At 46.5% G+C, this 144,179-nt stretch overlaps 1 protein-coding gene across 1 annotated transcript; it reads right to left on the bottom strand.

The window, feature by feature from the left end:
* Positions 1-38,735: 38,735 nt before the first annotated feature.
* LENG1 (leukocyte receptor cluster member 1) lies at positions 38,736-81,817 on the bottom strand. The gene is made up of 4 exons (XM_069200721.1): positions 81,440-81,817; positions 71,256-71,444; positions 70,403-70,674; positions 38,736-39,847 (listed from the first exon to the last, which is right to left on the bottom strand). Exons 1-4 carry the CDS (start codon positions 81,569-81,571, stop codon positions 39,634-39,636), a joined length of 807 nt encoding a protein of 268 aa, XP_069056822.1. The 5' UTR covers positions 81,572-81,817; the 3' UTR covers positions 38,736-39,633.
* Positions 81,818-144,179: the final 62,362 nt, after the last annotated feature.

The raw sequence follows: 144,179 nt of genomic DNA, 5'->3' as shown, positions 1-144,179 counted from the left end.
CTGGAGCAAAAGAAAAGACAGCATTCTCCACACCTGATGGGCATTATCAGTTTACTGTTATGCCCTTTGGTTTAAAGAATGCCCCTGCCACCTTCCAAAGGTTGGTGAATCAAGTCCTTGCTGGCTTGGAGTCCTTTAGCACAGCTTATCTTGATGATATTGCTGTCTTTAGCTCCACCTGGCAGGATCACCTGGTCCACCTGAGGAAGGTTTTGAAGGCTCTGCAATCTGCAGGCCTCTCTATCAAGGCATCCAAATGCCAGATAGGGCAGGGAACTGTGGTTTACTTGGGACACCTTGTAGGTGGAGGCCAAGTTCAGCCACTCCAACCCAAGATCCAGACTATTCTGGACTGGGTAGCCCCAAAAACCCAGACTCAAGTCAGGGCATTCCTTGGCTTGACTGGGTACTACAGGAGGTTTGTGAAGGGATATGGATCCATTGTGACAGCCCTCACTGAGCTCACCTCCAAGAAAATGCCCAAGAAAGTGAACTGGACTGTGGACTGCCAACAGGCCTTTGACACCCTGAAACAGGCAATGTGCTCAGCACCAGTTCTCAAAGCTCCAGATTATTCTAAGCAGTTCATTGTGCAGACTGATGCCTCTGAACATGGGATAGGGGCAGTTTTGTCCCAAACAAATGATGATGGCCTTGACCAGCCTGTTGCTTTCATTAGCAGGAGGTTACTCCCCAGGGAGCAGCGTTGGAGTGCCATTGAGAGGGAGGCCTTTGCTGTGGTCTGGTCCCTGAAGAAGCTGAGACCATACCTCTTTGGGACTCACTTCCTAGTTCAAACTGACCACAGACCTCTCAAATGGCTGATGCAAATGAAAGGTGAAAATCCTAAACTGTTGAGGTGGTCCATCTCCCTACAGGGAATGGACTTTATAGTGGAACACAGACCTGGGACTGCCCATGCCAATGCAGATGGCCTTTCCAGGTTCTTCCACTTAGAAAATGAAGACTCTCTTGGGAAAGGTTAGTCTCATCCTCTTTCGTTTGGGGGGGGGTTGTGTAAGGAAATGCCTCCTTGGCATGGTTGCCCCCTGACTTTTTGCCTTTGCTGATGCTATGTTTACAATTGAAAGTGTGCTGAGGCCTGCTAACCAGGCCCCAGCACCAGTGTTCTTTCCCTAACCTGTACTTTTGTATCCACAATTGGCAGACCCTGGCATCCAGATAAGTCCCTTGTAACTGGTACTTCTAGTACCAAGGGCCCTGATGCCAAGGAAGGTCTCTAAGGGCTGCAGCATGTCTTATGCCACCCTGGAGACCTCTCACTCAGCACAGACACACTGCTTACCAGCTTGTGTGTGCTAGTGAGGACAAAACGAGTAAGTCGACATGGCACTCCCCTCAGGGTGCCATGCCAGCCTCTCACTGCCTATGCAGTATAGGTAAGACACCCCTCTAGCAGGCCTTACAGCCCTAAGGCAGGGTGCACTATACCATAGGTGAGGGTACCAGTGCATGAGCATGGTACCCCTACAGTGTCTAAACAAAACCTTAGACATTGTAAGTGCAGGGTAGCCATAAGAGTATATGGTCTGGGAGTCTGTCAAACACGAACTCCACAGCACCATAATGGCTACACTGAAAACTGGGAAGTTTGGTATCAAACTTCTCAGCACAATAACTGCACACTGATGCCAGTGTACATTTTATTGTAAAATACACCACAGAGGGCACCTTAGAGGTGCCCCCTGAAACTTAACCGACTATCTGTGTAGGCTGACTAGTTTTAGCAGCCTGCCACAAACCGAGACATGTTGCTGGCCCCATGGGGAGAGTGCCTTTGTCACTCTGAGGCCAGTAACAAAGCCTGCACTGGGTGGAGATGCTAACACCTCTCCCAGGCAGGAATTGTCACACCTGGCGGTGAGCCTCAAAGGCTCACCTCCTTTGTGCCAACCCAGCAGGACACTCCAGCTAGTGGAGTTGCCCGCCCCCTCCGGCCAGGCCCCACTTTTGGCGGCAAGGCCGGAGAAAATAATGAGAATAACAAGGAGGAGTCACTGGCCAGTCAGGACAGCCCCTAAGGTGTCCTGAGCTGAGGTGACTCTAACTTTTAGAAATCCTCCATCTTGCAGATGGAGGATTCCCCCAATAGGGTTAGGATTGTGACCCCCTCCCCTTGGGAGGAGGCACAAAGAGGGTGTACCCACCCTCAGGGCTAGTAGCCATTGGCTACTAACCCCCCAGACCTAAACACGCCCTTAAATTTAGTATTTAAGGGCTACCCTGAACCCTAGAAAATTAGATTCCTGCAACAAGAAGAAGGACTGCCCAGCTGAAAACCCCTGCAGCGGAAGACCAGAAGACGACAACTGCCTTGGCTCCAGAAACTCACCGGCCTGTCTCCTGCCTTCCAAAGATCCTGCTCCAGCGACGCCTTCCGAAGGGACCAGCGACCTCGACATCCTCTGAGGACTGCCCCTGCTTCGAAAAGACAAGAAACTCCCGAGGACAGCGGACCTGCTCCAAGAAAAGCTGCAACTTTGTTTCCAGCAGCTTTAAAGAACCCTGCAAGCTCCCCGCAAGAAGCGTGAGACTTGCAACACTGCACCCGGCGACCCCGACTCGGCTGGTGGAGATCCGACGCCTCAGGAGGGACCCCAGGACTACTCTGATACTGTGAGTACCAAAACCTGTCCCCCCTGAGCCCCCACAGCGCCGCCTGCAGAGGGAATCCCGAGGCTTCCCCTGACCGCGACTCTCTGAAACCTAAGTCCCGACACCTGGGAGAGACCCTGCACCCGCAGCCCCCAGGACCTGAAGGACCGGACTTTCACTGGAGGAGTGACCCCCAGGAGTCCCTCTCCCTTGCCCAAGTGGAGGTTTCCCCGAGGAACCCCCCCCTTGCCTGCCTGCAGCGCTGAAGAGATCCCGAGATCTCTCATAGACTAACACTGCGAACCCGACGCTTGTTTCTACACTGCACCCGGCCGCCCCCGCGCCGCTGAGGGTGAAATTTCTGTGTGGACTTGTGTCCCCCCCGGTGCCCTACAAAACCCCCCTGGTCTGCCCTCCGAAGACGCGGGTACTTACCTGCAAGCAGACCGGAACCGGGGCACCCCCTTCTCTCCATTCTAGCCTATGTGTTTTGGGCACCACTTTGAACTCTGCACCTGACCGGCCCTGAGCTGCTGGTGTGGTGACTTTGGGGTTGCTCTGAACCCCCAACGGTGGGCTACCTTGGACCAAGAACTGAACCCTGTAAGTGTCTTACTTACCTGGTAAAACTAACAAATACTTACCTCCCCTAGGAACTGTGAAAATTGCACTAAGTGTCCACTTTTAAAACAGCTATTTGTCAATAACTTGAAAAGTATACATGCAATTTTGATGATTTGAAGTTCCTAAAGTACTTACCTGCAATACCTTTCGAATGAGATATTACATGTAGAATTTGAACCTGTGGTTCTTAAAATAAACTAAGAAAAGATATTTTTCTATATAAAAACCTATTGGCTGGATTTGTCTCTGAGTGTGTGTACCTCATTTATTGTCTATGTGTATGTACAACAAATGCTTAACACTACTCCTTGGATAAGCCTACTGCTCGACCACACTACCACAAAATAGAGCATTAGTATTATCTATTTTTACCACTATTTTACCTCTAAGGGGAACCCTTGGACTCTGTGCATGCTATTCCTTACTTTGAAATAGCACATACAGAGCCAACTTCCTACAGTCTTGTAGTAGGTTTTCTAGACTGTTTGATGACCTCCATACATTCTTGTGTAAGGTCTAGATGTCCGAATTCTAAGACTTCAGGAGCCAGATTGCTAGATTGAGCGATGCTGGATTTGGGTGTCTCATCTGTTGTTTGTGTTGAGTTAACAGATCTGGTTTGTTTGGTAGTTTGATATGAGGCACTACTGACAGGTCTAGTAGTGTTGTGTACCAAGGTTGTCGTGCCCAAGTTGGTGCTATTAGTATTAGTTTGAGTTTGTTTTGACTCAATTTGTTTACTAGATACGGAAGGAGTGGGAGAGGGGGAAAAGCGTAAGCAAATATCCCTGACCAACTCATCCATAACGCATTGCCCTTGGAGTGAGGCTGTGGGTACCTGGATGCGAAGTTTGGGCATTTTGTGTTTTCTTTTGTTGCGAATAGGTCTATTTGCCGTGTTCCCCAGTTTTGGAAGTAGGTCTGTAGTATCTGGGGATGAATTTCCCATTCGTGGATTTGTTGGTGATCTCGACTGAGATTGTCTGCCAACTGGTTTTGAATTCCTGGGATGTATTGCGCTATTAGGCGAATGTGATTGTGAATCGCCCAATGCCAAATCTTCTGTGCTAAGAGACACAGTTGTGATGAGTGTGTCCCTCTCTGTTTGTTTAAGTAATACATTGTTGTCATGTTGTCTGTTTTGACAAGAATGTGTTTGTGGGCTATTAGTGGTTGAAATGCTTTCAACGCTAGAAACACTGCTAGTAATTCTAGCTGATTTATATGAAGTTGTTTCTGCTGAGTGTCCCATTGTCCCTGGATGCTGTGTTGGTTGAGGTGTGCTCCCCACCCTACCATGGAAGCATCTGTTGTGATCACGTATTGAGGCACTGGGTCTTGGAAAGGCCGCCCTTGGTTTAAATTTACAGGATTCCACCATTGAAGCGAGGTGTGTGTTTGGCTGTCTATCAACACTAGATCTTGAAGTTGACCCTGTGCTTGTGTCCATTGTGTTGCTAGGCACTGTTGTAAGGGCCGCATGTGTAATCTTGCGTTTGGGACAATGGCTATGCATGAGGACATCATGCCTAGTAGTTTCATCACTAATTTTACCTGATACTTTTGGTTTGGGTGCATGCTTTGTATTACGTTTTGGAATGCTTGTACCCTTTGTGTACTTGGAGTGGCAATCCCTTTTTTTGTGTTGATTGTTGCTCCTAAGTATTGTTGTATTTGACACGGCTGTAAGTGTGATTTTTGGTAGTTTATTGAGAACCCTAGTTTGTGAAGGGTTTCTATGACGTATTTTGTGTGTTGAAGACACTGTTTCTGAGTGCTGGTTTTGATTAACCAATCATCTAGATACGGGAATACGTGTATGTGCTGTCTTCTGATATGTGCAGCTACTACTGCAATGCATTTTGTAAATACCCTTGGTGCTGTTGTTATCCCGAATGGTAACACTTTGAATTGGTAATGTACTCCTTGGATTACAAACCTTAAGTATTTCCTGTGGGAAGGATGTATAGGTATATGGAAGTAAGCATCCTTGAGGTCTAATGTTGACATGTAGTTTTGTTGTTTGAGCAATGGAATTACATCTTGAAGTGTCACCATGTGAAAGTGATCTGATTTGATGTAAATATTTAATGTTCTGAGATCTAATATGGGCCTCAGAGTTTTGTCCTTTTTTGGTATTAGAAAATACAGGGAGTAGACACCTGTTCCTTTCTGATGTTTGGGTACTAGTTCTATTGTCTCTTTTTGTAATAACGCTTGGACTTCTAGTTGTAATAGATCCAAGTGTTGTTTGGACATGTTGTGTGTCCTTGGAGGCACATTTGGTGGTAATTGTATGAATTCTATGCAATAACCATGTTGGATAATGGCTAGGACCTACGAGTCTGTTGTTATTTCCTCACAATTTTTGTAAAAATCTGTGAGGTCCCCCCCCCCCCACTGGTGTTATGTGTTGGGAATTTGTGACACTGAAGTCACTGTTTAGTTTGAGGGGTCTTTGGGCTTTGGAACTTTCCTCTGGTTTTAGGGAACTGTCCACCTCTGTATTGTCCCGAAAGCCTCCTCTTTGATACTGGCCCTGGTATGTGGGTCTGGCTTGTGAGGTTGAGGGTTCTGTGCTTTGGGACCGAAACCTCCCTCTAAATTGTGTCTTCCTAAATGTGCCTCTGCTCTGTGGGGAGTAGAGCGCGCCCATGGTCGTGGCCGTATCAGTGTCCTTCTTCAGCTTCTCTATAGCTGTATCCACCTCCGACCCAAACAACTGCTGTCCTTTAAAAGGCATTTTAAGTACAGCCTGTTGGATCTCTGGCTTAAATCCGGAGGTGCGTAGCCATGCGTGTCTCCGAATAGTGACCACTGTATTCACAGTTCTTGCGGCTGTGTCCGCTGCGTCCATTGCTGATCGTATCTGGTTGTTGGAGATACTTTGGCCCTCCTCCACCACTTGTTGTGCACGCTTTTAAAACTACTTGGGAAGATGTTCTATAAAGTGCTGCATTTCATCCCAATGAGCTCTGTCATATCTTGACAATAAAGCCTGTGAATTGGCAATGCACCATTGATTGGCTGCCTGTGCTGCAACTCTTTTCCCCGCTGCATCAAACTTCGACTTTCTTTGTCGGGTGGTGGTTCATCTCCAGAGATGTGTGAATTAGCCCTTTTACGTGCTGCGCCTACTACTACTGAGTCAGGTGTCAGTTGGTGCGTGATGTACACAGGGTCTGTAGGGGGAGGCTTGTACTTTTTCTCCACGCTAGGTGTGATGGCTCTGCCTTTGACGGGCTCTTGAAATACTTGTTTCGTGTGTTTCAACATCCCTGGTAACATTGGAAGACTTTGGTACTGACTGTGTGTTGACGACAAAGTAGTAAATAAAAAGTCATCCTCAATCGGTTCAGCGTGCAGTGCCACATTGTGAAAAGCAGCTGCTCTGGACACCACCTGCATGTAAGCAGTACTGTCTTCAGGTGGTGATGGCCTTGCTGGGTAGCAGTCTGGACTATTGTCAGATACTGGTGCATCATATAGATCCCATGCATCTGGGTCATCCTGGCTCATCCCTGTGTGCGTTGGAGATTGCATCATAGGGGGGGTCGCAATTGGTGATGGTTGCGGTGAGTGGTGTGGTGATGGTTGTGACGAAAACAAGGTGGAGTTACTTATTTTGCCACCTTTGCTTTTGGTTGTTTTTCTGTGTCTTGGAAAGCAAGTTTCCTTTTCATCTTAATAGGAGGGAGAGTTCTTATTTTCCCTGTTTCCTTTTGAATATGGAGCCTTCTTTGTGTATAATCTGGCTCCCCCACTTCTAGCTCTTGTCCAAATTTATGGCTTTGGAGTTGTGCTGAAAGGCCTTGTTCTTCGGAGTAGGAGCTTGTTTTCGGCTCTGAAGCTGGGTGTTTCGGCACCAAAACTTTTTCAACAGTCTTTTTCGGCTCCGATGCCACTTTTTTCGGTTTCGGGGAGCCGATCTCTCGGTGCCGACTTTGGTCAGAGCCGGTATCTCGATGTTGAGTTTGGTCGGAGCCAGGTTCTCGGTGTCGAGTATACTCTGTGCCGGAATCTCGACTGGAGTCGGATGACTTCGACATGTGTGTGCCCTTTTTCGGTGCCGATGGTTGGCCACCGATTCTATGGGTTAAGCCATGGCCTGCTGGCGGTGGCGTCCCCTGGGTCTTCATGATTTTGGCGTGAGTTTTGGCCGGGGCTGGTTTACTCATGGTTTTCGCCGGCTGCTCCGTTTCGGGCTCGTCCGAGTCAGCAATGGAGAAAGTCTCCTCTTCTTCGACGTTGTGGTGTCCTGACGGCGCCGATGCCATTTGAAGCCTTCGTGCTCTCTGGTCCCGTAGCGTTTTTTTCGACCGAAATGCCCGACAAGCCTCGCAAGTATCCTCTTTGTGTTCGGGGGACAAACACAAATTACAGACCAGATGCTGATCTGTGTAAGGATACTTATTGTGGCATTCGGGGCAGAAGCGGAATGGGGTCCGTTCCATGAGCCTTGAAGACGCACGCGGTCGGGCCGACCAGGCCCCGCCGGGGGATAGAAGCCCCGAAGGGCTACCGGAGCTCTTCTTGAATTTGGTGTCGATCTGCGTCAACTAACCCGATACTGAACGCAAACAATACCGTCGATTTTTCCAAGAGTTAACTAACTTTCCGAACCGAAACACGGAGCAAAGAGGAATACGTCCGAACCCGATGGCGGAAAGAAAACAATCTAAGATGGAGTTGACGCCCATGCGCAATGGAGCCGAAATGGGAGGAGTCCCTCCATCTTGTGACTCGAAAAGACTTCTTCGAAGAAAAACAACTCGTAACACTCCGAGCCCAACACTAGATGGTGGGATATGCACAGCATGTGTATCTGCAGCTACAGATGCCATCGAATATATATATATATATATATATATATGTATATGGAAAATGTCACTTACCCAGTGTACATCTGTTCGTGGCATGAGTCGCTGCAGATTCACATGCTGTGCACAGTCCGCCGTCTGGTGTTGGGCTCGGAGTGTTACAAGTTGTTTTTCTTCGAAGAAGTCTTTTCGAGTCACGAGACCGAGGGACTCCTCCCTTTTCGGTTCCATTGCGCATGGGCGTCGACTCCATCTTAGATTGTTTTCCCCGCAGAGGGTGAGGTAGGAGTTGTGTATGTTAGTCATAGTGCCCATGCAATGGAATGAATACGTATGTACATAATAAAGGTTAAAGTAATATATTTACAAATGTACAATTGTTCAAGATCTACTTCTAAACGGCTACAGGCTCCCGGGGAGGCGGGTGGGCGCATGTGAATCTGCAGCGACTCATGCCACGAACAGATGTACACTGGGTAAGTGACATTTTCCGTTCGATGGCATGTGTAGTTGCAGATACACCTTGTAAAGAAATGGCTCCCTGTTGCAGTTACCCCCCACTTTTTGCCTGATACTGATGCTGACTTGACTGAGAAGTGTGCTGGGACCCTGCTAACCAGGCCCCAGCACCAGTGTTCTTTCACCTAAAATGTACCATTGTTTCCACAATTGGCACAACCCTGGCACCTAGGTAAGTCCCTTGTAACTGGTACCCCTGGTACCAAGGGCCCTGATGCCAGGGAAGGTCTCTAAGGGCTGCAGCATGTCTTATGCCACCCTAGGGACCCCTCACTCAGCACAGACACACTGCTTGCCAGCTTGTGTGTGCTGGTGGGGAGAAAATGACTAAGTCGACATGGCACTCCCCTCAGGGTGCCATGCCAACCTCACACTGCCTGTGGCATAGGTAAGTCACCCCTCTAGCAGGCCTTACAGCCCTAAGGCAGGGTGCACTATACCACAGGTGAGGGCATATGTGCATGAGCACTATGCCCCTACAGTGTCTAAGCAAAACCTTAGACATTGTAAGTGCAGGGTAGCCATAAGAGTATATGGGCTGGGTGTCTGTCAAAAACGAACTCCACAGCTCCATAATGGCTACACTGAAAACTGGGAAGTTTGGTATCAAACTTCTCAGAATAATAAACCCACACTGATGCCAGTGTTGGATTTATTAAAACATGCACACAGAGGGCACCTTAGAGATGCCCCCTGTATTTTACCCAATTGTTCAGTGCAGGACTGACTGGTCTGTGCCAGCCTGCTGCTGAGAGACGAGTTTCTGACCCCATGCGGTGAGAGCCTTTGTGCTCTCTGAGGACAGAAACAAAGCCTGCTCTGGGTGGAGGTGCTTCACACCTCCCCCCTGTAGGAACTGTAACACCTAGCAGTGAGCTTCAAAGGCTCAAGCTTCGTGTTACAATGCCCCAGGGCACTCCAGCTAGTGGAGATGCCCGCCCCCTGGACCCAGCCCCCGCTTTTGGCGGCAAGTCCAGGAGAGATATTGAGAAAAACAAGGAGGAGTCACTGGCCAGTCAGGACAGCCCCTAAGGTGTCCTGAGCTGAGGTGACTCTGACTTTTAGGAATCCTCCATCTTGTAGAAGGAGGATTCCCCCAATAGGGGTAGGAATGTGACCCCCTCCCCTTGGGAGGAGGCACAAAGAGGGTGTACCCACCCTCAGGGCTAGTAGCCATTGGCTACTAACCCCCCAGACCTAAACACGCCCTTAAATTTAGTATTTAAGGGCTTCCCTGAACCTAAAACTTTAGATTCCTGCAACTACAAGAAGAAGAGGACTGCTGAGCTGAAAGACCCCTGCAGAAGAAGAAAAGAAGACACCAACTGCTTTGGCCCCAGTCCTACCGGCCTGTCTCCTGCCTTCTAAAGAAACCTGCTCCAGCGACGCTTTCCCCAGGACCAGCGACCTCTGAATCCTCAGAGGACTGCCCTGCTTCAAGAAAGACCAGAAACTCCCGAGGACAGCGGCACTGCTCCAAAAAGACTGCAACTTTGTTACAGAGGAGCAGATTTAAAGACCCCTGCAAATCCCCGCAAGAAGCGTGAGACTTGCAACACTGCACCCGGCGACCCCGACTCGACTGGTGGAGAACCAACACCTCAGGGAGGACCCTCCGGCGACTCCGAGACCGTGAGTAACCAAAGTTGCCCCCCCTGAGCCCCCACAGCGACGCCTGCAGAGGGAATCCCGAGGCTCCCCCTGACCGCGACTGCCTGATCCTAAAGTCCCGACGGCTGGAAAAGACCCTGCAACCGCAGCCCCCAGCACCTGAAGGAACGGAACTTCAGTGCAGGAGTGACCCCCAGGAGGCCCTCTCCCTTGCCTAGGTGGTGGCTACCCCGAGGAGCCCCCCCCTTGCCTGCCTGCACGGCTGAAGAGACCCCTTGGTCTCCCATTGAAATCTACAGAGAACCCGACGCTTGTTTGCACTCTGCACACTGCACCCGGCCGCCCCCGCGCTGCTGAGGGTGTACTTTTTGTGTGGACTTGTGTCCCCCCCGGTGCCCTACAAAACCCCCCTGGTCTGCCCTCCGAAGACGCGGGTACTTACCTGCTGGCAGACTGGAACCGGGGCACCCCCTTCTCTCCATTAAAGCCTATGTGTTTTGGGCACCTCTTTGACCTCTGCACCTGACCGGCCCTGAGCTGCTGGTGTGGTAACTTTGGGGTTGCTCTGAACCCCCAACGGTGGGCTACCTTGGACCCAAAACTGAACCCTGTAGGTAATTTACTTACCTGCTAAAACTAACAATACTTTACCTCCCCCAGGAACTGTGAAAATTGCACTGTGTCCACTTTTAAAACAGCTATTTGTGTTTTATGCGAAAAGTATATATGCTACTGTAATTATTCAAAGTTCCTAAAGTACTTACCTGCAATACCTTTCAAATGAGATATTACATGTAGAATTTGAACCTGTGGTTCTTAACATAAACTAAGAAAAGTTATTTTTCTATACAAAAATCTATTGGCCTGGAATTGTCTCTGAGTGTGTGTTCCTCATTTATTGCCTGTGTGTATGTACAACAAATGCTTAACACTACTCCTTTGATAAGCCTACTGCTCGACCACACTACCACAAAATAGAGCATTAGTATTATCTCTTTTGCCACTATCTTACCTCTAAGGGGAACCCTTGGACTCTGTGCATACTATTCCTTACTTTGAAATAGTACATACAGAGCCAACTTCCACCATTGGTGGATCAGCGGTGGGGTACAAGACTTTGCATTTGCTGGACTACTCAGCCAATACCTGATCACACGACAAATTCCAAAAATTGTCATTAGAAATTGATTTTTGCAATTTGAAATTTTTCTAAATTCTTTAAAGTCCTGCTAGGGCCTTGTGTTAGTCCCTGTTAGCATTTCTTTTAGAGTTTAAAAGTTTGGTAAAAGTTTGAATTAGATTATAGAACTAGTTTTTAGATTCTTAAAAAGTATTCCAACTTTTAGAAGCATAATGTCTAGTACAGATGTGAATGTGGTGGAACTCGACACCACACCTTACCTCCATCTTAAGATGAGGGAGCTAAGGTCACTCTGTAAAATAAAGAAAATAGCAATGGGCCCCAGACCTTCCAAACTACAGCTCCAGGAGCTGTTGGCAGAGTTTGAAAAGGCCAACCCCTCTGAGGATGGCAACACAGAGGATGATGATAGTGACTTGGAGGGTGATTCCCCCCCACCAGTCCTATCTAGGGAGAACAGGGCCTCTCAAGCCCTGACTCCACAAATAATAGTCAGAGATGCTGGTTCCCTCACAGGAGGGACCAACCTCTCTGAAATCACTGAGGATAACTCAAGTGAAGAGGATATCCAGTTAGCCAGGATGGCCAAAAGATTGGCTTTGGAAAGACAGATCCTAGCCATAGAAAGGGAAAGACAAGAGATGGGCCTAGGACCCATCAATGGTGGCAGCAACATAAATAGGGTCAGAGATTCTCCTGACATGTTGAAAATCCCTAAAGGGATTGTAACTAAATATGAAGATGGTGATGACATCACCAAATGGTTCACAGCTTTTGAGAGGGCTTGTGTAACCAGAAAAGTGAACACATCTCACTGGGGTGCTCTCCTTTGGGAAATGTTCACAGGAAAGTGTAGGGATAGACTCCTCACACTCTCTGGAAAAGATGCAGAATCTTATGACCTCATGAAGGGTACCCTGATTGAGGGCTTTGGATTCTCCACTGAGGAGTATAGGATTACATTCAGGGGGGCTCAAAAATCCTCGAGCCAGACCTGGGTTGATTTTGTAGACTACTCAGTGAAAACACTGGATGGTTGGGTAACTGGAAATGAAGTGCATGACTATGTTGGGCTTTATAATTTGTTTATGAAAGAACACATTTTAAGTAACTGCTTCAATGAAAAGTTGCATCAGTATCTGGTAGACCTAGGACCAATTTCTCCCCAAGAATTGGGAAAGAAGGCGGACCATTGGGTCAAGACTAGGGTAACCAAAACTTCCACTGGGGGTGACCAAAAGAAAGGGGTTACAAAACCTCCTCAGGAGAAAGTGGGTGACACTAGAAACAAAGAAAAAGAGTCCTCTGTAGGCCCCCAAAAACCAGACCAGGTGGGTGGGCCCCGGGACACAACCCAAAACAAAGGTGGGTACCAGGGCAAGAACTGGGATGCCACTAAGGCATGGTGCCATAACTGTAGACAGACAGGGCACCACACCAAGGACACTTCTTGTCCCAAAAACAAACCCCCTAGCAAAATCCCAGGGGTGACCAGTGTAGCCATTGGAGATGACTCCTCAGATGAGGAGGTCTTCATAGCCTTCAACTGGAAGAAGGGCCCAACAGGTGAGTTGGAGATTCCAGAGGGAAGTAGACACTTCCACCACCTACTGGTGAATGGAATCCCAGCCACTGCCCTGAGAGACACTTGTGCCAGTCACACTATTGTGCATGACAGGCTGGTGTTCTCAAACCAGTACATCCCAGGTGAGACTGCCAGAGTAAGAGTTAGCCCAGACAGGGTCACTGATAGGCCTGTGGCTTTTGTGCCCATAGAAGTGGATGGGACTTTTAGCTGGAGAAGGGTGGTAGTCAGTACAGACCTCCCCCTTGATTGTCTCCTTGGAAATGACTACCCAGAGGTTAGTCAGAGCCCAAGAGAGGAACTGGTCCAGTGCCAGTCCTCTCCCAAGGATTCTGGAGGTCCTGCCCCTGCAGTAACTGCAAGCAGGCCCCAGAAGAAAAAGAAAAGAAAACAGTGTAGGAAGGGTGGACAACCTTTAGCCAAGGTTCCAGCAAGCCAAGGAGATTCTGCTCCAGTAGGGGAGAACTCCAAAAATGGCACTGGTAAAGTCCAACCTGACCCACAAGAAGTCCTGGCTAGTCAGGCAACTGTTAAGCCTGAGTGGGTGGCTCCTCAGCTAACAGAAGAAAGAGTGGAAGAAGGGTGTTTACTACAAGATGTGGTAACCCCCCACTCTAATACAGCAGACAGGCACCCTGAACCCAAAGAAGCCTGTAACTTAGCCCCTTCCCTTGTAGGTGAAGAGCTAAAGGTGTGGTTCTGGGCACTGACAGCTGTCAGTGGCCTCTGCTGGGTGTTAGCCTTTATGGCTGCACTATCCTTGGCATGGTGGTCTGACCCCATGCTAAATAGCAAGTTAGGCCCCCTGACCCTGTTGGTCATGGTGGGGTTACTCCAGCTCTGGGTAACCTCTTTGGGTAAGCTAGGGGTGACCCTGGCTAAGGTAAGATTAGCAGAGGTGGATACCTCTAACCCCAAAATAGAGAGAATGGGTGGAGACATTAAAGACACAGACAAGAGGCAATTCAGACTAGGTCCTATCACTGTGGAAGTGGGTCAGTTCCCCAGAGGGAATGACCTGAACAGGAGGATGTAAGGCAGAGTAGGCCCTGCAACAAACCAGCCTATTTCCTCTACTCTTCCTCGCCTGACAGACTAGGAAGACTCTCCCAGCTTTGGCTGAGTCTCCTGGCCTGTGGGCTGGGGGGGGGCTTGTGTAAAGAAATGGCTCCCTGTTGCAGTTACCCCCCACTTTTTGCCTGATACTGATGCTGACTTGACTGAGAAGTGTGCTGGGACCCTGCTAACCAGGCCCCAGCACCAGTGTTCTTTCACCTAAAATGTACCATTGTTTCCACAATTGGCACAACCCTGGCACCTAGGTAAGTCCCTTGTAACTGGTACCCCTGGTACCAAGGGCCCTGATGCCAGGGAAGGTCTCTAAGGGCTGCAGCATGTCTTATGCCACCCTAGGGACCCCTCACTCAGCACAGACACACTGCTTGCCAGCTTGTGTGTGCTGGTGGGGAGAAAATGACTAAGTCGACATGGCACTCCCCTCAGGGTGCCATGCCAACCTCACACTGCCTTTGGCATAGGTAAGTCACCCCTCTAGCAGGCCTTACAGCCCTAAGGCAGGGTGCACTATACCACAGGTGAGGGCATATGTGCATGAGCACTATGCCCCTACAGTGTCTAAGCAAAACCTTAGACATTGTAAGTGCAGGGTAGCCATAAGAGTATATGGGCTGGGAGTCTGTCAAAAACGAACTCCACAGCTCCATAATGGCTACACTGAAAACTGGGAAGTTTGGTATCAAACTTCTCAGAATAATAAACCCACACTGATGCCAGTGTTGGATTTATTAAAACATGCTCACAGAGGGCACCTTAGAGATGCCCCCTGTATTTTACCCAATTGTTCAGTGCAGGACTGACTGGTCTGTGCCAGCCTGCTGCTGAGCGATGAGTTTCTGACCCCATGCGGTGAGAGCCTTTGTGCTCTCTGAGGACAGAAACAAAGCCTGCTCTGGGTGGAGGTGCTTCACACCTCCCCCCTGTAGGAACTGTAACACCTAGCAGTGAGCTTCAAAGGCTCAAGCTTCGTGTTACAATGCCCCAGGGCACTCCAGCTAGTGGAGATGCCCGCCCCCTGGACCCAGCCCCCGCTTTTGGCGGCAAGTCCAGGAGAGATATTGAGAAAAACAAGGAGGAGTCACTGGCCAGTCAGGACAGCCCCTAAGGTGTCCTGAGCTGAGGTGACTCTGACTTTTAGGAATCCTCCATCTTGTAGAAGGAGGATTCCCCCAATAGGGATAGGAATGTGACCCCCTCCCCTTGGGAGGAGGCACAAAGAGGGTGTACCCACCCTCCGGGCTAGTAACCATTGGCTACTAACCCCCCAGACCTAAACACGCCCTTAAATTTCGTATTTAAGGGCTTCCCTGAACCTAAAACTTTTGATTCCTGCAACTACAAGAAGAAGAGGACTGCTGAGCTGAAAGACCCCTGCAGAAGAAGAAAAGAAGACACCAACTGCTTTGGCCCCAGTCCTACCGGCCTGTCTCCTGCCTTCTAAAGAAACCTGCTCCAGCGACGCTTTCCCCAGGACCAGCGACCTCTGAATCCTCAGAGGACTGCCCTGCTTCAAGAAAGACCAGAAACTCCCGAGGACAGCGGCACTGCTCCAAAAAGACTGCAACTTTGTTACAGAGGAGCAGATTTAAAGACCCCTGCAAATCCCCGCAAGAAGTGTGAGACTTGCAACACTGCACCCGGCGACCCCGACTCGACTGGTAGAGAACCAACACCTCGGGGAGGACCCTCCGGCGACTCCGAGACCGTGAGTAACCAAAGTTGCCCCCCCTGAGCCCCCACAGCGACGCCTGCAGAGGGAATCCTGAGGCTCCCCCTGACCGCGACTGCCTGATCCTAAAGTCCCGACGGCTGGAAAAGACCCTGCAACCGCAGCCCCCAGCACCTGAAGGAACGGAACTTCAGTGCAGGAGTGACCCCCAGAAGGCCCTCTCCCTTGCCTAGGTGGTGGCTACCCTGAGGAGCCCCCCCCTTGCCTGCCTGCACGGCTGAAGAGACCCCTTGGTCTCCCATTGAAATCTACAGAGAACCCGACGCTTGTTTGCACACTGCACCCGGCCGCCCCCGCGCTGCTGAGGGTGTACTTTTTGTGTGGACTTGTGTCCCCCCCGGTGCCCTACAAAACCCCCCTGGTCTGCCCTCCGAAGACGCGGGTACTTACCTGCTGGCAGACTGGAACCGGGGCACCCCCTTCTCTCTATTGAAGCCTATGTGTTTTGGGCACCTCTTTGACCTCTGCACCTGACCGGCCCTGAGCTGCTGGTGTGGTAACTTTGGGGTTGCTCTGAACCCCCAACGGTGGGCTACCTTGGACCCAAAACTGAACCCTGTAGGTAATTTACTTACCTGCTAAAACTAACAATACTTTACCTCCCCCAGGAACTGTGAAAATTGCACTGTGTCCACTTTTAAAACAGCTTTTTGTGTTTTATGCGAAAAGTATATATGCTACTGTAATTATTCAAAGTTCCTAAAGTACTTACCTGCAATACCTTTCAAATGAGATATTACATGTAGAATTCGAACCTGTGGTTCTTAAAATAAACTAAGAAAAGATATTTTTCTATACAAAAATCTATTGGCCTGGAATTGTCTCTGAGTGTGTGTTCCTCATTTATTGCCTGTGTGTATGTACAACAAATGCTTAACACTACTCCTTTGATAAACCTACTGCTCGACCACACTACCACAAAATAGAGCATTAGTATTATCTATTTTGCCACTATCTTACCTCTAAGGGGAACCCTTGGACTCTGTGCATACTATTCCTTACTTTGAAATAGTACATACAGAGCCAACTTCCTACACACATGCTGTGCATAGACTAGTAAGCAGTTATCTCCCCAAAAGCGGTGGTTCAGCCTGTAGGAGTTGAAGTAGTTTGAAATAATGATCTTAGTACAGCTTGACCTACTGTGGCTTGTTGTGCAGTTAACACATCTACACAGTAGTGCTTGGTAAATGTATGAGGCGTAGACCATGTTGCTGCCTTACATATTTCGTTCATTGGAATATTTCCTAGACAGGCCATGGTAGACCCTTTTTTTCTGGTTGAGTGTGCCTTTGGTGTAATAGGCAGCTCTCTCTTTGCTTTAAGATAGCAGGTTTGAATACACTTAACTATCCACCTGGCAATGCCTTGTTTTGAAATTGGATTTCCTGTATGAGGTTTTTGAAAGGCAATAAATAGTTGTTTTGTTTTTCTAATTAGTTTTGTTCTGTCAATGTAGTACATTAGTGCTCTCTTGATGTCTAATGTATGTAGTGCTCTTTCAGCTACAGAATCTGGTTGTGGGAAGAACACTGGTAATTCTACCGTTTGATTTAAGTGGAACGGTGAGACAACCTTTGGTAAAAATTTAGGATTTGTTCTTAGAACCACTTTATTTTTATGTATCTGAATAAATGGTTCTTGTATGGTAAATGCCTGAATCTCGCTCACTCTTCTTAGAGATGTGATGGCAATCAAAAATGCAACTTTCCACGTTAAGTATTGCATTTCACAAGAATGCATGGGCTCGAAAGGTGGACCCATGAGTCTTGTTAAGACAATGTTGAGGTTCCATGAAGGAACAGGTGGTGTTCTTGGTGGTATGATCCTTTTTAAGCCTTCCATAAACGCTTTAATGATTGGTATTTTAAATAGTGAAGTTGAATGAGTAATTTGCAGGTAAGCTGATATTGCTGTGAGATGTATCTTTATGGAAGAGAAGGCTAGATTTGATTTTTGCAAATGTAGTAAATATCCTACTATATCTTTTGGAGATGCGTGTAATGGCTGAATTTGATTATTCTGGCAGTAATACACAAATCTTTTCCACTTGTTTGCATAGCAGTGTCTAGTGGTAGCTTTTCTAGCTTGTTTTATGACCTCCATACATTCTTGTGTGAGGTGCAAGTGTCTGAATTCTAGGATTTCAGGAGCCAAATTGCTAGATTCAAAGATGCTGGATTTGGATGTCTGATCTGTTGTTTGTGTTGTGTCAACAGATCTGGTTTGTTGGGTAGTTTGACATGAGGTACTACTGACAGGTCTAGTAGTGTTGTGTACCAAGGTTGCCTTGCCCATGTTGGTGCTATTAGTATGAGTTTGAGTTTGTTTTGACTCAACCTGTTTACTACATATGGAAGGAGAGGGAGAGGGGGAAAAGCGTATGCAAAGATCCCTGACCAGTTCATCCATAGAGCATTCCCTTGGGATTGATCTTGTGGGTACCTGGATGCGAAGTTTTGGCATTTTGAGTTTTCCTTTGTTGCAAATAGATCTATTTGAGGTGTCCCCCAAATTTGAAAGTAATTGTTTAGTATTTGGGGGTGAATTTCCCATTCGTGGGTTTGTTGGTGATCTCGAGAGAGATTGTCTGCCAACTGGTTCTGAATCCCTGGAATAAATTGTGCTATTAGGCGAATGTGGTTGTGAATCGCCCAATGCCATATTTTCTGTGTTAGGAGGCACAACTGTGTCGAGTGTGTCCCTCCTTGTTTGTTTAGATAATACATTGTTGTCATGTTGTCTGTTTTGACAAGAATGTATTTCTGGGTTATTATGGGTTGAAATGCTTTTAGCGCTAGAAATACTGCTAACATTTCCAAGTGATTTATGTGAAACTGTCTCTGATGTATGTCCCATTGTCCTTGGATGCTGTGTTGATTGAGGTGTGCTCCCCACCCTGTCATGGAAGCATCTGTTGTTATGACGAATTGTGGCACTGGGTCTTGGAAAGGCCGCCCTTGGTTTAAATTTGTACTGTTCCACCATAGAAGCGAGATGTATGTTTGGCGGTCTATCAACACCAGATCTAGAAGTTGACCCTGTGCTTGTGACCATTGTGATGCTAGGCACTGTTGTAAGGGCCGCATGTGTAACCTTCCGTTTGGGACAATGGCTATGCATGAAGACATCATGCCTAGTAGTTTCATTACCATTCTGACTTGTATCTTTTGTGTTGGATACATGACCTGTATTACTTTGTGAAATGTTTGAACCCGTTGTGGACTTGGAGTGGCAATCCCTTTTACTGTGTTGATTGTAGCTCCTAAGTATTGCTGCGTTTGACACGGTAAAAGATGTGACTTTGCGTAGTTGATGGAGAACCCTAGTCTGTGAAGGGTTTGTATGACATATTTTGTGTGCTGTGAGCACTGTTTTAGCGTGTTGGTTTTGATTAACCAGTCGTCTAAGTACGGGAACACATGTATTTGCTGCCTTCTGATATGCGCAGCTACTACTGCCAGGCATTTTGTAAAAACTCTTGGCGCAGTTGTTATTCCGAATGGTAACACTTTGAATTGGTAATGTATTCCTTGAAATACAAACCTTAGGTATTTCCTGTGTGAAGGATGTATTGGTATATGGAAATACGCATCCTTTAGATCTAATGTTGTCATGTAGTCTTGCTGTTTGAGCAGTGGGATTACGTCTTGTAGCGTGACCATGTGAAAGTGGTCTGATTTTATGTAGGTATTTAGTGTTCTGAGATCTAGTATTGGTCTCAGAGTTTTGTCCTTTTTGGGTATTAGAAAGTACAGTGAGTAAACTCCTGTGTTCTTTTGTTGAATTGGTACTAATTCTATTGCGTCCTTTTGTAGCAGTGCTTGAACTTCTAGTCCTAGAAGATCTATATGTTATTTTGACATCTTGTGTGTTTTCGGTGGGACGTTTGGAGCGAATTGGTGAAATTCTATACAATAACCATGCTGGATAATTGCTAGTACCCAAGTATCTGTTGTTATTTCCTCCCAAGGTTTGTAAAACTTGCTTAGTCTTCCCCCCACAGGTGTTATGTGATGGGGGTGTGTGACTTGTGAGTCACTGCTTATTTTGAGGGGTTTTGGCGCCTTGAAATTTTCCTCTATTTCTGGGGAATTGGCCCCCTCTAAATTGTCCGCGAAAACCTCCCCTCTGATATTGCCCCTGGTAGGTAGGTCTTGTTTGAGAGGTTGTGGCTTCTGTGGGTTGACCTCGAAACCCTCCCCTAAAAGGTGTTTTCCTAAATGTGCCTCTGCTCTGCGGGGAGTAGAGTGCGCCCATGGCTTTGGCTGTATCGGTGTCCTTTTTGAGTTTCTCAATGGCAGTGTCTACCTCCGGCCCAAACAATTGCTGTTCATTAAACGGCATATTGAGCACAGCCTGTTGGATTTCCGGTTTGAACCCAGAAGTGCGTAGCCATGCGTGCCTTCTTATTGTGACTGCGGTGTTTATTGTCCTTGCAGCTGTGTCTGCTGCATCCATGGAAGACCGTATCTGATTGTTGGAGATATTTTGCCCCTCTTCCACCACTTGTTGCGCTCTTTTTTGGAACTCCTTGGGTAAGTGTTCGATGAAATGTTGCATTTCATCCCAATGAGCCCGGTCGTATCTTGCCAAAAGTGCCTGAGAGTTGGCAATACGCCACTGATTTGCTGCTTGTGCTGCAACCCTTTTACCCGCAGCATCAAACTTGCGGCTCTCTTTGTCCGGAGGTGGTGCGTCGCCTGAGGTATGAGAGTTGGCTCTCTTACGAGCTGCCCCCACAACTACTGAGTCCGGTGTCAGTTGTGTTGTAATATATATAGGATCTGTGGGTGGTGGCTTGTATTTTTTCTCCACCCTTGGAGTTATGGCCCTGCCTTTAACTGGATCCTGAAATATTTGTTTCGAATGTCTTAGCATTCCTGGGAGCATGGGAAGACTTTGGTAGTGGCTATGGGTTGCGGATAGAGTATTAAAGAGAAAGTCATCCTCAATTGGTTCCGAATGTAATGATACATTGTGAAATTCGGCTGCTCTTGCGACCACCTGTGTATAAGATGTACTGTCCTCAGGTGGCGAAGGCTTTGTGGGATAAGAGTCTGGGCTGTTGTCAGACACTGGAGCATCGTAGAGATACCATGCATCGGGGTCATCCTGACTCATTGTATGAGCTGGTGAGTGCATTAGTGGTGGAGTGGTTGCTGGTGATGCATGTGTTGATGGCGGTGGAGAAGGTGGTGGGGTTGTTCTCTTTGCCACCTTTGCCTGTGGTTGCTTGTCCCCTTGTTGAAAGGCAAGTTTCCTTTTGATCTTGATTGGGGGAAGAGTGGTTATCTTCGCTGTATCTTCATGGATATGAAGCCTTCTCTGTGTGTGGTCAGGTTCCACAGTTTGAAGGTCCTCTCCAAATCTATGTAATTGGGTGGTTAGCCCTTGTTCCTCTGTATAGGAACTACTTTTCGGCTCCGAGGCTGGGTGTATTGGGACCAAAACCTTTTCGGAAGTTCTTTTCGGCTCCGAAGAAATGTTCTTTTGCTTCGGCTCGGTGTCTCTGTGCCGAATCTTTTCGGCGCCGTATTTGTGCCGAGGTTTCTCAGAGCCGCTGTCTCGGCTCCGAGGTTGCTGTGTGGCGGTATCACGACCGGAGTCGGATGACTTCGACACCAGCATGCCCATTTTCGGTGCCTTGGCTCGGTCACCTTGTTTTTGGGTTAAGCCATGGCCTGTCGGCGGTGGCGTCCCCTGGGCTTTTGTGGACTTTTCGTGAGTCCTAATTTTCGACGTCTTACTCACGGTTGACGTTTCTTCGGCGTTGAGTTCTTCAGAATCCGACTCGTGGATGGAGAAAGTTTCTTCTTCTTCCTCCTCGAACCGATGTGGACCTGTGGGCGTGGACGCCATTTGTAGTCTTCTGGCTCTTCGGTCTCTCAGCGTCTTCCGGGACCGAAACGCTCGACAGGCCTCACACGTATCCTCCTTGTGCTCGGGGGACAAGCACAAGTTACAGACCAAATGCAGATCCGTATACGGATATTTGTTATGGCATTTTGGACAGAATCGGAACGGGGTCCGTTCCATCAGTCTTGAAGTCGCACGCGGTCGGGCCGACCAGGCCCCGACGGGGGATCGAAATTACCCCGAAGGGCCACCGGAGCTCTTCAAAATTCGGTGTCGATTTGTTCTAACTAACCCGATACCGAACGCAACAATACCGACGTTTTTTTCCGAGATTCCAACTAACTTTCCGACCCGAAACATGGAGCGAAAAGGAACACGTCCGAACCCGATGGCGGAAAAAAAACAATCTAAGATGGAGTCGACGCCCATGCGCAATGGAACCGAAAAGGGAGGAGTCCCTCGGTCTCGTGACTCGAAAAGACTTCTTCGAAGAAAAACAACTTGTAACACTCCGAGCCCAACACCAGACGGCGGACTGTGCACAGCATGTGTATCTGCAGCTACACATGCCATCGAACATATATATATATATCTCAAGATCCAGCATCCCAGGTAAACTGTGGGGGTTTCCATGTCCTATCCTGATTCACAAGGGAATGTATTTTGGTTGCTCACTGTCTTCCTTACTGTTCTGTCAGCTACAGGCCCATTATTGGTGGCAAAACACCACACTTAAGCCATTATGGGCTTCTCCACAAACACTGGGCCAGTAAAAACTTTTCTGTACATTGAGGAAATGTTCATGATTCTTTCTAAACTTGAGGCATCTTCACTGCCCTGATGTATACAACTAGGTCATTTTCTGCTTTCTTCATTTATAAGAAAAACTGGAGTAAATGTGAAGTGTTGCCAAGGCCAATATTCACCCAAAAACATTTTTGGCACGTGCATGGTTAAGTGGATTCTGAAAGGTCTGAGCATCCTTCTTAATTGAGGTCTTGAAAATATAGGTGAAACTCAATTGAACATCATGATACATAAAACACTCAATGATAGAGTTCTGGAAATATCTGAACCTCCCCTCTGGGGCATGGTCAAAATTAATACTGTTCCATGATTTAATTATAACTTTGGAATGATTCCATTGAACATACATAAAACAAACAAATTGCTGTTAAAAAAAGATATGATGTTCACATTTTTTCTATGGGACAACTCCTGCCCAATGCCCCTCTTCCCAAAAAAGGTAAATCAGCCCCAGGGGTTGGGGCACTTAAGTGGTTTGGAAGGTAGACCCCATGCCCCGCTCTAACCCCCTCCCACCCACCCCCCCCAAAAAAATCAGCCCCCGGTGATGGGGTCCCCTAGGGCCTTTAAGTGGCTCAGGCAGAAGGGGTCCATGGTACCCTCCCCTTTTAATCAAATATCGGCACCGGGGGATGGGGTCCCCGGCACTTACAGAAGTTTTAGGGAGTCGCATGCCACTCTGCAAACAATAAACATCGGCCCGATGGCTGGGGCTTTATTTTTTGTATATTTTTTGGAACCTGCAAGCTTCCCTAAAAGGGGTAGGTGCATCACTAAGTATTTATTTTAATGCTGTGGAAGGCTGGAGGGAGTGCAACAGCCCCAAGCAATATTTTAAAAAACACACACACATCTACTGGGTCATTTAATCCATAGCCCCAGCGGAGATAACCATACTTTTGAAAAGTACACCGCACTGCAGGTGTATGCTCTTCAGCTAGATTGCAGGGACCTCTTACAGTTGGTTTTATGGCTGCGGCTTCATTTTGTGACCTGAAAAAGTTAAAAATAAATAACCACAACATTTAATTTATTTTAAAAAAGCTTTATTGAAAATATTTTATGACAATCATTTTTCTTAAGCATTGCCGTATGTGAATTTATAACGTACATCTAATTATGGTTATTGGTGACTATTTGACAAAGACAAATTGTCAGCTTTATATGTTGATGTGCCTACCCCTGGATAAAGCCAATAGGCCGCTTTTTTTTTTTTAGTTTAATGTTCTGACCCTTTAACAGAGTCACTAGGTCAGTCTGACTTAATATGACACCCTTTATATGGTTACATCACATGGTTAGCTGCACTGCTGCACAACAGTGTGGGCTGCTTTGCAACATGGCTCAAAGTACATAAAAACAAAGACCTATGGCACGGCCAGTGTTGACTGCACCATAGCACTTTTTTGGTTCACTTTAAGCCATGTTGCACAGCAGGCTGCTGTACTGTGCAACATCTTTAAAAAAACACTGACAACACCAATAGGGCTCACATAGACAAAACCTATTGGCTTTGCCAATGCTTTTTTTAGTTTGAAAGAGATTTTGCAAAAACCTAAAAAGAGTGGCACTGGCTGTAGTGAAAGCATGGGCAATGAATCCCATGATTGCTGTTTGGCAGCAATATTGAGGGTTCAGTAGTCCCCTGAGAACTTTTCAGAACTTTGTAAAACTTTTGCAAAGTTTAAAGAACTTTTAAGAAAGTTAGAAAATTGTTTTTAGGTATATATTATATACGCTCCAAGTATTAGATCAAGCTTTTCTTATGAAAAGCACAGGTAACAAAGTGGTAAAGCAATTGCAAGTACTTATCCCACCACTGCACCACCAATGTAAGAGGCTGGCCTGGTTTGTAGTGGGTATCTTGGGTACTTACACCAGGTCCAGTTATCCCTTGTTAGTGAATGTAGTAGCGTTCTAGCAGCTTAGGCTTATAGAGGTAGCTATAGCAGAGCAGCTTAGGCTGAACTAGGAGACATGCAAAGCTCATGCAATACCACTTATAGTTACACAGTACTTATATAGTAAAGACAATACTCAGTGTGACCAAATATAAAGGTATTTATTTGGGTGACAGTACCAAAAATATCTTAGAGACAATACTCCTTCTGGAGGTAAGTATTATACACAATATATACACTAGACACCAAAATTAGACAAGTAAATAGTCATAGAACAATGCAAACAGTAGGAAACCCTATAGAATGCAATGGGAGAAAATAGGTCTAGGGGCAACACAAACCATATAATAAGTAAGTGGAATGCGAACCACGAATTCCCGCCTAGAAAAGTGCAGAATCGCTGGGACAGTAAGAATACAGTAAAGGTAAGTACATTACCCCACACGAGAGCCCAGAAAAGCATCTGCAAGTTTCCTTAGGACACACTACACCTCGTTTTGGGGATTTTGCAGCAGCCAACCAAGTCTGCAAAGAACAACTGCTGGATTATAGGACCTGAAGACCTGCAAAGGAAGGAGACCAAGTCCAGAAGTCGAAAGAGGTTCCAGGAAGGACAAGAGCCCCTGCCAACCCAGAAGAGGGTGCAAAAGAATCCCCGGTTAGTCGAAGACTGCAGGAATGCACCCTAGGAAGATGCTAGTGGGTTCCTGCATGATGCAAAAGATGTCCCACGGCGTGAAGATCGTTGCAGACGAGATTTTGTGTTGGAAGGCGCCAACAAGCCTTGGCTACGACAAAAGTGTGTTTTGCGTCAAAATGGCGCTAGATGGAACCAGGAGGGACCTGGTGGCCTCAACTCTGTGTGAGGAGGAAGAGGGGGCTCTCAGCACTTTAGAGAGCCCTCGGGATGCCAGCCAGCACCCCCAGGAACCACAGGACCCGGGATCAAAGGAGGTGCAAAATGCAGGTGATGCAGCACAACAAAAGAAGGTCCCATGCTGCCGGAGAACAACTCCGCGAGTTGAGTGTCGCAGGATGGAGTGCTGGGGACCTGGGCCAGGCTGTACACAAAGGAATTTTGCAAAGAGTGCACAGAGACCTCAGGAGGCGAAGAAGACACAGTACACAGGGGTACTGTCGCTCTCGGGAAAGGCAAGGTCTTACCTCCTTCAAATTGGGTCAGTAGAACCTCAGGACAGTCTATATCGATGATGTCAACCCTCTGTGTCCTTAGGAGCATGCTCGTTGCTGTGAGAGTAGTCCCAGGGTACCGGTCATCATCTTGGAAGGTGCCTGCTTGGAGCAGGGGAGTGACTGTCTTTTCGGTTCTTCTGGTGCAGGATGAAGACAGGGAGTCCCCAGAGCATGCACACCATTGAAACTGTTGCAGTTGCTGACTTGGAGCTGAGGTTGCTGAAGAAAAGTGTCTCTTGTAGACACTTTGTTGCAGTTACAGCGTTTCTTGGAGCAGGCCCCAGTTGATCCACGGCCAGAAGAGTCTGAAGTTGTTGCAGAGGATTCCTGAAGTAAACTTGCAAGCAGAATCTAAAGAGAACCCACAGGAGAGACAATAAAGAGCCCTGAGAGGGGGATTGGCTACCCTGTCAGCTTAGGACCAATCAGGAGGGCTCTGACATCACCTGCCGGCACTGGCCACTCAGAGGCCTCCAGAGTGCCCCCACACCTTGCAAAGAAAGATGGCTGAAGTCTGGGACACACTGGAGGAGCTCTGGGCACCACCCCTGGGGTGGTGATGGACAGGGGAGTGCTCACTCCCCTTCCCTTTGTCCAATTTCCCACCAGAGCAGGGGAGAAGGGGTCCCTGAACCGGTGTAGACTGGTTTATGCAATGAGGGCACCATCTGTGCCCTTCAAAGCATTTCCAGAGGCCGGGGAGGCTACCCCTCCCCAGCCTGTAACACTTATTTCCAAAGGGAGAGGGTGTAACACCCTGCTCTCAGAGGAACAGAGGAAATGCTTTGTTCTGCCTTCCTGGGACTGGGCTGCCCAGACCCTCAGGAGGACATAACCCTGTGAGGTGGCAGCAGCTGTAACTGCAGTGCAAGCCTCAGAGAGCTGGTTTAGCAGTACTGAGGGTCCATGGTGGAGCCCCCAGGATGCATGGAATCAGCTCCCCAATACCAGATTTGGAATGGGGGGGACAATTCCATGATCTTAGAAATGTTACATGACCATATTCGGAGTTACCATTGTGAAGCTACATATAGGTATTGACCTATATGTAGTGCACGCGTGTAATGGCGTCCCCACACTCACAAAGTCTGGGGAAATGGCCCTGAACTATGTGGGGGCGCCTTTGCTAGTGCAAGGGTGCCCTCACACTTAGTAACTTTCCACCTAACCTTCAGAAAGTGAAGGTTAGATATATAGGTGACTTAAGTGCAGAGAAACTGGTTGTGAACTAGTGTGTGCACTATTTCACGCAGGCTGCAATGGCAGTTTTGTGTAAGCGTTTGTCTGAGCTCCCTAAGGGTGGCAAAAGAAATGCTGCAGCCCATATGGATCTCCTGGAACCCCAATGCCATGGGCACCTAGGTACTATATACTAGGGACTTATAAGGGGAGTCCAATATGCCAATTGAAATTGGTAAATTAAGTCACTGGCCTACAGTGACAAATTTAAAAGCAGAGAGACCATAAGCACTGAGGTACTAGATACACTACACATGCATTCACATTAGACCATAAATGATGAGCACTGGGGTCCTGACCAGCAAGATCCCAGTGAGACAGGCAAAACACACTGACATATAGGTTTTTATCCATGAGCACTGGGGTCCTGGCTAGCAGGATCCCAGTGACACGTAAAAACACACTGACACACACTCACAAACATGCCAAAAGTGGGGGTAACCATGCTAGAAAGAGGCTACTTTCCTACAAACCCTTTCTTCTGATCTTTCAGAATCTGGATTAGCATCAAAATGCTTGGGTGGTAGCAAAGTAACTATTTGCGTTGCTTTGTGAATGCCAATAGTAAAGTTTAGGTCCTTTTAGTGTTAAAAAAGTAACGCCAAACCGACGCTAAACCTTTGAGAATCTGGGTTGTCGTTTTTTTAATCAGGTAGCTGATACAAAGGTTGAGGAAAAACTGTACTGCACAGTTGCAAAGAGTTAGTAATCTGCCCATGGTCTCCAGATTCACCCTGGAAAGAATTACACACCCACAGGCGCAGTCTGCTTTTCACACGTACTTACAGGCAACATACTAGGAAAAACAAACACACTAGTTTATTTCCTGTTTATGGTCATGGCTGATGTAACAAAACATGTTAAACTATCTTAGAAGAGCGTACAGTGCCGACACTGAACATTAAGACGCAAGACGCTGCCACCGGTTTTGGTATGAGTTTTTCTTATGCCTGTGGTCAAACAGAACAGATACACGTTAAGATGTTTCCTTGTCGCACTGTTGTAAAGAATGACGCGCTCCACCAGCCCTTGGTGAGATTTGGGACCGTCATGACATGAAAGCACGGTGCAAACTTGGGTGCACCTGGCCTGTGGCCATACTAAAATGGCCGATTCCAGTTCCTAATGTTAATTATTTACTGAGCACACATAATAACTGAAGTCATCTATAGGCGCAGAAATAATTGGTGTTATTACCCAAATAAATAGTATTCCTTTTATCGATCCCTGAAGAATAATCATCTGAGAAGGCCCTGCCGGAAATGGAACAGTTTCCTGTGTTCGTAGTTAGCCCTCTAAGCTATCGTCCCGGCTGCAGGCTAAATGTATCATGGAATACGTTGCGTGCAGGGGGTGACAACAACACAGTGCACCGGCAGCAAGCCGCTGACTGTGTCGAGGGGGAAGAGGGCCCCCTATGGGTACTTTGCAAGGGGGGTGGCTTTAAGTTTCGGTACGCTACTGGTTGCGTATTAGTGACTCAATTAAATATCACCCAGGGCTGGAGGCTGAACGAACGTGTGGGCACATCTTGGCTGCTCTCTGCTGATGACGGGCTAAACCTAGAAACACGTGTCCAGAGATACACAGCACTTGCTGCACCTACTTAGGTGAAAGACTTTTGATCACTTTTTCAACACAAAACGAAGTAACTGCATTTACCATGATGCATTGGGGCTAACTTTTTGCTGGAGTGTGAGGCAGTGTGCTCCCTTTTTTCTTTTTGTCCAATGACTGCTCCCTTGAGCTAACGAGCTGACGAGCTCTGGTGAGGCACCTGTGCGCCAGTGAGTGGTACATAAACCTGAGAAGACTTTTGGCGGCATTTCAAGCAACCCCACAGACTTGGCTGCTCTCTGCTGATGACGGGCTAAACCTAGAAACACGTGTCCAGAGATACACAGCACTTGCTGCACCTACTTAGGTGAAAGACTTTTGATCACTTTTTCAACACAAAACGAAGTAACTGCATTTACCATGATGCATTGGGGCTAACTTTTTGCTGGAGTGTGAGGCAGTGTGCTCCCTTTTTTCTTTTTGTCCAATGACTGCTCCCTTGAGCTAACGAGCTGACGAGCTCTGGTGAGGCACCTGTGCGCCAGTGAGTGGTACATAAACCTGAGAAGACTTTTGGCGGCATTTCAAGCAACCCCACAGACTTGGCTGCTCTCTGCTGATGACGGGCTAAACCTAGAAACACGTGTCCAGAGATACACAGCACTTGCTGCACCTACTTAGGTGAAAGACTTTTGATCACTTTTTCAACACAAAACGAAGTAACTGCATTTACCATGATGCATTGGGGCTAACTTTTTGCTGGAGTGTGAGGCAGTGTGCTCCCTTTTTTCTTTTTGTCCAATGACTGCTCCCTTGAGCTAACGAGCTCTGGTGAGGCACCTGTGCGCCAGTGAGTGGTACATAAACCTGAGAAGACTTTTGGCGGCATTTCAAGCAACCCCACAGACTTGGCTGCTCTCTGCTGATGACGGGCTAAACCTAGAAACACGTGTCCAGAGATACACAGCACTTGCTGCACCTACTTAGGTGAAAGACTTTTGATCACTTTTTCAACACAAAACGAAGTAACTGCATTTACCATGATGCATTGGGGCTAACTTTTTGCTGGAGTGTGAGGCAGTGTGCTCCCTTTTTTCTTTTTGTCCAATGACTGCTCCCTTGAGCTAACGAGCTAACGAGCTGACGAGCTCTGGTGAGGCACCTGTGCGCCAGTGAGTGGTACATAAACCTGAGAAGACTTTTGGCGGCATTTCAAGCAACCCCACAGACTTGGCTGCTCTCTGCTGATGACGGGCTAAACCTAGAAACACGTGTCCAGAGATACACAGCACTTGCTGCACCTACTTAGGTGAAAGACTTTTGATCACTTTTTCAACACAAAACGAAGTAACTGCATTTACCATGATGCATTGGGGCTAACTTTTTGCTGGAGTGTGAGGCAGTGTGCTCCCTTTTTTCTTTTTGTCCAATGACTGCTCCCTTGAGCTAACGAGCTGACGAGCTCTGGTGAGGCACCTGTGCGCCAGTGAGTGGTACATAAACCTGAGAAGACTTTTGGCGGCATTTCAAGCAACCCCACAGACTTGGCTGCTCTCTGCTGATGACGGGCTAAACCTAGAAACACGTGTCCAGAGATACACAGCACTTGCTGCACCTACTTAGGTGAAAGACTTTTGATCACTTTTTCAACACAAAACGAAGTAACTGCATTTACCATGATGCATTGGGGCTAACTTTTTGCTGGAGTGTGAGGCAGTGTGCTCCCTTTTTTCTTTTTGTCCAATGACTGCTCCCTTGAGCTAACGAGCTGACGAGCTCTGGTGAGGCACCTGTGCGCCAGTGAGTGGTACATAAACCTGAGAAGACTTTTGGCGGCATTTCAAGCAACCCCACAGACTTGGCTGCTCTCTGCTGATGACGGGCTAAACCTAGAAACACGTGTCCAGAGATACACAGCACTTGCTGCACCTACTTAGGTGAAAGACTTTTGATCACTTTTTCAACACAAAACGAAGTAACTGCATTTACCATGATGCATTGGGGCTAACTTTTTGCTGGAGTGTGAGGCAGTGTGCTCCCTTTTTTCTTTTTGTCCAACATCTTATGTGTATCAGTGTCTGTGCAAAAATAGCTGTAAGTTAAATATGTAGCAGTTCACGCCGTACGTATCATGTCTGCCATTCTATGGCCATGGTATAATTATTTTGGAGTGCACAAAACCGTTGGAGGGCGTGGGTGAGACAGGCAGGGTAGGAGAATGCCTGCAAACTAATGCATTCATAAAGAATGCTAGATTAAAAGGAAAAACAAGGTACCTCTGCAAGCAGCAGCCAATGGGAGGAAACTGGCTGCAGAGACGGGAAACTGTACTTGGCCAAAGCTCTATGGACAAGACGACCGGAAGAACTGGAGAGAAAGTGGAAGCAGCAGGAGGCCCTCAGCAATGAGAAGCAAGGAAATGAGCGTGACATGGGAACCAATCAATGGCAAGGAACAGTAAGTCTGGGGTGGGCTGTAAGGCCATTTTTAGTCTTTTTGTTTGCAAGAGGATTCGCAACAACAGCGCATGCGCTGTCTAGGTGAAACCTAGACATGAACATAACTTTGTGTAATGTAACTTGTTCTCATGTAAAGCACGCCAATGCCCTTGGGGTGAGTTCGCGCATTTTGGGGCACAATGGAGGGATTAATGTATTGTACACATGATGTATTTAGTAGAGGACCTGGCTAGCATTTCCTCCACAGTACGGGTAGCTGCTCCGGATGCGTGATTGATAGTTTCTCGTTTCATGTTTCCAAATAATCTAAGGTATTACCGGTAAAAGGTTCCACATGCTAAAGAAATACACATTCAGCGCTGGAACAATTACTTCAGGAACCCATCCATAGGTGGTCAAAGTGTGACAACACAAATGGGATGCAGACATGAGGAATGAATTCATGAAAACCAGTCTAGCTGTCAATTTATACATTTACTTTTTAAAAATTCTGGTACAAAGAAAGTGGCAACAAGGGCAAACGCGACAGTAAATCTGTTCTGGTTTAATTGATCACAAATACTGCCTTTTGAAATATCTTATGGGGTTAAGACACCTTCTGCAGGTAATAATAATAATGGTAAGATAACTGGTGGTTAAACCAGTTGCTGAAGAGATCTGTGTTTTGTCCAGTTACAGTTTTGACAATATTGCTGAAAAGCACATTGTGTAACATGCAGACCACACATTTTTATTTTATGCAGATAGGCAAGTGGGTTTTTGCTCCTGACAAAGGTTCTTTTATTACTTGCAGTTCATAAATTGCAATCTCTCTAATATAGCAGGGTGAGCTATGACCCATCATGAAACTGTAAGGAATGGATTAAAGTCTTGTTTTCTTTCTGACTTTTCCATATAAGGCTGCTAAAAAGGGATCCTTTGTGTAGTAATAAAGTCTTATAACCAAAGACAAGCACTGTGTTAAATTATATAAACATTCTCAGTTTTTGTTTCTCCCAGCTAGACACTCAACATAGAATGCTTACACTGCATGTACGTGGCTTATATATAAGTGGTAATCAAAGTAAAAGACCTGCCTCCATTGTTTCTCCTCTGTACTTGGCTTGTAAAGTGATGCATGATGTGCCTTTGTTTCCCCTCCATTGTATTGACATCTAGGTATTAGGCTCCAGGTGGCTCCCAGCCAGGTTCATTCTTGAACAAAGAGGATTGATGGGCCATTAAATGAGGCATTTTTAAGGGCTAGCTGTAATTGTAAATAAGAAAGCCCCTTCACTGCCTGCAGATTCCTGCCTGGAACAGAAAGCTGCGATCATGCGGGCACTGCTCCATGTGCCACGTTGTTGGCAAATTGGGAAACATTTCAGCATCTTTTACTGGGTCCAGCCTGGATCTCGGTTCCAGCTCAATAACAGAAGCTTCATTCTTCCGATTACTTGCATCAACTCTGATGTTCAGTAAAATCTTATTATGGTCCAGCTTTCTGAGTCCTGTCCTTTTATAAACCATTGTTCTGGTGTCTAACTGTTGGCTCTCCTTGTACAGAAACAAAGGGCATGCAAGTTGTTCCTTCTCTCGCTTTCTAATCAATACATTTACTTGTAGATCCCAGTGCTGGAAAGTCAGAATGAGATAGAGATAATGGACTTGTAGTTGCAAACCTCCTTCCTTTAGAAGCCTGGGGCTTGAGGAAGCATGAGGACATCAAAATTCAAAAGGAAGGCCCATCTCAAGGTGATGAAAATTCTCATTGAAAAACACTTACCACTGCATAGATTGGTGTAAGCTGCTTTTGCGTTAAGACTGTGGCTGTGCTAGGGAAGAAACCATTATCTAGTTCCAATTACAGATGTGCTCCACCCACTCCTAGCAAAATCTGAAGCGCGCGTCCTAGTTGAGGGGGGTACCGAATAAAAATAAATACAACCTACCCAAAAACATCATGCCATAATGGCATTAGAGTTTTCAAAGAAGGGAGATCATAGGGCCAACCGGTGCTGAATGGGGAAAAAAGTATTGGATTTGCTCGATGAAGGACTAATTGTCTACAGATGGTTAAAAGAAGACTTATTTGCCTGTAATCTTCATTACTCGAAGGTGTGGCCTTACTCATCAGTCCTTGAAAACGAGTCGGACGCTGAAATTTTTCTGAGAACTAATCCACAGCAAAGACATGGAATGCGCCTATTATTGTATGTTTGATATAACAGTTAGAAACGAAATATTTTTAGCCTCAGTCAGGTTTAACTTGCTGAACAGAATGCGTCATGACCTTTAGGGTTAAGATGTAAGTACACCACATAATATAAACTTGAAAACGATAAATTAATAGTTTAAAAACTCCTGTTGCACCACAGCTTAGTCCTCAATTGTTCATATCCCACTTATCATTAATGCATCTTACTATGTATTTGAAAATAACACCACTTAGACATGTGCCCAAAATCTGTTCTCATTATAGATCTAATAAAAAGTAAAATACAATCTACTTTATTATATCAAAAACATACAATATTTAACCCAACGACTGAAAATCTACAGTTAATATTTAATTTTACACCTACAATATTAATTTAAAAAACAAATAAATATGTTAGACTTTTTCCGTTCGATTAGGATCAAATTACATTCAGTACATGTGACATCAACAAATTTCATTGAACCACTTCATTTACGACACCTTCAACGGGATAGCAGGTTCTTTATTCCAATTTAAATCAAAACAACATTCACAAAGGTCACAGGGGGCTGTTTCTAAAAGAACTTTGTGAAAAATATTTTAGCGATTTACTTGTGTAAGTTAGGTTTTTTTCAACCTTCTAATGTTAAAAAAAAAAGCGAAGAAAGTTTAGCATTTCGAGGGTCATCAAGTTATATTTTTTGTAACCTTATTTATTTTTCGATATTTCATATGAATAAAGCGTCCTAGGATTCTGAACACAGGGACAGATACTTCGTGACTCAGAATAATCAAGGCCTATTATCAAAAGCACAGAAAGGCAAACATACAACTGCAATCAATTTGGGATGCGTTTTTCCATGGTTTACCTCTGGCCTAACGCGCCCTCAGCAAACGCATAACAGAAGAAAAAAAAAAAAAAAAAAAAAAAAAAAAATCACACATGCTGCGAATGTGGAGTTAATTTTAGCATCTTATGCGGCTTCAGATACCTTCAATGTATAAACACAGGGGCACACACACACACACACACATATATATATATATATATATATATATATATATATATATAATAATAATATACATATATGTGACCCAGACAAGACTGCTAGAAACCAAAGGTGGATCCTGGTAGAGAAAGACCTATAAAGGAAGAGGACCATGTCCAGTTTGAATTGGAGTGTCCAGTTGTGGCAGGAGCCACTACCCACCTGTCGGATGCAGGACCAGGTTGACTGTGGACGAAGACGGTCAATGGTGCAGCACTGGAACAGCAGAAGAGTTCTTAAATTGATGCAGTCGATGTCCCACTTTGGAAGGAGAGTCGCAGTCGGTCAGTGGTGGGGAAAACCCACCAACAAGCCTTGGCAAAGGCAAGAGTTGTGGATTAAGAAATGCAGGGCTGCCGGGGACCAGCAAGATCCATGGGGACCCAACACACGGAGGGGAGTGACCCTCAGCAGTGAGGAGAGTCACAGGAAGAGGATGCAGCCCACACAGGCAACAAGCACACGAGTCACGGTGAGGCCCAAGCACCACACCTAGAAAAGAGTCCCACGCCGCTGGAGAAGCACGCAGAGCGCTGGGCGTCGCAGGGAAGAGTGCTGGGTGCTGGGGCTACACGGAGCCTGAAGATCCCTTGGGGGAGATGCCAATAAGCCTTGGTAGCTGCAAGAGAGACAGTGCACAGGGGTACTGTCCAGCATGGAGAGGCAAGGGCTTACCGTGTCCCAAGTGGGACAGCTGGTAGAGGGGACCACTCCAGACCACCACCCGTGATGCAGGATCTATGCAGCTCTGGAGGAGAGGAGAGGAGATCCACGCAGCCAGTCGTCATTGCAGTTGGTGCCTGCGGATGCAGGAGAGTGACTCCTTCACTCCAAGGGAGATTCCTTCTTATTTGTGCAGACTGAAGACTTCTCGCCCTCAGAGGATGCACAGCCAGGGAAATGTTGCGGATGCTGGAAGGAGCTGGAGAAACAATGTTGCAGAGCAGAGTCGTCGCTGTAGTTGCAGATTGTCGGTTCCTGGAGGGTCCAGTTCCAGTGGCCAGAAGGTGAAGTAAACGATGCAGAGAGTCCATCTGGAATCTTGCCCATCGAATCTGCGGTCCCACTCAAGAGGGAGACCCTAAATAGCCCAGGAAGGGGAACTGGTCACCTAGCAGGATGACCACCTATCAAAGGGAGTCACTGATGTCACCTGCTTGTCCTGGCCACTCAGATGCTCCCAGAGGTCTCTGCCCACCTTGGATTCAAGACGGGAGAATCAAGTGGCCACTTGGCGGAGGTCTGGGCACCACCCCTGGGGTGGTAATGGACAGGGGAGTGGTTACTCCCCATTCCATTGTCCAGTTTCGCACCAGAGCAGGGACAGGAGGTCCCTGGACTAGTACAAACCAGTTTATGCAAGGAGGGCACCAAATGTGCCCTTCAAAGCATACCAGTGGCTTGGGGAGTCTACCCCTCCCAAGCCATGTAACACCTATTTCCAAGGGAGAAGGTGTTGCCTCCCTCTCCCACTGGAAATCCTTTGTTCTGCCTTCCTCTGCCTGTGCTGGTCAAGCAGCAGGAGGGCAGAAACCTGTATGAGGGGTGGTAGCAGCATGGGCTGTCTGGAAAACCCCACAAGACTGGTAGGAGCAATGAAATGGGTCCTCCTCTAAGGATCCCCCAGAGTGCATGGAATCATGCAACAGTATTGGGGTATGATTGTAACATGTTTGATATCAAACATGCCCAGGTTCGGACTTACCATTACGTAGCTGGACACAGTACACAGGTAAAATGGCTTCCCCGCAATTGCGTAGTCCAGGAATATGGAGCTGGAGTTCGTAGGGGCACCTCTGCTCATGCAGGGATGCCCTCACACACAGGTACTTGCACCCTGCCCTCTGGGCTGGGAGGGCCTGCCATAGGGGTGACTTACAGTGACTTGGTGCAGTGACCTGTAGTGAAAGATTGCATGCACCTTTTCATGCAGGCTGCTGTGGCAGGTCTGCAGACACATTTTGCATGGGCTCCCGTGGGTGGCATAATACATGCTGCAGCCAATCGGGAACCCCCTGGTGTCCCAATGCACTGGGTACCTAGGTACCATTTAGTAGGGACTTACCTGGGGGCATCCGTCTGCAAATTGTGGGGTGTACTAAGGCCTAAGCAACCAAATTTAGAGGGAGAGAGCAGTCACTGGGGTCCTGGTTAGCAGGATCCCAGTGAACACAGTCAAAACACACTGACAGTGGTGGTAACCATGCCAAAAAGAGGCTACTTTCCTACACCCCTTAAATGTCATGATCCACAACAGATGCCTTTTTTCAGAGAATCCACAACCCCTCAGTATTGCCATTACCGTGGTTACATGTATTCTGATGTCAAATGAAACTGCCACCATCACAAGTTTTGACAAGTCGAACAGCAAGACTGGGCTGAGGCTGATGCCTGCAAGGAATCCAAAGGAACAGTAAGATGGAGAAACCCAATCTTCTCAGATGAGCCACAACCACTGCCGTCACCTTTTGGAAGACTTGAGGTGCTGATTTGTCTGCAAAGGAGGACCACAAATTGGTACCATGAAACATAGGTACCTCCTATGTAACTGCAGGATTGGTTCATGAAAATATGCGTTGTGCAAGTCAAGGAACCCCATCCAGAAAAACCTCAATATGGTACAGCATCTGGCAGATGAACACATTCAAAATCATGAGGTCTAGAATTTGTTGCAGATCATCATCATCCTTCCTGGGAACCAGGAAGTACTGGGAATAGCATTCCCAGCCAATTTCATGCTTCGGGACCAGCTCCTTTCTGCAGCAGAATCTGCTGGACTGGTTAGGGCATTAGCATTGATGAGTACATGGATGCGTCATGGAGCCCAATAAATCATTTAGTTTTTGGAGTAGACATTTTTCCTCTAATGCAAGAGTCCTGAAACTGACACTGTTTGCAAGGAACCAATATCCACACTTTAGCCACAAATAGTGATTAAAATTTCTGCCTACGATAGAGCAATTCATTTTGTGTCCTCCAATCAGATTCTGCTGAGTTTCAATTTCCATAGGAGCCTTTGGAACATTTAAATTGGCGATATTTTTTTTTAATTAATACAGATTGCTACCTGTTCATTGTCCTGAGAAAGGTACTTTTCTCATGATGGTGTGGGTCAAACTGTTGATAGTTTAGTTTCTCTTGCTCGCAAGAGAACTTCTAAACCGCAGATCCCTGAATTTATGTAGTCAGTGAGAATATAAGAACTGACCAATCTGACCAGTGTATATATTCTTCTGTGCACTTATCACCGTCTCCGTTACCTAGTACGGCACCTTCCGTTGGAGCACCTAGGCACAACTTTCTACAGTGGTTTAGGTATATTTGTTTGCCTACAAATACAGATTTTGCAAATTTACTCTGTGCTGTTCATTCTTTGTGATAAAGGGTTTTTGTCTGCACCTGCATGGCTCCCAAAAACATTTATGTGCTTGAATGTATCTGAGTGAGCATTGTTAGTATCCTTTAAATTGCCCTGGTTCCTAGGAGTACTGGGTTGCCCCCTGATCATTTTTGGATTGGAGGGGCAGGCGGATGCAAGTTAAAACCTTTAAAGAAGTCCCAAAACTACCTATGGTCTCTGGTCACTGACCACACAAGTGACATTCAAAGACTAGAGGGGTAAACGATTTGGTGGGAGCACTTTCTTGGCCACAGCCCACAGTTCTTTAGATATCCCTCTGGTGGCGCTACCAGAAACGCACCAGGGATTTTCTAGGTGCGTGAGGAGGCTTGCACTACAAGGCTTTTTGGTGAAGGATGAACAGAGGGGAATGCTGATCTATACAGTCTAGATGTCAGGCAGTTTAAGGCTGGGGCCAAGGCGGCCTTGTCTGAAGCATTCTGCAGTAGGTCGGACAGTGCCTCACTAAACTGCAGGAAGATATCTGATGTTGCCCAAGCTAGATACAGAACCTCCATCAGGGTTTTTGATCTGAACTTCCTTGTTGGCAATGGCAACTGCCAACACATCACCTGCCTTCCTCAATAATGCACAGAAGAACAATACTTACGGAGGTCCTGGAATGAGACTTTGAGGCTTACCTTGACCAGCACTGAAACAGACACTTGTCGCATGAGTGAGGGATAAGGAACTTGGCCTTTCTCTGTTTGAATACTTGGAGTGCATGAGGCTGCACTTGTTGCACAACCTGGAGTCCCGCTTTTTCCTTGAACACCAAAGGCACACCTTGTGTGGGGCTTTAAGGACATTTCTCCATTGCAGAAGTGACAGCTTTGAACCCTCTCTTCTTTGGGGCAGACATCCCTACGCACTGCTCTGCGACTTGTGAGATTCAACATTCCTTCTACAGAGCAGCTACTGATCTGCACCAAAGGGCGTGGAGTAAAGGGAACTGATGTCAGTTCACTGGGATGGGCTAAGAGGCTCCAGTAATGTCACCCTGGGACAAAGATGAAGCCAGTGCCCTTAGCGGTGTATGAAAGATATTAACATTTTCTACGTTCAGTCTTGTGCCTGGGGTGATTCACAAGGTGAGGAATCTGCAGATACAAGTATCCACCAGAATTGCTGTTTACATAAACTAGAGATATAACAGATTTACACTTAAGAATATCAAATTAAATAACTATTACACTGGTTTTGTAACTGGCAACGTGACAAAGAAAGATCCCTCGAGAGGTGAAGTGAAGAGCATACACTACTGCATAGATAGATACTGATCTAACACTACAGCTCAACAAGACAGTTTGTGATGGTATAAAACGTCTAAAGGAATCAGCGTGTCTAGGCAGACACCACATGGCACATGATCTGTCAATGGCTATTTATTAAAAAGTTTGTCACAGCCCTAAATTAAAAGAGACATACAAAGCACTTGAATCAATAAAAGAAAGCCAAGTAACTGCAACAGTTTTACAAGTTACATAATGAGATGGTTTTTGCCCTTTAACAGCTTTTAGCCTTTTGCTAATTCTTCCCCATCCAAAGTGAACTTAGTATATGAAATAAAGTGTGACACTGGGCAGAAATAGATGGACTGTATTAAATAAACTGTACTAAATAAACAAGGCTAAAGCTGAAGTGAGCAAGGGTTTGTGTGTTGAGAGGAGATACAATAAAGACAAACTGCATGGGCCTGCAGTTCCTACCAGTGGATAGATTCTATATTAATGAAGTAACATTTTGATCACCGGCACCTCAAAAGGAACCATCCAAAAGGTCACAAAATACTGAACACTGGTGGCTAGCAAAAACCTGCTCAGTTGCAGCAGCACCTGACATCGTCAGCAGGGACCGGGTTTTAGTCACAGTTCATGTTGGCGCTGTAGAGAAGTGCACCATGCATACGCTGGCCTCAGGGTTGGAACGGCTGTGCCCAAGATAACATACATCAGCATGTGTAAAGCAATGTTTCCTAAATTCGTAAAACCCAAATGGTACCTTTACTCAGTGCTTAAAACACTGGAAATTGTAGGCGATATTGCACCACAATACTCAATAAAACATTTACACTCAGTTCAGGTTCTACTTTTGAAGACAGTTGAAATAGGTAAAGCTGCCCAGTACCAACTAGTGGTCAATGAGTCAATGTTTCCAGAGCTGTAGACGTGTGGAGCTACGCCTTGCTCAGATGTGATCATTTTAGCTTGGGGTTCCCAACCCATTCTTTCCATATTAAAGATGCTGTACAAGCCCCAGGAGGGAAGTCATCTGTATTCCTCATGGGCTTTGGGTTTACGAGCTAGCTCTGGGTTAAACTGTGAGTTGTAGCGACGCTTTCGGTCGTCCAGCTCCTGCTCCGCCGGCACGGACAGCTTCTCCTTACGGCTGCCAGATAACAACGTCTCTGCTCTGGCGCGCTCAGATTGTTCACGCCTCAGGCGCTCCTGTCTCAGCTGCTCCACGGAAGGCTTTGCGGATCTGTTAAGAGGTGAAAAAAATACCAGAGTCAGCACAAAGAACAGATGGTTTCCATTTGCACCTGTTTTCCAATGGGATCATCTGACATTAGCTCTAAACTTCACTAGATTCCTGTCCCATTGTAAAACATTCAACTCACACACTTGCTGTTACCGTAACTTAAAAGAGCCCGCCAAAAGCAGAAGAGGGTCCACGGAATACACATCACACAACACCTTTAGCTCGGTTTCTGGCTACACAAGGCTCCTATGCTTCTCACCTGGAAGCTGCCAAAGAAGGTTTCTTTCAATGAATTGTTCTGAAGCAGCCTCTTAGGCACACAGCCTATTTTCTACTAGTCAGAACTTCTTTCAGAGGTCAAGGGGACAAGCAGGAGCTACTGAGTTCAACCGAAGTGGTTAAGGCCTTTACTACTATGTCCCAGGTTATGTCCTACTATCGGTTCTGAGCAAATTGTCAAGTATTAAGCCCTTCAACACTTGTCTCTCAACTGTTGCGAGGGTCAAGCAGTCCCGGCGCAGGGTGGGGGCGGTGGGAGTTGGGGTAATGTTTACTGGTGCAAGGTGTACATGGGCACACAAGACTCCATCTACATCCAGTAATCCCAATAAATTAATGTTCAGCCAGATACTCACTTTTATGACGAAAGCAACATCTAGATACTAACAGAAAGTGAAATACAGCACACAAACAATATACACAATCTTCGCAAGGCCAGCATTCTAGTGCTGTCTGGTGAAGTCTTGAATCCCACTTCCCCGTCTACTAGTTATTCCCAATTTACGTGAGGCAACATTCAGGACAGGCCCCGCTAGTGAGAACACGTCTTAAATATTCTACAGTGGCTTTCCAAAAGTCGAAATGTCCCAGTGTCGTGGAGCTGTTAGTCAGAGCAAGTTCCCCCAGGGCTCTGCCGCCGGTGATCAGTCTGATCCGCCATCATTGGTGTTGCAATACACAAGACGGGGGGAGCATTCAGCAGTCTGGCGCTGCAGCAGAATGCAACAGATGAAGAGGAAGAACTGTAGCCTTGTCGCTATCAGCATGGCGGCTGGGCGTCCATGGCACCCTTCTGGTGATGCTTTAAGTTTCTCTGATCCTGACGACAGGTCTTGGGCACTTACTAGGTCTCAAATACTCAAGCTGGTGTGCAGGCTATAACTCATGGCTCTTCACGATGACACTGCACACGAGTGACGGCCCTCACTCTTCTCACTTGTTAGTCGGGGGTGACAGCCCTTGCTCTTCATGGCAGCCCCCTCTGGCATAAAGGGTTGCCGACTTGGGTCGCACATGGGGAAAACAGCCTGGCGGTGAGGCAATGCTTTGACTTTAACGGCACGCACTCTGGCATACGGTGTCACCAACGTGGACAGCACACAGGCGAACAGTTCCATCGATGCGACAGTACATCAGGACTATAAATCTTACACACCCTTTTGTTTCAGGTGTCCATTTAACAGAACTATCCCCCCCCCCCCCCCCGGCACCAGTCTGCCTCACAGGATCCACTGGTCTAGGCAGACAGATGCTGGTGCTCCAGGCCCCATTGACCTTTCCAGAATCAAAGAGTCCATTTGAAGTGCACAAGACAGGCTAGCCCCTCCTTCCTCCAATGGGTCCCATCCAGCTCTCAGGAATGTGGCAATCCATAAATCTATCTGGGATGGGCCCTCCACCTCAAAATACTTTCCAGGGCCCTGCGTTTTCAATACTGAACTCACAGGCCTCCACACAATATACCACTCACAGGCACACATACATCACAACATGCAACAAGCATTTACAATGCAACGGGTCTCGCGTTTGCTCATGTTAGAGCTGATCGCGTTGTAAACTCTTAACCCGACTTTTCACCAATCGGGCAAAAGTGCATTTATGTACATAACCCGAAAAAGTGAAATCAAGTATGTAAAGCGCTCGACTTCTGCCAAGCGAGATCTCGCTCGTAAATTAGAGAAAAAAAAAAAGTCCACGAGCCTGATGGAAAACAGCGAGCCTCGCATGTTTTCTGTACTTGGTCGCTGCGCATGAGGAGGGCTAGCCACCGGAAAAGGCATGACGTGACCATGCCTTCGACTAATGAAAGCAAGCAGATTTTATTAGGGAAGCCCACGAACCAATAAAAAAAACACTGACGTGAAGTTGACAGGGCTCCGAGCCCTTTTCTAAATACAAAAGAGTCTCGCTGCGATACGCATGCGCAAGCGCATGCAACGCAGGCTCGACCCTAAAAAGGAAGATGCTAACATGATGGAGGCCAACGGTGAGTTAGGCACAAAGCAGCTGAACTTTATATGCGTAGGATGTAGACCCCACTTTAATAATTATAAGAATTTACCAAATATTTGCCCTATTGTTTCCTTATTTATCTAAGACTCTTAGGGGGATCATTCTTTCCTAGTAGTCTTCCTGCATTTAGGCTAATGATCCTCCTTCTCCTGGTCTGGTTTCTGCTCCACACCATTGAGACTGATTTGCTCTCTGTTCCCACATCTCTTCTACATGCTCGGCTCAACAAACTCCGTAGTGTTCTTGTTCTCTTAATTTTTTCTGCTGCTAATGATACTATGAAAAAGTCTATTTGAGAAGTCCCTCTCTACCGTGTGTACTTTTGGAACTTAGCTTACCCGAATTCATTTTTATCTGATAGTTCTTATACGATCACTTGGAAACATTTAGCCTGCTTCTTAGCCTGTTCATCTCTGCGTTCCTGGGGTATCTGTCTTGGGTCCTTTACTACTGCCTCTAAATTTCACTCATCCAACCTCTATTATCTGGACTTTGGTTTTGATTCTCGGTTCTGTGCAGATAACTCACACTTTTTATCTTCTTTCCCTTTCTAAACTGTAGAAGGCATTTCTGCCTACCTTTCTGCGGTTCCATTTAATTAAATCGGCCCCTTCCTCCACAACAAAAAGGAAGTCTTTTTTCCTTACATCTTCCTCTTCTCCTTCCCCAATATTTTCTCTGCATGTTTTGCTTTGCTTTATCTGCATGCAATCTGGGTCCCGTGTTTAACCCCTCTCAAACTTTTCTTCCCAGATTTCTTCGGCTGCCTGGTTATTATGGCTTTAGTTATACAACAGACGCAGCATTAAGCTGTTTCGTTCTTACTCTAGTATGCCGCGCCTACAATCTTTATTCCTTTCTTGTCTTAGCTACTTTTGTTGTTGATATGTCTCCAGACATATTTAGCTGTTGCTCTTCATCTTATTCAACTTCACGTGTGACTCTCTTTGCACAGATTTCATTAACCTTTCATACTTGTGCTGGTGGCTGCTTGCAGCTCTTTTTAGATTTTATTTCCTCTCTACTGTATTTAAATACATTCATTTCCTGTACTCTCCTTATTTATGTACCATAGCTCCCTTTACTGCTTCCTATAGGTTTATTTTAGCTTTCCCCAGCCATCTTGTGGTCTTTCCCATTTTCATTCCCTCTACTTTCCTCTAAATTGCGGAACAATCTTCCTTTTTCAGTTTGATCAGCTCTACCATTACTTCCATTTAAGGAGGTGAAAGATCATCTTCTCTCATATCCTATTCAATTGTGAACTTTGACTATAAGTTGTTCTCGACTTACTTTTAATTCTATACTGTCTAGAGTAGACACTTACGTTAAAAGAATTCTTAAAAATTCATACATAAATAGGGCATCCCTACCAGTACAAAACGGAAGCAGAGCACCTCTGCTCACATAGTATGCAGTAGAATAATTCAAAACTGAAAGCCTGAACAAATGCATGGTTATCTGGTCAGAGGAGATCTCATTCAGGACAGGCCTTTACCTGGGTACCACCAACATTCCCTTCTGGGCTCAACAGTAGGTGTCACCCCCTTGTGATTCTCCTGTCGAGAACTGTTGCTCAAGTTCTACCATTAGCCTGACCAATAATGAAGAAGCCTAAACGTGAAGTCTCTAAGGCAAACCAGCTGCACCCCTCAAACCCTCTGCGGTCCTCACTGCAGTTCAACATACATGCCATTTTAATCTCTCTAGATCTGATGGACCATCACAGTCACTAGTACTGCATGCATGTGACATAGTCAAGGTTCCGATCACGGCATGTTTGAAACTAGCTGAGACCAAAAAAGACACACAATTATATTTCAAGTCTGTTCAGCAGTGGGGCTACTAACAACTGAAAAAAATGAAAAAATTCTGGATTAATTTACCAAAAGTGTCGGTGTTCCCCAAAGTGCCCTGAGTGGAGATCATTATAGCAGCTATAGAGAAGTCGAATCACTGTACACTTTTGTGTTATTGCTGTTCGGATTGTGACGGAAGAGTTGACTCAGAAGTGGCTCAAACTTCTCTTGGAAATGTTCTTGGTTAATTATCATCCAGTTTCTCCCTTTTGCTCTGGGTTGAGGTACTGCTATGAAATCTACCCAAAGGTGATTAATCTGGAAAGAATACCTTGCCGTAATGCAGTGGTTCCCAAACTGTGCGCCGCGGCACCCTGGTGCGCCGTTAAAAGTGGCCAGGGGAGCCACGCACATTTTGGAAACATGATATGAACATTTTATAAAGATTTATGCGTGCAGTTTATAAATGACCTGTTTATGACGAGTTAAAAGTATTTTGCGGCGGAGTAACTCTTTAGCATTTTATGTGGGGGAGTTACATAAGCCCCACCTGTCAAAGTCTTGCCCTCTGCAGCATGGTTTCACCAAACGTGATTAGTTCTTAAATAAAAGCCTTCCTCAGCCGGTCAGAAATTCAGAAGAGAGCACTGGAATGTTATTGCTCCAGTGGGATCCTCTTGAAGTGCGCATCGGGACGTGTTCCTTGTTGAATTTACAATAATCAGGTAATTATAGTTATTATTATTAGGATTTCTAATCTAGGGTGAGAGAGAGGGCACAGCAGGACTGGAGATCACAGGAATGTGCAGGAAATTCTCCTAAGCAGCGTCGATATAGTAATTATTTTATTATTAATAACTAATGTTCTGTTTTTAAAACAGATGGATATTTCCCAGGGGCGAGCACGAGGCCCCTGTGTAGTTTCCGGACAGGAGAAAACTGCTAACAGCTTGATTCAGCACACACACAGAAGTTGAGTTTGTTTATTTAGGTTAGAAGACATTATTAGAATTATTAGTTCCTTGTTGATGACAAGTCCAAGGGAAAATTGCAGCATTTCTGCTTTGTGAAAGATTAACCTTCCACCCTTTTCTTATTATTAAGCACACCTTTCCTTTTTCCCTATTTGTGTTTACTAAATGCTAGTAAATTGTTAAAAATAAATTATAGGACCACAGTCCTCCCTCACTTGCATGCCCAAATCAGTTTACTTACTGAGTCTTACTGCCAGGGGAAGGCAATTGTCGTTGGGATGCCAGAAAAACAGCTATGGGAGGTACAGACCAAGTGGAACTTGGAAAGCACAGTTATCAAAAGCTGAAGCCTTTGAAATAATTTAAGGCAGCGGTGCCTCCTAAATTCTCAAGAAACTGCAGAGTGGGAGTGTGAACGGCAGTGCTTAATTTGTAAATAAAAACGTGCCGGTGCTTAAAGTCCTCCTTTTAAACATGTGGCCGCTGCAATTAAATGTGCGAAAATGGAATACTGAGGCAGTGTAATACTGAAGCCATCTCAGGCCTCTTCAATGATTTTAAAGCCACTCCCTGCCCCTTCAGCTCACTCTTGCAGCTTTCTGTTTTCTCCCATTGTGACACTATTTCGTTTTTCTCTTCCTTGCTTAGCACCGGAAACAACAAGCACAAATTAAGCACTGGTGAATGATCAAGTACTGTTAAGTAGTTTTAGAGGAGAAAGTGTCCAGATTGAAGGCAAAATGTGTGCACCAAAGGTGAGGTGTGAGATGTGTGTGTGGTCAAGGCAATGTAATGACGTTGTAAACAGAGAAGAAAATACGTGCATGGAGGACAGCAAGTGTGACACAGGGGGGAGATGTGGCTACATTTTTTAGATGTTTAAGAATGAGAGGTTGAATTGGAGGAGATGTGGTCAAGCAAGGAGGAGGAAACTTACAAAACATCCATGTTATGCTCGTTGATATAATTAAAGTACTCCCGAGGCTGGGCTTACATCGCCCACCCGAAAAAAAAAAAGTAACATAATGGGGAGCCGCGGGCAATGGCAAATATAGGTGAAGGGAGCCGCGGGTGGAAAAAGTTTGGGAACCACTGCCGTAATGTATGAGTATCCTCCTCAGATTTTTTTCACCAACCCTAACTTCACTGAAGGTTTTAACTGAATGAGCAAATAAAAAGGTAACTGAGCAAAATGGCCTCCTGGTAATGACGACGTGCTGTTCTTTTTTTCCAAAGTATTTCTTTAATAGAGTTTTCCATTTTACAACCCAAAAGGCTGAAATATAAAGTTCAGAGGGACTGGCGTTTCTTTAATGTGGTTGTTACAGAGAATTAACGTTTTCAGAAATGCTAACTTGTTTATACATTTAAAATTAAAGGTGGTTTCAGTAGAGGCCCATTGGTTCTTATGATGTGCCATATACTCACTGGCCACATCGGGACAATGGGCAGCGGTGCACTTTCTACTTTATTATTTGGAATCTGAGATATGGAATGAAACAGAAGGTTGGGGAGAAATAGTAAGGGGGGGATTTCCTTTTGGTTGGGCAATGGATAGCAGAAAGCTGTGTGCTCGTTTCTTATTGATGGCTCCAAGAATGTATGTGAGGGCTGATCTCAGTAATGCTGCCTTTCAACAGTGTTTAGTAGAATACATAGATAAAACGTTTTGTCTCCCATCAAAAATCTGGTCAGAGTGGACGGTCACAGAGTAGAATGTTAGAGTAGAGTGTCAAATAGTGGAGAGGAGTCTTGTACAGTAAAGTGGAGTGAAGAAGAGTAGATGGATAGATAGAGTGGGGAGGTGCAGAGGGTCGTACAGCAGAGTAGAGTGTCAGAGTAGCATAGAATGGAATGAAGTGGCACAGAGTGCCGTAGAGTGGAATGCCGTAGAGTCATGTTGAGTCATAAAGTGGAGTAAAGTGGCATAGAGTGGAGGGGTGTGTTAGAGAAGAGTGGAGGATCATAGAGTAGGGTGGCACAGAGTGGAGTTAAATGTTATAGAGTGGAGTATCATAGAGTGGCGAAGGGGAGCTAAGTGGCGGAGTGTCAGAGTGGAGTGGGATGTTGTATAGTAGAGTGGGACAGAGGAGTGTTGAAGAGTGGCATAGAATGGTGCAGGGTAGACTGTCAGAGTGGAGGGTCACTGAGTGGGATACAAATCAAATCAAATCAAATCATTAACATTTATAAAGCGTGCTACTCACCCGTGCGGGTCTCAAGGCGCTAGGGGGAAGGGGGATACTGCTGCTCGAAGAGCCAGGTCTTGAGGAGTCTCCGGAATGCGGAGTGGTCCGGAGGCTGGTGGGGAGGGTGTTCCAGGTCTTGGCTGCCAGGTAGGAGAACGACCTCCCACCCGCTGTGGAGCGGCGGATGCGAGGAACGGCAGCGAGCGCGAGGCCGGTGGAACGGAGGAGACGGGTGGGGGCGTAGAAGCTGAGGCGTCGGTTGAGGTATTCAGGTCCCTTGTCGTGGAGGGCTTTGAGAGCGTGGGTGAGAAGTCGGAAGGTGATCTTTTGCTGACTGGGAGCCAATGCAGGTGTCTCAGGTGTGCGGAGATGTGGCTGTTGCGGGGTACGTCGAGGATGAGGCGGGCGGAGGCGTTTTGGATACATTGCAGACGTTTTTGGAGTTTTGCGGTGGTCCCAGCATAAAGGGTGTTGCCGTAGTCCAGGCGGCTAGTGACTAGGGCGTGGGTCACGTTTTTTCTGGTGTCGGTGGGGATCCAGCGGAAGATCTTGTGGAGCATGCGGAGGGTGAGGAAGCAGGAGGAGGACACGGCGTTGACTTGTTTGGTCATGGTGAGAAGAGGGTCCAGGATGAAGCCGAGGTTGCGGGCGTGGTCTGAGGGGGTCGGTGCGGTGCCAAGGGCCGTGGGCCACCAGGAGTCGTCCCATGCGGTTGGGGTGTTGCCGAGGATGAGGACTTCCGTTTTGTCTGAGTTCAGTTTTAGACGGCTGAGCCTCATCCAATCTGCGACGTCCTTCATGCCGTCTTGTAGGTTGGTCTTAGCGCTGGCGGGGTCCTTGGTGAGGGAAAGTATAAGTTGAGTGTCGTCGGCGTAGGAGGTGATGATGATGCTGTGCTTGCGTACGATGTCGGCGAGGGGGCTCATGTAGACATTGAAGAGTGTCGGGCTGAGCGAGGAGCCTTGAGGGACGCCGCAGATGATCTCGGTGGGGTCGGAGTGAAAAGGTGGGAGGTAGACTCTTTGAGAGCGGTAGGAGAGGAAGGAGGTGATCCAGTCCAGGGCCTGGCCTTGGATCCCGGTGGAGCGGAGGCGGGTTATTAGGGTGCTGTGACAGACGGTGTCGAAGGCAGCCGAGAGGTCGAGGAGGATGAGGGCGACTGTTTCACCGTTGTCCATCAGGGTTCTGATGTCGTCTGTGACTGAGATGAGGGCGGTTTCAGTGCTGTGGTTGGTTCGGAATCCGGATTGTGAAGGGTCGAGAAGGTTGTTGTCTTCCAGGAAGTTGGTAAGCGGTTTGTTGACGGTCTTCTCTATTACCTTGGCAGGGAAGGGGAGGAGCGAGATGGGGCGGAAGTTCTTCAGGTCGTTTGGGTCAGCCGTGGATTTCTTTAGTAGGGCGTTGACTTCGGCGTGTTTCCAGCTTTCGGGGAAGGTAGCAGATGAAAATGAGGAGTTGATGATGGGTCTGGAGGAGCGGGGCGATGATGTCGTCGGCTTTATTGAAGATGAAGTGAGGGCAGGAGTCCGAGGGGGCGCCGGAGTGGATCGAGTTCATGGTGGTTTTGGTCTCTTCAGTGTTGATTTGGGTCCAGGCGTTGAGGGTGATGGCAGGGGGTGTGGGTTCGCTGTTGCTTGGCTGGGTCTGGTGTCCGAAGCTGTCGTGGAGGTCGGTGATCTTGCGATGGAAGAAGGTGGCGAGGGAGTTGCACAGGTTTTGTGAGGGCGTGATGGCGTTGGGGTTGGAGAACTCTTTAACGATGCTGAAGAGTTCTCTGCTGTTGTGGCTGTTTTTGTCTAGTCTGTCGGTGAAGAAATTCCTTTTGGCTGCGCAGATCAGGTGGTGGTGTTCGCGGGACGCGTTCTTGAGGGCGGTCATGTTGTCAGCGGTGTGGTCCTTGCGCCAGGCTTTCTCGAGGGCGCGGCAGGTTTTCTTCGATTCCTTAAGGGTGTCAGAGAACCAGAGAGGTTTTTTGGTGTTGGCCTGTCGATGCGTGCGTCTGAGGGGAGCAAGGTTGTCTGCGCAGTTGGTGATCCAGTTCGTGAGGCTGAGGGCTGCGTCGTTGGGGTCGGTGGTGAGGGTAGGTTGGTTGACGGTGAGCGCGGAGAAGAGCTTTTCTTCCCGGATTTTGTTCCACTGTTGACGAGGCATGGGTTGAGTGCGGCAGTGGCGGGTCTTGCGTCGGAATGTGAAGTGGACACAGCTGTGGTCGGTCCAGTGTAGAGCGGAGGCGTGGCTGAAGGAGACGTGTTTGCTGGTGGAGAAGATGGGGTCAAGCGTGTGTCCGGTGATGTGGGTGGGGGTGTTCACCAGTTGCTTGAGGCCGAGGTTGGCGAGGTTGTCGAGCAGGGCGGTGGTGTTGGGGTCGTTGTTGTGTTCCATATGGAAGTTGAGGTCGCCTAGGAGGATGTAGTCCGGCGAGGGCGTGCGGGGAGACGAAGTCGGTGATGGAGTCGCTGAAAGGGCCGCGTGGTCCGGGGGGACGGTAGATGAGGGATCCTCTGAGGGTAGTCCTGGGGTCGGTGCGAATCTGGAAATGCAGGTGTTCTGCGGCGAGGGGGGTGTCTTCGGTGGAGGTGGTGACGCTGATGGAGTCTTTGAAGACAATGGCGATTCCTCCTCCTACTTGGTTGGTGCGGTCTTTCCTGGAAATCTTGTAGCCTTCGGGGATGGCTATGGTGATGTCTGGGGCCGAAGAGGCGTTCATCCAGGTCTCCGTGATGAAGGCGACGTCCGGTGCTGTGGAGTCCAGGAGGTCCCAGAGTTCAACAGCGTGCTTGTGGATGGATCGAGCGTTGACCAGGATGCATTTGAGGTGGTTGATGGCGCGTGGGCTGGTGGTCATGGTAGTTGCGTGGTGGAAGATACGTTTGCAGGAGTGGCAGGCGAAAGGTCCATGGGTACGTTTTGGGTTAGCTTGGAAGCAGGTGTTGGAGCGTCCTGGGTTGAGGGCGTAGAGGGTGGTGGGGTCGTAGCAGAGCAGAGGGGTTTGGGAGTGCTGAGGACCAGGGGTCGTGGCACTGGGCGCGGGCCAGGTGCGGACAGGCGCAGACGGGCTTGCCTCTGTCGCGCCAGCGGCGCGGATGCGCAGCGGCCGCCATAAGAGGGAGGAGGGGTAGGGGTCAGCTGGGGGCGAATGGGAGCAGGGGCGTGCAGGAGGTGGCGGCGGGAAAGCGGAGGGAGGGGGGGGGGACAGGTAGAGGGGAGAAGAGCTGGGGGAGGGGGTGTTAAGGGTGGTGGGGGGTGAGTTTTAGGAAGTTTAGGAGTTTAGGGAGAGAGATAGGAGTAAGGTTGGGAAGATAGTGGAGGGGGGGTTGTAGAGGTGGGTGAGGGTGAGAGGTAGAGTGAAAGGATAGGAAGATAGGGGTGGTAACAGAGGGGGTGGCGAGTGGGGGGGAAGATAGAGAGATAGGTAGATAGGAGGAGGTGGTGAGTGAAGGAGACGGAGAGAGAGATAGAGAGATAGGAAGATAGAGATCGGGGTAGATAGGGGTGATAGAGAGTGGGAGAGACGAGTCAGGAGCGGGAAGAACCAGGGAGTAGGTAGCAGTTAGCTCTGTTGGGAAACAGAGCTAACAGAGGAAGAGGAGCGGGGAGCAGGAGGGAAAGGAGAAAACAGGAGGAACAGAAGACAGAAGACCACAGAAGAAGAGGAGCCGAATACACAGAAGACAGAAGACCACAGAAGAAGCTACAGAAGAAGAGGAGCGCAGAGGACAGAAAAGTACAGATGAAGGTGAAGAAGAGGAGCGCAGAAGAATACAGATGAAGGTGAAGAAGAAGAGGGGCGGCGAGCAGCAGAGGAAAGAGCCAAGAAGAGGGTCAGAGAAGAGGAGGCACACGCGGGTCGCGGTGCAGAGGAGAGGGAGAGAAGCACACAGATGAAGAGAGAAGACGGGGAGCAGGAGGGAAAGAAGAGTACAGAAGAAGACTACAGAAGGAGAGCGCAGAGGAAGAACAGAGAAGAAGAAAAGAAGCAGGAGAGAGGGTGAGTAGCGCGGGGCAGGGCGAGGGGCTGGGAAGTGGGGGGGTACTTACTGCGAGGTAGCTGATCTTGCTGGGAGGTCTCAGGAACCTGGGCTGGAGGAGCTGAAGGAGCTGCAGCGGCAGGGGGAGCGACCTACCCTTGGGTCAAGGGTCGCTACCACTGTCGCGCAGCGGCCGCCATAAGAGGAAGGAGGGGGGGGTCGGGGTCAGCTGGGGGCGAATGGGAGCAGGGGGCGTGCAGGAGGTGGCGGCGGGAAAGCGGAGGGAGGGGGGGACAGGTAGAGGGGAGAAGAGCTGGGGGAGGGGGTGTTAAGGGTGGTGGGGGGTGAGTTTTAGGAAGTTTAGGAGTTTAGGGAGAGAGATAGGAGTAAGGTTGGGAAGATAGGGGAGGGGGGGTTGTAGAGGTGGGTGAGAGGTAGAGTGAAAGGATAGGAAGATAAGGGTGGTAACAGAGGGGGTGGCGAGTGGGGGGGAAAGATAGAGAGATAGGTAGATAGGAGGAGGTGGTGAGTGAGGGAGACGGAGAGAGAGATACAGAGATAGGAAGATAGAGATGGGGGTAGATAGGGGTAATAGAGAGGGGGAGAGACGAGTCAGGAGCGGGAAGAACCAGGGAGTAGGTAGCAGTTAGCTCTGTTGGGAAACAGAGCTAACAGAGGAAGAGGAGCGGGGAGCAGGAGGGAAAGGAGAGAACAGGAGGAACAGAAGAACAGAAGAACAGAAGACCACAGAAGAAGAGGAGCCGAATACACAGAAGACAGAAGACCACAGAAGAAGCTACAGAAGAAGAGGAGCGCAGAGGACAGAAAAGTACAGATGAAGGTGAAGAAGAGGAGCGCAGAAGACAGAAGAATACAGATGAAGGTGAAGAAGAGGAGCACAGAAGACAGAAGAATACAGATGAAGGTGAAGAAGAAGAGGGGCGGCGAGCAGCAGAGGAAGGAGCCAAGAAGAGGGACAGAGAAGAGGAGGCACACGCGGGTTGCGGTGCAGAGGAGAGGGAGAGAAGCACACAGATGAAGAGAGAAGACGGGGAGCAGGAGGGAAAGAAGAGTACAGAAGAAGACTACAGAAGGAGAGCGCAGAGGAAGAACAGAGAAGAAAAGAAGCAGGAGAGAGGGTGAGTAGCGCGGGGCAGGGTGAGGGGCTGGGAGGTGGGGGGGGGGGGGGTACTTACTGCGAGGTAGCTGGGCTTGCTGGGAGGTCTCAGGAACCTGGGCTGGAGGAGCTGCAGCAGCAGGGGGAGCGACCTACCCTTGGGTCAGAGGAGTAAAGTGACGTAGAGGAGGTTTCACAGGGGAGTGGAGTTGTGGCATAGAGTGGCCGTGAGTTAAGTGGTGTGGAGTAGAGTGGCGTGGGGGGAGAGAAGAGTCACAGAGTGATCTGGCGAAGAGTGGAATAAAGAGGCATATAGTGGAGTGGAGTAGAGAGAAGTGGCAGAGAAACAAGTGGTGTTAGACAGAAAAGTCCTCTGCAGGTGAAGACGTGTCCCACTTCCCTGAGTGCCCAACTGTATTGTCTGGATCACTAAAGCTGATTTTCAGTATCACAGGCAAACACGGATTATGCTTGGGTGCAATGATATAGACCTGTCTCACGGACTGAGGTCCTACTGGACTTGGAAGTGCGCTCAAAGCGCTTCCCTCATAGTGGTGGATGGATACTACCTTACAGCACAAGTGTGGTGGTGGCAGCATTCCCATGTAGTGATCAGTAGTAGTGAACAGGTCCTTTTTACCCTGTGTCATGAGAGTGAGGCCTATTAGAGTGGGGCCTACAGGCTCACTCACCTTTTTTAAAGTTCTGATGTGTGTTTAACTCACTCTTGGCCTACATCAGGTTGATGTATAAGTGAATGCATGACGAAAACGTTCTGAACGCATGTGAGCACGCCACAGAGGGTGCAGTGTTGAACAGTGTGTGCATGGTAAATGTGTGTGCGCTAGCACTGTGTATTTAAAGTGACATACTCTGGTGCAGTACATAGACTATAGTACTGAAAAGTGTGGAAAGACTAAGGCCCTCTTTATGTCATTGGCGGTAAAAACCCACCTACTGCCGCGGCAGCAGCCTCCAAAAGACAGTTGCCGCAGCTAAACTCCGTCCACCATAACATGACCCCAGCCCGATTTCTGCCACAAGAAAGGCGTAAATACGGCTCTGGTTATGCTGGCGGACGGTGTTAAGGTGGCGCTGCTACCACTAGCAGCGCCACACCAGTAGACCGCCACCAGCTGTATTATGAGAAATAATACGGCCTGGTGGTGTTCTGCTAGTGGGCGCTGCTGGTGGTAGCAGCGACCCGTCCTGTCCCCTGTGGAAGGCCCCCTGGATTCAGGTAAGTCCGGTTTCCGACAGGGGAGGGGGGTGTTGTGTGTGGATGAATGTGTGAGTGAGTGCGTGAATGAGAATGTATGTGTAGTGTTTGCGTGCATGTATGCATGTGTGAGAATGCGTGTAAGTATGGATATGTGAATGCGTAGCTACGTGTCAGTGTGAATGTGCTGCAGATGTGTGCATGAAAGAATGGATGCATGCGTGTATGCCTGTGTGTGTAGGGGGGCTGTGGGATTGGGGGGAGGGGGGTGCGTGGATGGAGGGGAATGCCTCCTATCAGTGACCGGGAAGGAATTCCCGGTCACTGATCGGGCCTACCGCCATGGTTTTCGTGGAGTTACGAACCATGGCGGTAGGCAGGGTCAAAATGCCTGAGGCAGTACAATAGCTGCTGCCGGGCTGGAGATTCTTATCCCCAGCCCGGCAGCTTCTACCGCCATGGCGGTCGGAGTGGTACATTGGCGTGTTGGCTTCGGCCAACCCAGCAATGTCATAATGTGGCGGTATGTACCACCAGCCTGTTGGTGGTACTACGGCCACATTACAACCGACCGCCGGGGTCATAATGACCCCCTAAGTGTGTGTGTGCTGCATGTGAGAATATTGGTGGTAGCATAGTACATGGGCACAACAGAACAAGACAGTGGAGTATGCTGTGAATGTACATTGAGGGCCTGATTTAGATCTTGGCAGACTCGAACTGTGACAGTTATTCTTTCTACCATATTACAATTTCCATAAGACATAGTGGAATCGTAATAAGGCGGACAGGATATCTGTCATGTGTGTGACAGACTAACCCCATCTGCCAAGATCTAAATCAGGCATGGAGTCCAAAACTGCCTGCAATGGTACATTACATGGAGGACCTTGGGTTCCATTTTGGGAAGCTTAGGCTTGCTTGTTGAAAACATGAGCAGAGGAATCCCCCCAGAGTTGTATATTGCTGCGCGCCTGTAAGATGGGTGGGACAAGCACTGGGTGGAGGGCTCTTTGATTCAGTGACAGATCAAGGATGGGGCCTGGACACATCTCAGAAAAAAAGAGGTAGAGCTGATAAGAGAATCATAAAGGGTAGGTCTGATCGCCCAGGATTAACATTTGATGCACATATCACTGTGGCGGACATCCAGTTGTGAATTCCGGTCACGCCCATGAATCTTGTTGTGGGTTAATCAGCTTCAGAATCCTGCCTACTGTGACAGACATACTTTCAGGAGGAAGATGAAGGGGAAAATGTCCATTACAAAGAAGCAGAGCCCCTATATAAAACCTCAAAGGTCCAGACCCTAAATCACATTTGGTGTCTGGAGAATACTGTAAGTAGTGGAGTTGGAGACCCCCAACTTGTCATCTGCCGAGCAGCCAGCAGTGCTGCTTGAGGAGGGAAAGGTGTGCAAGACTTCTGACTGTGATCAGGACTAAGGGTGTAGCCTGCTGGTCTCCCTGCTGGGTGAGGGGACCACCTGCCCTGGAGTCTAGGGGCACCAGTACCTGCCTGCTCGCCAACAACGATGTGCATGTGAGGGAGAGGAGCATGTTGGAGGGAACAAGAGTCAGAGGGGGAATCCAGATGTGTGTGGCACTGAACTAGTGTGAGGAGCAGTGCCGCACCAATCGGGCCGTCACCAGTGTGCAGCATTGTGAGTTTGGTGACCCCATATGCCAGGAGGGTTCGATGTGCACCAAAGACAAGTGCTGCATCGATCAGGCCATCGCCTGTGTGGAGTGCTGTGGAGGTTGGCAAACCTGTATGCCAGGAGGGGCCACCATGTGCCAAGGAACAGTGCCACATCGATCGGGCTGTAGCCGGTGTGTGGGAAAGTTGCCTCGACCTGATATACCAAGATGGCTGCAGGAGAGGCGCCCGAAGGCCAGCATCACCCAACAAGTGAGGTTCTTCAGAGTGACCCCGCATGCCAGGAGAGGCCACTCGGAGTACTGAGGCCTGATGTCCAGGGCCTTGCTCTGAGACCCAAAAGTGCTGCTACAACTATGACATGGGTAGTTTTGTGACCGAGGAGGCCCGAAGGCAGAGGAGACTCAGTCAGAGGCCCACCGGTGCATGGAGACCGCACCCATCCCTGAGTAAAGGGAGAAACAACTTATCGCGTGTCGCTGGAGCCAGAGCAACTCCAATCATCATGGTACTGGTAAGTGCAGCTCAGGAGAGAGCCTGCGCCTGCCAGGAGCTGTGTGTTTGTGTGAACGTGTGCAGCCCGACTTTGCCGATCTAGGCCAGTAACGCAGTGCACCGTTGCCAGGTTTCATACCCCTGTAGGAAAATACCCTCTTTTTGGCATGGTTACCCCCACTTTTTTTGCCTGCGGTCAGTGTGTTTTGACTGGGATGCTGCTAACCAGGACCTCTGTGATTGTGCTCTCTCCCTCTAAAATGTAGTTGCTTAGGACTTTGCACACCCCACAATTGGCATACTGGTGCCCACATATAAGTCCCCAGTAAATGGTAATTAGGTACCCAGGGCATTGGGGCACCAGGGGTTCCCCATGGGCTGCAGCATGCACTGTGTCACCCATGGGAGGCCATGCAAAATATGTCTTCAGGCCTGCCATTGCAGCCTGCATGAGAAGGTGCAAGCACCCTTTCACTACAGGTCACTGTAAGTCACCCCTACGGTAGGCCCTCGTAGCCCAGAGGGCAGGGTGCAGGTAACCATATGTGAGGGCACCCATGCATAAGCAGAGGTGCCCCTACAAACTCCAGCTCCATTACACTGGACTTTGTAACGTGCAGGAAAGCCATTATACCCGTATACTTGACACAGGTTACTCACTATCTGCGTCCAGCTATATATTAGTAACTCCGAACCTGGGCATTGTGGTAGCAAGCATGTCAGAATTATACCCCAATGCTGTTGCCAGTATTGGTTGTATGATTCCATGCACTTGCTCCTGCCAGTTTTCTGAACAGCCCGTGCTGCTGCCACCCCTCAGACAGGTTTCAGCCCTCCTGCTGCTTGACCAGCTCAGGCAGAGGAAGGCAGAACAGAGGATTTCCTGTGGGAAAGGGAGGTAACACCCTCTCCCTTGGAAATAGGAGTTACATGTCTTGGGAGGGGTAGCCTCACCTAGCAACCGATTGCCCTCCTTGCATAAACTGGTTTGCACCAGCCCAGGGACCTCTGGTCCCTGCTCTGGCATGAAACCGGACAAAGGAAAAGAGTGCCCACTCCCCTGTCCATCACCACCCTATGGGTGGTGCCCAGAGCTCCTCCAGGTGGCCATTTGATTCTGCCATCTTGAATCCAAGGTGGACAGAGGCCCCTGGGAGCATCTGAGTGGCCACGTCAGGCAGGTGAGATCACAGCCCACTCCTGATAAGTGGTCACCCTGCTAGGAGACCAACCCCCCTTCCTGGGCTATATGGGTTTTCCCTTTTGGGTGGGTCCTCAAATTCGATGTGCAAGATTCCAGCAGGACTCCTCAGCATCATTTACTTCATCTTCTGGCCACTGGGACTGCAACTGGACCCTCCTGGACCTGACAATCTGCAACTCCAGGGAGGACTCCGCTCTGCAACATTGTTTCTCTGGCTCCTTCCAGCAAGTGCAACATTTCCCCGGCTGTGCATCCTCTGATGGCAACAAGTCTTCAACCTGTACAAGAAGTAAGAAGGAATCTCCCTTGGAGCGAAGGAGTCACTCCCCTGCATCCGCAGTGGCCAACTGCAAAAACCACCGGCTGCGTGAATCTCCTCTCCTCCGGAGCTGTGTGGATCCTGCTTCACAGGTGGTAGTCTGAAGTGGTTCTCTTGATCCTCTCTGCCAGCTGGCCAACTTGGGAAACGATAAGCCCTTGCCTCTCCTTGCAGGACAGTACCTCTTTGCACTGCAACTCTTGCAGCTTCCAAGGCTTGTTTGTTCATCCTCCAAGATATCTTCAGGCTCTGTGTAGCCCCGGCCCCCAGCACTCCTTCCTTCAAAGTACAGTCTCCTGTCTGCTGCTCCAGCGACGTGGAACTCCTCTTCAGGTGTTCTGAGTGGGCCTCACTGCAACTCCTGTGCCTGTTGCCAGTAGGTTGCCTGTGGGGGCTGCCTCCTCTTCTTGTGGCTCTCCCAGCTGCTGAGAGTCACCTCAGACTCCCCTCCTTGGGTTGAGTCTCCTGGACATTGCTGGTCCTCTTCAGCCTTGCAAACCTTCTTCCCCAACTCTTGCATTCGCCAAGGCTTGTTGGTGGTTTTCCAGCACCACTGTCTGACTGCTGACGTGGGACATCACTTGCATCACTTCTGGGACTCCTCTTTGACTCCTGTGCTGCACTGCGGACCTTCTTCATTTACTGTCGACCAGGTCCTGCATCCACAGAAGGGTGACTAGTTGCTCCTGCCACAACTGGACACTCCAACTCGCACTGGACTTGGTTCCGTTCCTTTGCAGGCCCTCTTCTGTCAGGATCCACCTTTGGGTTCCTCCAGTTCTTGGTTGGGTCTTGCACAATCCTTTTCCAAAGTCCTCCTGTTGGGTTTGGGGAAAAACAAGTACTTACCTCTCCCTTCATGGTCACTGGGGTACACTCTGGTACATAACTTTTGGGGTTCCTAGTTCCTCTAGCTCTCTTCACCTGATTCCATATCCATGGGAGGGGGGACTGCTTTTCACATTCCACTTTTTTAGTATATGGTTTGGCCCTCCCCTAGGGCCATCACTATTTGCTATTGCTTTTACCAATGCCTATTGCTTTTCTATGCTATTTACTGATTGCTAATGTGTATATAATAGTGCAGTGGTTCCCAACCTGTGGTCCGCGGACCCCCAGGGGTCTGTGACACATTCCCAGGGGGTCCGCAGGCCTGGGCGGCAGAATGGCACTTCTCCTGCTGGGGCCTCTGACAAACACGTGCGTGTGTGTTTTATATTTATAACTTTCTTTGTTGGCAGTTTTAAAAGCACTGCAACATTCCTTGTACATCCAGCAGCTTTACAACAAAAATAAAAGCGTGAAGATAACTTAGTGATTAATGTACCTGCTGGAGAGAGATGGGAGTTTTGTGCCCTGGCAGTTTTGACTCAAAGGTAGCACAGATGGTTAAAATGCCTTCTGCAAAGAATGTATATTATGCATAGAACAGCATTTTATATGCATAGCACAGTGGGTTTTTGTTTTTGTCACAGATTCTTTTGTTACAGTGCAATGCATAAGTTACAATTGTAATCTAGCACAGTGAGCTATAACTGCCATTAAAAAGCTCCAGGCAAACTGCATGGCACAAATTAGAAAGTTGTTTTTTTCTCAGTCTTTCATTTTCTTTATGCTACTAAAAAAGGTTTCCTTGCATAGAAATACTTTCTTATTATTAAAGTCAATGCTAACCACTGCGTTGTGTTATGATTCCTGAGTTTGTGCTTCTCCAGACCAAGCACTCTTAGAAAACGCCTACCAGTGTGGATGACATGTGAATCCTACACCTTGTAGTACCCTGTAAAGTGCTCAGACACCCTACACTGGTATGACAGGTGCTATAAAACAAATGAATTATATGTGACAGAGAGGCTAGGGAGAGATGAGAGGCCCTCATGGTTTTTACTTCCTTTCCCCACCACATATTTTATGGCAAAAAGCTTTCTCAGATCTTAGGTACCTAAAAAATAAAACCAGAAATTGCTTTGAAAATATAGAATCTGACCTGAGGATTCAACTTTCTTAAATAAAACCGAACATTGAAAAGTTAGTCGCCGAGATGCAGCGCCAACCTTCCCATTAAAATTTAAAAAATGTTGCATATGTTTTCAATATATAAAGATTATGACCCTCATTATGAACACGGCGGGGGCTGGCGGTCTAAACACTGACTGCCAGCCCGTCGAGGACCCCGCTGGCCCAATAAAGAACATTCCGCTGGGCCAGCAGGTGGAAACAGTGTTTCTGCCAGCCGGCCCAGCGGAATGCTGGGCCTGGACATTGCCGACGGGTCCACATGGAGCCGGCGGCAATGTAGCAGTGCGACGGGTGCAGCAGCACCAGTTACGCATGTCACTGCCCGTAAATCAGGTAGTGACATGCACAAAGGGGCTGTGCATGGGGGCCCCTGAGGCACCCTTACGCCAGCCTTTCCCTGGCGGGGTAAACCGCCAGGGAAAAGCTGGTGGAAGTTGCCTCATTATCCGGCGGCTAGTGCTGCTCTGTCGGATATGTAGCTCCACCATCGCCAGGCTGTCTGGCGGTGGAAACCTGGCAGTGGTGGAGTTACGCCAGTGGCGGTTTTGCCACGAATATTATATGGCGGTCCAGACCGCCATGTTCATAATGACCGCGTATATCTTTACTAATTGGAGTATTTGTTTAGTGTGTACTTGTTTGTGTATTTTTTGTGAATTACCGTTTTAATGTTTGAAATTCAAATTGTACAAATTGCTTGGGGGTCCCCAGCTTCCAATAATGATTCAGTGGGGGGGTCCTCAGGAGTCAAAAGGTTGGGAACCACTGTAATAGTGTGTTTACTTACCTCCAGTTGGGGTATTGCCTATTCAATATTCTAGTATTTGTGTTACTATAATAAAGTGCCTTTATTTTAGTAACACTACATGGTTCTTTCATGAGTGTAAGTGCTGTGTGACTATAGTGGTATTGCATAAGCTTTGCATGTCTCCTATACAAGTCTTGGCTGCTCATCCACAGCTACCTCTAGAGAGCCCTGGCTTCCTAGACACTGCCTACACTTCACTAATAGGGGATAACTGGAATAAGGAGATAACACCATAGGTGCTCACCATACACCAGGCCAGCTTCCTACAACAGTCACATCGGGTCAGATAAGAACCGGGTCTATAGGGCCCCGGGGGAACTAATACCTTTGGTTTTCCCCAATCCTACTTGACTTTAAATGGCTACACCTTATTGACCGAGTCCTACAGGGAGATACCCTGTGACAGGGCTTCGCAGGTTATGCTCCTTGGATGTCACCATATGTGAATGGGGAATAACAACACTCGTTACATAGGCATCGGGAGTGGCCAGACAACTACTAAAGTGCCTACCTCACAGGGGGAACCATGCTATTGCTTTTTGAATGTTGTTTACCTTTTGGATGTGTAGAATTATAAAATCAAGTATTTGGCTGGACACTGACTTTTTTGTCTATGCTCCCTGCATGTTAAGTTATGAATCGTGTTCACTAAACTGTACCTACACTTCCACTCCCAGGGAGCCTTGACTGGTTGTATTGCGCTATTAAGTGAGACTCGGGTGCAGAGGGGGTGCTTGACCCAGCTGAGAGGAATCCATGGTGGGGCTGGTCCTGGGACATCAGGAGAAAAGGGCCTCAATCATCTGGTTGGGCCCAGTAGCCCCAGTGTGCCATGTGACCCCCCGACAAGTTCTGACAAGTGACATGAGAGGAGTTGCAGTGAGAGAAGAGAGCCCTAGAGTGATGTGGAGCAGTGTTGTAGAGTAGAATGGCGTAGAGTATAGTGAAGTGGCGTAGAGGCTCACAGCGGGAAGTGTTGTAGAGTGGAGCGGTGTGTAGAAGAGCAGCGTGGAGTGGTGTAGAGTAGAGCGGCATACAATAGAGTGGCAGGTGTAGAGTGGCGTTGAGTGGAGTGTAAAGTGGCATAGAGTGGACTAGAGGGGAGTGCTGCAGAGTGAGTATGCATTGTGTGATAGTGCAGTGCCATTACAGACAATACATTTTCAATTAATATGACAACTACATTTTCAGAAACATACAGTTTTACTGATAAAGCTATGCAGTGCACAAACGATATGTGGAAATGGCATCACCTACTGTACTGAATTGTTTTGATTGTATTAAAATATTTGTTTCTAGAACACTTTAGAAACACAAAAAAGTGCTTCATTTGGCTTTCCTAATTCTGATATATTTTTAAATATTTGCACCGTTTCATTTACAGCCATTTAAATTGTCTTGTGTGCTAGGACAAAAAAAAAAAACCTTCTTTCAGAACAACAGATTGTCAGATAAATCCTCTCACTTTTAAAAGTCAGAGGAACAAAAGTAAACACTAAGAGACCTTGGAAGACAGAGCCTAACATTTGACCTCTGTCTTTGAAAGCACAGCAAATGTAACAAGATAGGAACAAAATGTAAAGGCCTGTTTACTGAAAGCAAGCACTCATGAGAGAATACAGTGAACAGGCTATGTTCCATGGGATGGACTCAGTCAAGCTTCACAGCCTAACACAAATAAAGCCAGCAAACAGAAAGCAAGCAATGGTGAGTTACAAAACACAAAGCCAATGGAAAGCAATGGGTGGAACGCATTCTCAGAGAAGCTTTAAGAATGTCCCCAAAAAGTCTTTAAGGCTTCAACCTAAAAATGGCCACATGTGGTGTATGGAATGGGAAATCAACACTAGCCATATGTGGACCCTAAACATTCCCTACCCTGGTGCAGTTGTCTATTTAAATGCAGCCTCCAGATTGGCTCCCACAGCCTAGGCACTACCTCATACAGCACAAAAAGCTGAGCCAGTGCCATTCATCCAGCTACAGTTGCAGGGCAATCAGGCAATTTTAGAGCTATTTCACATTTTCCTGTTTTCTGTTTACACTATGTTCATTAGCAAGCATCTCGTACTGCCACCTCAGGTATGCATTCCTCTGGTTCCTAGCCTTCTTGGCTGCGTCCCATTTACTTCTTCTCTCAGACGAAGATAACCCTAATTCTCTGTCAGATGAAAAAAGTACCAAGGATAAGTGAAGACTCTGAAAAAAACTGCTGTGAAGGATAATTTTTTTAAGGTCATGCTCTTACATTTCTTTAACGAATCACACTTTGATTTGATATATATATCCAGCAAATGAAAGTGGCAGGAGATTTGTTTTTACTGTCTCAGGGCCCAACTCAGTAAGGCATGTAAATTTTATCCTGCTTTACTTTATATCGCACAAAAGTGAAGTTCAGGGAAACTGACTGAAGTGCAATAGCCACTTCAAGTGTTAGCACGTGACTTTCAATGGTTGAACGAGGATATATACCTTCAATGATACATTAATTCAGCCTTTCAAATTGTTCCATCTAATTTGAAAAATATTTCTAATAGTACCCACTAAAAGAATTACCATAATACACACCCATTTTTATACCTAACATTAGATCTGAGCCACTGTATCTTCACTTCCTGTAAATAGGTATACATTGGTCATACTTGTCGCGTGCTAGCCACCTGCCTCTGCCAAAGCATGAAGGATGTACTGTCCACTTTATTACAAGTTCATTACAGTCATTGCACTGCACATAACGAGACATACGCCCTGTTACGAGTACCCTTTCCACCAAACCCTAACCTAGGGAGAGATTGCCCAGGATTCCTACCAGTTTTCAAATGTAGCTACGCTCACACTGAGGTATAGGTCAACAAGACATTCTCAGGCATCCGCCACCTTACTACCACTCAGTGGATGGAAATGTATTTAGTGCAGTGAGTACGCTTATGGCACAACAAAGACAACTCCTCATGATCCCAAACAGGTTGCCATGGGGAAGCATTGGTGTGTGAGCATTAGTAGCACTCACACAATATTTGTTAAGACTACTGAGTGTGACAGAAACATGAACAGCTGGTCAAAGCTAAGCCTAAATGTGTTTTTTCCAAAGGCATCTTCTATAGGTAGAAGGCAAACCGTTAAGGTAGGAGTAACAAACAAGTTACTTACATTCGGTAAAACCCTTTCTGGTGGGCACGCTATCTAATGCTAGTGGAGCAGAATACAGGCCCCACCCTTGCATGCCGATGTCAGTTTCTTACTTGACCCTTTCCACGATCTCTGCGCACAACACAAAATGATTGGAAGTTCAAGTGTACAGATATCTAATTTGATACCTTTCAGATGGTAAAAAAGACCACTCAACAGAACACGAAGGTGAGATGGCAGTAAGGAATCTGCAGGCAGGTATCAATATCATTACTGAAGGTGAGTAACTTGTTCTTCTGATGGATACTACTAACTGGAGATTCCTCTGTGGAGTGAGTTCAGACCAAAAAGTCCTGCCGGACTAAATGGGCAAAATGCCCTTCCCATTGGACCAGATTGTCAAGGCAGTAGTGTTTTATAAACGTGTGTACCGACACCCATGTTACAGTCTAGCAGATGTCAAGAACAGGCAATCCACCTGTCCAGGTAGTGATCGCAACCTTAGCCCTGATGGAATTAGCTCTTAGACCTTTAGGAGGATGCTTCTTGTCCAATGCATTTCAGATCCTAATGCAGACAACTATTCATCTTGACAAAATCCTTTTCTGCATTGCTTTACCTTTCTTCGCCTCAAGGAAACGCACAAAAAGCGACAGCGATGTAAGGCTCTTTGGGGGTCCAGCCGATGGAGTCTCTCCTCTTTTGAGGGACGAGACAAGGTAAAGAATGTTTAGTGGGTGACAGATTACCCAAACTGAAAAGGTGGCAAAACGTTAGGCAAGAAGGCTGCCCTCGTCTTTAGTAGCAGCTGGTCTGGAATTTTTTTTTGCATAGGGTGGCTGCACCAAGATAGCCTGGAGCTCACACAAGCGACAAACTGAAGGGATCACAATGCAGAAGATGGTTTTGTGAGTTAGTAGGAGCAACAAGCAGCTATGCACAGACTCGAAGGGATACACATAAAGAACATCAGCACATAGTTAAATTCCCACTGTGGCATTACAAATGGTTTGGGAGTGGGAACTGGCGTGTCACTGCTTTAATAAACCGCAGGTGATTTAAACAATCACAGTTGGTCAGGCAAATACAAAAAGTCTAACAAATAACTTTTAATGGTACACACTGCAAGACCTTGCTGGTCAAAGATAAAACAAACAACACAACTTCCGGCAGTGGCTTATAAAGGGTCTGTGTTGCAGAGTTCACATCAGGCCACAAATTTGTTCCAGTGCCCTATGTAAATAGATATTGTAGAGGGGTGTCTGGGTGCGAGAATTACAGACTACCTCAGGAGGTAGGTTGAACACAGTCACACAGTCAACCACTGTGGCTCAATGTCCACCCATGAAGGTTTAGATTTTGCAGATTCAGAACTCTGCTCTGTTGCTCCAACAGAAGTTCCTGCCAAAGCAGTTGCTCAATCGGAGGACAGGGGGGTGGAATTTAATAAAATATCTACTTGGCCATGGGGAATGTTGCTTACTTGTCCTCTAAAAAAAAAAAAATCCACTTGTCTCTTTGGTGCCATGTAGTGGGCGACAAATTATGGCAGCAATCTCATTATATAAATGCTCTGATAAATAGCCTCTCTGACTGTGCCAGGGCTCATTCTACAGTAGGGTTTGGATACCAGCAATTTTTTATTATGCTACCTTTCTGTGGGACTACATACTGAGGTTGGAGGTAGCAGCAAGCAATAGTTCCAGGGTTGGAATGCCTTTTGGAGTCATGCAAACTTATTATTTTGGATGTTTTAGGGGTTTTCAATACCTCTTCGCTAATCGTTCCCCAAACGGAGAAAGGTTGGAAGTTTACTTCCGACAAGGGCAGAAGTAAAATTTCTTCCAGGATTGGGAGAAAAAGTGGTTGGAGGAAAGGTGAACTTGTAAACTCTCAACAGATTTTTGCACGTGCAAATCTACACATGGATATTTGCTTGGGCTAAAATGCAGTTCACAAATATTTTCTACCTGGCCTACTATTGTAATCATTGAGAATTCATGAAAGCCATACCATGGGTGCACGTTTAAGTTTCTTCAAGGAATGGGCCCCTAATTAGGCCTGGTGTTAACCAAGACCTTTCCTTTTTATTAAAAATCTCTCTCCATTGGCTGGATTCACTGTGAGTGACAGCTTTCTGGTCTTTCACAAGCAGATAGGCAAATAATGTGTGCTTTATGCAACCCAAAAATATTTTTGCCAATGTTTGTTATAATTTAAGGGTCCAGCATCTCCCACAACGATATGTTTTACAACAACCATGTCACAAGAGACACACAGCTAAAACCAAAAGGATGACCACCAATGTCAGACCTATTGGCTTAGTCCAGTGGTTCCCAAACATTTTCGACCCACGGCTCCCTTGACCTATTGGCCATTGGCTGCGGCTCCCCATTATGTTACTTTTTGTTGGTGGGTGAGGGATGTAAGCCTGGCCTAGGGAGTATATCAATTTTTCTCCCTGAAAATAATTGGGATGAAGCCAATGAAGGTATTGTAATTCTAGATGTAACTGTAAAAAATAAAAATTTAACAGTTGTTTAACTACAGTATATGCATAGGGTTGTTTAGGAAGGGGACAATATTGGTTGACGGTAACCCTAGTAAAATGGGGCAGGTCTAATTTTTTTTAAAAATAATTATAACGTAATTTGCTGAGCTGTCTGTATTGAAATATGAGCACCCCTGACGTGTTAGTCAAGCAGCAATAATGCATAATTTGCACCACAATTCTTTTCCATTGTCAACGGACATCCACTGCGGGCATTCAATTCAAAGTCTATATTCCCAATAATTTACATTAATTTGTCTGTAATAACGAAACAGTTGCCTAACGTTTTCCAAATATAGTTTGGATCGGACTATCCAGTGCCCAGAACAAATTCTTTCTACAGAAATTTGCACTTTGCTTAAAACAATAATTAAACACTTGTGTAAGGGCAATCTGGGGTCAAGTTTAAGGTTTTGTTGCCCCTTATACGCATATTTACTATTGCGCCATTTTGCTAAGTGCCAAAAAGCAGCATGCTACCGGCAGCTCTGAATAGTAAAAAGAGCTGAGTCATAATGGACAATGTTTGTTGGGAAGAAATTATTTAAACAAACGATGCCTGGGACTGCAACATCGGAAGTGAGCTAACTTCAAACCAAAATACTTGTTTACACAAGCCACATATTACACACTTGCAAGCAGAGGGGGGATTTTTTTGGGGGGGGGGTGGGGGGGGGGGGGGGGGCGATGGTGAGCTGTGTACCCGCCAACACACTGCAGGGCTGCAGACAGTTGTTAAACATTAGGAGTTAACCTGAGGCATTCTAGAAAGTACCTTCAGATAAATATACACATAACAGAACTGTTTAAATAGTATGAAATGTAGAATCGCTTTAGCTGCGTTTAATGACCCAAGGGTGCTCAAGGACAAAATTAAAAAAAGATCTGTTACAACTGTGTTTTTTAATTGTGTAGTTCAGTGGTTCCCAAATTGTGTGCGGCGCCCCTCGCTAGTTTGGACGGCGCACCAGGGAGCCACGGCACACAGATTGGGAACCACTGGCTTAGTCAATGCTTGTTTATTTTAATGTTTCCCACAATCTTGTTGAAACTGGTTATACCGACCTTCCATTACGAATATTTTTTGGAAATACTAGCATGCATCAACATATTTTATGTTAAGTTTCTGCAAATATTTGCATTTAATCAGAGATCATTCTGGGAGCATTACACATAGCCTTATATTTTTAAACTTTGCAATATGTGTACACATTTTGATACTTGAACCACTGTCCGAGCTTACATTTCCTATGAGCGCTCACCCTAATAATAAAGGCTTTGCATTAATGAACCATAAATACAAGTTCAAACAGCTTGAACATATGGATACAAATATTACCTTAACTGTAGACAATGCCCTTCCCGCATCCATAATGTGGTACTGTAAACTGGCAGCCAAAGGGTTTATGCTGCAGGGAGTTGGGCCTACTTGTCCCAAGAACAAAATAAGCATCACACCATGTTGTCTATGACCCTAATTAATGTGTCATGGGCATAGGGCTATAGAAATTCCACACCCGTCATGCCCACATGTTTTGGTTGCCACACTCTTGGCCCAATCGGCAACCACTAGGATTAGTTGGGCCCAGTCGTTCCCCATTATCTGAGAGGCATAGGTGAAAGCCATACAAAAGTCCTGGGCCCCATTCTAGCCTGAATGCGACTCTTGCAGTTCTTTTTTGGGAACTCCACTGCGTAGACGTTATGAAATTGTCTGTTCTTGACTGTGGCAAAAAGATTCAGCCAAGGCTCTCCCCACTGATGGAAGATGTCCTGTTTCACATTGGAATGCAATCGCCATTTGTCATCTGCCAGGCATCGCCGCTGAGCTCGTCCAATTGAACGTTTAAAGATTCCACCAGGTGGTGCGCCAACTCTAGACGTGCACCACTCCAGGCCCACTCTACCCTACATGTTGCAATACCATATGGTGGTGGTGTTGTCCGTGAGAGCCTGGCCTTTCCTTGGACGGCAGGAAGGCCTTCAACTCCAGGCAGATGGCTTGTAGCTCCAAAAGAGTTATGTCAAGCTAGGTTTCTGCCTTAGTCCTCTGATCTCCACCTCTCCCAGGCAACCTCCCCATCCCATCCAGGACACATCCATAAAAACAGTCTGCTCTGGATATGGAAGGGAGAGAGATCTACTACTGTTCAGGTTATGGATCTTGTGCACTCTCCTTTGAAGCAACAGACTTCAGATCCCACTGCAGAGACTGCATATGACATCTGGCAAAGTAGACAAGTAGGAATGATGAGGCCAGCAGGCCAAGAAGCACAAGAGCTGATCTCACCGAGATCCAGAACTGCGGCTGTAATACTGGGCCCAGAAGTGCAGTTTCCAGAAGGACCTTGATAAATGTAAGCCTTTGCGAAGGAGCCAGGTGTGACTTTGTCTCATTGATAAAGAACCCCAAAGATGTCAAAAGGTATACTTTCATCTGGAGGTGGTCTGTGACTGCCTGTGGCAAGCCTGCTTTTAACAGCAAGTCGCTAAGCTAGGGAAAAATTGGTATACCCACACTCCAGAGATGGGCAGTGACCACTGTCATCACTTTTGTGAACATATGAGGGTCAATTGTAAGGCTGAAGGGGAGCAAGGCAGACTAAAAATGCTCCTGGACTACCTTGAACCACAGCTACCATCTGTGGGATACCAGGATAGGATCATGAAAGCATGCGTCCTGCAGGTCCAAATCAAGCATCCAGTCACCCAGATCCAGGGCAGACAGAATATTGCCCGGTGTGAGCATTTTTAAATAATCCTTCCACAGGAAGGTATGCAGAGGGTGAAGATTTAGAAGAAAACAATGGTCCTTATTCAGCATGAGGAAATAGTGAGAGTAACAACCTGTCCCTATTTCCAAGGCTGGCACTCTCTTGGTGGCCCCTCTGTCCTTTACAACCCGCACCCTGTGCTGCAAAATGGACAGGTGCCTCTCTGAAAACCGCTCTGATGTGGGAGGAAGTCAAGGTGGGTCACAAAGGAATGGAAGGGCACAGCCCTACTGGAGGATTTGTAGGACCCCCAAACTCAGATGTAATGGCTTGAAAGCCTGAAATAATATGTTTGATCCTGCCTCACTCAGGGTGGCAGTGTGCCACTAAATGCTAAATCAAAGGAGCTTGAAGACTGATACCGCAGGGGCAGAGGGCTGGGTCCTTGGGGACCTGCACGATGTGCACTTGATCATCTTCCCCTGGCCACAAAAGGAATAGTTTGAATGCTGTGCTGGAGGAAGGGTCTAGAGGTATTCATACAACAACCCGCTGGAGTCGTTCTCAAAGGGTCAGGGCTCTGCTTTCATTTAACTGGTCGAGAGCCGAATCAGCCCTTTCGTTAAAGAGTCAAGACCCATCAAAAAGCATATCCATTAAAGAGACTTGCAGGTCCCCGGAAAAGCCACTGCACCACATCCACGTATGACTGTGGAGCATGCTCAAAGCAGTCAGTAGTATCCAGGTCAGCCCTATTGACATTTTTTCTGCATCCTGGCCATCCTGAATAGGTTGAGCCAAAGAGACCCAAAGCTCCTTTGGGACAGCTGGCAATATCTCGCTCACCATGTCCCAGAGGGCAAGCGCAAAACAGCTTAGCAGGCAGGCCACACAGGCCAAACCCAAGGCCAAGCTGGCCAAAGAGAACTTTGCTTCCCAAATGCTCCAATCTTTTTCAACTGCCTGTCTAGAGGAGTTATGAGAAACAAATTAGGATTCACCTTGCTGGTAGAGACTTGGACCACCAAACTCTCAGGAGTAGAATAGTGTTTAAGAAATCCAGGTTACCAGATACCAGTTTGTGGTGTCTGGCTACTTTGAATCAAGATTCAAAGTCGCTGCGAGGGTGGAAAGGACATTAAATTCCACTGAAGGAAAGCCCAAACAGAGCCCAAAGTGGAAGGAGGGTAACATGCAAACAAAACAAAGGTATTCTCCGAAGGAGATTCAGGTGCAAACTGAATGAACGAGGAAACCCACCTGCACAATGTTGCCAGGCTGTGTGCGACACTAGCAACTTTCTTTTAGGTACCACTACCAACGATAAGCTGGAAATACATTTCTTCTCTTTTTTGCCTGGACCAAGATGCAGATAGGTAACACCCCGAGCCACCATATCTCTTCCGATCTCTACATGTGATACACCTTTGCCACAAGTAGAGACGTCCTGTTCCACTGGTGGCATACAACAGCATCTCTCTTGCCAGCCCCTGCCATGGTCTCTGAACCAAGGAGGCAGTCCGTGGATACGCCCCTGTGTAGGCCTGCAGCTCTGAGTAACAGCTCACTAGCTCTCCCACTGGCTGCAGAAAAGGTTCTTTTATAGTTGAATTAAAGGATGGGAGTTTTAATATAAGAAAGGATTTTTTTTAAAGACCATTTGTTTGACAGTTACCTTGACTTATTTTTTGATTAGGGTATACTGTTTACTGACAAGTGGAAATGCTCTATATTAATTTTATTGTATATAATATTTGCTGAAAGGTGCCCATACACAAGTGTTTTTATAGTGGCACTCTTACAAATAAACCTAAAACATTACATACTTTGGACCTTACTCATACCAACTGTGGATATGCTCAGTCATGGCCGAGACAGCATCAAAAACCTTTTAGTGACAAGGCCCACTATTGCGAGTGCTTTGCTCAGGTTCCTGGCAATAGCCAGAGCCTGAACCATTAAGACTTACTAACCTTCACAGATCTTCAGCCAAACACTCACCATGCCCACAATTCACAAACTCCAATCCTGGTGTTTACTGGAAACCCTCTCCTGACCAATGGCGAGTTACCAGCCCCAACATCATGAATCACACCTACCCAGCTTTCTTCTCCTTGGCTCGCTCATGCTTCTCTTTCCCATGGTCCTTGGAATCCTTCTTGTGTTTCTTCTCACCCGTCTTCTTTTTTAAGTACTTCTCCATTTCGTGCAAAGGATCCAGTTTCCCCTTTAGCTTCTCATCTTTGACTGCATCTGCAGATTCCTTCTTATGATGCTCGGGAGCCTCCTGGTACCATGGCCGACTGGTCTGGGCCTCTGCTGCACTCTGACCTAGGTAGGTAAGCAGACCAATTGCCTTCTCCTGTCGTTCCTATGCAAATAATCAAGATGAATAGGTCTTAATGACACTACAAGTTTAAAGATTTAAGCTATTTAAAATAGTAGACTGAATTAACTTGAACGTAGGGAAGAGTAAGTCTCTTGTTTTTACAATTTCTCCCTCGGGCTATCTTTCCCTAAGAAATGATGGATGGATGGATAGATAGATAGACAGATATATATAGAAAGTTTAAGTTGATTTTCAGGTTCCTTTACTTTAGACCCTGTGGTCTAACAAGGTTTTCCCTGCTTTCCCCCTAGTAGCTTCAGTTCATCACCTACTTTCCTAGCACTTAGACTCATCACATGCTTTCACTACCATTCTCATAAAAATCCTGGGGCAATCATGTGCTTCATAAGTGTTTCATCAGAGTATGCCTTGGCTGATCATGTGCTTTCACTCAGTATGCTCAGTAACCCAAAATTGTGGGAGGAGGTCATGTTCTTTCCTGTGTTTTTAGTTGTTCATACGCTTTTCTTAAGTCTTATGTAGTAAACATGCCCCCTTTTAGACTTCTCTACATTAATGTTTTCTATTCGTAGTATAGGACATGCTTCAGAAGCTGGTAGTACCTTCTCTTTCCGTTTCTCCTCCTCATACTCCTTGTTACCCTGTTTTGACTTTTTGCCCTCTGCGAGATCCTCAAAGAAGTTGATGTGAGTAGGGCATTTCTCTGGTTCAACCAAAGCCACAACATTGCTGGTACTAGTATGTTCAGGTAGCTGATGGCGAGCTTTTTTGCGTAGGTAGTTTGTGCGGGCCTAGTGAGATAAAGTAAATTACACTTTAACAAACATACATCTTCAACTGTTCAAGTTACATATTGGCCTGATTAGTAACTACAGGCTCAGGCTTGTGACACAGTAATTTATTACATTACACATACTGCCATTTCATAAGTAAAAAAAATACATTTTCATGTCCGTTCACATATTGCCCCATATGTTAAATGCACATAACATGACGGTTTCTACATTTTGTAAGTAAGTAAAGCATCAAGAATGCTTCTATATTGTTTGCTTACATAAAGGCACCACTGTTGTGCCAAAACAACCACTGCTGTTTGTCAACACTAGCTATACTTCTCTTTCCAAGCAAAGACAATCTGGAATTTTCAATTATCTCAAGATTACATTATTGTGAACTGGTCTCTGACAAGAACAAGCTCTATGTTCTGCAAAGCAATGGGGTGAGAATCTTCTGTGGTCCTTCCTAAAAATGCCAAACTCTTACACAATACCAGCTGGTAAACTTGGAGACGTGGTGTGTAATACCAGACCCATAATACACTGAGCAAACACGACCTTATCTTAAAAGGCTTGGGGATTGAGGGTTTTTTTCCTCGCAGAGTATCAAAAGAGAAATTAGATGAAATATGGTTGTACATGGAACCACCTGCAAGTCACAAAAGTACATAGAGCATGGCGACCACTACTGCTATGAGGGACCTAAAATAGTGACGTCAGCTGTATAAGGACATTGATCATGGTTAACATATTCATACAGTGAATCTTTTAGACCTGACATTCCCGTCATGGTCCCCCCATACCCCCCTAGACTTTTTGCCTTCATTCCTCCTGTTTTGCTGAATTCATTTTTGCTGGCTTAAGGATTCTGTGCACTTTACCATTACTAACCAGTGTTCACACGCTTGTGCTCACTCCAATAAAAATGGTAAAGCTTGGCTTATACTCAATTGGAACATAGTTACTAATAAGTGCCTAGTAAAGAGGCACATGTAACCGCGGGGCCTGAAAATGTAATGCTACATGCTTTACTTATTGTGCCACCAACTTTAGCAGCCTTTTTAAACAGGTCTCAGGTCTGCCATTGCAGCCTGTGTTCAGTTTTAAACTGTCATTTCAACCTGTCAAACCCTTTTGCCAGGCCTAAACCTTCCTTTTAAATACATATAGGTCACCCCTAGGGTAAGCCCTAAATAACCCATGGGGCAGGGTGCATTGCATTTAAGACGTTGGACATGTACTTTTAGGTTTTGCATGCCCTGGTAGTGAAAAATACTTAAATTTGTTTTTCACAACTGCAAGGGATACCTCTCCCATGGGATAACAATGGGTTACCGTATTACATTTAATAAGTGATAACCTTTGTTTGGAAACAGGTTGAAATATAATTTTTTCGTGCCCAAGGAATTGTAATTTATAACGAACTTTAATGGGAAAGTCAAATTTTAAGTCACAATTCTAAAAATGCCTCTTTTAGAAAGTTGGCATTTAATTGTTCTAAACATTTGGTGCTTGAAGCCTGTATCCTGGGTCACGTGACTAGGTGTAGTGAAAGCCTTTATACAGTGGTCCCCAAACATTTTCGACCCACAGCTCCCTTGACCTATTGACCATTGGCTGTGGCTCCCCATTATGTTACTTTTTGATGGGGGGGCGGGGGATGTAAGCCTGGCCTAGGGAGTACATCTATTTTTCTCCCTGAAAATAATTGGGATGAAGCCAATGAAGGTATTGTAATTCTAGATATAACTGTAAAAAAAATTAACAGTTACAGTATGCACAGGGTTGTTTGTAAGGGGACAATAGTGGTTGATGGTAACCCTAGTAAAATGGGGACGGTCTCTCTTTTTTTTTTATAGTTATAACAATCTGCTGAGCTGTCTGCATTGAAATATGAGAACCCCTGAGGTGTTAGTCAAGCAGCAATAATGCATAATTTGCTCCACAATTCTTTTCCATTGTCAACAGACATCCTCTGCGGGCATTCAATTCAAAGTCTATTTTCCCAATAATTTACATTAATTCGTCTGTAATAATGAAACAGTTGCCTAACGTTTTCCAAATATAGTTTGGAAATGACTACCCAGTGCCCAGAACAAATTATTTTTTGTTTACACTCTACAGGAATCACACTTTGTTTAAAACAATAATTAAACACTCGTGTAATGGCAATCTGGGGGCAAGTTTAAGGTTTTGTTGCCCCTTATATGCATATTTACTATAGCATGCTACCGGCAGCTCTGAATAGTAAAAAGAGCTGAGTCACAATGGACAATGTTTGTTAGGAAGAAATTATTTAAACAAACGATGCTTGCAACATCGGAAGTGAGCTAACTTCAAACTAAAATACTTGTTCAACAAGCCACACATTCCACACTGGCAAGCAGAGGGAGGGATTTTGAGGGTGGGGGAGCTGTGTACCCTCCAAATAGTTGCTAAACATTAGGAGTTAACCTGAGGCATTATAGAAAGTACTTTCAGATAAATATACACACAATTGTTTAAATAGTATGAAATGTAGAATCGCTTTAGCTGTGTTTAACCACGCGAGGGCGCTCAAGGACAAAATTAAAAAAAGAAGAGCTGCTACAACTGCGTTTTTTTAATTGTGTAGTTCAGTGGTTCCCAAACTGTGTGCGGCGCCCCTGGCTAGTTTTGACGGCACACCAGGGAGCCACGGCGCACAGATTGGGGACCACTGCCTTTATCTATTCCTCCCAGATAGTATCACAAAGAGGGATTGGGTGTTGGCAGGATGGGTCACCCTCCTATTGACACCTACCACACCTGCACTGCATAAGAGCTGCTTCAGTGCACACACACAAATAACTTCACACTAGCCTTTTGGGACGCCAGACATTCGGGAGGGGAATGGAGGGGACTAGAGGTTTCTCTCACTTCCAACTTTGCACCAGGTATACATATTGGACCCTCAGACTCTTTAGTACACTCCTCGAACTGTGGATACTACAAAAGAAGGCCTGCCCTGCTGCCAGAGCACGACCCTGCTACTTGAGGTCTGCCCTGCTGTCTGAGAAGAAAGACTGGACCTGATCCCTGCATCCCAGACTACCTCAAGTGAATCCAAGGGTCAGCTGACTGACATTCTGTTTAGAGCTATTAGGACATAAGCTCCAAAGGCATCCTTGCACCTGCCCAGCTGAACTGCTGCAACTGGACCTTCCTGAGACCTGCTGGCCTTTGGAAGATGGAGGCCCTGATCCCCAAGAAGCCCCTCCCCAAGGCCTGGGCCTCTGGTTGGCATTAGAGGGCACTCCTCTGAAGGAGATCCTGAGCTTGAAACATGTTGACCAGTACACTTGAGTAGGGAACGTTTTCCCCACCCAGTCACGCTGTGAGAGTGTAGGAACATTATCTCTTGTGTCACTCTCCCTGTGTTTTTAATCTTGGCATAGGCTCCCTAGTCAACAATAAATTATTATTCTTAGGGCCCAAAGTCACAAAAGGCCCGATGATGAAGCATGCCACCTATTGGCAGGTGAGGGCTCTTCTCTTGCTTCTAACATATGAGTGCTTGGATGACCTGGTCATTCTCCCCTAGTTGGGTTAGAGGAGATCTTCCCTTTGTGGGACAGTGCACTTGATTAGGACATGAAACGCAGTCAGCTGACAAGAAAATGGCATTTTTCTGAGGTATAGATGACACTCAAGTGTCTGCAGGCAGGCCACTGTGTGACCCAGAGCTATGCATTTTCACAGTGCCAGGCCAATCTAACCCGGTGCCAGACTGAGGGGCAGTAGGGATCACTATGTCTGCCACATTGCCATGTCACCACAAGTCATTATGGAAAGACGCATGGCACCATCCGTCTCTGTGCCAGAGTGAAGAGTGCGAGGAATTAGGGGATCCCTGTCACCATGTAAGGAAACCTATGTCGCTCCGAAGGGGATTTGAGGGGGGAGGGCGACTTCGTGTCAAGCTGAGGGTACCAGAATTATTCCATTTAATTTATTATTTAACTATGCCTGGGCACCCAGAGTCACTGTGCAAAGGTTTTGGGCTGGGTCAGCCTCTGCCATTTTGCCAGAGATGCATGAAGATGAGAGATCTGTACTTTCTGAGGGGTATAAAAACTTACTAACTAAAGGGGAGAAGAGGGGTTTAAAGGGGCGGAGTCTATCCTCCTTTAACCCGTTCTGTGCCGCAGACGTAATGGTTACGTCCTGCGGCACAGTGCTGCTGTGCCGAGGACGTAACCATTACGTCCTCGGCACACAGCCCAGAGGGAGCGCTCTCGCTCCCTCTGTGTGCTTTCCCCCACCCCCCCAAAGTCAGGGATGGAAGGGGAAGCCCTTCCCCTTCCACCCCCGACCCCCCACCCCCACATAATGACGTCAGCTCGCGATTGCGCGCTGACTTCATTATGGGGTTCTCGCCGCACAGGAAGCCATTTGCTTCCTGTGCGGCGAGAGGAGAAGAGGTGAGTTCCTCTTCCCGGTGGGTGGGGGGTTTGGGCCAAAGAGGCACCGGGGGAAAGGAAAGGCTTTTCCTTTCCCCCGGTGTCTCTTTGAGCATTGCGATCGGGCAGCAGGAATGCCCACTAGACACCAGGGATTTTTTTTTTTGTATTGCTTTTGTGTTTTGGACTTGCGGGGAGCGGCCCCTTGGGCAAGGGTCGCTCCCCTTTAGGGGGCAATTATTTACGGCCATTTCTGCCCCCCTTGGGGGCAGATTGGCCTACTTTTTAGGCAGATCTGCCCCCAAGGAGGGCAGAAAACACTAGGTCACCAGGGATTTTTATTTATTTGTGTATTTATGTGGGGGGGGTGCCCCCTTGGGCAAGGGGCGCTCCCCCAAGGGGGCATAGAACTGTTGGCCTTTTCTGCCCCCCCCCCTCCCTTGGGGGCAGATCGGCCTTTTTTTTTTTTAGGTCCATCTGCCCCCAAGGGGGGCAGAAGCCACTTAGGCACCAGGGATTGTGTGTGTAGTGGATGGGGGGGCGGCCCCTTGGGCAAGGGTCGCTCCCCTTTGGGGGGCATGTCTTTTAGGGCCATTTCTGCCCCCCAAGGGGGGCATTGACCTGTTGGACATTTCTGCCCCCCTGAGGGCAGAAGCCACTTAGACACCAGGGATAGTGTGTGTGTGTGTTAGTGGATGGGGGGCCTTGGGCAAGGGTCGCCCCCCACTTTGGGGGCACATGTACCGAGGCCATTTCTGCACCCCTTGGAGACAGATCAGCCTATTATTTTTAGGCTGATCTGCTCCCAAGGGGGGCAGAAACCACTAGAACGCCAGGGATTTTTTTTATTTGTTTATTTTTGTGTGTGTGTGGGGGGGGGGCGTCCCCTTGGTCACGGGGCGCCCCCCCAAGGGGGGCATTGACCTGTTGGCCATTTCTGGCCCCCCTGGGGGCAGATGGGCCTATTTTTTTAGGCCCGTCTGCCCCCAAGGGGGGCAGAAGCCACTTAGACACCAGGGATAGTGTGTGTGTGTGTGTGTGTTAGTGGATGGGGGGGGGAAGGGTCGCCACCCACTTTGGGGGCACATGTACCCAGGCCATTTCTGCACCCCTTGGAGACAGATCAGCCTATTATTTTTAGGCTGATCTGCCCCCAAGGGGGGCAGAAGCCACTTAGGCACCAGGGATAGTGTTGTGTGTGTTTTTTTTGTTTGAGGGCTGTCCCCTTTGGCAAGGGTCGCTCTCCATGGGGACACACTACTAAAGGTATTTTCTGGCCTCCTTGGGGCAGACAGGCCTATTATTTTAGGAGGCCCATCTGCCCCTATGGCAGAATCCACTTAGGCACCAATTTCTAAATGTTTGATGGTGGGGTGTTTGTCAACTGATGAAGTATTTGCATGTGTGATAAAAAATGTTTTCCTCCTTTTTGTTCTAGTTCAAAGCTTTTGCTTTATTTGCTGTGGCTCCTTGCGGTTTTGGCGGTGGTTGACCTGCAGTTTGCACAGTTGCATGTTTTAGGTAAGTAAAAACAATTTACTCCAAAGGAGTATTGTTGCCATGCATGAATGACATGTTTGTAGGGGGTGTACTAAATGCAGGATTGTGTGTGAAATTGTCCTTAGGTTTGTGCACAATAATATTTGTTTTGTCTTATTTCTAATTTGCCTTTCTTTCTTTCTTTTTAGTGGGATATCATTGGTAATTGCTGTGTCTGTGCAGAGTAGTTGCTGGTGAATCAAGCTTTTTCAGGCAAGTGAGCGGTATAGTTTTTGAGTTTATAACTCTTACTAACAAAGCTACACTTTGTTACTTGTCTTACACAGTGCTGGTTGTTGGTGGTGAATTTGTCCAGTTAATTTTAGCAGGAGAGATCATGGCTAGCCGCAGGATGACCGCTCAGCAGGTGGTTGGTATGCTTTTTGAGTCACAGTCTGATCATGATTATGAGACGGACTCTGCATTTGAGGCAGAGGAGGAAGTCAGAGATTCTGGCAGTGATGTTTCTGTTGGAGGGGAATCTTCTGATGATGAAGCCACACTCAGTGCAGATGAAGGGCCTGTTTTAGAGGAGGACACTGATGTGCCAATAGTGCAGCAACCTGGGGCTGAAAGGTTTCCCGTTATAAGACCTGATGTCTGGGTTGCCCCAAACATGGAGCAGCCAGAGTTGCCTGCCTTTACTGGTCTCCCGGGGTGTAACGCCAATACAGAGAACTTTTTGCCTATCAATTTCTTTGAGTTATTCATGGATGATATGTTTTTGGAAGAGATTGTTGAGCAGACTAATTTGTATGCGGAGCAGCATTTGAGGGACAACGCTGCTAGACTTAGGCCACACTCTAGAGCTGCCCAGTGGATTCCCACAAATTTGGAGGAGATTTTGGGTTTGACTTTTTTGATGGGGTTGATAAGGAAGCCATCAGTGGCTTCTTATTGGTCTACTAGTCCCTTGATGGCAACAGCTATATTTCCGGCGACCATGAGTCGTAATCGGTATTTGCTTCTTCTTAGGATGCTGCATTTTGTTGACAATGCATTAGCCTTGCCACGAGATCACCCAGATTCTGACCGTCTTTTTAAGATTAGGCCTGTCCTTGATCATTTTATAGATCGGTTTTCGGAGGTCTATGTTCCAGGCAAAGAGATAAGTGTGGACGAGTCTTTGGTCCTCTTCAAGGGTCGTTTGGTTTTTAGGCAGTACATTCCTAGCAAAAGGGCACGATATGGAATTAAATTGTATATGCTGTCTGAAAGTAGGACAGGATATGTGTATAGTTTCCATGTGTACACTGGTAGGGATTCCAATATTGAACCCCCTGGTTGTCCTCCCACTTTTGGAGTTACTGAGAAAATTGTGTGGGATCTTGGTAGACGACTGTTCAACAAAGGTCACCATTTGTATGTAGATAACTTCTATACTGGTGTGCAGTTGTTCAAGGAATTGTTTAGAGTGGACACAGTTGCTTGTGGCACAATCCGTTCTAACCGGAAAGGCTATCCAACGGAGCTTGTTTGTAAAAAACTTGAGGGGACAGTGCTGTGCCTTGCGGAACGAGGAGCTGCTAGCTTTGAAATTTTCAGACAAGAGGGATGTCTACATGCTAAGTACCATCCATGATGAGAGTACTTCCCCCCGTGACTGTTTGGGGCCAGGTTGCTGAAGTACGCAAACCTGTGTGCATTTTAGATTATAATAAGCACATGGGAGGTGTAGATAGAGTTGACCAGAGGTTGGAACCTTATACTGCTATTCCTAAGTCTTACGTTTGGTATAAGAAGTTAGCACTTCACCTCTTCCACTTAGCAACCTTCAATGCTTTTATTGTGTTTAGGGATAGGTCTCCAGAGTCAAAGATGACATTTGTGAAATTTCAGGAGTCAGTGATAGAGAGCCTTATTGTGGTGGAACAGGCCAGAGTTCCTAGAGAAGCAGTGGTGGAGGATGTGGCTAGATTGAAAGATCGCCACTTTGCTGAGCACATTCCTCCCACACCCAAAAATGACTTTCCAGCTAAGAAATGTAGAGTGTGTTTTCGAAGAGGTATCCGGAGGGAGACTCGAATGTACTGCCCAGATTGTCCTTCAAAGCCTGGTCTGTGTGTGGGTGGTTGTTTTAAGAATTACCACACCCAGAAGAATTTCTGGGAACAACCATGAGTGTAAACTCATGTCTGTTTTGTATTTTCATGTGTTCAGTTTCATGGTTAGCATTTCTGTCATGTACTTAGTTGGAGCTTTTGTGTTTGTAGTTTTGTAATTCTTTCTACTTAGTTAGGGGTTCCTCTGTTTAAAAAAAAAAAAAAAAATGATGCCATTGTGTGTGGAGTGGGGCTTGGCTGAGAGTGTACATATTGACTTGCTGTTGGCTACTGCAACATACTGCCAGCCAAACACCAGTCCACACACTCCCATCAGCTTAAAAAAGCATATTTTCCTGACTTTTCTTCGTAGGATCACCACTCCAGCACAAAATTCCAATCCACCTCACTCAAACACAACCCAGCCCACTTTTATCACTCTAATCCAAACCACCCACCCCAATCCACGTCACCCCATTCCAATACACCCCACTACTTAAATCTGCACCACTCTACCCCAATCCAATTCACTACTTAAATCCACTCCACCCTATTCCAACCCGCTCTAAGACATTCTTTGCCACTGAACCCTACTCAACTCTACAGCATTCTATGACATTCCAACAAATCCATTCAATGACAACGTACTCCCCCACTTTGACACTCAACGCCACTAACTTTTAGCCATGCTGAACAGCAGACACACTGGGTGAACAGCATGGCAAAACACATTGGCAAAGCCGACAGCTCATATAGGCAATTGTTTTGGATTGGAATGGGGCAGATCCTTTTGGATTGGAGTGGGGAAATATTTTGGATTGGGGTGGGGCATATTTGAGGGAGGTGGTTTGGAGTGGGGCACGTTGTTTTGGATTGGAGGGGACAGGCTCTTTTGGATTGCAGTGGGCAGATTGTTTTGGAGTGAAGTGAAGAAAATTACAGTGGGGCAGAATGTTCTGGATTAGAGTGTAGCAGATTACAGTTGCGCGAAATGTTTTGGATCAGAGCGGGCAGATTGTTTTGAAATTAGAGCAGGGTGAATTGGAGCGGGCAGATTGGATTCAGGTGTTTGGGAGAATTTGATTGCGGTGGATTGGTGTGGGTAAAACAGGGATGATTGTAGTGGAGCGGATAGCAGTGGGATGGATTGGGGTGTAGTGCAGAATTAAGTGTTAAATAATAATTTCAGAAATTACACATAATAAAGAAACAATGTTGCTTTGCAATATTTAGAACAAGATAATCGTCAACCTTGGAGAACAACGACCACAGGCTGTAACAAATGAAAACATGAGTGGAAAGTGAGAAAAGACGACTTGGCAAAATAAAAGAAAGTTAGCTATAAAAAATAAAAACAACCTTTGCAAATGTGTTTGTCCTGCTGGGCATGTTTTTACCCGTCACAAGCTTTCTGTTTGCATGGCACTATAATTAAAAAAAATAAAAATAAAAAAAATAGTACCTCGATCTCCTGGGAGCAGTGGATAGGCGCTGAGTAAGTTAAATTGTTAATCAATCAACTTGGTCCCTGTTCCACAGAGAGGAAAGGAAATTATACCAGGCCTGCAGTGACGAATTATGAGACTGTAAAGAAGAGTGTCACGCAAGCCAACAAATGGTGAGCAACAGGTGGACTCCAAGCCTTTAATGCACACAACAATCTCGCTAGCATTTGCACTTGCAGCAGGCTCAACCCTTTAAATTAAAAAAAAAAGACATATTTGCATTTTTTATATCAGATCCTGCAGCACCACTCTTGTAAGTCCCACACATAACAAGAGACCGATGGGAGAAGTAGTCTACCGATTCTTTGTTTAAAACCTCCAACTTTCCTCTTCTAAAATGTTGGCATGTATGAGGTTGGTGTGATTTAGTTGGGGCGGCTAAAAGAGGCCATACATATAACAAGAGAAGCGGATACTACCCCACGAGGATCACCAGTGAAACTGATTCTTAAGCATCCATTGCACTCCAACAAAGCACAAAGATGTATTTTCTAACACCTCACCTCCTGCTCAGCTAGATCTACCCGTCGCTTACGCTCGCGCTCCTCCTCCTCCGCGTGAGCTTCGTCACGCCTCACACGCGCAACGTTGTCCTTATTGCGCACGTGCCAGCTCTTCTTTGGAAGAATATTCATTCTGATTGGGTGGTAGCCGGTTTCCTTTTCCCTCAGCCAAGCCTCAATATGGCAGAGAGCGCGCTGTAGTTTCGCTGCAACCAACTGCGAACTAACTTTTACTATCCGGTCTTTCGGTGATCGTTCACATATGAAAAGTATGCAGTCCGCAAGAGTCAGAACAGATTTCTCCGTAATGTTTCTATCGGTGCTGAAGCTGTCCTTCTACAAGCAGTCGCCGACGTTGGTGGAATATTTTCCCACCGTTACGATTGGTTCACTGTCCTACCCAATTGAGGACAATAGCTCCACCTTCTCACGCTGAGGACATAATTGTACCTTACTTTGATTGGTCGTGTAATCTAGCCCTCCCTTCGATTGGCAGACGACATGCACTTCCTACTTCATTAAAAGCAAATACGGCCGTTCTACAAAATTACAGTTTGCAACGGATGTTCCGTATTTTGAATGTCTTCTTTAATATATAATTTTACACGCTATGCACTTGATACGTTCTACAAATTAAAATGGTTGCTATTTGGAAATAGCTACAACTGTCGAAATCTATCATTTTTACTATCTACGTTTCACCGAAATTGTGAAAGCGCCATATCTTTATGCATTTTTGCAGAGCGCGGACATTACCCAAATGTATTAGAGCGCTTTACAAGAAACTGGCTTTTATTACAAGAATGTGAAGTTACAAACGGCGCAAGTCCTAAAAAAAAGTGGCGGTAGGGAGCAAGACAAGTTTGGCAGTAGGCAAGTGACATGGCGCGTGACGTCACACCGTTTGATTGCTTGTGGCATCACGAGAAGAGGCACCACAACCCATGACCTTACAGGAAATGCATAGCTGCCAAATTTTCAGATTGCATATGTGTGACATTTCCATGGTTTTAGTTTACTTATGAGTGGCCTCCTACTGCCCAATGAGTGACACAATGACTGACACGCCTCCCAGTAGAAATAAGCAGTGATGTCCATATTGAGAGCTAAATATCACAAATGACCACCTTTTGGACAATGAGAAGCACTAACCTGATTATATTGTCCATTTTAACACCATTAACATCCAATCAGAAGTAGCCTGACCCACTTGTGTTATTTATAGAATGTTAGTGAGAGAGCATAGTTTATATAATCTGTATTAACATGAAATGTTTATGAATTAATGTGTGATAATGCCGCATAGAAACTGTAGTAATGAATTCTTGCTTAAACGTGCACTTGAAATGTGACAACGGGGAGTGGCCGCCAATGTTTACGTGGACTAATAAAATGACTAATGTTTATGAATTATTATAATTGAATACGTTTTATACTAATTATTAATGATTGCGTTATTGAAATTGTGCTAAAATCCTTGTAGGCCTTAAGTTAGCATGAGCCGAAGCTTAGCTGCCTGGCTCTCATATTAAATTGTATTTTTCCTAACTTGCATTGTGCTGACTCGCAAAAGGACATGACCTCTTGTTTTTCTTCAAACTAGAAGCTGAATGTAACCATAGTAGATCCGTTCTCATGAAATTCACATTGCTTGTAGAAAATGTTAGTCAAAATGCAACAGTGTAGATTAATGTAATGTACAAGGTCGTTCAAACCGGTGAAGACAATGGAGCTACTGACCAAAAGATGTGCAAAGAATTACAGGAGGATGAAATCATATCGGACGTGCTACCTCTGAAGACGTCAATCATATGGACCAATAAAATGTCTGTAAACTAATATGGGGTGAAAGATTAATGACATAATCTGTTTTCTAACTGGGTAAAGATAGTAGGGTATAACCATTAACCAATGACATTTTAGGGGAATGTACAACGAAAAAGGGATAAAAACCCATGACACAGAGAATCATTAGAGGTGGGTTGGGGAATGCTATTGATTCGATCCAGAAACTTTGTCACTGTTTGGTGACTTACTTTGGTTTGCTTAAACCATCCATTTCTTAGATTGCCCATTTTACACTTTACCTCCTTATGAGGGAAGTGCCCCTTTTTGTCCCAGAGCTGAATTCTGACTAATGGCGATTTGACTGATGTCCTGAAGAAGAAGACTGAACCTGAGTGCTGTCCTAAACCTTGGAGGGTAACTATGACAATGAAATTGTGATTTGTCTGTTTGCTTTTCCTTTCTAGGTACCAACTGCTTACGTTTGACAGGGACCATAGTTTAGATGTTTTCCAAATTGGTGTTCTAAATTGTTTTGCATGAAGCCCAACATGCTAATGCTAATCAGAGGTTAGGACAAGGGTTCACTACACCGACGCAAATAGACACATGACTGAACCTATGTTTTGTTGAACTGACGCGTTGATGACACTCTGCTAAGGTTGATTCATGTTAACGTTGTGCTATGTTCTAATAATTGCGTTCCTCGCGTTGTTTAAGTCTTATCCGAGTTGACAAATTATGACAATGTTATTGAGTGTTTTGGTTTTAAGATTAACACACATGCTTTTAGAATTGTAATCAAATAGGGAATAAACATCATAAAAATTCTACTAAACTGGTGTGGTTATTCATGACTGCAAGGTCATGGTAGTGTCTTGAGTTGATTAATGACTTTGACTAAAGTGAAATGCATTGTGATAATAAATATTGATGACATTATTGACGTATTGATTGACATATTGATTAGCTATCTCGTCCTAAGGTGTCTCTCAACTGGGTCAAAAGATTCATTGGCCTAAAACGAGTCCTGATGTGTAATAAATTATCATAAAGGGACACGTTAACATTAGTACTGTTCGTAAGTAGAATGCTGTGAGGTAGGAGAGAATGTGGGGAACGGAATGCGAGGGCTGGCAGTTGGCGGAGACTTGGGTGGAAGGTACAGGTGTTGGCGTACTGGAGAAGACTTACAATAAATACGTATTTATTCAGCTCTACATCGTGTCGACTGCATCACTACAAGAATTTTGGCGACGAGGCAGAAACTTCGAACCACGTCGAAGCCTCAGGACGAATTACTGACCAAGGATCTCCAGTAATACGTACGGAGTGAGTACACAAAGCGCCAACACCTCCCCCCACCCCTGGAGCCTTAATTGACTGTGGAGCTGGTTTTAAACAAGGCTCTCCACACTCTACTACTTTCTCGCTACGAATTTTGGCGGATTTCAGCATTGACGACGCTTAGGCAGTTCTGTTGTGTTTTGAAGCGGTGGCGCGAGCTACCATAACACAACGCTCCGCACATGCTTTTGTCGCACTGCATGCAAAGAATTCTGAACAGCGCTCGGGCCCTTCTCTTCATGCATGTGTTGCCATCGCACGCAGGGAATGTATGAAGAGTTATTGCCGGCGCTAGCGCTAGCACGCGCATTGGTAGCTTAAAGCTCACCGTTCCGGTTTTAGGATCCTTGGAGTTCTGCAGAGCCCTCGTTTGCGCTAGTGTAAAGCCCCGCCTAATCTCTCGACGTCTCTGGCTTCTGGAGGCACTGTGCTACGACTTTCTTCTGGAATGCTTGTGTGTTAACTTTCGACAATTGGAGCTCCTTGTTGTCGACCATCTTGGAAGCACCGCTGAGACACTGTGTGGTAACCCTCGTCCATTGTTGGATTCCATTTGGCAGCCATCTTGGGAGTATTGCATTTTGACACTCAAGTTGTTGTTTTTGTTGGGAGTGCTAGCTTCTCATGGTAAAATGAGTGTTGCCCAAACATTTACTCTCACTCCTCCACAACCATTTTTGAGCTCTACTGGTGATCCGCAAGTGAAATGGCAAGAGTGGAAAGAATATTTTTTAAATTAATTGGAGACGATAGATGAGGAAGATTTAACTCCGGTTAAGAAAAAGAAGATTTTGCTACATTGTCTTGGACCTAAAGGTCTTAAAGTGTATAACTCGATGGAGAAAAAGGTGCAACAAGAGGGTCACTCTAATGTTTTTGCACATGCCTTGGTAGTCTTAGACAGATATCATTCCACTTCAGTTTGTATCGCTATTGATAGATTTAATTTCTTCAGTAGCAAACAAGAAAAAACAGAATCTATAGAGGAACATGTCTCTGAGCTCAAAAAGTTTGCGATTACTTGTAGGTTTGGTTTTTTACATAATGAACTGATAAGGGATCAGATTATCATGCACGTAAACAATAACCATATCCAAGAGAGATTGTGGGTGCGTGACGAGTCACAATTGGAAGAGGTTATTGCTCTAGTTAAGAAAGCAGAAATTTCTAATAAGTGTGCCAGGGCTATTTCACTTGACAAAAAAGAACCACAGAATGATGTGGTCAATAGAGTTAAATATAAAAAAAATAGATAGGAGAAACACGAAAAGCAACAAATTGAGAAAAAGAAAACAGATAAAAAATGTTATTGGTGTGGGAGTAAGGAGCATTTAGCATTCTACAAAAAATGCCCCGCATGTGACCAATTGTGTGCTAATTGTGATATTAGGGGCCATTTTGCCAAAGTGTGTAGGAGAGGTAAAAAGGTTGCAGTGGTTCTCAACAAATCTGATTCGGAATTTGGTTCTGATTCTAGTCAAGACTCAAAGGAACCTGAATGTGTTTTAGGTATCAATAGCACCATTAACTCCTTGGTCTTAGGAGAAATTGAGGAAATAAATCTTAGGGAAGGTTCTTGCATCACACACTTGAGTGTACAATCCAGGAACAAACCCGGCAGAAAAAAGTTAGGTAAATTGTACATTGCTAAAGAAGGACCGGCAGTTTTGGGATGGTTGGATCAGAGAGCTTTGAATATTGTGCTGGACCCCAATAGTATAGAACAAGTAAAGGTAGTAAGTGACAATGGGGATTACAAGGTTATATTAAAAAACTAATTCCCAGAGGTGTTTTCAGAAAAAATTGGCACACTTAAGGATTTTACACATAAAATTCTACTGAAGGAAAATGCTGTGCCGAAGATTCATAAATCTCGCAACATCCCCTGGGTGATAAGAGAGGAGGATGATAAGGAACTGGAGTCTCTTGAAGAAGGGTATAATCGAAGAAGTTGATGCATCCAAATGGATCTCTCCATTGGTGGCAGTACATAAGGCTAATGGGAAGATTCATTTGTGCATCGACTTGAGAGAATTGAATAACAACATTGTGGTGGAGAGATTTCCTTTGCCGAGGATAAGTGAAATGCTTGCTTTGACAAAGGACATGCAATGCTTCACTTTCACTGACTTGTTCTCAGCTTATCACCAAGTTAAATTACATGAAGATAGTAAAAGCCTAACTGCCTTCATGACTACTAAGGGGTGTTATCGCTATGTCCGTATGCCGTTTGGACTGGCCTCTGCTGCAGCAGTTTTCAGAAACTAATGTACAAACTTTTCAAAGAGGTAAAGGGTGTGGTCTTTTTTCAGGACGACATTTTGATTATGGGAAAGAATAGGAGGCAACATGATACTAGAGTAGATAATGTACTTGGTATTTTGAGGGATAAGGGCTTAACAGCTGAGTTCTCTAAGTGTAAATTTGGTGTACAACAATTGAACTATTTGGGGCATGAAATCACTGCAGGTGGTATTAAACCAAAGCAAGAATTGTTGTCTGCTATTAAAGATGCACCAGCACCTAGTAATAAGGATAAATTAAGATCATTCCTTGGCCTGGTGGAATTTTATGCTAGGTTTGTTAAGAATTTTTCAGAAAAAATGTTTGATTTAACACAACTATTAAAGGAAAAAATTAAATTTGCCTGGACAGACACTTTGCAGAAAGATTTTGATAGCATTAAACGGGAAATTTGTTTGGGAAAGACATTGTCTGGATTTGATCCTAAACTCTCTTCCATTGTTACCACTGATGCGAGTAATAAGGGTATTGTTGCTGTCCTGAGTCAGGAAAGTGTCAATGGTGAAGAGGTCACTATAGCATTTGCCTCTAGAGCACTGTCTCCCACAGAAGAAAGTTACTCAGTTATAGTAAAGGAAGCCCTTGCAGTAGTATGGGATTTAGAGCACTTTAGGAACTTTTTGTGGGGTTCTGACGTTGAGGTTAGATGTGATCATAAACCCTTAATCGAGGTGCTAACCACGGAGGGTCTTCTTAAAGCTACGGCAAGAATAGTTAGGATGTCTATAAGGCTTTTGGACTTCAAATATAAGTTGGTATATGTACCAGGTGTTAAGAACAAAGTTGTGTACTGTTTGAGCAGATTGCCCTTACCTCTCCAAGAAACTGTGGATGATGTGGAAGGGATTAGTGTAGCATGGACCGGCACTACTGAATGGAGTGCAATAGCAATAACTAATAAGTTGCAAGGTTTGCGATGAAACAAGTTCAAATGATCCAATGTTATCCACATAAAAAAAGTACATTCAGTGTGGTTGGCCAGAGAAAATAGATATTGGAGCAGAGTTGAAGTTTTTTTTTAATTGCTTGTCGAGTTATCAGTGGTACATAACAAGGTTATGAGGGGTGAGGGGTTATAGGATTGTACCACCTGAAAAATTTAGGGATTCTATTATCAAGATAAATCATGAGGGGCATTTGGGCATTGTTAAAACTAAGTTGAAAATTAAAGAAAATTACTGGTGGCCAGGTATGGATATTAGTATTGAGAGAATTGTTAGAAATTGTGACTTATGTGTGAATGCTGATACATCTCTGGTGACTTTGAAGCCGACTTTACATCCTGTTCCATGCCCTGAAATGGCGTGGGAAGTTATTGGAGTTTATATGATGGGGCCAATTGTTGAGGAGAACATAGAATGGCATATCATAGTGGTGGTTGATTATTTTTCAAAATGGCCAGAAATTAAATTTTTTACTGAAGCCAATTCTGGGAACATTTTGATGTTTTTGGATGAACTTTTCCAGAGGGACGGTCTGCCCAAGAAAGTCATTACTGACAATGGTATTCAATTCAAAAGTGAGGAAATTAAATAATTCCTGAATAGGAATGGTATTGAACACAAATTAGTGTCAGTTTATCATCCAGGTGGGAATGGCGAAGTGGAAAGGTTTAATCGGGTATTTAAAGACTCATTGCAGTTAGCTAAGTATAAAAATGTTGACTAGAAAACCAGTAATAAAATAATGATTTGGATGTATAAAACCACCCCGACTTTGACGGGCTACAGCCCATTTACTGTTATGAGAGGAAGAATTCCTTTCATGAAGGATAATCAGGGTTGGTTTGGCAATTCTAGGATGAAAGAATGGTGTCCCTCTGAGATAAAAAAGAATATTCAAAAAGCCCAAGAGCATTATAAAAGCTATGTGGACGTTAGGAGGGGTGCTAAGGAAATAAACTTAAAGAAGGGTGATTTTGTTTGTGTTAAATTACCAGGCAAAGTGAGGAAGGGAGAAAGCAAGTATTCTGAACCAAAAACAATTCTGGAGGTTTATAAAAATTCAGCCAAATTGAGTGATGGCCGGGTTTGGCATATGAGTCGTTTTGCAAAGTATAGAGGGGAATCTACTGTTATGGCTAGAGATGCTTCAAAGGAGTCTACAAAAAATTATTTTTGGTTGGATACTGTCCATGCTTTTGATGATTGCACCCCTACCGGGAATGAAAATACCAATGAAATGGGAGAAGGAAGTTCTTCATATGAGGATGCCAGTGTTAACGACCGTTTAGGACAAGTTGTGAGGAACGAGACTTATAAAAGTAAACAGGGTAGAATCATCAAGAAACCAGTATATTTAAGAGTTTACATCCTAAATCAGAACATTCTTAACTTGTGTATCTGTATTTTTTTATTTTTTTCGGTTCGTTATATAAAGGGGGGAGATGTGTTGTGTTATTTATAGAATGTTAGTACTGTTCGTAAGTACAATGCTGTGAGGTAGGAGATAATGTGGGGAACGGAATGCGAGGGCTGGCAGTTGGCGGAGACTTGGGTGGAAGGCACAGGTGTTGGCGTACTGGAGAAGACTTACAATAAATACGTATTTATTCAACTCTACATCGTGTGGACGGCATCACTACATCCACCCAGTACATCATAACTCCATTAAACGGCATCAGAAACAGACAGGACTGTAGGGTTTGCCTGCGTTTCGGCAAACCCATTAGATCGATTGTAGGAGGCTGGACTGGCTTGTAGTGAGTACCAAGGGGTACTTGCACCTTGCACCAGGCCCAGTTATCCCTTATTAGTGTATAGGGTGTCTAGCAGCTTAGGCTGATAGATAATGGTAGCTTAGCAAAGCAGCTCAGGCTGAACTAGGAGACGTGTGAAGCTACTACAGTACCACTTAGTGTCATATGCACAATATCATAAGAAAACACAATACACAGTTATACTAAAAATAAAGGTACTTTATTTTTATGACAATATGCCAAAGTATCTCAGAGTGTACCCTCAGTGAGAGGATAGGAAATATACACAAGATATATATACACAATAGCAAAAATATGCAGTATAGTCTTAGAAAACAGTGCAAACAATGTATAGTTACAATAGGATGCAATGGGGAAACATAGGGATAGGGGCAACACAAACCATATACTCCAGAAGTGGAATGCGAACCACGAATGGACCCCAAACCTATGTGACCTTGTAGAGGGTCGCTGGGACTATTAGAAAATAGTGAGAGTTAGCAAAATAACCCACCCCAAGACCCTGAAAAGTGAGTGCAAAGTGCACCAAAGTTCCCCTAAGGACAAAATAGTCGTGTTAGAGGGAAAATGCAAGGAAAACACAAATCAGCAATGCAACAACGATGGATTCCTGACTGAGGGTACCTGTGGAACAAGGGGACCAAGTCCAAAAGTCACAAGCAACTCGGAGATGGGCAGATGCCCAAGAAATGCCAGCGGTTGGTGCAAAGAAGCTCTTACTAGGCTGAAGAACTGTGAATACTGCAGGAACGACAAGGGCTAGAGACTTCCCCTTTGGAGGATGGATCCCCCACGCCTTGGAGAGTCGTGCAGAAGTGTTTTCCCGCCGGATGGACGCCAACAAGCCTTGCTACACGCAAATCGTGCGTTTGGCGTTTTTGGACGCTGCTGGGGCCCAGGAGGGACCAGGAGGTCGCAAATTGGACCTGCAGAGAGAGGGGACGTCGAGCAAGACAAAGAGCCCTCACTGAAGCAGGTAGCACCCGGAGAAGTGCCAGAAACAGGCACTACGAGGATGCGTGAAACGGTGCTCGCCGAAGTTGCACAAAGGAGTCCCACGTCGCCGGAGACCAACTTAGAAAGTCGTGCAATGCAGGTTAGAGTGCCGTGGACCCAGGCTTGGCTGTGCACGAAGGATTTCCGCCGGAAGTGCACAGGGGCCGGAGTAGCTTGCAAAGTCGCGGTTCCCAGCAATGCAGCCCAGCGAGGTGAGGCAAGGACTTACCTCCACCAAACTTGGGCTGAAGAGTCACTGGACTGTGGGGGTCACTTGGACGGTGTCGCTGGATTCGAGGGACCTCGCTCGTCGTGCTGAGAGGAGACCCAAGGGACCGGTAATGCAGCTTTTTGGTGCCTGCGGTTGCAGGGGGAAGATTCCGTCGACCCACGGGAGATTTCTTTGGAGCTTCTGGTGCAGAGAGGAGGCAGACTACCCCCACAGCATGCACAAGCAGGAAAACAGTCGAGAAGGCGGCAGGATCAGCGTTACAGAGTTGCAGTAGTCGTCTTTGCTACTATGTTGCAGGTTTGCAGGCTTCCAGCGCGGTCAGCGGTCGATTCCTTATCAGAAGGTGAAGAGGGAGATGCAGAGGAACTCGGCTGAGCTCATGCATTCGTTATCTAAAGTTTCCCCAGAGACAGAGACCCTAAATAGCCAGAAAAGAGGGTTTGGCTACCTAGGAGAGAGGAAAGGCTACTAACACCTGAAGGAGCCTATCACAAGGAGTCTCTGACGTCACCTGGTGGCACTGGCCACTCAGAGCAGTCCAGTGTGCCAGCAGCACCTCTGTTTCCAAGATGGCAGAGGTCTGGAGCACACTGGAGGAGCTCTGGACACCTCCCAGGGGAGGTGCAGGTCAGGGGAGTGGTCACTCCCCTTTCCTTTGTCCAGTTTCGCGCCAGAGCAGGGGCTAAGGGGTCCCTGAACCGGTGTAGACTGGCTTATGCAGAATTGGGCACCTCTGTGCCCAACAAAGCATTTCCAAAGGCTGGGGGAGGCTACTCCTCCCCTGCCTTCACACCATTTTCCAAAGGGAGAGGGTGTCACACCCTCTCTCAGAGGAAGTTCTTTGTTCTGCCATCCTGGGCCAGGCCTGGCTGGACCCCAGGAGGGCAGCTGCCTGTCTGAGGGGTTGGCAGCAGCAGCAGCTGCAGTGAAACCCCAGGAAGGGCAGTCTGGCAGTACCAGGGTCTGTGCTACAGACCACTGGGATCATGGAATTGTACCAAAAATGCCAGGATGGCATAGAGGGGGCAATTCCATGATCATAGACATGTTACATGGCCATATTCGGAGTTACCATGGTGAAGCTACATATAGGTAGTGACCTATATGTAGTGCACGCGTGTAATGGTGTCCCCGCACTCACAAAGTTCAGTGAATTGGCTCTGAACAATGTGGGGGCACCTTGGCTAGTGCCAGGGTGCCCTCACACTAAGTAACTTTGCACCTAACCTTTACCAGGTAAAGGTTAGACATATAGGTGACTTATAAGTTACTTAAGTGCAGTGTAAAATGGCTGTGAAATAACGTGGACGTTATTTCACTCAGACTGCAGTGGCAGGCCTGTGTAAGAATTGTCAGAGCTCCCTATGGGTGGCAAAAGAAATGCTGCAGCCCATAGGGATCTCCTGGAACCCCAATACCCTGGGTACCTCAGTACCATATACTAGGGAATTATAAGGGTGTTCCAGTAAGCCAATGTAAATTGGTAAAAATGGTCACTAGCCTGTCAGTGACAATTTGAAAGTAATGAGAGAGCATAACCACTGAGGTTCTGGTTAGCAGAGCCTCAGTGAGACAGTTAGGCACCACACAGGGAACATATACATGCACACCTATGAGCACTGGGGCCCTGTGTGACAGGGTCCCAGTGACACATACATATAGGCCACAAACCTATGAGCACTGGGGTCCTGACCAGCAGGATCCCAGTGACACATAACAAACATACTGAAAACATAGTGTTTTCACTATGAGCACTGAGGCCTGGCTATCAGGATCCCAGTGAGACAGTGAAAACAGTGACAAACACCCTGACATACACTCACAAACAGGCCAAAAGTGGGGGTAACAAGGCTAGAAAGAGGCTACCTTCTCACACAACCAGCTTAGCAAAGCAGCTCAGGCTGAACTAGGAGACGTGTGAAGCTACTACAGTACCACTTAGTGTCATATGCACAATATCATAAGAAAACACAATACACAGTTATACTAAAAATAAAGGTACTTTATTTTTATGACAATATGCCAAAGTATCTCAGAGTGTACCCTCAGTGAGAGGATAGGAAATATACACAAGATATATATACACAATAGCAAAAATATGCAGTATAGTCTTAGAAAACAGTGCAAACAATGTATAGTTACAATAGGATGCAATGGGGAAACATAGGGATAGGGGCAACACAAACCATATACTCCAGAAGTGGAATGCGAACCACGAATGGACCCCAAACCTATGTGACCTTGTAGAGGGTCGCTGGGACTATTAGAAAATAGTGAGAGTTAGCAAAATAACCCACCCCAAGACCCTGAAAAGTGAGTGCAAAGTGCACCAAAGTTCCCCTAAGGACAAAATAGTCGTGTTAGAGGGAAAATGCAAGGAAAACACAAATCAGCAATGCAACAACGATGGATTCCTGACTGAGGGTACCTGTGGAACAAGGGGACCAAGTCCAAAAGTCACAAGCAACTCGGAGATGGGCAGATGCCCAAGAAATGCCAGCGGTTGGTGCAAAGAAGCTCTTACTAGGCTGAAGAACTGTGAATACTGCAGGAACGACAAGGGCTAGAGACTTCCCCTTTGGAGGATGGATCCCCCACGCCTTGGAGAGTCGTGCAGAAGTGTTTTCCCGCCGGATGGACGCCAACAAGCCTTGCTACACGCAAATCGTGCGTTTGGCGTTTTTGGACGCTGCTGGGGCCCAGGAGGGACCAGGAGGTCGCAAATTGGACCTGCAGAGAGAGGGGACGTCGAGCAAGACAAAGAGCCCTCACTGAAGCAGGTAGCACCCGGAGAAGTGCCAGAAACAGGCACTACGAGGATGCGTGAAACGGTGCTCGCCGAAGTTGCACAAAGGAGTCCCACGTCGCCGGAGACCAACTTAGAAAGTCGTGCAATGCAGGTTAGAGTGCCGTGGACCCAGGCTTGGCTGTGCACGAAGGATTTCCGCCGGAAGTGCACAGGGGCCGGAGTAGCTTGCAAAGTCGCGGTTCCCAGCAATGCAGCCCAGCGAGGTGAGGCAAGGACTTACCTCCACCAAACTTGGGCTGAAGAGTCACTGGACTGTGGGGGTCACTTGGACGGTGTCGCTGGATTCGAGGGACCTCGCTCGTCGTGCTGAGAGGAGACCCAAGGGACCGGTAATGCAGCTTTTTGGTGCCTGCGGTTGCAGGGGGAAGATTCCGTCGACCCACGGGAGATTTCTTTGGAGCTTCTGGTGCAGAGAGGAGGCAGACTACCCCCACAGCATGCACAAGCAGGAAAACAGTCGAGAAGGCGGCAGGATCAGCGTTACAGAGTTGCAGTAGTCGTCTTTGCTACTATGTTGCAGGTTTGCAGGCTTCCAGCGCGGTCAGCGGTCGATTCCTTATCAGAAGGTGAAGAGGGAGATGCAGAGGAACTCGGCTGAGCTCATGCATTCGTTATCTAAAGTTTCCCCAGAGACAGAGACCCTAAATAGCCAGAAAAGAGGGTTTGGCTACCTAGGAGAGAGGAAAGGCTACTAACACCTGAAGGAGCCTATCACAAGGAGTCTCTGACGTCACCTGGTGGCACTGGCCACTCAGAGCAGTCCAGTGTGCCAGCAGCACCTCTGTTTCCAAGATGGCAGAGGTCTGGAGCACACTGGAGGAGCTCTGGACACCTCCCAGGGGAGGTGCAGGTCAGGGGAGTGGTCACTCCCCTTTCCTTTGTCCAGTTTCGCGCCAGAGCAGGGGCTAAGGGGTCCCTGAACCGGTGTAGACTGGCTTATGCAGAATTGGGCACCTCTGTGCCCAACAAAGCATTTCCAAAGGCTGGGGGAGGCTACTCCTCCCCTGCCTTCACACCATTTTCCAAAGGGAGAGGGTGTCACACCCTCTCTCAGAGGAAGTTCTTTGTTCTGCCATCCTGGGCCAGGCCTGGCTGGACCCCAGGAGGGCAGCTGCCTGTCTGAGGGGTTGGCAGCAGCAGCAGCTGCAGTGAAACCCCAGGAAGGGCAGTCTGGCAGTACCAGGGTCTGTGCTACAGACCACTGGGATCATGGAATTGTACCAAAAATGCCAGGATGGCATAGAGGGGGCAATTCCATGATCATAGACATGTTACATGGCCATATTCGGAGTTACCATGGTGAAGCTACATATAGGTAGTGACCTATATGTAGTGCACGCGTGTAATGGTGTCCCCGCACTCACAAAGTTCAGTGAATTGGCTCTGAACAATGTGGGGGCACCTTGGCTAGTGCCAGGGTGCCCTCACACTAAGTAACTTTGCACCTAACCTTTACCAGGTAAAGGTTAGACATATAGGTGACTTATAAGTTACTTAAGTGCAGTGTAAAATGGCTGTGAAATAACGTGGACGTTATTTCACTCAGACTGCAGTGGCAGGCCTGTGTAAGAATTGTCAGAGCTCCCTATGGGTGGCAAAAGAAATGCTGCAGCCCATAGGGATCTCCTGGAACCCCAATACCCTGGGTACCTCAGTACCATATACTAGGGAATTATAAGGGTGTTCCAGTAAGCCAATGTAAATTGGTAAAAATGGTCACTAGCCTGTCAGTGACAATTTGAAAGTAATGAGAGAGCATAACCACTGAGGTTCTGGTTAGCAGAGCCTCAGTGAGACAGTTAGGCACCACACAGGGAACATATACATGCACACCTATGAGCACTGGGGCCCTGTGTGACAGGGTCCCAGTGACACATACATATAGGCCACAAACCTATGAGCACTGGGGTCCTGACCAGCAGGATCCCAGTGACACATAACAAACATACTGAAAACATAGTGTTTTCACTATGAGCACTGAGGCCTGGCTATCAGGATCCCAGTGAGACAGTGAAAACAGTGACAAACACCCTGACATACACTCACAAACAGGCCAAAAGTGGGGGTAACAAGGCTAGAAAGAGGCTACCTTCTCACATCGATTCCACAAGGGGGTCAGAATGGGCACACCCCTCCTCTGCAAGGAGCTGTCATTGTGCCGTTATGACGTATGGGCCAAAGGGTTGATATAGGAGTGAGTGGCGGCGTGAAAGTTAGTTGGGATGTGCTGCACGCTATACCCAGATAATAAACGTATGGATATTGTATACTTTGGGCATAGCATCTCATTTCACAGAGCAAACATTCTACATTGGTGACGGGGGTGTGTCACCCCGTGCCTGCCTACCTGCGCCAGTGCCAGTTCTGGTGGCTCTGCGGCCACACCACACGAGGTCCTGGTCAGTGGCCGCCTGCATCCTCCACCGGGGATGCGGACCGCGTCTGCCCCTTGTTTGCTCCTGCTGCCACGAGCGTGTGCCATCGTCTGGGCAACGCCCACCCGCTGCCTCTCTGCCGCCGGCCGTTGCTCCCTGCACTGATCCTCGATTCCTGGAGGCGCCCACCCACCACTCTTCATTGCCCCTGTGGTTTCGTGCATGTGCCGTTGTCATGGCAATGCCCACCTGCTGCCTTGCTGCCGCCGGCCGATGATCCCTTCACCACCGATCCTCGGTGCCTGGAGGCGCCCCACTCACCACTCTTCGTTGCTCTGGCGACTGGGCTATCCGGCGGCGGTTCCCCTGGCAACGAGGGGCCGCGTTTGCCTGGGACTTCAAGGAAGCTGCCTGCCACGCACCCCAGCGCACAACATCTGTTTGCTGTCAGGAATCCGTGAGGTGCCTCCTGCGTTATCTGTCAGCATCTCCAGGGGTTAGGGTTAAATTATATCTCTGTTCTTGGTTAAACCTTCATGTTTCTAAGTAAACATAATGTGCTGTGTTACACAATTGGTTTTATCAATGCTCGTTTTACCAATGGTTGTTTGCTAATGTGAGCAGGTGTAGACACTTGCTTCTAATTGGGTGTGGTGACTCATCCACATGTGGAAACTCAACTGCTTTCCTGATTGGCTATAAATAGCAGAGTGAAGCATGCCTCCCTGCTTGGTTTTGTTTTGCTTCCTGATCTCAGCATCTGGTTTGGCTGTCCAGCCCCTGCTGTCATCCTCATATTCAGGACTTTTAAGGCAATTCTTTTCTTCGTTCCTGTACCAGCTGACACCAGGCATTCCTCCAGCACTCCGGAAAAAAGACTGCAGCTAAGTGACTAGTATTCTCCAGGGAGTTTGTTCTTTGAGCGCTGCGCTTTCCTAGAACAGCCGGTGTATTTTAGACCTCGTATTTTGGCAGAGTGCCTATCATTTCTGATAATTCTACAGTATTATTGTAGTTACTTGCCTAAATGTGCTTCAGGAAATCTGCTTGAGCTAAAGTACTACAAAAAGTGACAGTGCAATTTTAAAAGAGCATTTACGTGACTTTTCTTTCTCTAATACCATAACTCTTGGATTTAAATTGTGTCATTCATGCCTGTGTTTTAGGTTTGAGGAATTTGCTTTTGAAGGGTGTAGGAAGTTGGCTCTGTATGTACTATTTCAAAGTAAGGAACAGTATGCACAGAGTCCAAGGGTTCCCCTTAGAGGTAAGATAGTGGCAAAAAGAGATAATACTAATGCTCTATTTTGTGGTAGTGTGGTCGAGCAGTAGGCTTATCAAAGGAGTAGTGTTAAGCATTTGTTGTACATACACACAGGCAATAAATGAGGAACACACACTCAGAGACAATTCCAGGCCAATAGGTTTTTGTATAGAAAAATATCTTTTCTTAGTTTATTTTAAGAACCACAGGTTCAAATTCTACATGTAATACTTTGTATGAAAGGTATTGCAGGTAAGTACTTTAGGAACTTTGAATAATCACAATAGCATATATACTTTTCAAATAAAACACATATAGCTATTTTAAAACTAGACACAGTGCAATTTTCACAATTCCTAGGGGGAGGTAAGTAATTGTTAGTTCTTGCAGGTAAGTAAACCACCTACGGGGTTCAAGTTGGGGTCCAAGGTAGCCCACCGTTGGGGGTTCAGAGCAACCCCAAAATTACCACACCAGCAGCTCAGGGCCAGTCAGGTGCAGAGTTCAAGGTGGTGCCCAAAACACATAGGCTTCAATGGAGAAGGGAGTGCCCCGGTTCCAGTCTGCCAGCCAGTAAATACCTGCGTCTTCGGAGGGCAGACCAGGGGGGTTTTGTAGGGCACCGGGGGGGACACAAGTCAGCACAGATAGTATACCCTCAGCAGCACGGGGGCGGCCGGGTGCAGTGTGCAAACACGCGTTGGGTTTTCAATAGGTTTCAATGGGAGACCAAGGGGTCTCTTCAGCGATGCAGGCAGGCAAGGAGGGGGCTCCTCGGGGTAGCCACCACCTGGGCAAGGGAAAGGGCCTCCTGGGGGTCACTCCTGCACTGGAGTTCCGATCCTTCAGGTCCTGGGGGCTGCGGGTGCAGGGTCTTTTCCAGGTGTCGGGTCTTTGAAGCAGGTAGTCGCGGTCAGGGGGGAGCCTCGGGATTCCCTCTGCAGGCGTCGCTGTGGGGATTCAGGGGGGTTAACTCTGGCTACTCACGGTCTCGTAGTCGCCAGGGAGTCCTCCCTGTGGTGTTTGTTCTCCACAAGTCGAGCAAGGGGCGTCGGGTGCAGAGTGCAAAGTCTCACGCTTCCGGCGGGAAACGTGTGTTGTTTCAAAGTTGCTTCTTTGTTGCAAAGGTGTGTTTAGGTCTGGGGGGTTAGTAGCCAATGGCTACTAGCCTGAGGGTGGCTACACCCTCTTTGTGCCTCCTCCCTGAGGGGAGGGGGGCACATCCCTAATCCTATTGGGGGAATCCTCCATCTGCAAGATGGAGGATTTCTAAAAGTCAGAGTCACCTAAGCTCAGGACACCTTAGGGGCTGTCCTGACTGGCCAGTGACTCCTCCTTGTTTTTCTCATTATCTCTCCTGGACTTGCCGCCAAAAGTGGGGGCTGTGTCCAGGGGGCGGGCATCTCCACTAGCTGGAGTGCCCTGGGGCATTGTAACACGAAGCCTGAGCCTTTGAGGCTCACTGCTAGGTGTTACAGTTCCTGCAGGGGGGAGGTGTGAAGCACCTCCACCCAGAGCAGATTTTGTTTCTGTCCTCAGAGAGCACCAAGGCCCTCACCACATGGGGTCAGAAACTCGTCTCTCAGCAGTAGGCTGGCACAGACCAGTCAGTCCTGCACTGAACAATTGGGTAAAATACAGGGGGCATCTCTAAGATGCCCTCTGTGTGCATTTTTTAATAAATCCAACACTGGCATCAGTGTGGGTTTATTATTCTGAGAAGTTTGATACCAAACTTCCCAGTATTCAGTGTAGCCATTATGGAGCTGTGGAGTTCGTTTTTGACAGACTCCCAGACCATATACTCTTATGGCTACCCTGCACTTACAATGTCTAAGGTTTTGTTTAGACACTGTAGGGGCATAGTGCTCATGCACCTATGCCCTCACCTGTGGTACAGTGCACCCTGCCTTAGGGCTGTAAGGCCTGCTAGAGGGGTGACTTACCTATGCCACAGGCAGTGTGAGGTTGGCATGGCACCCTGAGGGGAGTGCCATGTCGACTTAGTCATTTTCTCCCCACCAGCACACACAAGCTGGCAAGCAGTGTGTCTGTGCTGAGTGAGGGGTCCCTAGGGTGGCATAAGACATGCTGCAGCCCTTAGAGACCTTCCCTGGCACCAGGGCCCTTGGTACCAGGGGTACCAGTTACAAGGGACTTACCTGGGTGCCAGGGTTGTGCAAATGGTGGAGACAATGGTACATTTTAGGTGAAAGAACACTGGTGCTGGGGCCTGGTTTGCAGGGTCCCAGCACGCTTCTCAGTCAAGTCAGCATCAGTATCAGGCAAAAAGTGGGGGGTAACTGCAACAGGGAGCCATTTCCTTACAGCGGGTGAAGGATATCCTTACGTTAGGGCGCTCTCAGGAACTGTCAAAAGCAAGGGCGGCCCACATGGAACAAACAACGTCAGTCCAAGTAACGTCTGAATCTATCAACGCAGTGGTCACAGGTAACTCCAAGAGCCAAGTGGTGCACGGTGGGGTGAAGACGAGAGACAAACCTTGTAGATGGTGTGGCAGCTCCCTGGCCCACCCAGGCAGCTGCCCTGCCCGAGGAAAAACCTGCAGTGCATGGGGCAAACTCAATTTTTTTGCGAAAGTATGCCGCTCGACACCCAAGGCACCGCCCACCTCAAGAAAACTGTTAAGGCTGTCCCTGCCCTCCCCAGCACATCATCAGAAAGTGACATAGATGACAACCCACAAGTTGTCCATGTGGTAAGGGCAGTAGACAAGGAAACAGCCTGCAGCCGACGGCTACCAACTTGTCAAGACACCATGCAGAGCCAATCTATCCCAGCTCTAATAGACACAGCGGCATCGATCAACCTCATGGCTGCAGAGAGGTTCCACAGCCTAAAAATGTAACCTCTGCTGAAACCTACCAAAGTACTGGTGTACGCTTTCGGGAACACCCGGCCACTTAAAATAATGTGTGTCTTCATAGCAGACGTTGAGCACAAAAGCACAAAGCTCGCCACAAAGGTCTACGTGTCGCAGGAGGGATCTGGTTTCCTGCTCAGCTGCCAGACCACCTGTTTGGGAGACCTCAACAAAGAGTTTGACACCCTTTTTAGTGGCATTGGCTGCCTCAAAGGGCCACCCTTGCAATTACACATCGACGATTCGGGGGCTCCTGTTGCCCTATGACACCGGCGAGTGGCTTTCCACCTGCACTCAAAAGTAGAACGAGAACTGCTGCTCTTAAAAGAAGCCAGAATCATCAAAAAGATGTCAGGGCCCACCCCCTGGGTCTCCCCGATTGTCGTAGCGAAGAAGCCAAAACCTCTGGATGCAATCCGCATCTGTGTGGACATGCGCCTGCCCAATCTGGCCATCAAGCGGCAGAGGCACCTTACCTGACGATTGACGACATCATAGGAGAACTCTCAGGGTCCAGATGGTTCTCCAAAATGTCTCTCCGCTCCGAGTACCACCAGATGGTGCTGCACCCAGACTCCCGGCCAATAACGACATTCTCCACTCACATGGGCCTGTGGAGGTACACACGTCTGAACTTTGGCATATCTAGCGCCGCAGAGATATTTCAACATACGATCAGAGGGGTCTTGGAAGGGCTTCCAGGCATTTTGAATGTAAGTGACGATATCCTTGTACACGTGTCACCTAGCTCGCCTGCCGGCAGTGTTCACGAGACTGCGGGAGCATGGACTAACGCTCCATCGCGAGAAGTGCGAGTTCCTAAAAGAAGACATCAGCTTCTTTGGGTATAGATTCTCAAAACAAGGGATTGGTCCCGACCCAGCCAAAGTGAAGGACATCCAAGAGGCTCCGGCCCCCACACCTGTTTCCAGGCTCAGGAGCTTCCTAGGTATGGTGACGTACTGTGGCTGTTTCATGAGGAACCTGTCCGACCTCACTGGGCCATTACGAGATCTCACCAAAGCTGACCACCCCTGGATCTGGGGCGAAGAACAAAACTGGGCGTTCGAAAACACCAAGAAAGCGAGGGCTGACACCACTCTAGCCTTCTTTGACCCCAGGCGAGAGTCCCAACTATCTGTTGATGCCAGTCCCACTGGTTTAGGGGCAGTCCTAGCCCAGAGACATGACTGTGGAGAATGGGCCCCTATAGCATTCGCTAGCAGGACTTTGACACCCACAGAGCAGCGCTATTCCCAGATAGAACGGGAAGCTATCGCCATTGACTGGGGATGCCGGCATTTTTACATCTATCTGTACGGAAAGGCATTCACAGTGGTTACCGACCACAAGCTGTCACTTCCCCTTTTTAAAGGTTCATCATCATAGCCACCACCGCAGATGGAAAAATGGATACTGCAGTGCAAAGAATCCAGTGGACTTTCTGTCATGTCGTGCTCGCTCAGCCATGCCTCAAAAAGCCGACAAGGCTATTGAAACTGAGGAATATGTCATGTTTGTAGTCGACCGGGCCAGGCCACTACCTATACCCCTTGCAGAGCCAAGATGATTGCCTGCTGTTAGCCATGGAAGCTGTGCGCTCCAATAACTGGTGCTCACTACAACACCCTGCCAGCTTTTGCACAGCTGAGGCCACAGCCACACTCCAGGCCCTTTTCCACGTCCGGCATGAGCTCTCGGTGAGTGAGGATGAAAGCCTCCCACGAGGGTCTTGTTTGGTGCTGTCTGCTTGTCTGGGACATAGAGCTGTTTTGTTTGCACACAGCGCTCACCAAGTCATAGTCAAGTCAAAGAACCGGCTTCAAAGAAAGGTCTGGTTCCCAGGGCTTGACCAACAGACGGAGGACGTTATTAAAGGGTGTCTAGTCTGCCAGGCGAGTCGAGCGCCTGATCCCCCTGCACCCGTCATCACCGAAGAAGGTACCACAGCCCCCTGGCAGAGGGTCAGCACCGACTTTGGGAGCCTTCCGGACATGACCTACATGCTAGTAGTGATGGTTGACTACTCTCGATATCCTGAGGTGGAATTGGTGCCATCTACAGCCGCCCATGTGGGCATCCTAAAGATGGAAAACCTGATGGCCAATTATGGCCTCTTCGGGGAGCTGCGCACAGACAACAGACCCTCCATTCAATAGCCGTGAGTGGGCTGACTTTTTGAGGTCCAGAGGCACAGCTCAACCATCGGATCACACCTCACTGGTCTCTGGCCAATGGCGAGGTAGAGCGATTCATGAAGACTCTGTCCAAAACAATCCGCATCACTACAGAGGCGTCTCAGAATGTTGAGAGTGCTATGTACAGTTTCCTCAGAGTACAGAGTAACCCCACATGCTATGACAGGCGTCACCCCAAGCCAACTCTGTTTTGGGAGAGCTGTAATGGATGCCATACCTCATCACCCCATCTGGACTGCCCAGCCTAATCCTCCAAGCCTATCAATGAGACGGAGGTCTCGCAACAACGACTATGCGTCTAAGAGACGGAGAGCACGGAAAGTCTCTATTCATGTAGGGGACATGGTACTGGTGAAGGACCACCATCCTGGTGGGAAGTTATGTCTCCCTTTTGAAGGAGAACTATGGACTGTAACCGCTATCAATGGGACTATGATCACAGCAACAAGAGACAGTGAAAGCGTCACGAGAAATATATCCCAGATCAAGAAGTTTCTCACTTCACCTTCCTCAGACCAGGCCAGGGCTGGATCCGTGGACAACACCCTAGTGAATGTCCGGGAGAGTGCCGCCTTTTCCCTTGCATCTCCCAGACAGGCTGAGCCGTCGACAGTGGAAGATGTCGTGCCTGGGCAGGACTCCCTGCCACGCCAGATTCTTCCAGCAGTGGAAGAGGCGACGACCATGGCTGAGATCACAAGGAACCCCAGTAACAGTCAAGAGGTGCCCGCTGGGAGGTCAAGAGGAGGGCGATTCAATCTCCGGTCCAATCCGGGTCACTACTGACGCTACGCAGACTTCGTATTTGAATGAGAGTCCTCATTGTTATAAGTATTGTAACTATGCTGTTGATTGCACCTAATTCTCTTCCTGTTGTGTTTATTTTGTTTTCTTAGTTGGGGAGGAATGTAGTGTTTGACTGCATGTCAGCAAACCCATTAGATTGATTCCTTGAGGGGGTCAGAACGGGCACACCCCTCCTCTGTGAGGAGCTGTGGTCGTGCCGTTATGACATATGGCCAAAGGGTTGATATAGGAGTGAATGGCGGCGCGAAAGTTAGTTGGGATGTGCTGCACGCTGTGCCCAGTTAATAAACGTATGGACATCGTATACTTTGGGCCTAGCGTCTCATTTCACAGAGCACACACTCTACAAGGACCACCCAGTATGTTGAAACCCTACACACTTCCAGCAGATCTACTCCTGCTCAATGCACTCTAACTCTGTTTACCTCCTTTAGAGCCATCTCAGCCAGTTCAATGCCATTCTAGCCCATCCGTATCCACAAGAAACAGTGTTGCCCTGCTCAGTCCATTCTAGACTAATTAACTCCCCAACAGAACCAGCCTGGTCCTACCCAGTCCCATTTAGTAGGCCCATTCCTAATATGATCTAGTCAGCCCTCTCCTGTGCATTCAACCACTATAAATATCCATTTAACCCAGTCAGTTGAAGCCATTATGGCCCCAGAAACAGCGACCAGAAACAGCCTACAGCGTTGCTTCCTGGCTGTTTTTTATCTACCAAACTAGTATTTTAATTTGCCAGCACAAAAATCACACAAAGGCAATATTTTTTCCTCTTATCAGTGCACATTAGTCAGCAAATGTATGAGTAAAGAGCTGTTTTGATGGTCTGTGACTGATAAAGTAACATAATAAAAGGCAGAAAAGCAGTGTTATTTGAGTACGGACCATTAGTATAAAGTTCTGTTTATCATGTCTGTGGTTTTACAGAATCTAAAAACATGAACAAAGAGCCAGCATTAGTCCCTGGGAAAGGTGCCAATCCTACTGCCTATGCCTCCACACCTTAGCCCATTCACAGCACAACTCACCTGACAAGTGCATACATGCTACCCGTCCTGATTCAGGTGGGAGGCTACCCATTTCAAGGCTAGTCTCCCACCTCCCGATACCTGCGTGTAAAAACCAGATTCCTCTGTGGGCTTCAGCTGACAGGGCCTGGTCTTGTTTAACTCAGGGTATGCAACGCCAGTAACCTGCTCCTGCAGGCCAGTGCACAGCACTTCCATCACGCTCTCTCTGCCTGCCATAGCTCTCTCTCTGTGTTCCTGACTGGTAAGGAAAATACATTTGTGTACCTAATATCAGATCCTTCAGGCGCAGACTTGCAAATCCCATACATAATAGTAACCCTATTCAGGCCGCAATAGAAGTCAATGGGGGAAATACATTCTCTCGATTTGTTTCTAGAAATCTCCCACCAGCCACCCCTGATTGCACTGCAAGTGAACCCTGGGGCCAATCACCATCTGCCTTCTTACAGACTGGGGGGGCAGGCGCCGGAAAATAACAAATACAATGTACAGCCCCCAAATCCTTGTGGATACTCACTGCCGTGTCTTCATTGTTTATGTGAGACACCGTTGCATGGTACACAGAGCCCTGGGCACTGGCTGAGCTCAGCTCTTTGATTAATTTAGGATTGTGGCACCTGCCAATAATAAATTGAAATAAAAGTCATTTTCGAGGCTGCTGTGGACATAACGAGGTTTGGGCTTTATTTTGGTGTGCAGCTGAGTGGATCGAACCAGTCCCTTTACATAGAGTGACCAGAATTTTAAAGCCAAATTCTGGGACATTTCACAAAAATAGTACTACAATTTTACTTCAACAGAAAGTACAAAATGACAGCGCTCATCAGCACAGAATTACAGAGGAGGCACTAAGAACATACACAAATGCAATTTTTAAAGCCAGTATAATGCCTGTTAACCAAATTGCTTTCTCATAACACCTGCTAACTATATTTTGTAAAACAAAAAAATCACCTCCCACCACTTTCAGGTGACCCTTTCCAAAAACCGGGACATGAGCTAAATTTCTTGAAATCTGCTGGACAGCTGGTGTAAAACTGGGACTATCCCGGCAAATCTGGGATGCCTTGACACCCTACCTTTAAATGCAGTTTCTGGCAGATTAGCCATTTACAGCAGCAGATACCGCTACTAACCCAAAATATGCAGTACTGCATGATAGGTAGCGACTGGAACGCTGCACTGAGAATGAACACGCAGATGACAGGAGATGGGCGGACGAGCATGGATGGCAGCAACCTCTTGCAAACCTACCTGAAACTTGACACAAAGAGCACTGCATTGCTACAAGAGACATGCCAGCAGATTGCTCTGTTTTCTCCAGTGGCAGCACAGGACAGAGCAGTCGCTTCCAGCGTGCTTGCCAAGCCATACTGAAGCACGATCTTGGAAGGACTCAGGGCGTACTAAGATGTGTGACTTATGCATTTTAGTGCAGGGATGTGCATATCAGCCCTAAAATGCATTAGTCTAAACTCTGATGCGTGTTACTTGGCAGGGCTGGAAATTACATCACAAGAAGTGACATCAGATCTCAGGACCTCCCACATATGTTTAGTAGGTCTATCATGAGTACATTTGAGTACATTATGAGATTTAACAAATTTCCTTTTTGCATCAAGGCTGTGACAAAAAAGTGATGCAACCCTGACTCAAAATCAGGACCTCAACTTATACATTTAGTTTCTAAAACCTTTTCTACAAAGAAACTGGCAACAAAGGGGAAATGAGGCAGTAACCTGATCTGCTTAATTGGTTGGAAAATCTGCAATTTAAAATATCTAATGGGGTTAAGGCACCTGCAGGAGAGATCTTTGAGTGCCCAGTAAATGTCAGGGAATAATAACAATGGTAAGCTAATGCTGGAGGACAATGAATTTGCTGGAGTGTTTGCTCTAGTCTCAGTTTTGAATCAAAGTAGCATACAGGGTTAATGTGTTTCTTGCAAAACACACCTTGTGGCATGCAAGTGACAGATGTTTATTTTATTCGATTGGTTACTGTTTTTAACACAGAGATCCTTTTGTTACTAGCAGGTGATAAATTGTAATCCTTGCAATACAGAACAATGAGCTATGGAGGACATTTGTCTCCTACATTTTGCACCCCTAATTGTCCTATGTAACCCACCCTGTACATTGATTTACACTTATATGATTTATTGTCAATGTACAATGTATACATGTGATGTAAAGCACTCTCACACCCTGCATTGGGATAAATAGTGCTATAAAAGAAATAAAACTAATTAGTGATACTTAAAGTGTTATTTGTCTAAACACTGGGACAGACAAACACATTAGACATTCTTAGAGTGCATGCATATCCCTTATATACAGGCACTGAATAAAATCAAAACCATGCCTCTATTAAGTACTTGCGAAGTAATAATAGGCTGTGTGCTTTGGTGTCCCCTCCACTGTATTTGCATTTTGCTGAGAGGCTCCAGAAAACGCCCCCGACGGCCCCTTAATTATTGCCTTTGCCTTGGCCCCACCTGGAATTTAAAATAAATCCTCCTTGCCACCTGCATGTTGTTGCTCGGAATGAAAGCAGACAACATGCAGGCGCTGCTGAATGTCCTTGTGTCTGAAAAGTACACTGGAACGAGTCCAGCATATTTCAATGGAGCCCAACCTCTCGGCAGGGTGAACGGTGCTCACCCTGTGAAAACAGTGAGTGGGTGTCATCTACCCACGTGTACCTCTGGCTTGTGTTTACAAACAGTTGCTAGGTATGATCATTACAAAATTCACAAAGTGTCAGGTAGATGCATAGGGACGCTTGGTCATTTCGATCATTTCAAAGGCACAGACTTACAGATAGAGGATGTAGGCAGTATATGGAGTAACAGCAGCAAGGTTAGGTCAGGTGAGACAGATAGTGCAGTTAATTTCAGTCTCAGGGAGGGTACAATTTCAGAGGGGAGGCTGGCACAAGTGAACAACTGGCTAAAATCTCCTTGTAGGACAAGGGCTTTCAGCTCTGTTTTGAAGATCGGCATGAGGTGGTGGTGTAGTTTCAGGGGTAAGGAGTTCATATTCTGGTAGCACTACCTGAATGGGATTGTGCCACGAGTATTTCTTTTTAAAGGTTTGTTGTGTAAACTAACTTTGGCGTAATTCTACAAGGTTTTCTTTTCTTACCCACAGGTGACATGAGCAAACTCAGTTCAATGCACCATTGCTGAATGTGAAAGACAGGTTACATTGTTGAAATAGAGTTATTGCTTTTGGCTTAGTAATAATCCCTATAAAGACATCAAGGGCACAGTGGAAACAGAAGCAATCCTATTTCATTATTCACAGTATCACACACACTGCAGCAAGAAGAGTAGCTACACTGAACTAAAAGCATTTAATGCAACAGGGCAAACTTGTTTCTCAGCACATCTAAAACAACTGCACAGTGTAGGAAGCTGGCCTGGTGTGTAGTGGGTACCTAAGGTACTTATATCTTATACCAGGTCCAGGTATCCCCTATTAGTGTAGTGTAGGCAGTGTCTAGAAGCCAGGCTCTCTAGAGGTAGCTGTGGATGAGCGGGCAAGGCTTGTCTAGGAGACATGCAAAGCTCATGCCATACCATTGTAGTCACACAGCACTCACACACATGAAAGAATACACTCAGTGTTACAAAAATAAAGGTACTTTACTATGGTAACACAACACCAAAATCACTATAGAGGCAATATTCTCTTAGGAGGTAAGTAATAAACAAGGTACATGCACCCTGCCCTCTGAGCTGAGAGGGCCTACCATGGGGGTGACTTATAGTGACCTATTTCACCTATAATGAAAATGGGTGCATGCACCCAGTTAACGCAGTCTGTAATGGCAGTCTTGCAGAACCCTTTGCATGGGCTCCCTATGGGTGTCAGAATAACTGCTGCAGCCCATAGTGATCCCCTGGAATCTCAGTGCACTGGGTACCTAGGTACCATATACTAGGGGCTTACATGGGGGCACCAGTATGCCAATAGTGGGATGAATACAGAGTTTTGGAAGAGAAAGCATAATCAGTGGGATCCTTGTTAGCCGGATCCCAGTGAACACAGTCAAACACACTGACATCCAGCAGAAAAGTGGGTAACCATGCCAAGAAAGAGGGTACGTTCCTAAACACAGGATATCATAAAAACAGCAAGAAAGCATGTTGTAAGCAAATTGGTGAATTGATCTTGAGAAAGATTGTAATATTGGTTTTGTTCCTGCTTTCCTAATGGGTTTGCGGCCAAAGCTTAGTAATCATATACAACACAGGGAACTGTGTTGGCAGAAAAAAAGCTTAGAGGAAATCTTGAAGCTGGAGAAATACAGTAGTGACTATTTTGAAGCAAAACAGAACATGATGAAACAGAAAGTTAATGATTGCTCAGACAAATCAGTTTGAGATAGGATCCAGCATCCAAATGGGTTAAAATACGAGTTATTTCCAGCATGGAATAAATGGGATAAATCAATGCAAGGTCTGCAAATGGGAAACAGAGCAATGCAAATGCAAGGTGGTGTCAGAGGGCTAATGAACATTGATGGGATGAATGTGAATGTTGAAATGATGAAAAGAAACGCTGCTTATTACTTATGTGGGAAAAGTGTGCAATGGAAATGCGAGAGTCGCCAGAATCCAAATAGAATTTGATAGGAAGTTGCTCCCCAGCTGGAGAAAAATACTGTGGTCCTGATTGTGCCAAATTCTGAGCCATTCCGAGTGTCAGTGCCTTCAGCACCACTGAAGCAATAAAGCATCATAAATAAAATGCCATATAGTGCAGGGTACCAACAGAATTAATTGATTATGAATGATGATTCAGCAGGGAGCAATTCACAATGGCTGTGCATGAGGAGGGAGGAGGATTGCTTGTTTGAGCAGTCTTAAAGGTATACCAAAGTGGCCCATATTTTTACAGAGACGTCAATGGCCATCCCATTTCATTTTGTAATTAATGATGGCTGCCCGATCTACAGTTTGTTCTGTGGAAGTTCTAAACCTAAACCTCTTGGGAGGAGAAGTGCAAGTTGCAAGGATTAGCAATAACTACATTTTAAATCAGGATATAGCAGATGTCCCAGTTAACCCCTTCGCTGCCAGGCCTTTTCTCCTCCTGTGCCAAGCCTTTTTTGGGCTATTTGGGGTAGTTTGCGCTTAGGCCCTCATAACAATTTGTTCACATAATCTATCCACACCAAATTTGCGTACCTTTTTTCCAACCTCCTAGGAATTCTAAAGATACCCAGAGTTTGTGGGTTTCCCTGGAGGAGAACAAGAAATTAGCCAAAATACAGCTAAAATTTGTTTTGTTTGTGAAAAAAGTGCTTCAGAAAAAAGCATGTGTTTATTTCCCTATGAATAGCATCAACAAAGGCTTTGCAGTACTAAAACCACCATCTTCCCAGATTTCTGGAATAGGCAGATTTGAATCAGAAAACCAAAATTTTCAACACAGTTTTGACATTTCACTGGGACATACCCACTTTTACTATTTTTTGTGCTTTCATCCTCCTTCCAGTTAGTGACAGAAATGGGTGTGAAACCAATGATGATCCCAGACAGCTAAACATTTCTGCAAAGTAGACAACATTCTGAATTCAGCAAGGGGTCATTTGTGTAGATCCTTCAAGGTTTTCCTACAGAAAGTAACAGCTGAAATAAAAAATATCGAAACTGAGTTTTAAAAAACCCAGCTATTTCTGTCGACGTTTTCTTCTGTAACTTTTTCCAGCTATGGTACATTTTTTAAAGCAATATACCGTTACGTCTGCTGGACTCTTCTGATTGTGGGGATATTTTGGACTTATAGGTTCATCAAGAACCCTAGGTACTCAGAGCCAATAAATGAGCTGAACATTGCAATGGATTTTCATTGTATAGCTGGTATACAGCCATTCATTTGGTAAAATATAGAGTTAAAAATAGGTAGCACGTAACCTTTGAATTTCCAAAATTGGCATAAGATAAGGTGTTGAGAAGCAATGGTTATTTGCACATCTCTAAGTTCGGGGGTCCCCATACTAGCATGTGAATTACAGGGCATTTCTCAAATAGACTTCTTTCTTACACACTGTCTTACATTTGAATGGAAAAAATGTAGAGAAAGACAAAGGGCAATAACACTTGTTCTTCTATTCTGTGTTTCCCCAAGTCTACCGATAAAAATGGTACCTCACTTGTGTGGGTAGGCCTAGTGCGCGCAACAGGAAACAGCCCAAAACGCGACATGGACACATCACATTCTCACATTGAAATCTGACGTGTTTTTTGGAAAGTGCCTAGCTGTGGATTTAGGGCTGTAGCTCAGTCCGGCACTTAGGGAAGCCTACCAAATCTGTGCTTTTTTAAAAACTAGACACACTGGGTTCTGCTACTCAGAATCCTTTGCAAGCCTTAAAATGTGGCTAAAAAACACTTTTTCCTCACATTTTGGTGCTGCAAACTTCTGGAATCTGGAGCCACAAACTTCCTTCTACCCAGCATTACCCCACATCTCCCAATAAAAATTGTACCTCACTTTTGTGGGTAGGCCTAGTGCCTGCGACAGGGAAGGGTCCAAAACACAACATGGATACAACAAAATTATCTATTACAAAACTACCTGTTTTTCCAAGGGGGCCCCTGCGTTTTTGGTCCTGGGCTCGGCAGCCATCTAGGGAAGCCTACCAAACCCAGACATTTGTGAAAACTAGACACTCAGTGGAGTCCAGGGAGGTGTAGCTTGCGTTGATCCCCCAAAATGTTCTTACCCAGAATCCCTTGCAAACCTCAAATTTAGCTAAACAAAATCACATTTTCTTCACATTTTTGTGGGAGAACACGGCACCAGTGCAAATTTCGTAACATCCAATGTTCCCCTCGGCGGTCTGCTGATAAAAAAGATATCTCACTTGTGTGGGTGGCCCAAGTGCTTGCAACAGGGAAGAGGCCAGAAACGTGTAGAGATTGAGGGGATATCACAGCTAATTGATAAGCACAATTTTTTTAAATACATTTTTAGGATGACTCTGCTTTGGGGACCCACACAAGTGAGGCATCATTTTACTTGGGAGATCAAGGGGAACGCTGGGTGGTAGGAAATTTGTGCTGGCGCAGTGATCCTACAAAGAAAAGTGAGAAAAATGTCTGGGTAAGAGAATGCTGGGGGATCCACGCAAGCCACACCTCCCTGGGCTCCACCGGGTGTCTAGTTTTAAAAAATGTCTGGGTTTGGTAGTTTTCCTTAGATGACCGCCACATCCGGGACCAAAACGAAGGGGCCCTCCCCTGCAAAAACAGCTTGTTTTGTAATAGATCATTTTGATGTGTCCAAGTTGTGTTTTGTACTCTTCCCTGTCGTGGGCACTTGGCCCACCCACACAAGTGAGATAGCATTTTTATCAGGAGACCAGGGAGAACAGTGGGTGGTATAAGTTTGGGGTTTAATTTTGCTTCTGCAAGAATATGTACCAAAATGCAAGAAAAATGTGTGATTTTAATCACATTCTAAGGTCTAAAGGGCATTGTGGCTAAGAAACTTGTTGGGATCCACAAGAGGTACACCACCCTGTACTCCACCGGGTGTCTAATTTTCAAACTTATATAGAGTTGATACTTTTTCCCTAGACAAGAAGCAAGCACACTACCAAGACTCTTACTTCTGTGATGTTCCAAAAACTCAAATTGTGAAAAGAAACACCTTTAGGTTTTGTTAAAAAGACCCCTCACCCAACCGACTTGGTGGCATGCTTCGTTATTGGGGTCCCACCCGAGACACCTAGCATGTCACAGGTTTGCTTCAATGCCTGATTATAGCGGAGCAGGTTTTTTCATTTTTTTATTGTACCACACATACTGGTTGGATTTGGCATGAGGGTGAGTGATGGTTCAAAGATCACATTTTATTAACAAGAGATTTCACAAAAATGAATTGCACTGTTAATAATTCAGAGGCCAAAAAACGGAACCAATGACTCACAGCTTGTGAATTGTAAAGCCACAAGGCACCAACCGCTTTACAGTCCATTCACACACCTTTCATATGTGACATGCACAAGACCATTCTTGCTGCCCGTCGTGGGCCCAGAACATTACAACACTCACATCAACAGACAGAGCCAATCAAGTGCCCATCACTTTCATACACCAACATGCATGACACAGTAATCACACCAGCTGACAGAGTCTGTGGACTGGCGTTTGGCTAGCAGTGTTTTGTAGTGGCCAACAGCAAGTTACTATTTACACCACTAGCCAAGGGCCACTCCAAGCATACTGCCAGCCAAGCACCACTTCACTCACACCGCCATCACCTTTTTTTAAACAAAAAAAGAAAACACTAACTAATTATAAGTAAGTACAAAACTACAAACACAAAAGCTCTAACGAAATACATTACCGTAATGCCAACCGTGAAACTGAACAAAAAATATAAAACAATGTAGAACAGGCAGTTTACGTTTATGCTCACGGTAGTTCCCAATAATCCTTTTGGGTGTGGCAACTTCTGAAACAGCTGGCCACACACAGCTCAGGCTTAGAAGGACAATCGGAGCAGTACATACGAGTCTCCCTCTGGATACCTATTTAGGCACAGACTTTACATTTCTTAGCAGGAAAGTGTTTTTTGGGAGTGAGAGGAGTGTGATCAGGAAAGTGGCAATCTTTGAATCTAGCCTCTATCACTGCTTCTCTATGAACTCTTGCCTCTTCCACCACAACAGAGCTCTATTTCACAGACTCCTGAAATGTAACAAATGTCATCTTTGACTCAGGGGAACAATCCTTGAACACAAAAAAAGCATTAAAAGTTGCTAAATGGAAGAGATGTCTAGCCAACTTTTTATACCAAACGTACGCCTCATGAACGGCAGTGTAAGGTTCCAATCTCTGATCTACTCTATCTACACCACCCATGTGCTTATTGTAGCCTAAAATACACGCAGGTTTGTGCACTTCAGTAACCTGACCCCTAAGAGTCACAGGGAAAGTACGCTCATCATCGATGGTAGTCAACATGTAGACATCCCTCCTGTCTGCAAAGTTCACAGCTAGCAGCTTATCATTAAGCAAGGCACTGCCCCCTCTCAAGTTTTTTACATACAGGCTCCCTTGGATAGTCTTTACGGTAAGAGCGGATTATGCCACAAGCAACAGTGTCCACTTTGAACAATTCCCTGAACAATTGCACTCCAGTGTAGAAGTTATCTAGGTACAAATGGTGACCTTTGTTAATCAGTTTTCTCCCAAGTTCCCTCATCATTTTCTCACTAACTCCAAAAGTGGACGGACAATCAGGGGAGTCAATACTGGACTCCCTACCAGTGAAGACCTGGAAATTATAAACATATCCTGTACTACTTTCAGACAGCATATGCATCTTAATTCCGTAATGTGCCCTCTTGCTAGTAATGTACTGCCTAAAAACCAAACAGCCCTTGAAATGGACCAAAGACTCGTCCAGTTATTTCTTTCCCTGGAACACAGATCTCTGAAAACCGATCTACAAAGTGATCAATGACAGGCCTAATCTTTAAAAGATGGTCAAAATCCAGGTGATCTTGTGACAACGCTAAAGCATTATCAACAAAATGCAGCATCCGAAGACGAAACAAATATCAATTATGACTCATGGTTGCAGGAAATATAGCCGTTGCCATTAGGGGACTAGTAGACCAATATAAGCCTAAGAACTTTTTCAACTCTTCCAGATTTGTAGGATTCCACCAGCCTGCTCTAGAGTGTGGCCTAATTGTGGCACTGTTGTCCCTCAAATACTGTTCAGCATAAAAATGTGTCTGCTCAACAATCTCTTCTAAAAATACATCATCCATAAATAACTGAAAGATATTGATAGGCAAAAAGTTTTCTGTATTCACTCTACACCCCGGGAGACCAGTAAAGGCAGGCAACTCCGGCTGCTCCCTGTTTGGGGCAACCCAGAGTTCATGTCTTCCAATGGGAAGCCTTTCTGCACTAGTGGCACATCAGTATCCTCCTCTAAAACAGGCACTTCGTCTGCACTGAGAGTGGCTTCCTCATCAGATGATTCCTCTTGGACAGCAAAATTCACTGCCAGAATTTTGCACTTCCTCCTCTGCCTCAGATGCAGCATCCGTCTCATAATCATGGTCAGAAGACAACTCAAAAAGCACACCAACAACCTGCTGAGTGGTCACCCTTCCTAAGAAAAGTAACTTGACAAATGTGCCATCAACAACCAGCAATGTGAAAAATAAGTAATAAACAAAGTGTGGCTTTATCACAAAGAGTTATGTACTCAAAAACTATACTACTCACTTGCCTGTAAAAGCTAGACTCACCAGCAACTACTCTGAACAGGTACAACAAGCAGCAATGATATTCCACTAAACAGGAAAAAGAAAAGAAAATTACACATAAGACAACACAGATCTAAGGACAGTTTCACACACAATACTGCCTTTAGTAACACCATTTAGAAAAAAGTCATTCATGCATGTCAACGATACTCATTTGAAGTAAATAGTTTTTTCTTACCAAAACATGCAACTACACAAACTGCAGGCCAACCACTGCCAAAACCGCAAGGAGTAACAGCAAAGGAATCAAAAGCTTTGAACTAGAACAAAAAGGAGAAATAAAACATTATAATCGCAAATACTTCGCCACCAAACATTTAGAATATTTCCCTTGTGTCTAGTGGTGTCTGCCCCTCTAAGGGGCAGGTGGGCCTAAAAGATAATAGGCCAAAATGGCCAACAGTTATGTGCATCATTTGGGGGGGGCGACCCTTGCCCAAGGGGCCACCCCCAACACAAAAAAAACAATCCCTGGCGCCTTATTGGCTTCTGTCCCGCTTGGGGGCAGATGGGCCTAAAACAATATAGGCTGATCTGCCCCCAAGGTGGGCAGAAATTGCCATCAATACTATGCCCACCTTTGGGGAGTGACCTTTGCCCAAGGCCCCACCCCACCACACTAAAAACAAAACAAAAAACTCCCTGGTATCTAATGGCTTCTGCCCCCTTGGGGGCAGATGGACCTAAAGAAATTAGGCCCATCTGCCCCCAGGAGGGGCAGAAATGGCCAACAGTTGTGTGCATCCTTTGGGGGATGACCCTTGCCAAGGGGCCGCTCCCCCACACAAAAAAAGAAGGAAAGAATCCCTGGTGTCTTTGTAGCTTCTGCCCCCCTTTGAGGCAGATAGGCCTAAAAAATAATAGATTGATCTGTCCCCAAGGAATGGGGGGCAGAAATGGCCAACAGTTATGTGCCCTTGCCAAAAGGGGTCACCTATCCAAACAAAACACACACACACACATGGATCCCTGGTGCCTAGTGGGTTTCAAACCTCCCCCCCCCCAGGGGGCCAGATTGGCCCAAAAATTGCCGGTCTAGCCCCGGAGGAGGGGTGAAACATGGAGAAACATATTGCCCAAGGGGTCGCTGCCCTAAAAAAATAAATTATACACAATCCCTGGTGCCTAGTGAGTTTGAACCCCCCCAGGGGGCAGATTGGCCAAAGAACCAGCCAATCCAGCCCCAGGGGGGGCCAAAACACAGATCTTTTATTCTCCCCTCTCCTACCCTCCCCCCACATCCCCTCCTACTCTTGGCTAAGGGGTCACTCCCCTAAATAAACAAAGAAACATCACTGGTGCCTAGTGTATGGATTCCTACTCCACGATCGCGGTCCTTGCCTTAACAAAAGAAGAACCACCTCTGGATTTAAGACATACTGTGAAAGATGAGGTATGGGATTTTATTATGGAAAAGAGATTGGATTGATTAAAATCTTAAAACCAGTCACATTAAAGTAAAACCACATGCAATTCTCCCTATAACTAAACAGTAAAGTCTTTCAAAGGAAGCAGAATAAGGAATGAAGCCAGTGGTTGAAAACATTATTGTACTGGTAATCCTTTGGGAGGTATATGGTAGTCCTTGTAATTCTCCTGTGATGGAGATAAAGAAATGGAGTGTAAAATATAGAATTGTCCAAGACTTTAGAAAGATAAACAAATATAAACAAAATTGTCATCCCATGCTGTCCCATAGTACAGAATCCAGCACTAATTTTGTTTTAAATTCCTTCAGATGCAGATTGATATACAGTCATCAACTATGCAAGGCAATCTTTTCCATTCCTCTTCATGAAGACAGCCAATACCTCTTCGCATTTCAATTTCAAAATAAAGTTCTTATGTGGTTTAAGATCCAACAACGGTATAAAGAATGTGCTTCAATTTTTAGTGAAATCCGGAAGAAAGATCTAGAAAATTTGAGATTGTCCTGCAACTCATTCGTAGTGCAGTATATAAATGATTTGCTAGTCACATCTAAAACAAAAGAGGACTGTAAACTTGACACAATTGCCCTATTAAATCATATAGCTGACAGTGGACATAAGGTCTCTCCAATAAAAATGAAGTACTGTGAAAAGGAGGTAATCGTTATTGGATACCATATTGAAAAAGGTGTGAGGAAAGGCTCAATCAAACATGTTTGTACAGTTCTGAAAATGAACCCACCAACCACCCAATAAGAGGTTTGACGTTTTATGGAATTGTTGGCTACTACCGTCAGTGGATTCCAAACATTTCTTTGATTGTAAAGTCTTTGGTAAGGCTTACCCACAGTGACATAAAAGATAGGTACTGTGTGACAAAGAATGTTCTGAGGTATTCAAAGAGTTGAGAGAGAGTTTGTGCCATGCACCAGCACTTGGAATGCCTGATTATAATTTGACTTTCTTCTGGTTTTGTCATGAAAGAGATGATTGTGCATTATAAATTGTTACACAAATGTATGGTTGGTCGATGTAGCATACCTTTTGGCTGTATTGCATCTAGTAACTGTAAGTCTTTAAGGTTGTTTTGGAATTGGTTGTAGCTGTTGTGTTGCCTCTGAACAAAGTGAAGGAATAGTGATGAGTCATACTTTAATTATATATATATGTCCCTCACTCTGTGGAGATTTTGTTCAAATGAGTGACAACTCAGCACATAACAAATAGAAGGCTGCCTTGTTATGAGCAAGTCATTCTTGAAGCAGAAAACATTAAAGGATGCAATTTGTTGAAGCCAGCAACACTGCTTCTTATTTTAGACAGGAGCTGTAGAGACAGGGAGGTTAATGAAAATGATGATAATGTTGATGAATCAGAACACAACTACATTGCAGTTACTGAGTTATCTACCAACCCAAGAACAGACATTAGATAAGCCCCTTTAGAAATGGCTGATCTGACATTATTTGTTGAATGTTCTTGTTTGAGAGACCAACATGAGGCACTGAGAGCTGCCTATGTGGTATGTTCCATTTCTGAGATGCTAGAGGTATCTTTTCTGCCAAATGTAACCTCAGCAGAGGTGGCAGAATTAGTAGCATTGACAAGAGTGTGAATGTGAAATGTATATAGACAGCCAATATGGTTTGTGAGTGGTTCATGACTTACGAGAACTGTGATCACAAAGGAGCTTTATGACATCCTATGTAGCTCCTCTAGAGAAAAGACCTTACATATTAGATTTATTAAAATCAATTCACCAGCCAAAATACATTGTTGTCGAGTGTGTTACCTATAAGGCTGGAAAAGACTTAGGGCCTGATTTAGATCTTGGCGGTATTACCGCCAATCTGCTGCGGTGGCAGACTCAAAAACACCGTCAAGTCAACGGTGTTCCGCCCGCTGTATTTAGATGTATTGCGGCTGAGCCGCAGGCCGTCATAACAGAGTACTCTTCCTAGCTGTCAGGTTGGCAGATTCCCGCCAACCCTATTTATTAGTTGCAGTCCTGCAGGCTGTGTAATGGGCTGTGGATAGCTGATGGACCCAATGGACATCGTACAATGGCTGTGGCTATGGAATAGAGGTAAGTGACACACACACATTGTACCTTTGCTATATGTTTCTCCCTACACACAACACACCACATACACACAAGAATCCACTGCCATTCCAACACCACACAACACGTACATGCCAAAAACACACATTGCCATACATCCGACACAACACACACATATTGACCCTGTACCCATACACGACACAACCACAACCGACACAACTACACACTCAGTTATAAAAAACACACTCACACACAAGCACAACTACAAACATCACGACAATGCCAACCACACAACAACACTCACCCTAATGTTGTGTCATGTACAAGTGTGTCCCCATCCATGTCCCACACAAATGTGCTCCCAACATATACATGGCACAGTAATTAAAAAAATTACTGTGACAAGTATATGACTGCAGTGATCCCGAGCTGATATCCGGAGACCACACAATGTATACAGCCAATGCGGGTTCCCTATGTTTAAGTTCAGCGAGGGGTGGGCATGTTTTCTCCGTGGTCCAGTGGCAGCAGTGACAGAAAGTCATGTCCAGTCGTGTCCAGTCAAAAATGGAAGTGGAAAGGTGAAAAAAGGTAAGTTTGTACCTCATATTCCCTTCAATTCACCAACTCAGTTGTGGAGGTTGGACCGCCACAGTTGCCTTGGCGGTAAGGCACATCCAGATCTGCTTGGTGGCAAAAGTGGCTGGAGTCCTACCATCAGCCACTATTCCCAATGCTGCCGTCGAGGCAGCTGGAGATTGTTGATGGAGTCATCGGGACTTGGGCACTGTTTTGCCTACGGTCCTGCCAACATCTATATCGGAATGAGTGGACCACCTATTAGGTCAGGTGTCTCCAACCAGTCGATCGCAAGCTACCAGTAACTCACAGACCTCTACAAAGTAGCTTGTGGGCCTGAATTCATTTTAAATAAGCACAGGGTCACATTTTTCCTTTTAAAGTTAAGGGAAAGTTGTGTTTATTGTACACTAATATTATCAGGCTGCATATAGCAGAGCCTGATAAGGAGCAGTACAGGAGTCAAGATTTATGACCCAAGGGACAGAGGTGAAGAACTGAAGCACTAATGTACTTAACTCTTAAATAAAAGTCCTTGTCAACTCAATATTGGGGGGTGAGAACACAATCATGTTTCTCAATGCTTTTAAATCAGAGAATATTAAAATGAAAAGTTACCTTATAATTAAGTTAACTTGTCATTTTAATTTTCTCCAATTTCGTTTCAAAGTGTTGCATATACAACAGCAGGCCTCTTGCTCCCAGTGGCTATTAGAACACTGCCACATTTATACCTGGAAAATACAGTCATTTTTGCAAATGGGAGAAATTTAAAGTGCAGAAAAACGTTCCACATTTGAATATCTTTGGCTGTATGTTTGTGTTATACATGTAATGGTGCCACATATGGAAAAAGGTACATCCCGTGCCACAAGTACATACGGCACATGCTCTCAGTTACCCATACACATATATCTTATTCATATACACATATATTCATACATCCCCAAGACCACGCTCTCACTGACACACATGGCAGTCCTGTGACAGTGCCCCTAATCCAGGGGTCTCCAATCTTTTCAAGTAGAGACAGCTACTTCTGACCAGTAAAAAATCAAAGTGAGATACTGAGGGGCATATTTATACTCTGTTTGCGCCGGAATTGCGTTGTTTTTTTTTACGCAATTCCGACGCAAAACTAACTCCATATTTATACTGTGGTGTTAGACGCGTCTAGCGCCAAAGTCCATGGAGTTTGCGTCATTTTTTTGCGTGGACACCTACTTTGCGTTAATGATATGCAAGGTAGGCGTTCCCGTCTAAAAAATTGACTCCGAGGCATGTGCGCCGTATTTACACTCCCGGGCAAAAAAAATGACATACGGCCGCTTTTGCGCCGTTTTTTTGCACCTGGTCAGGGCAGGCGTTAAGGGACCTGTGGGCTCGGAAGGAGCCCAGAGGTGCCCTCCTATGCCCCCAGGGACCCCCTGTCACCCTTGCCCACCCCAGGAGGACGCCTAAGGATGGAGGGACCCATCCCAGGGACATTAAGGTAAGTTCAGGTAAGTGTTTTTTTTTTTTTTTGTGGCATAGGGGGGCCTGATTTGTGCCCCCCTACATGCCACTATGCCCAATGACCATGCCCAGGGGACAGAAGTCCCCTGGGCATGGCCATTGGGCAAGGGGGCATGACTCCTGTCTTTCCTAAGACAGGAGTCATTTCTATGGGGGTTGGGAGTAAAAAAAAAATGGCGCAAATCGGGTTGAGGCGAAAAATTTGCCTCAGCCTGACTTGCCCCATTTTTTGGCGCCCAAGCTCCATATCCCCCTACGCCGGCGCTGCCTGGTGTACGTCGTTTTTTTTCACTCACACCAGGCAGCGCCGGCGGCTAACGCCGGCTAATGTAATTGAATAAATACGGCGCCCGCATGGCGCTTCAGAATGGCGTTAGCCGGCGCTAATTTTTTTGACGCAAAACTGCGTTAGCGCAGTTTTTCGTCAAAAAGTATAAATATGGCCCTGAATGCTAAACAACTCGTACATTGGTACCAGACACCCCATGCCCATCTTCCTTGACTTTAAGCCTAATGTCCATAGAGCCTGATACTATGGTTTGAACAAAATACTATACCTTGACTATAGACCAGGGAGACTGCTGCTCTCCAGTCAGGCTGGACTGTTAACAGTGCCCGCTTCAAAAAGCAGCGGAGAAGGCAGTTCCTTCTTTGTGGTCCTGGCTGCTGGGATGTGGAACCAGCTTCCTAGGCATTTGAGAATAATGATAGAGAAAGTAAGTTTTAAAAAACACTGAAAACACAGGTGGTCATTACAACCCTGGCGGACGGTGTTAAAGCGGCGGTAAGACCGCCAACAGCCCGGCGGTAAACATTTTGCAATTACGACCGTGGCTGAAACCGGCAACAAAGACAGCCACTTTAACACTCCGACCGCCACGGCGGTACAAACAAACAGAGCGGCGGTCACCGCCAACAGACAGGCGGGAGACAATGTACCACCCACACTATTATGACAGGCCAATCCGCCGCCTTTTCCGGGGCAGATTCACCACGGATAAAAACACGGCGGAAACAGGAATTTCTAAGAGAAAACGCTCACCTCTACACACCCCGCGAGGAACGAGGACACCATGAACCCGGAACTCCAAATTCTACCTGCAATAGTCTTCCTGCTCCTCTACCAGGAGCACGAACGCCGGCGGCGAAGACCACGGTGAGTAATGCACCTACGACACAGGGGAGGGGGGAGGGAAAAAACAGGGACATACACACGCAACACCACCACCCCCACCCTCACCCACTAATGCATATTAATCCATCACAGTTACACCCCCAACCCCCAGGAAGAATGCAAAGACAATAGAAAATGAGTGTAACCATTGTAATATATTAAAATCAAGTTGGCAAAAATATATATATACAGCATTTACAAAATATATACCAAGCATAGTAGTCCAGGTAGTGCTCCAATTAAGTCCGTGGAACACTGGGCCCACACGGAGAGAACACTGCAGGGGCATCAGACAGCAACTAAACAGGCACCTCAGGGGGAGAGAAAGGCGGGGCACCTCAGCTGCTTGAGTGCACGATGCCAAATCCACGAGGGGTCCACATGCCCACTGTTACATCCTGGGGAGTGCACAGCCACAGTCTCTCAAGCCTTTCCTGTGGGTGGGTTGCCCACTGTTCCATCCTGGGGAGTGCAAAGCCACAGTCTCTCAAGTCTATACAGTGGGTTGGCTGCCCACTGCTTTATCCTGGAGAGTGCAAAGCCACAGTCTCTCAAGTCTATACAGTGGGTGGCTTGCCCACTGCTATATCATGGGGAGTGCAAAGCCACAGTCTCTCAAGTCTCTACAGTGGGTGGGTTGCCCACTGTTCAATCCTGGGGAGTGCAAAGCCACAGTCCCTCAAGTCTCTCCAGTGGGTGGTTTGCCCACTGTTCCATCCTGGGGAGTGCAAAGCCACAGTCTCTCAAGTGGATAACAGTCTCCACTGGTTCTGGAGGGGGCATGGTGCCCAGAGTGCTTCATCCTGCTAAGGACAGAGGTAGTGGATGGATCTCTCCACTGGTTCTGGAGGGGGCCTTGTGCCCAGAGTGCTTCATCCTGCTAAGGACAGAGGTAGTGGATGGATCTCTCCACTGGTTCTGGAGGGGGCCTTGTGCCCAGAGTGATTCATTCTGCCTGTGACGGACTCAGTAGCGTCAGTGCCCTTGGCGCTCATGGGCCAGCGGTGATTGAGGCGACACTGCCCTGTTCAGCGGTGCTTGAGATGGCGGTGCCCTGTTCAGCGGTGCTTGAGACGGCGGTGCCCTGTTCAGCGGTGCTTGAGACGGCGGTGCCCTGTTCAGCACTGCTTGAGGCGGCGGTGCCCTGTTCAGCGGTGCTTGAGACGGCGGTGCCCTGTTCAGCGGTGCCCTGTTCAGCGGTGTTTGAGACGGCGGTCTCCATTGCAGGGACTCAGCTGCTGGCGGTCCAGCAGGGCTTGTGCTGGCGGTCCTTCATGGCCCAGCGGGTTGGTGCTGGCGGTGGCCTCCTGGGCAGCTGGGCTTGTGCTGGCGGTGGCCTCCTGGGCAGCTGGGCTTGTGCTGGTGGTGGCCAGCTGGGCTGGTGCTGGCGGTGGCCTCCTGGGCAGCTGGGCTGGTGCTGGCGGTGGCCTCCCGGGCAGCTGGGCTGGTGCTGGCCTCCTGGGCAGCTGGGCTTGTGCTGGCGGTGGCCTCCCGGGCAGCTGGGCTTGTGCTGGCGGTGGCCTCCTGGGCAGCTGGGCTTGTGCTGGCGGTGGCCTCCTGGGCAGCTGGGCTGGTGCTGGCGGTGGCCTCCTGGGCAGCTGGGCTTGTGCTGGCGGTGGCCTCCTGGGCAGCTGGGCTTGTGCTGGCGGTGTCCTCCTCGGCAGCTGGCCTTGTGCTGGCGGTGGGCTCCTCAGCAGCTGGGCTTGTGCTGGCGGTGGCCTCCTGGGCAGCTGGGCTGGTGCTGGCGGTGGCCTCCTGGACAGCGGGGATGATGGCTGTCTTCTCCGCCGTGCTGCTCTTCCCAGACTTGCCGGGTTTCTTGTGGCCCTTCCCCACCTTGGAAGGTGTCACAGCTGACTCCACACTCCCACCGGGACCCCTGGGAGCGGCTTTGGTGGCTGGAGTCTTCCCCCTCTCCCGCTGGGCACAGGCCAACTTCTGATGCTTCACAGGTGGGGGACTGTCTGTGCTGTGGCTCTGTGCCACACTGGCTGCCCTGGTGGCCGGTGCACTCCAGATTCCGGTGACTACAGGCACCACTGGTCCCAGAGATGTTTTGGCTGAGGTGCTAGTTCGGGACCTATGAGACGGACGGGGTGGGGGAGGTGTGGGAAAGAGGTCAAGGATGGACAGGAAAAGTTTTTTTGACACACTGGGACAGGTAGCTGGAGGGGGTTTGGGAGTGGAGGAAGAGGTTGTGGTTGTAGGAGGTGTTCGTTTGCTGACTTTGGGTGAAGGTGCATGCGCTGGAGGCTGTCGTGAGGTGGATGGCGGTTGGGTGGGTGTGTGCCTGCGTTTGTGTATCTTCGGAGGGGGCGTCACAGACACACTGGGAGAGGACACAGGGGATGTGTGAATGGTAGTGGGGGTGGTGACTGCACGTGAGCGGGGTGTGGTGGTGGGTGTGCTGGAGAGGGACGTAGTGGCTGTAGAGGTAGTGCATGCAGGTGTGAGTGTAGACGAGACAGGGAGGGAGGAGGGAGATGAGGAGGAGGGGGACACAGTGGAGGCAGTGGATGTTGGTGTGTCTGCATGTGTGTGATGCTTGCGTGAGTGCCTGTGGGATGAGTGGTGCTTATGTTTGCCTGAGCTTCCCTTGTGTGTTGACGTGTGTGTATGCTGGTCTAGAGGTGTGCTTGGGATAGGCTGAGGTACAGGGAATTGGGTCGGGTGGAGGAAGTTGGAGGTGGGAGGCTAGACACAGGGACAATGGCTGCCATGAGTGCTGAGGCCAGAGTCTGAAAAGCTCGCTGAAGGGCCGCCTGACCAGAATGAATGCCCTCCAGGAATGCATTTGTTTGTTGTAACTGCCTTTCTACACCCTGGATGGCATTCAAAATGGTAGACTGCCCAACAGTGAGGGACCTGAGGAGGTCAATGGCCTCCTCACTAAGGGCAGCAGGGGTGACTGGGGCAGGGCCTGAGGTGCCTGGGGCAAAGGTGATGCCCACCCTCCCGGGTGAGCGGGCACGGGGCGAAGGCTGAGGGGCTGCTGGGAGGGCGGTGCTGGAAGGGGGGGTGGCGGCTATACCTGTAGATGGGGGGGCACAGATGTTGCCGCCACCACTAGGGAGCTCCCATCAGAGGACGAGTCCGTGTCACTGGTCTCAGCTCCTGTCCCCGCAGTGGAGCTCCCCTTTCCCTCCGTCCCACTGGTGAACTCCGAGTCCGTAGTGTGTGGCCCTCCATGGCCATGTGGGATGCAGATCCCTCCTGCTCCGGTGGCACTGCTCCTCCACCTGGTGATGCTAATGCACACAAGAACAGGGAGACCACAAAAAGGGGGGGAAGACAGAAGAAAGACATGTTGAGTGCATGCATTACCGCTACCGTTGGCGGACACGACAGACACAGAAGACCCCTGCACTATGCCGCGCTGTTGGGCTCCACTGTTCAATTCCTGGGAAATGGCCTACATGCTATGGACGACATCTGCACACATAGATGACACAGGGGCATGACTAGGTGTAGTTGTCACCCCAGAGCTGGGGTGCCACATGGCCTTCCTTACGGAGGGACCTTGCCTACAGAACTCGCCCTGGCCTAGGGAAACCCACAGCCCACCTCCCCCACCCAGACCCCTCCACTGCACGCAAAGTCAGCAGAAAGCGAGTGTACTCACCCCCTTGTGGCTGCTGTGATGCCCTCAAGCGTCCATCCAACTCCGGGTACGCCACCGCCAGGATCCTGAACATCAGGGGGGTCATGGTGCGACGGGCACCCCTCCCACGTTGGGAGGCCATCCCCAGCTGAGCCTCCGTCATCTTCTTGCTCCAGCGGCAAATGTCCTCCCATCTTTTCTGGCAGTGGGTGCTCCATCTGTGGTACACCCCCAGGGTCCGGACGTCCTTGGCGATGGCACGCCAAATATGTTTTTTCTGGTGGGCGCTGACCTACATGATTTGTACAGGGGGAAGAGAAAGTTATTACCAACTGCACCTTCAAAGTGATTGGCCCCCGTCCCTACCCTTGCCATGTGGCACATGCACTCACCGTTGTTTCATGCACACCGCACTCTCCCCCCTTCCTTCTTACATCCACCCCTCTCCACACAGGCATAGCCCATACATCATGCTCCCAGTGTACTTACCTGTTTGTCTGGAGGACCGTAGAGCAGCGTGTACTGGGGGAGGACCCCATCCACGAGTTTCTCCAACTCCTCCGATGTGAAGGCAGGGGCCCTTTCCCCAGACACTGGAGCCATTGTCTCTTCCAGACCGAGGTCACAGCAGCACTTGCAGTGTAGGTCCTCTCCTGTCGAAGATCATGTATCGAGTGATTGAACAGATTGAAAATGGCGGTCACGTCCACGGCGGTGCGTACCGTCACCGCCGGCGTACATCGTCATTGGCTCCTGGGACCCATGGGGTCCAATGTTAACCAATGTAGCATTGCGCCGCGGTCTTCGACCGCCTACCGCAACGGTGTACAACGCCAGTGCAGTTACCTCACATTCCCATTGTCCCACTTTAGAGGTCAGGCAGCCGCCATTTTAGGGGCCCACATGGCTTCATTTTCAACTGCGTCACACATACCTAGGCCTAGACTCAACACACATACAGGCCACTTTTTGAGTATGAATGGTGTTCTGTGTAAGCTGTGGGTACGTACCTCTGAGTTGTTTGCCTCTGTGCTCGCTGTTGTCCTTCATAGGCACCGTCCGCTGGGACATGTGAGGAGATTGCGGCATCCTCCGGTGTACCGACCATTGGTGGACCTGTCGACAATGGAGGAAAGACACTTGATAATCACATACAGGCTTGACCGTGCCACAATCCAGGAACTGTGTACCCAGCTGGAGCCAGACCTGATGTCAGCTATACACCAGACCACAGGAATCCCCCCTCAAGTGCAGGTGCTGTCAGAGCTCCATTTCCTTGCAAGTGGGTTATTTCAAACAATAGTTACCATAGCATCAGGGATGTCCCAGCCTATGTTTTCCAACGTGTTGTCCAGATTGTTGTCTGCCCTGCTGAAACACATGCAGAGCTACATCGTTTTCCCTCAGGTGGAGGATTTGCCTACAGTGAAAGGTGATTTCTATGCCCTGGGACATATCCCCAACATCATCGGTGCCATTGATGGGACACATGTGGCTTTGATCCCCCCCCCACACGAGTGAACAGGTCTACAGAAACCGGAAGAGAAATGTACAGATGGTATGTTTGGCAGACCAGTACATCTCCCATGTGAATGCCATGTTCCCTGGCTCAGTGCATGACGCTTACATCCCATGGAATAGCAGCATCCCTTATGTGATGGGTCAACTCCAGAGGCACCGTGTGTGGCTATTAGGTGAGCACCTGGAAGCTAGTCAGTGGGAATGGTTGTCTGGGTCTGGGGATATCCCTTCAGGTTAGTGTGTGTCTAACAGTTGTCCCTCTCCATTTGCAGGTGACTCTGGTTACCCCAACCTGTCATGGCTACTGACCACAGTGAGGAATCCCAGGAAAAGGGCAGAGGAACGCTACAGTGAGGCACATGGGAGAACTAGAAGGGTGATCGAACGCACCTTCGGCCTCCTGAAGGCGAGGTTCAGGCGCCTCCATATGACAGGTGGATCCCTATTCTACTCACCAAAGAAGGTGTGCCAGATCATCGTGGCCTGCTGTATGCATCACAACTTGGCTTTGCGACGACAGGTGCGCTTTCTGCAGGAGGATGGTCCAGATGGCGGTGTTGTTGCAGCTGTGGAGCCTGTGGACAGTGAAGACGAGGAAGCAGAGGAAGAAGACATGGACAATAGGGACTCAGTAATCCAGCAATATTTCCAGTGAAACACAGGTAACACAGGTAAGAATACAAACCTGTCTACTACATGTACTTGTACACTACTACCTCTCTACTGTCTGTCTTTTTCACCCAGTGTATGGTCACTGAGTTGTCACTTTCCCTTACGATTTCACAGATCTGGGTCCCACAGTGTGACATCTGCTTCGATTCCTCATGGACTAGAGCTGTGTGACATAGGTATGTTAACATTACAAATGAAAAAGCTTTTTGCCACAGTTATTGCTAATACAGTATTCCGAAATCACAGACAGACTCCAGATTGTTTTGTGCTTTAAGGGTGTTTATTTTAGTGCTCAAAATTGGAGGGGGTAGCAAAATGGTGAGGGGTGATGGCGGAGGAATGTCCATGGCAGAGTCCAGTCTATTAGTCTCACAGGTGCATTGCCCAAATGGGCATAGGAAGTGAAGCTGGGGCAGTTTAAGGATGGACAGGGTGACAAAGTGGGACAGTAGGATGACAATCAGGGTGGTCTCATTTCTTGGCGGTGGTCTTTGCATCGTTCTCTGTCTTGTTCCTGGATCTCAGGGACCGTTTGCGAGGTGGTTCTCCCTCTGCAGGGGGTGGGGTGCTGGTGTGGTGGTCCTGCGACGGTGCCTCCTGTCCACTAGCACCGGCGGAGGTGGTGGGCAGTTCATCATCCAGGCTAGTGCCAGGGGCCCCTTGTAGTGCCACAGTGTCCCTCCTGGTGTTGAGTACTTCCTTCAGCACCCCTACGATGGTGCCCAGGGTGGAAATGATGGTTCTGAGTTCCTCCCTGAAGCCCATATACTGTTCCTCCTGCAGGCGCTGGGTCTCCTGAAACTTGGCCAGTACCGTTGCCATCGTCTCCTGGGAGTGGTGGTAGGCTCCCATGATGGAGGAGAGGGCCTCGTGGAGAGTGGGTTCCCTGGGCCTGTCCGCCTCCTGTCGCACAGCAGCCCTCCCTGTTCCCCAGTGTTCCTGGGCCTCTGTCCCCTGGACTGTGTGCCCTCTACCACTGCCCCCAGGTCCCTGTTGTTGTTGGGGTGGTGTGTTAGCCTGGGTTCCCTGTAGTGGTGGACACACTTCTGATTGACGTGTCCTGGGGACGGAGGTATGGGCCCGCTGGGTGGTTACTGTACTGGTGTTTCCGGAGGGGGGAAAGCTTTGTAGTGGCCTGTGACTGGGTGAGGGGAACCAACTGTTCCGAGGTCCCCGATGGGCCGGGCTGGTCATCTAGATCCAGTTGGACAGAAGTGCTGTCATCACTGTGGGCCTCTTCTGTTGGTGGTGTGGGCATGTGTGGAACCTCCTGTCCAGTGACGTTGGGTAGGGGTCCTGCAGGGGTATAAAGGCATGAATATTGCATCTGTGTGTGTCAAGGTGTGCAATGGGTGGGTGACCGTGTACCCCAGTGCTAGCATTCCTGTGTGGGACCTTGTGTGATGATGGTTTAGGGGTGTGTATGGGTATGTGCAGTGGGCATGCTTTAGTGATGGGTGTCCATGCTTTGGTGTTGCATGCAGGGCTTGGGTTTGGGATGTGTGGTTTGTGATAGTGGGACATTTGTGAGGAGTAGGAGTGATGGGTGTGAGGGAGAGGGTGGGGGTAGGTGATAGCATGCAGGTGGGTGGGGGATGAAGTAGTTAAAGGTTTGACTTACCAGAGTCCATTCCTCCACCTACTACTGCGAGGCCCTCAGGATGCAGAATCGTCAAGACCTGCTCCTCCCATGTTGTTAGTTGTGGGTGAGGAGGTAGGGGTCCGCTGCCAGTCCCCTGAACCGCCAGGTGGTGTCTGGAGACCAGGGAACGCACCTTCCCCCTTAGGTCGTTCCACCTCTTCCTGATGTTCTCCCAATTTCTTGTGTGCTGTCCCACTGCGTTGACCCTGTCCACTATTCTTCGCCATAGCCCCATCTTCCTTGCAATGGAGGTGTGCTGCACCTGTGATCCGAATAGCTGTGGTTCTACCTGGACGATTTCCTCCACCATGACCCTTAGCTCCTCCTCTGAAAACCTGGGGTGTCTTTGGGGTGCCATGGATGTGGTGTGAGTGGTAAGTGTGAGGATGTGTTGTGTTGTGAGGTGCGTGGATGGTGTATGGGTGATGATATATTGTGCCTCTGGTTGAGTGGGTGCTCCTTGCTTGCCTCTCTCTGCTTGCTATCTTTTTTTTCGCTGTAAGGGGTTGTGGGTAATGTGGGTGTGTGTTTTATAGTGGTGTGGGTGTGTCAGGTGTGTATTTTGAATTGTCCAGTGTGGTGTTGTTTTGTTAGTGTGTGTGTATTTTGAGCGCGGCGGTGTGTACTGCCAATAGTTTACCGCGGTTGAAAGACCGCCGCTGTGATTCGTGGGTCGTGATACTGTGGGTGTATTTCTGTTGGCGTAACGGTGTGGGTTTTGCTATCGCCAGTTTATCACTGACCTTTAGTCTGGCGGACTTGTTTGGGTGTCTGTATAGTTGCGTATTTCTCAGTGTGGGTCATAATACCCGTAGCGAAATACCGCTGCGGTCACGGTATGTTGGCGGCCGTCAGCACGGCGGTAGGCAGCATTTACCGCCACAGTTGTAATGAGGGCCATATTTCTTTACATATTTACACTGTGTATATCTTTAGGGGGTGGAGTGCCTGCATCAGAGAGTACAAAACAAATCCTATTTAAAATATAAATTATAGTATTCACATCAACATAGTTGGCAAGTAGGCCCATAACATGACACACTCCTTCAGGCTGTACATCAGTTTTCCCAGAATGCAAAGTGTTGTTGGCCTGACAACCAGGTTAAGTCAAGGAGCCAGTCACCTGTTTTATGGTGGCAGTGTGTAGGTATTGTGGGGAAACGGGTGCATGGAGCAAAGCTGCAGAAGGAAAACCAGCAGAGGCTGTAGAAGGGTGGTAGACACATCCATTAGAGGTGTTCAAGGACAGAAACTGGCGCAATGAAAATGCTGTGACTCATAAACGGAGGGCATTTAGGGCCACATGTACAGAAATCAGGTTTTGTGACTCCCAAGGGGGTCGCAAATGACATACTTCATGGTATATACATGGGGTAGGTCGCAATTTGCGACCTCATTGGGAATGGCTGCCCTCACAAGGATGGTGGCCTGCTGGAGACAGCAGACCACCATGTCTGTGACTGCTTTTAAATAAAGCATTTTTGTTTTTTAAATGCAGCCCATTTTTCTTAAAGGAATATTTTCGCTACCATTCACAAAGTGGAAGAGGTCCCATGGGAACCCCTTCACATTTGCGAATGGGTTAGCACCACTTTGAAGCTGGTGCTAACTGCGATTGTTTTGCGACCGCATTCGTGGTCACAAAACAATCATACATACCATCTGGATTCAGTATTAGGAAGGGACGCCCTTGTCAGGCCCCTTCCTAATACTGAATCGCAAAACTTAAACTGTGATTCGGTAACAAGTTACAGAATCGCAGTTTGGGCTTTGTACATCACAAATAGCATTTTTCAACTCGCAAACGGGCCGATTCGCCGCTTGCGACTTGAAAACTGCTTCGTACATCTGGCCCTTAATTTATTATTTGAGTAGAAATGGATCATGCGCTTTTCATTCAGAAACTCTTCATAAAGGATCACGAGGACAGTGCGTAGGTTAATTTGATATTCTCTTGGTGGATAAATAGAACAGTGGTGAGTGTAATACGAACAAGACCAGACGGAACAAACATTGGCGTAGCCAATCGGTCTCGGCAATGGGATTGTCTAATTAGCGCTATGCAAGAAGCACTTTACCAATGACTCTACTTAAAACTTGTCTAGTGCAGGAATGAGTATCGCTATGAGTGCCTTTTAAGGATGAGTGTTGCAGTGAGAGCCCTTTAAGGGTCTTGCACTCTAGCACCTGTGGGTGAGTGTCTAGTGCAAGAATGAGTGTTGCGGTGAGTGCTCCACTTTAGCACCTGTGGATGAGTGTATAGTGCAAGAATGACTATTGCGGTGAGCACACTTTAAGGATCTTGCATTCTAGCTACCGTGGATGAGTGGATAGTGCAAAACAGAGTGTGTAGTGCTAGAATGAGTGTCGCGGTAACCAGCACTCAAATCAAAGTTTTTTTTTTTTGCGTCAGTGACAAAAATCATTTGAACACTAATAACCTTCAGTTTTATTTGGAAATCTAAATATATTTTTTCTCCAAATTCTCTAGCCATGTCTTTAGCATGTCTACTGGCTTCCATTGCTATTCAACCACCTGGGTGTAGCAAGGAAGGACGTGCACCATAGTAGTTTCATGACCATGGCTTCTATGGTACAAGAGACGTGGGCTAATGCAGGGTCGGGTAGGCCTATAGAGCAATGAGGCAATCCACGGAGGGCTGATTTCACAGGCCAGTGTGTGGGCCTTTGTTTTGGCTGTTAGTTTGCCTTTTTATGGTCTTTTGCAATGGTTTTTAATATTGATTTCCCTGATAATAAAATTAATATTGCCTGCAGCTAGCTCAAATCCATGCGGTGTTTCATACATTTCAAAACACTTGTTCAGCGGGTCTTTCCTAGTTCAAAACGGCCCCAATTTGCAAACATGGGCCCCTTTTTAAGCTCTCTGATTCACTCATGAGAGCCACTTTTATTTTGGTGCCAAGGGCCATTTTCTGTACTATTCCTACCCTGCGCTGATGGCATGCGGTTGGATTGAAGATGGTCATAGGGTCCCCATCTTGCTCTTTGTCTTCAGGGACTGTGATTGCAGTACTGAGGGTTTAAAGTAATACATAATTGGTAGCAGGTTTTTTAGTATAATTATGGTAGCCAACCAAGACTCTAACACCCAGAATGCAATTGTTTGCCACAATAAAATCAAGAACTCGGAAGTGTTCATGATGACTTTGAATGAGGTGGCCACCCTAGTGGGCCATTTCCAGTGTTTTATGAGCTCACTCCTCAGAAAATGAAATTACAGACCCTACAGGAGGACCACTCCATACAACCAAAACCTCTAGGAAAGGTTAAAGACATGGTCATGCAAACATCACATACTCCAGTTATGTGCTCTAATCTAATACATTTACAAACAAAGGTTAAAAATAAATAAATAAATAAAGAGGGTTGTATGATTTCGCCAGAGGGCTGCTGTCGCATGCTAGCTATTATGGCAGCCTGAATCTTACTTTTGCTCTAGGATCAATCCAGGCTCACCTCACTTTTATAGCTTGTTGTCAGCTTTAGTCTTGTTTCAAATACAAATGTACATGATTAACTCTATAGTTGAGTTTTCACATTAAAGCAGACTGTACTTTCGAATTCACACCACTAGATGGCAATGTCCATTGATAATATAGATAGCTCATCATGCTGCCTGCAAAATGCAGCGAACGTGGACAACGTGATGCTTGAGGTTTCTGTACTCAATGAACATGCAAGAAAAACCCTCCCTAAGTGTGTACAGTGACAACATAAATCTGCACGCAGGTTACTGGACACTAATTGAGGAAATAGAAACTCCATCCTACAAAAATGACGCTAGGCACAGATCAACGCATTTGCACAATAAAGGTTCCTGAAAACAAGCAGTCCAGTTAGTAATCAACAGGGCGAGTCCTGCACCCATGAAAAGTACTGCTAGATGCATCCACGGTCATCCATATAAATAAGAAAACCCTCTCTCAGTGTGTACGGTAACAACAGAAATCTGGATGTAGGTTACTGGACACAGATTGAGGAATTAGAAACTCCATCCTACAAAAATTACACTTGGCACAGCGCTCGCACACACAGCACTCGCACAACAAGGGTTCCTGAAATCATGCAGTTCAGTTAGGAATCAACAGGGCGAGTCCTGTGTCCATGGAAAGTGCTGCCAGATGCATGCACGGTCACCCATATAAACAGGCATTTGCAATGCAACGGGTCTCGCGTTTGCTCATGTTAGAGCTGATAGCGTTTTAAACTCCTAACCCGACTTTTCACCTATCGGCAAAAGTGCATTTATGTATGTAACCCGAAAAAGTGCAATTAACTATGTAAAGCGCCCGACTTCTGCCAAGTGAAATCGCGCTAGTAAATTAGAGAAAAAGTAGTCCACGAGCCAGACAGAAAACAGTGAGCCTCGCATGTTTTCTGTACTTGGTTGATGCGCTTGAGGAGGGCTAGCCACCGGAAAAGGCATAACGAATGCATGCCTTCGACTAATGAAAGCAAGCAGATTTTATTACGCAAGCCCACGAACCAATGAAAAACACTGACGTGACGTCGACAGGGCTCCGAGCCCTTTTCTAAACCCTAAAGCGTCTCGCTGTGATACGTATGCGCGAGCGCATGCAACGCAGGCTTGACCCTAATAAAAAACTAGCCCTAAGCAATGGGTGAAAATGGCAGCTGTGTATTTTTAGTGTAGTTCGACGGTGCGCTCGGGGAGGCATGACGTATTCATGCTCTTGACAAATTGGGAGACGGAATAACAGAGCGACGTGAGAGCCAGAAAATGGCAAGCCTATAGGCAGGCTGAAGCCCACAAAGCAGATACAGCATGTCTCGGTTCGAGGCAGCGCATGTAGGCCGTCTAGAGCTGAGACCTAAAAACAACAGCAATGCAAACGGAGTAACTTACAAGTGTTATATACATTAAACTATGATAAAACCGAATGAGTGTAAAGGAAGACAGAGCCAAATGCATATGTGGCCCGTCGACCCCAGCGCCAAGAGATGGGGGATCAGGTTGGCCTTAAATGCAGTAGACAGCTTCTGTCTCCAATGCCCAAGAGTGCATTGAAGTTGGATAATTATCTAATCCATACTATTGTTACACATGCCAACATTTTCAAACAGGGAAGAGGGAGATTTTGAAAAAAGGTTGTAGGAATTATTTTTTTCCCCATTGGCTTATATTGCTGCAGATGCACTTTTAGGTGGGAGGCACCTAGAATAAAGCCGTTTGTTGGCTTAAAAAAAAAATCAGAAGTCTTCTGCCTGAATCAAATTTATTGGCATGTATGCATTGTGGATATTCCAAAATGGCTATTTCTTGCTTGCTTACCTAAGGGTGACAAACTCCTGCCCTTCTGTATCCTTCTTTCCTACTAATAAAAACATGGCAGAATCAGGGGTCTCCAAGAAAGGGTCACTTTGAGGGGGAAAAGTCACAGGCAAAAAATCCCTCTATATTTCTTTTTATGCAGTGTTATAAAGCACAAACTCGACCCGGAAGTATTGGAGCGATTTACATGAGCACCAGTTACGTTACACAAGGACACATTCAATTTGTGTAAAACAAATGTTAGGCACAGGGAGATTACGTGATTTGCCCAGAATCACAGGATGGCAAGCCGATGCCGAGACTAAAACTTGGTTCCCCAGTTCCAAAGATAGCAGCTCTGGTCGTTACTACGGGACAAGACCTAAGACCTAAGGGACTTGAAGCTGTCTAGGCACTGAGCAACCTTAAATAAAACTAGACAGAACCAAGAGTAAAATGCCAAAGGTCTGCACCCTGTTTCTTAACTTTTAACACCCACAGCATTTCTTACACTTTTTGATACCATATTAACACACTGAAGCCCATATTTATACTTTTTGACACAAAACTGAGCACACCAGGTCAACTTAATATTTGCTCCTGGGAGGCATTACACAGCTTTTTGCACCTATTCAAGTGCTAGTTACTTGCTGGAAGAATTAATTGGGAGAGAAAATGCAAATGGGCCTCCAGGGGCGTTAGACAAGGAAACATAACTTCCTAAAATCACCCTTTCCTCAACATTTATCAAAATTCCAACTACACCATTAAATTGGGTTTTTGTAAACTATTAAAAATAGCTGTTTAAGTTTTTTTCTAGCTGTTCCCTAACAGAAATTAGCATTATTGAATGTGATGATGTAACCTATGGAACAGACGTCCTTCCCACAGTAAAACTATTATTTGGGGATTTTTCACTGTAACAACATGTTTAACATTAAATTCCTGCATGCCCTACTGTTTCTTAGAAAAATATGTTAATAAAGGTTGACAAAGACAAAATAATCATATTAACGTGTACTTCTTGCATTATGTGACTTGTATAGGAAAAACAACCCCACTTCCCCATATACTTACTGTTAATTATATTGTTTCCTCAGGAATGACACATTATAAATATCTGGAGATTTTGTTATGAGATCATGTTCATTCCACAACGGTCTCTAGCCGTTGAATCTATATGCGTCTCTGGGCTCGCCAAATATATTTAATCAAATACAGTTCCTCTTGCATCTTCCATATATAGCACCTCTGGTTGCCAAGTTTTATTAGAACATTGGAATGTTGGCAGCTCCATTGAAAACAATGGAGTGCTCCGGGCTTTTACTGGCCGGTAAAAGCCTGCAGCGCCAACATTCCAATGTTCTCTTTGTTCACAGCAAGAGCTGTGAACAAAGCTTCACGGAGCCCGAGGGGATTTTAATCCCCTCGGGCTCTGTGAGGAATTTGTTTTATTTAATACAACATTCTGCCCTGAGTGGCAGAATGTTCTAATAGCCTTAGAACCCGCCGCAGCGGGCTCTACTGGCTATTAAAGGCCCTCTCCATTGTTAAAGGCCCGAGCTGAGCTGGTAGAGCCCACTACGGCGGGTTCTAAGGCTATAATAGGTTGTCTCAGTCTTTGTCCTCATGACCAATTACTTTTTCCAATGTCATGGTGTTGCAAATATGCCAAGCCCATCTATGCCAGCTTCATGGATTGTTTCCAATACCTCATAATAGTCATACGTGATATCAACTGAAGATGGTAAGTCAGTGTGTTAGGATTCTCCCTTCCCAATCCTCGGGGTGGAATTCCAGGAATGTAATTTCTTGGTCAGCCATTATAAGTAATCCCTGTGATCTCTTTTATGGTAAACAAAACTTTTTTCAGTTTGGGGCAGCTCAACCACACATGCAGAGTGTCCCCCACCATACTACGTACCCTCCAGCATTCATTTGTGAATGTTTACAGGAACACCCTGTACAATTTATCCGGTATAATGTACCAGCCTGTCATCAACTTAAATGCAGATTCTCTGGCCCATATTTATACTTTTTTAGCGCCGCATTTGCGTCATTTTTTGACGCAAAAGCAGCGCAAGCTTACAAAATACAGTTGTATTTTGTAAGTTTGCGCCGATTTTGCGTAAAAAAACGACGCAAATGCGGCGCTAAAAAAGTATAAATATGGGCGTCTGTGTCTGACTGACAAACCATATTTGATTATATCACTTCACATGTCCTACTTTTAAGCACCTTGTACCTTGCCTTATGGACAATCCGACCTTCAGGGGAGTTGGGGGGGGGGGCATAAATATTTAAAAAGAAAGATTTGATCTGTCACAAGGGGTTATTTTGACAGGTCAAATTTGTTGTTAAAAACTAAAACAACCAGGCTACACAAGATAGGTCTGCCAACATGTTTGCACTTTCACTGTAGAAGGAGACAGAATGGGTGCTGCAGTCCACTAGTGACATTTAACTTGGAGGCACCGGGTACAGTTTTTACCATATAATAGGGACTCATAGGAAAGTTAAATATGCCTATCAGGGTATGACGATTTCACATTGTTGAAAGGGCACTTTATCACTGGTTGTACAGATAGCCAAAATTAAGGGTCCAGCAAAAGGTAACCCTGCAGAAAGGGCAAATTTCCTATAGGAATGAAGTGGTTTTCTAGTGGCAGGATGTTGTGTTTATTTATGGGGGGAAAAGAAGTGGTTGTCTTTCCTGGCACTGTTCCTGTATTCAAACTAGGGGGGGATTTAGAAGGCGCTGTCTCTCACGGGATGTGGTGACCACCAAATGCTGAGGATTGAAATGACTTTCTAATGCCAGGATGAGGAGGACTAAAGTGAGGTTCTCAGTTGAGGGGATATTCTTCCATTGTAGATGGCAGAAGGAGGCATCTCCTCCTAGATGATGTATTGTTCTTATACAGTATAATAATGCCAGGTCAAGGATTCCATGTTCAGAGTGGAGTATTGTCTTTCCTCAAAGTATTTGAGGAAGTCATTTGCTAGAATCAGAAAGCAGCCATCAGAGGCACACAATCTAATATTGGTTACTCCTTCATGCTTCATGCTGTGCCCTGTCAGCCACAGTTTGGTAGGTAAAGTCAGTGGAATTCCCATTATCCACTAGAGGCCATTTCTCCTTCCACGAACACAGCACCATTCCCAGCTCTTCTGCTGCATGTGCCTTGAGAGAGGTGAGAAGAGCACGGCAAGGTGTAAATAAGTAAGTACCCACTACCATCTGGAATCGGAAGAACCTCCTGCGCACCTGTATTTCTCTTGCTTCTCGTTCCCCGTTTTCCTATCACCATCTACAGTGTGTGGCTGTAAATTGGTATCAATCGTGACAGTGAAGGGAGGGTTGAGTTCATGTGGGATTCAGCCTACTGTCAGACCTTGACAGTGAGAAACTAATTTTCTGTCAGTGCCTGATAGGTAGCTGGGATGTGTTACAAACTTTACAACCATGCATGCAATGCTGGACGTCCTGTTGTGGATTTCCAGACAATTTACACAAATGAAGGCTTTCAGACCCTGCCTAATGTTCCTCGTGTTCTGGCCGGCTCTCCGCAGAGGGCGAGCCTTCCTTGTACCTGCTTGCTGTCTGTGGCACACTGAGGGGTGTGAGGCTGTACCAACTCACTTCTCCCCTGCCTGGTGCTTCTGGGGTCCCTGCTCTCCAGCATTGAAAGGGCAGTGTGAATTTGTGTATCTCCTCGATGCCCAGGCGGTCATTGCATTGTATTCCAACTGCAACCCCTGATTTACGGGTACTTCAAACCCCTGATTAGACACTTTTGGGTTGTACAATTACTCTTTCTAGAAAGTTCTGCGAATAGGATGTTGATTGAGAGTTAATATTTTGTTTGCATATATCATAACATTTAAAATGTCTTCAAGGCAAACTTGGAGTTCAGATAGGCTAACAGCTTAGTGTCTCTGTACTGCTGGTATAGCTTTGGAAAAGTTGGTCATGCCAGGTGGAGACTTCCTTTGATCTCCTTAACATGTCCCAGACCGCGCTCCTGCCCTACCAGCCTTTCAAAGGTACCGATCTAAAGGTGAAATCTCCAAGGTCCGAGAAAAAGCAAAACAGAAGTGCAGCGACGAAGTTGGTGAAAAACTAAAAATGCGGCGAAGTAGAAGAAATGAAGAGTGTTGTCAGGCACCCGGGCTAGTGCAGGAGGGTTTATTCGCCGCTTTCATCCTCGCCACAGACGTGTTGCCTTTGAACCGGGAAGTGATTCCCTGCGAGTCCTGTTCCGTGTAGTGCACTGACCTCCACCAACCCGTCCTCCATATTCTCCATTCCTGACATATCCGGACTTTAAAGGACCCTTCGTGCAAGAACCATATCTCCGTTGCTTTACCGCCTACCGCCGTGCACTCCTGTGAAAGCTGACCTTGTGCAAACCAGGAGATGCATAATAGACATCGTTTCTTGCTACCGATTATAGTCCCTCAAACTACATGTAGTAAAACGTAAAGTTAGAATGGAATTCTTAGGGTACTATGCCAGGGCACTCGGTATCTGCTTGCTAAAGCACCCACTCACCCTACAATTGATTTTGACTTTATCAGCTCGTAGGTGAAATATCCTGGTGAAGAAGCACTGACCTAGAATCCACCAGTTTTTATCGGTGATTTTTTTTTTTTGTATATGTTTATTGAGAAGTACATGTCAATATACAAACTGTGTTAAATAGAGAAACAATACATCAAATTATGGCCATATATGAAAAATATTATGAAATATTAAGTTCTCAGATTTCTAAACACAAAAAAAACAAACAAAACAAAATTATACATATATCAATAAATGCAATATATGAGATTATTTATAAGGCATCCAACTGTGCATTAACTCTGAGAAGTAGACCTATAACAGAATATCTGGAAAGAAATAATTGTGCAATATGTATTAAACCATATATTATAGGTTGTTAGAAGACAGTCCAGATAGTAATATCATACAAATCCACATATATAACATTTCAAATGGAGATATTCCTGCCAATTCAACAGTGTTGAATTGGTGAACAGTAAGTCCTACTTAAAATAACAGTGTTAATGGGTGAGATGTCAATTGTCTGAATAACAGCATGACTCAAAACAATAATAAAAATGTCTTAATAAAGATAGGAGACAAAGAATGAGAAAACGTTTACGTGTGAATATTAATAGAATATGTATTAGCTAGAAAGGGTTTCCAAATTTGGATGAAAATCCCAACATTATCTTGCAATCTGTAAATCAGCTTTTCATATGATGCCATGTTATACATTTCAATAAGCCATTCATCATGTGTAGGACGTTGTGGTGTTCTCCAATGTCGTAATATACAAACTTTTGCTTCAGTGAGTGCAATAGCAATCAATCGTCTTGTATGGTTTGTTAGATTTGGGAGATCAGTAACATCATGTAATATAACAATTTTTTCTGTTAAAGGAATGGGCACATGTATAGCTCTCTGTATAGAGGAAGTTATAGAAGACCAGTATTCCATCAAAACTGGACATCGAAATAAAATGTGTAGGCTATCACAGTCCTCATGAGGACACCTCCAACAGGTAGAATGGTGTAGCAAACCTGCTGCCTTGAGTTTTTGTGGTGACCAGTACCAATTATGAAGAATTTTGAAAAGAGTAAATTTCATTCTTGCCTCTCTGATTCCTTTATCCATGTCCATAACAACATCCGTCCAGTCCTCATTGGAATACGCTACATTAAGTAATCCTTGCCATTTGACGTGGAGTTGTGCTAGCAATGGTGATGAATGTAGTTTATGCACAATGAGATTATAAAATCCAGAGACTGCTCCTTTCAATTTCCCCCAAGTTTTTAAGTATTGTACGACTGGGGAATCCTCAGGTATCCACGGAAATGGTCCTAGTCTACTAATTACAGCTTGTTTCAATTGTAAGTATTTCCCCTTTTGAGAGCCAGGGAGTTGAAATTCTACCTGAAGCATCGTAAAGGTTTTAAGCTCGCCTTCTAAAGTGAATAAATGATCCAGCATTAGAATACCTGCTCTCTCCCATGTATCCCAGGAAATTTTCTGTTTCCTTATTCTAATATCAGCGTTATGCCATATGGGAGCCTTATTATGTAGCCTCGGATTACTCTTAAAGAGTTTGTGGGAGTGTATCCAAATCTTAATCATAGACTGAATAATAGGGTTAGAACTTTGTAAAGCAGGCGATTTATGAGTATAAAACATTTGCAAACCTGAAGATACCTGTAAAGATTGCTTTTCAATAAGAACCCATAGTGGGGGTTCATCCTGTATTGGCCAAAGATAGACCAATTGAGATAAATGGAGGGCTGTATAGTAATGTTCAATGCATGGTAAACTAAGGCCACCATATCGCATGTGAGCAATCAGTTTGGAGATTTTGAGTCTAGGTCTCAGAGATCCCAAATAAAGGTTTTAATACCTTTGTCAATGTCTTGCAGTATTGATATTTTAACTGTCAAAGGTAACATACCTAAAACATATGTGAAACGAGGCACTATAATCATTTTCACTGCCTGGACTCTACCCCAAAAGGACAGGTTAAGATGGGACCATTTTTCATATTCTGACTTCGTTTTAGCAATGAGTGGATCTAAGTTATCTTGAATCATACGCTCTAAACCAGTGTTGATATAAATACCTAGATACTTCAGGCGATCCGCTTTCCATTGAAAATTGTAGCCTAAGATAGCTGCTTTTGTTCTGCCCCGGGACAATGGGAGAGCTTCACTCTTATTCCAATTGACTTTGTATCCAGAAATGTTTGAGAAGTGAGAAATAGTAGGCACGAGTGCCTAGAGTGAAGTAGGTAGATCTGTAAGTGTGAGTAATATGTCATCCGCGTATAGAAGTAGTTTTGAGATGCCTGCTGGTGTAGGAATGCCTGCTATTTGTGAACACTGTCTTATTGCTGCAGCCAGTGGTTCAAGTTCAAGAAGAAATAAGAGGGGTGATAAAGGGCAACCCTGGCGGGTACCTCTTTGCACTAAAAAGGTTTTTGAAAGGAAACCCCCACAATTTACTTGTGCAGATGGTGTCTTGTATAACCATTTAACCTTAGAGATAAAATCATCACCTAATCCCAACTTATGCAATGTACGGAACATATAGCTCCATTCAATGCGGTCAAAGGCCTTCTCGGCATCTAAGGATAATGCTACTCTGTCTTCTCCAGCATCCTTGGAAAACCAAAGTATGTGAGCCAAAGTGCAGAGATGGCTACGAGAGTTTCTGCCTGGCATGAATCCAACTTGAGAATTATGTATGAGTTTAGAGATAACTTGTTTGAGTCTTTTGGCAAGAATGGTGGCTAATAGCTTTGAATCTGTATTCAGAAGAGAAATCGGACGATAGTAACTGCAGTATAATGGATCTTTCTCAGGTTTGGGAAGGACAGTTATGATAGCTTTATTTGAGAGTGAGGAGAGACTACCAGTTTCCTCTGTTTCTTTATAAACCTCATAAAGGGCATCTATTGCTTCTGATTTTACCCAACGGTAAAATTCCCCAGGAAAACCATCTTCTCCCAGTGCTTTATTGTATGGGAGACTGGAGATTGCTTGCGCAATTTCATCCTTTGTTATTTCGCCAGTCAGTATGAGCCGGTCCTGTTCATTGAGACAGGGGAGTGTTATTTTATCAAAGAATTCCTGTTCTTTGAGGAGGTCATCATCAACCTCTGTACTATATAACTTGGTATAATAATCTGCAAACGTATTAGCTATTGCTTGAGTCTCAGTTATTAGTTTACCCTCAGGGTTATATATAGCTGGAATAGCTGTCATAGCTTCTCGCTGTTTTAATCGTGCCGCTAGTAAACGGCCTGCTTTTTCTCCTTGTTCATAATTGCGAGCCTTAAGTCTATATAGCATATATTCTGCTTTGGAAGTATATAGGTGGTCATTCTAACCCTGGCGGTAAAAACCGCCAGGGCGAATGACCGCGGTAGCACCGCCAACAGGCTGGCGGTGCACTGCTGGGCATTCTGACGGAAAGTCGGCGGTGTACCGCCGACTTTCCGCTGCCCTTGAGAATCCTCCATGGCGGCGGAGCGTGCTCCGCCGCCATGGGGATTCTGACACCCCCTACCGCCATCCTGTTCCAGGCGGGTCTCCCGCCAGGAACAGGATGGCGGTAGGGGGTGCTGCGGGGCCCCTGGGGGCCCCTGCAGTGCCCATGCCAATGGCATGGGCACTGCAGGGGCCCCCGTAAGAGGGCCCCACTATGTATTTCAGTGTCTGCTATGCAGACACTGAAATACGCGACGGGTGCCACTGCACCCGTCGCACCTTCCCACTCCGCCGGCTCCATTCGGAGCCGGCGTCCTCGTGGGAAGGCTGTTTCCCACTGGGCTGGCGGGCAGCCTTTTGCCGGTCGCCCGCCAGCCCAGTGGGAAACCCAGAATGACCGCCACGGTCTTTCGACCGTGGTACGGTCTTCTGGCAGTTCCCGCTTGGCGGGCGGCTCCCGCCGCCCGCCAACATCAGAATCAGGCCCATAGTGTATTAAGTTCCATCTTAGCTTTTTCCAATCTGCATCTGGAAGCTTCAGTTGGATTACTAAAATGAGTATGTGTCAGTGTTTTGATATCATTTTCCAAAATGGCCTGTTGTTCTATTCTGCGTTTATTTGTTATGGCAGAATCCCTCATAATTTGCCCCCTAATAGTGGCTTTTGCGGCTGCCCATAAGATTTGTGGAGAAGAAACTGATCCTTTGTTATCTTTCATATAAGTAGTCAAATGTGATTGTAATTGTGACTTTTCTGCCGGTAGTTTGTAGCGCGATATGTTTAATCGCCATGGTTTCCTACAAGGGCGTTTCAGACCCCAATCAAGCTGGAGACTGATAGGAGCGTGATCTGACAGTGCAATTTCTAAAATATCACAATCTAGTACTTGTGGTGTAATAGAATGTGAAATAAGGAAGTAATCTATTCTAGAATGGGAATCATGTACTGTCGAGTGATATGTAAACCCCTTATCTGATGGATGTAGTAAACGCCAGATATCGATCAAACCATGATCTTCTCTGATGTCTCCCAGTATGGCTCTATCTCTACCATGAGTTGTGTCCAGGGGACCTGTACTGTCTAAGATCACATCTGGCGCAAGATTCCAATTACCTCCCAAAACTATTCTGGAAATTCCCATTTCTGTTAGAGTTCTATTTAGATGAAGGAAAAAGGGGGCTTTAGTCCCAACAGGGGCATAAATGGAACCCACTCCTAATATATTGTTACAACTTTAAGCTTCGCTAAAACAAATCTACCATCCTCATCTGATCATGACTGAAGTATTTGGCATTGCAGTGTTTTCCGTATTAGAATGGCTACACCACTTTTTCTAGTAGTAGTGTGGGATGTAGTATTTCCTGATATGTGAGAAGGGGATTTGCAGCTGTAAAGAATCTGGCCTACCCAATCTCGTTTTAATTTTTCTGATTCTATATCAGATAGATGAGTCTCCTGGATGAGAGCAATGTCAGTATGTTTGGAGGCTAAATAGGAAATAATTGTCTTCCTTTTACTGTAATTAGTAAAGCCATTGACATTGAGAGAGACAATTTGCATAGGACTATTTGTACTGTGTGAAACAGAGTCAAAATACTAAAAAAGGGAAAAGGAAGTAGATAAATCATATGGTAATGTGATAATGAGAACTTACTGGAGGGAAAAAAAAAATATTTGGAGTATAGTAAACCTGAAACCAATATGTGGAACTATAATCATAAAATTTTGTTAACACTAAACTCTAAATGGTGTAAGTACACCGTTCTAAGTGCTAGAATGTAAAAGAACACTGCAGATCAAATAATATGTATCTTTCGTCGGTGGGTCTAAACCTCAATTCGAAACCCAGACTCTGGAGGGGAGGAAAGGAAAACCACTCATGGTAAATAGATTATAAGAAAAACCACTCCATGGAGTTATAAAATCTATCCAAGAGAAAATCTGCAAATACAAATACAGTAGGAAATATACATGGTTATTGAACAGCAATATATGAGGATAGGAAATAAATCATATCCATCAGAAGTAATAACTGTAGTAAAACAGTAATAACATTATATTAATACATAGCATGTATAAATATACTCAGCTAGCTGGAAGAAGTGATAGTGGAAGGTTGAGCATCAGTTACTTTATTAAAAGACGTGGGTGACTTTAGAG

The sequence above is a fragment of the Pleurodeles waltl genome, chromosome 7, assembly GCF_031143425.1.
Source record: "Pleurodeles waltl isolate 20211129_DDA chromosome 7, aPleWal1.hap1.20221129, whole genome shotgun sequence".
In the NCBI taxonomy this organism is placed as follows: domain Eukaryota; kingdom Metazoa; phylum Chordata; class Amphibia; order Caudata; family Salamandridae; genus Pleurodeles; species Pleurodeles waltl.
This window is presented reverse-complemented; position numbering and strand designations above follow the sequence as displayed.

Excerpts from the sequence above, each read along its gene's own strand:
- LENG1 (XM_069200721.1), bottom strand. The coding sequence starts at position 81,571 with ATGAATATTCTTCCAAAGAAGAGCTGGCACGTGCGCAATAAGGACAAC. Across the intron at positions 71,445-81,439 it reads TAGATCTAGCTGAGCAGGAG|GCCCGCACAAACTACCTACG; the intron begins GTGAGGTGTTAG and ends TTATCTCACTAG. Across the intron at positions 39,848-70,402 it reads GCCAAGGAGAAGAAAGCTGG|ATCCGCAAAGCCTTCCGTGG; the intron begins GTAGGTGTGATT and ends ACCTCTTAACAG.